General features: G+C 34.4%; 3 protein-coding genes, 2 long non-coding RNA genes and 1 pseudogene across 12 annotated transcripts; 3 read left to right on the top strand and 3 right to left on the bottom strand.

Moving 5' to 3' along the window:
• The first annotated feature begins 9359 nt into the window (after positions 1–9359).
• LOC125370814 lies at positions 9360–28578 on the top strand. Its single transcript, XR_007216895.1, has 2 exons — positions 9360–9424; positions 28505–28578. It is a non-coding gene; the product is annotated as an uncharacterized LOC125370814 (long non-coding RNA).
• On the bottom strand, positions 16307–39093 carry LOC125370816. The gene is made up of 2 exons (XR_007216897.1): positions 37347–39093; positions 16307–16515 (listed from the first exon to the last, which is right to left on the bottom strand). It is a non-coding gene; the product is annotated as an uncharacterized LOC125370816 (long non-coding RNA).
• An 8068-nt stretch (positions 39094–47161) lies between these two features.
• Positions 47162–50707, top strand: LOC112536710 (receptor-like protein EIX2). The gene has a single exon (XM_025159552.2). The coding sequence runs from the start codon at positions 47265–47267 to the stop codon at positions 50511–50513; it is 3249 nt and encodes a 1082-aa protein (XP_025015320.2). The 5' UTR covers positions 47162–47264; the 3' UTR covers positions 50514–50707.
• Positions 50708–91332: 40625 nt separating this feature from the next.
• Positions 91333–100221, top strand: LOC8273577 (heparan-alpha-glucosaminide N-acetyltransferase). 8 transcript variants are annotated; one of them, XM_048378227.1, is made up of 14 exons: positions 91333–91592; positions 96724–96861; positions 97114–97195; positions 97435–97511; positions 97779–97885; positions 98150–98279; positions 98558–98674; positions 98755–98837; positions 98944–99010; positions 99130–99238; positions 99364–99455; positions 99558–99701; positions 99806–99869; positions 99954–100221. In XM_048378227.1, the coding sequence occupies exons 1-13, from the start codon at positions 91473–91475 to the stop codon at positions 99839–99841; spliced, it is 1302 nt and encodes a 433-aa protein (XP_048234184.1). In that variant the 5' UTR covers positions 91333–91472; the 3' UTR covers positions 99842–99869; positions 99954–100221. The 8 variants fall into 8 exon arrangements, with proteins under 8 accessions (XP_048234184.1, XP_048234189.1, XP_015582430.1 ...); XM_015726944.3 differs by having other exon boundaries at positions 91337–91592; positions 99160–99238; XM_048378228.1 differs by lacking the exon at positions 91333–91592 and adding an exon at positions 96114–96436.
• Positions 100222–100724: 503 nt separating this feature from the next.
• Positions 100725–104091, bottom strand: LOC8273576 (glycerate dehydrogenase). The gene is made up of 14 exons (XM_002531675.4): positions 103974–104091; positions 103708–103835; positions 103505–103588; positions 103262–103402; positions 102541–102662; positions 102363–102444; positions 102198–102270; positions 102032–102123; positions 101856–101930; positions 101660–101767; positions 101504–101581; positions 101352–101396; positions 101140–101254; positions 100725–101046 (listed from the first exon to the last, which is right to left on the bottom strand). The coding sequence occupies exons 1-14, from the start codon at positions 103981–103983 to the stop codon at positions 101024–101026; spliced, it is 1176 nt and encodes a 391-aa protein (XP_002531721.2). The 5' UTR covers positions 103984–104091; the 3' UTR covers positions 100725–101023.
• Positions 104092–105855: 1764 nt separating this feature from the next.
• LOC107262250 lies at positions 105856–107625 on the bottom strand (annotated as a pseudogene).
• Positions 107626–122185: the final 14560 nt, after the last annotated feature.

The following is a 122185-nucleotide window of genomic DNA, read 5'->3' as shown; positions in this document are numbered from 1 at the left end:
ACCTGCTTTCATAAGGACTGCTGGTAAAGAAAAGGGGCCAAGTTGAAGCGTTCAACGGTTCTTCGGCCTACTACCTTTCTTTTTCAAGGTTGAGCTTGTTCAATTGAAGCTAATGCTATGCTGTCCTTCCCTTGTTCAAGAGAAAGCGAGGACTTTTTTTTTTTAGGTACTGGCCTAAACAAAAGAGATTGGCCTCTTGATCGAGCGAGCACTAAGGTTGGTTTGTAGATCTCCCGGGAAGAGCAAACTTCAAATCCATTCCCCTATATATCCTCTTTTGAGACCAATCAATATAGATTCTCAAAAACCTAACCGGTCATCAATGAGGGAAAGTGTGATCTGGCAACTGCAATACGGGGTCATCAATTACTGCCTGCTTTAGGTCCTCAAAAGCTCTTTGACCCTCGGCCTCAGGATGAACTCCGGGCCTGAAGATTGGAAATTCAACCCAACCTAAGCTAATAACAAAGTAGATTTTCAACCTACTAAAAGGAATAATAACGAAAAAAGATGTTTTAAAATGAAATAATAAGGCAAAGGAGAACAGAATGCCAAACGTACGACTTCTTCCTTTACCAATGAGTATCAAACAGCACATGCAACCAATTATTTGATTACAGATATTGACCGACGAAAAACATTTTCATATTGCCAGTCGGGAAAACCTCACAATCCGTATCCCATTTCGGAGTTCACATTGGAAGCATCAGGATCCGGCCGAAGGATCCGTCGGCCAAAAATGGACTCCTTCTCTCCTTTCAAAAGGAATCAAAAGGAAAATGAAAAAGCAGTTTCTTTCTTTTTTCCCCGATAGCTTGAGAGGAAGGTCCCACATACATGCTTATTAAGAGCTATACCAGGAGTCGATTTCAATTCACTGCATCGGAAGATTGGACTTGGACTTTCCTTTATGTTGGGCGTCCAGTAGTTCAGCCTCGGTCATAGATTATCATCGCCTGAGCCTTCGATTGTTTGGCGAGTCCTTTCCTACTCATCAGAACCAGTAGTCGAGGGCGCTTTTGAGCTGGTTTCGAGACCGAGTCGCTGTAAACCTAGTGAGTAAGCGGAGTCCTTCTCGCTTTCAAGGAAAGGCCTTCTACCCTGAAAAATCTTACTTGTTCCAAACAACACGGTCCGGGGCATTTTCGGAGACTAGCCTGCTTTCTATCTTACTGTAAGAAATTCCTCGTTCTTATTGATTCCATTGTTATTTTCTTACCATTCCCATTGGATTTGCTTCTTTTTTCAACGTCATCAGCTAATTAATTGCCTGTTTAAGGGGGAATTCCGCCTTTTCTTTTTGCCTGCTGTAAAGTGAGGGGGGGCACAGCCAATGAAATGAGACATGATTTACTTTTTTAGTTTAGTAAAGATGACAAAGACAGTTCATGTTGACTCACTGAAAGGCAGTGTTTTAATATAATATGGAAAGGTTCTGGCGCATCAATTGGAAAGGAAGTAGCTTGTGCTTGAACCCAGTCTTTCTGAAAAATAAATGGGTTGCGAAAAGGAATCAAACCGTTTTCATTAATTCAACTGATTGAGATACACGGATTTCAAGCGTAACTCAATAGCTCACTAGCTTTCTCTTTTCCGCCGGGCTGCCTAGCTGAAACATCTCAGTAACTACCGGCAGATCAAGTAGAAGGCGAGAAGAGTAGGTATGGTCGTGGATGATGGTCAAGTGTTACGAAGAAAGCAGAATGATCTGGTCTTCGATATACTGTGAAATATTCTCATTATGAACTGAGCGGGGCTAGTGTTTTTACAAGAAATCTCTAGCCTGCAAAAGATCTTTTCTTAACATCAAGCATGTTGGTGCTAAATAAAAATGTTAAGTTAACTCCAACAATTTCTTTGGCCTCAACGTCCCTTAATTTCTTTAAATTAGCACTCTTAGCATGACTTTTGACCGTTGAATGTGGTCGACCATTAGGCTTGGATTAACCCATCTTCAATGGCAGTCCTAACTAAAGACTAAAGAAAGAGCAATCCACTGCGCTAGTGAGACTGATCGGGAAGTACTTGACGCTCGTTGTCTAGTCCTTCGTATCTTCCTTTCCCTCTTTAGTTTTAATGTCAATGGCAGTTATCTTTAGAAAGAGTAGGGGGATGGATTTCCTGGGATGTCGATTCTGTAATCAAGACAAAGCAAGATACCCACGCCAAGATCGATGAAAATAGAAGCCGGATCTGCAGCTTTCGGATCTCAGAGAGATCCATAAGAATTTGTGAGAGACGGTGAATTTTTTCGATAGTTTTAGAAACAATCAAATATATTCAAATATCAAAAGTTTTGTGAGAAGCAAAAGATGCCCATAATCTCTTTCTTATTCAATGGTCACCACTAATCGCTTTTGGTCTCAAATCTTTGGGGTTGCTTTTTCGAATAAACGTTGGTTACATTTCTTTTGCTTGTCGTAGTACTTTTCATTCTTCTTGTCAGATTGCCTGTTTGCATTGATTTCAGCATTTATCTGTTTGTTCGAATTTCCTGATCTCCTACTTTGCATGTAAAGCCTTTCGTAGAGAGTGGTCAGTATGTATGTAAACTTCTCCTATGTCCCAAAGCCGCTCCACTCTGCACCAGACTTTATCTTTTCTGTGCTTTCACTCTGACAAGTCAGTCTCTTCGCACCTCCTCTTTCTCGGAAGTTCAGTTGCTTGCCTAGGGGCAAAGACTTGATAGCCAAAGAACTCAGTAGAAACTTGCTTCTTCTTTTCCTTATTCTTCTTGGTAGGTCCATAACTTGCTTCTGTGATGCATCGCTGTTGAGGAATGGATGAATTAATCCCATCATAGTGATCATCTTGGAGTTGTCATCAGAAGAAGGTGACCCTTGTGCTCTTTAACATAATTCTTTCAGTAATTTGCTGTTGCTTCGTGTTCTTATTGATTCCATTGTTATTTTCTTACCATTCCCATTAGGATTGTCCTATTGGTCATCATCAAAGAAGTTGACGTCCATAGCTTCCTCTTTCCCTTTAAAATTGGTGAAGTCCATCCGAGAGCAACTTTTCAGTTACCCCTTGAATGAAAGCGATCTTTCTCTCAATGGTTACACCAGTTTGAGGGAGGGATTTGCCCAAGATACATTTTGTCTCGCAAGGAAATTTGCAGCTGGCCTAAAAGAACTTGATTGAACTAGCTTGATCACATGAAAAGAAAAAAGCTTTCTCTCATGGCGAGGAACCGCGAAACGAGGGGCTGCTAGAAAGCTGTTATCAATATCAACCGCTTGTAATAAGGCTTAGGATATTTCTTAGAGGGCAAAGAAAAGAATTCCACTGGTGGCTGAGAGTGAACTAAGTCACATACCCCCAATATTGAAAAAGATGAAAAAGCTACTCCAATTTCCCTCAGGCCACCATCGCTTCTTTGCTTTTGGCTCCAGTCTTCTTGCCACAAGGGTCAACCCTTTGCTTCTCGTGATTCTTTTAGGCATCATGCATTCGGCCTATTGGGTGCCGCTTATTGTCACTGGGGCCATATGCTCGAGGACTATGCCAAGAAGAAGCAAGTGATCTCGCGAGAACCGCCTCGACCGGGGTCGCCTTGATAATCTTCCAACAGGAAAAGACTGGGAATCCATCAATTTAAAGGATAGGGGAGGGCACTCTAACCAAGCTCTGTTTTCACCGCATCATGGATTTCTTCTTTTCGTTATGGCGTGGAAACCTGTTGATTTGGCCCTGCGCTGATTCATGAGCTTCTTCTTTAGTCTAGGATTCTAAATAATAATCAAATAAAAAGAAACGGCTGGGCGAGAACAAGAAGCGGTCGTCGTCCTACGGCCGGGAGCTCTACTAAGCGAAGAACCGCTCATTGCCTTTTCTTCGCTCTCCGTTTGTACTGGGATGCCAATTGGGATTGGTGGATGAGGATGTTGCTTGGCAACTTATTCCTCATTGCTTTCCCTTCTAGGGATCTTTCTCGCTGAGCTTTGTCTTAGGAGTTCAGTTTATGCATGTGGGTCGTACTACGAAGATGCATTCGCAGTAGTTGCCCGAATGATGAGACAGAGAAAGAAGAAACTCAATTAAACAAGAAATCTCATAAGAGAAGAAAGTCTAGAAAAGAGAAAAAACCTTAGATCGCGGGTTCATCTCTCTTTCTAAAGGTCTTTTCAAGTGCAATCCTACAAGTAAAGTCTCAGCAAGTAAGATTATTGGCCCCAACGACAAACGAACGGGCATTTTCGGGGACTAGCCCGCTTCCCATTACTCAAGAGGGCAATTGTCCGGTCCTCTTTCATCTGGAATCATTTTAGCAACCACATGTCCAACAACAATACGACTTACACTAAATAAGAATACATTTGATGGAATGCATTCAGTGTTACTTGAAGAAAAGGAAGGAATCAGTGTGAACTTTAAGAAGAAGAAGATTCAAGCACCAACACATATTAGAAAAAGAGTGTGTTTGTGTCGAAAGTCATCCTGAAATATGCTAGGAGCTTCTTCCCTACATATCCTAACCAGACATTTGACTATTTGGTCGAGCGGAAAGCCAATTCGTTGGGCGGAATAAGTAGAGGAAAGAAAATCGAAGTGTGTTAAGCAATGTAACTTCTTTGAATTAATTGGATTTTTGGATTTTTTTTCATCACTATATTGAACAGAATCTTTTTTTTTGACTCTGTGCCAACAACTCTACTATTATTAGTGAACAATAATGGGCAAATGCGAGTGAGGGATAAGCTTTCCCCGTTCGCTAGGAGGGAAACTCAGGAAGAGTTCGGGCAGAAATAGATATGGAAAACCCTTTTCTATTATATTAGTAAAGCGCGCTCCTTGCATGACTCCATATCATTCATTATTCTATTTGAGTGCAGTGCGCTGAGAGGGGGGGGTAATTCATTCCATTGCTTAACTAACCTTCTCATAGAGAATGAAATCTGACAATAAACCCTGGGGCGAGGAAGCTGATATGCCAACAACGGGGCATAAATCTCTATTTACGTATATAACAAGAGACTTTTACTTTACTTCTTTTATTGCCAAAGTTAGGAAGTTACTGTGCTGGGGCGGAATAGACAAATTCGCTTTCAAAAGAGCTTACCAGTCTGGAGCTAAGCGATACTTCAAAACTCCGAGTCCAGAGAGCAGTTAGATGGAATTAGGGATCATCATTTTTTTCATTTTTTTAATATAATAAGAATAAGCTCCCCTTTGTTTCTTTAATAATAAGGTAAGGCTATGAAGCCCTTCCTTCAGCTGGAGCTAGCATATGGGGGCAAAGTTCGACACCACATGGGAAAAATCGACAGTAATCCTGGCACAAGTTGCACTATACATCGTTAGTATCATCGCTGGAAGAAAAAGGAAGTTCTTTTTTTATTATGTTATACACTGTTTGTTCAACTTTACATCCTTTGCATCTTTTTACATTCCTAACCTGCAAACTGGTATCGTTTTATAAGATGGCTAGGCAGAATTTTTCTGCTGCTTCGGGTAAAGGTCCACTTTGTCGCTCAATAGAGGTGTTCTGGCCCATGATCAGTTCGGTTGCGTAGTGTTAACTTAACTCGTGCAAAGTTCCGGATCTGTGGAAAAGAAAAGCAAAACAAGAGGTGGAAGGTCATACGGATGCCCTTTCGGCCGCTTACTAAGAAGACTCACTAAGCCGGTAAGATTTGTGCTCGCATTGCCGCAATCTTCCACGTAAAATTAGAGCACCGTGCCCCCATTCACAAGGACTCGATTCTATGTCCAGACATCACATGCCAGCAAATGTGGTCACCATCATAGGTACTCAAGATATTATGTTTGGAGAGGTGGATAGATAGGACTATGTCTTGGAATACCGAATAAGCAATGGCAAGACTGGTATTGTTAGAATTGATTTATTTTTTATAAATTCTAGAGAAAGAAAGAATGAGAGAAAGGAGAAGAGAAGAAGACTGCGACACCGATAGCAAATCACCCAAGAGGCGAAAGCGTTGGAAGTCGCTTGAGAGATGAAGATAGAGAAAAAAAAACCTACCTCGTATGAAACCAAAAAAAAGGGGGGACTTACACTTCAACTGGATAGGCTTATCTTTTAGGAAATTAAATATCTGATAATAATCTGCCTCAAAGGATATGTCGTACTCTCCAATCCCCTCACTCGGGAAACTATAGTCACAGATAGGCCTTTTTTTTCCCTGGTAGCTATTAATGAAGAGACATTCAACCTGGATGATCTTGTTGAGGCCAGAGTTCATATTGAAATCCCAGTGGGAAAAGGCATTCCAACATCGCGCCCATTGATAAAGTGGGTGATCTTCAAAGGCTGGTTTATTTCTTGAAGATTGAGGAACAAGAAGAAAGATATTAAGAGAAAGATTTATCCGAGAGAAAATCTTAACAGTTACATCCAATCACAAACTACACGAAAGTTGCCCCTTTTTCATGGGGATTTACCCATCACGGAGATGCACAGAGGAACAGAACGAACTTCATATATCCCTTTTCTACTTAATCCGGGACAGAGGGCTCATAGTACCTGCTAGCGCGGCTATGCAGTGGAAGGGAAGGAGCCTAAATCGACCCCCTTCTTTTTTTTCAAAGAAAAAAAGCAGTACAAAGAGATTAGACTCTCGGATGAGACTAAGCAGCCACCGACCGATGGCATGAATAAGCTGTTTTCAAATGGTCAAATGCCACAGACGGAATCGAATAAGCTCTTTTCAGGTCTAGAAGCAAGAACTATTGAGTAAGTCGATTACCTTCTGACTTTCCTCTTGATGACGAAAAACACGCTGTTTTAGAACTTCAACTTCCAAATAAAAGAATCCATCTAGAATCATCGCAGACAGCTGAGCCCACAATGGCATTTCGGGAATGTCCAAATAAAGATCCTGCCGTACGCGATCAACACGCTTTCACCGTGATAGGAAAAGAAAACTTGATCGAGATAGTTCGCATTCCCACCTCGCCTTTGATATTTCCACTTATCGTAGGTCAAGCTAGAAGAGCATCATTGACCGGTGACAAGCAAACCTTCCATTCTTATGTCTATGTAGATCATCCACTTTCTATCCGAGATATCCAGAACCAACAACTCGTAGTTTTATCGAATACAGTCCGGGGCCAATGATGAAGGAACTAGTGGCATACGAGTACCTTTCTAGTAAGCAAAGCATGCCGAGAGAAGAAGATCGGTCCACTTACACAAATACCTGAACGAGAAGGGATCAGTGCTGTAAACTATGCTCGTTATCAGAATGGTTATACCATGGGAAAATTGGGGACCATCTTTCAAAAATGAACCCGGACGCATTTCTTGCATGGCCGAACCCATAGATCTTGATGGTATGCCGTATGCCTTCATATACCTCAGCTCCGAGAATAGAAGTCGTTCATTTTCTTTCTATACACAATTCACGATTTCGTTTGTGCTCATGTTGGCAATTTCTAATGTGAATTTGGCTGGTCGTCCCCCCTTCCTACGGGTTCCCCCACCGACCCAGTGATATAACAACTGTTCTGCCCCCGAGATTGGATTGAAGCATGTTGGTGGTGAATGAGGACTTTGAACTCATTGTGTTAAGTATATAATTTCGAGCCCTCAATCTGTTGGGCCCTTCGTGGCCCCGTTAGCTGGCTTGCCAATCAACTCACCCGCCTAACTCACTTTACAACCAAATTTCGAATTCACCCATTCTTGGAAGAGCGATGAAAAAATGGGATTTTAGAGGACCACCAGCTAGCAGATCAGAAAGATTTTTATGGAATGTCCTACTCCCCCTTCCAGGAGTACTTGACTCCAGATCAAACTGCTTTTCAATCACAGAATTCGCTAATTTGATTCTATCTGACCTATGCACAAAAAGTGCTAAAAGGAGATAAATGAGATAAGCTGACAATAGAATAAGGAATTCTTTTGTAGCGAGGTTATCCCCAATTTTCTCCCTTAGTGTCTTTCCACTTCCGTCGTTCAGGAACAAACACTTCGCCTAATTCTTTTGAATCCCGGCCTTTCCCCACTAACCAATTACGTTACGACTATTGAACAAACTTGGTTGACGAACATGGTTTATGCGCCGCTAATGTAGCAGCTTGTCGAGCATTTGCTCTCCCCCTATATAGAATGAAAAATGAGTCTTCTCCCCTTCAATATAAGAAATCCTTCAGAATTTTCAATTCCTTTCGGATTACCCTTTTGTTTGAATAGGGGGCTCCGAGTCCTGTGTTGACAAAGATCAGATAGGTGCGGTAGAAAGAGCTCCTCGATCTCTTTATGCTTCAAGCATCCGAAATACGCCGGGGTTGTAAATGACATAGCGTTCCTGATAGAAAATGATGACTTCTTTAGAAAAATGAAGTTATTCAAGTTCTTTTTCCCAAAGAAGTCCCGCTCCGACGGCGCGATGAGTCATCTACTTAAAAGGACCCTCCCTGCAGTGTGTTTGTTCGTCGCTGTTTGGCATGGCATGCCACAGTTCCCGTTCTCTACCTTGACCAGAGGCGTAACAAGAGCACAAATGGTCTCTAAACTCCCCCTTCCGGGCGGGTGAAGCAGCCCTTGCTTTATGATCTCTTTCATACCTGGAAGATTCAAAATCTCAAGGCCATTACTTCCACGATACAGCCCCCTCCAACTACAAATGGGACTTAGATTAAAAGGTTTCACACCAGCGGTAACCCAATGATGATGGATCAGATACCAGAATCACCTCCTTTTTCCATACATATCAAACGGGAAATTCACAGTGGACCCTTGTACTCCCTAACTCAGTGGCCGGTTCGATCATCTAGTAGGGTTCATTAGTTTCCGGTACTGCTTGCTGAGATTCGGTAGTCAGTCTATTTCCATCAGCCGGCTAGTGGGAGCGAGAAGTTTGGGATATGTTTGGTGTTTCTTCCATCAATCATCTGGATCTACGCCATATATCAACAGATTATGGTTTCGAGGGTCATCCATTACGAAAAGACCTTCCTCTGAGTGGATATGCATTTTCTTAATAGCAAAAGCGCTTCTCTTTTCCCCTTAAGTAGAAGGACAAGAAAGATATTTTTTATTTTATTGCTCCACGCTCGTCAAGCCAACTTTGCTTTTTAGGAGGTGAAACAGCGGTTGAAGCGGGCATTTCGAAATGGAATTTTATGTGTTAAGCATAGAACAAGTCTTCCTTCTCTTATGAAATTGAAATTGATAGAAAAATGTCCTGCCTGAGAAAGAGGGAAGACTCTCTCCCGAATAAGCTAAAGTAGCCGCTCGCTATCTTCTTTCTTCATGTCATTATGGCGTAAAGTGGAAGAAATGCGAATAGTCGTTTCAATTGGTCAAAGAATGTCGCTCCTCCTCTCTCGAAAGATTAAATCGCAAAAAGTGTCTTTGAAGGAACTATTATAAATGTGGTGCATATTATGTTAATGAATTGAAGTTGGCCTTAGGGGTAATAGGACTCCCAGTTACTGCGCGCAATCATATACTGAGGTGCTCCCCGCTGGTTGTTGGAAGCCATATCGCCAAATCTACCTACGTCTTCATAAGCATACTTTTGATCTCCTTTGAATTTCAAAGAGGGGTTGGGGATCCACCAAACACTCTATTTACGCTATTTAGAGTGATCACCTGCTTTAGTTCTCCCATAAACTCGACCCTTATTGGGAACCTTTTGACCAATCTTGGATACTCACACCTAAGCTGATCATTTACGATCTTTCTGCGCTCTTTCGCGATAGCGATCGATTTGAGAGCGTCACGGGGGGAGGGGAGAGAAGTCTTTCAAGGACCCGGCTTCGTAGACAGGGGTTCGTGGATGAGAAAGAATAGAATCAAGGGACCCGAGCTACTAGGCCAGGGCAAGAGGAGAGGAACTATTTCAAGAAAGGATGCTCCCTTTTCTTCCTTCTTTTTCATTGTCGTACCTCTCCTGACCGAGAAAAACAAGTTCTAGAGGCATTTTCCATGCATATCGATTTTGGTTTTTCCGCACCATATTTTGATCTGCCTTATCCCTAACTTAACATTTTCGGAATTGACGGACCAAACTTTTTGGAAACTCCACAATCTTAATAATGTAAATGAGACTTTTTTACTTCTAAAGGATTTGGTCTTGTTTGAATACAGTAGTAGCCCTTTTCAGGAGTCCTTAAATGCACATTACGAAAAATTGCTCTTTTTTTAATAGTAATAAGGGTTAGAGTGCTATGGTAAACCCATTCCTTCCTAAGAAAAGAAGCTAACGATCTAAAAGTCCCAGGTACCTGTAATTGTGATTCGTTTGCCAGAACCGAGGGGTCTTTCTGTGGAAACCTCCACGAACAATCGTCATTTTGATGGTTCCGTTTTCATGTTTGCTCTTTTCACCTCGGATATCTTGTGCCAAATCGGCGTTTCCTTATTTCTTTGACCAACCAAAGTTTTCCGATGGCAATAACCACATTCTAGTTAAAAGTAAGCAGGTGTTCTTCCTACGGAGTAACACTAGCTCGGAAGACTGAGTAACTCAGTAGGATATGTAATACGTCCATAGGGACGGACGTCTGACCGCTTCCTAAATTTTGACCAACGATGAGCATATGTCATGCTCTCGGGACTCTTTCATCATGCAATAGACACCATATAGGGTAGATAGGGTATAGGCGGGAAGGCGAACATCACGGACTTTCAACCATCAATTTCTAAAGAGATTCTAGAAAGCCAAGACATGCACACGGGTGGGAGGAACCAGTGGATTGATATGTCGAACCCGGCTTGGGTGCCCGATAAGAATACCATTTAGTTTAGAATCTATGCCGATAAATTTTGGGATATTTGAATACCATGATTGGCCCCACCTCATGCCAGTGGGGAAAGAAAAGAGGCCCACCACGAGAGGAGGAGGATTCAAATTTGCCAACAAGCGCAGTTTTTCATTAAATGAATGGTTATTCGGAAACGTCTTGTTGATGAGGAGGTTATACATAGTAATAAAAATAAAAGAAAACTGGGGAAGTAATTCAAAGAAAATTCAAATCAAAATTAAAATAAATAAAAATGAAAAATTTTAAATAAAAATATAAATAAAAATAAAAATGTCTAATAGAATTTAGAAATTCTAAACAAAAAAAAACAAAAATTGAGAATTCCCTTTTCTTACCGAACTAAAAACTATGTGTGTGGAGCTCATCTTTACCTTGCCGAGCCTTCTTTATTCAATTCATTTATGTTTTGATTCTCTTTGACCTTCTTCTTTGGAACTTCAGTGAAGGTCAGTCGAGGAGGCGGATGGTGTGTTCTCCATTTGATCTTTGGAGAGTGCGTGCGAGACTTGGGATCGGAAATCCGCGATAATTGCTTCTTTTTCTTGTGACATTTCAGTAGCTGGCACCCAGGGCCTAGGGGACTAGAAAAATACTACTTTCGTTTTCCCTTCTGTCTTAAATATGCTTGCAGCACTTTCTTGCTCAGTCCTCGAGAACTTATATAGAGAAGGATTTCCGCACTTCTTGATTAATTTGACTACTTGCCTCCATATATTTTACATTAGAAGGAAGCGATTAGCTGTTAGGGAAGGAGCAACCTTTTAGGGCTTTCAGAGGACTTTCCTCTTATTTCGAGTGGCATTACGCTCCTTTTCTTCCTTCTTCCGTTTATTTTACCTCTCACTGGTAAGAAAAACAAGTTTAGAGGCATCTTTCATTCATATCGATTTTGGTTCAAGTCGAACAATTTATAAAACCACTAGATCCAGCAGAGTGCAATATTCACCCTAGCCCACAAGCATAAATCCCTGCAAGGAATATAATCCCAAAGTACTCCAAAGACTCAAATATAGTAAATAAAGAAGGTGGTAAAACCCTTGCAGTAGTTCCCCATCCCATACCGAACGCCTCCTTTCTCTTCTCCCAAGTCTACAACCAAAAAGTGGGAGAGGCAGGATTCAACCTACGTGAGAAAAACTTCAATGATTAATAGCCCGCTTTGACCACCTACCACTCTTCCCTGTGCCGAGGCCCCTCTCATATCACAGATCCAACCACCCTACTCCAGATCACCCACGCTTACTCATTTCCCGACCCCCACCTTCTTGGTTTTGATATCCTATATGGAATTATCAGTCAAAGCTCCGAAATTACTTTCCCTCATAAACCTTCACTTCATCCTCATCGTCCGTTAGCTAGCCCTACGGTTGAATCGGGCGGGCCCCTGCCTCCGAACGTCGAATGAAATAGGTGGCCGGGTTCTCTTTCTACACCCTTTTTGATATGATAGGCCCGGCCACCTTCCTTCTTTCCCTTATGTTTAGGGGCGGGATTCGCCCAAGAACGACTAGTCTTGTGGTGGTACGGAAGGGTCATTGCTGACGCCCCTTATATTCCAAACAATTGCAATTATGGAAATCCTTTCCTGTGCTTGTATTGAGGTATACCAAAGATATGAGTAAAAGTAGGTAATAGAAGGGGAGGGATTGCTGTTTTTTATTAGTGAGGGCAAGCAGCTTTCATTTTTTTTTTGGTAGCAACCCCATCCCTTGGAAAGTAAAAGGTAGCACCGAAGAAAGGAAAAAGCGAGATGGTGGTTTTTGTTATTCCCGCAAAGCGAAGATCATTCGCTTGGCGAATGAAGTGAGTCAACCTCTTTTTAGCTTCGGACAAACAGTTTTTTTCGCTGGTCGAGCTTTTTACAAAAAGCAAAAAGGTTTGGGGTACATCCAGGAAGGAGCTCACCATCAAATCAAGATCATGACCAAGCCAAAAGGATGGCATCCACCTTTGACCTGGACCATACATACCTACTTCAAAAAGAGTATGACCACCTAATAAGAATAAGGCCGATTGATGAAGGAAGTTACTTTTTTGATGCTATCGAAGTACCTCGCAATCTTTTCTTCTATTTCTGGTAAAGTCTTCCTCGGAATGTAAGTAAAAGCCTTGAAGGAGTTGTCCTCCCCAATCTAACTCTGGAGGTGGGGGATCGGAAACTACTAGCTCTAACAAAGATCGGATTCACCGCATCGCACACTTTCCTGTCTAGAAGATCCGCTAAGTGGAAATTGAATATATATTATTCATCCTTCATCCCGGGGGTAGTGATTCAAGTTCAAACTACTTATAGCTATCTCTGTGCTTGAAAGTGGGAATGATTACACCAGGATCCGGCCCAAAACATGAGAAAGAGCATTGGTACGCACGCTTGCTCCAACAAAGAAGCGAGCTTCTGTGATAGCTTGATGCGAGCGATGGAAGAGCAAGAGATAGCCCAAAAAGTTGAGAGAATGCTTAGATAATGAATTTATATAGATCTTTTTCGGTTGAAACCACACATAAAAATGACATTGACATAAATGGACAAGGTAATATTTCCATTTTTTCATCAGATATGAGTAATTCAAAGGAAAAATAGAAAGATTTGATAGGATTCGATTCATTTTAGTAATAAACAAAAACAATAGGGTCGGGTCGATACGGTAATTTCCATTTCAAAATTATGAAAAGAGCATGTTGGATGACTTTATTTTGTGAATAATTTTTCACACTGAGATTCCGTAACGAGTAGATACTTCCGCAGGAGCATAATTGATTTTCTAGTTAAATACATTACGAGATGTTTTTCCATACTTTCCGTATTCAGTTCTAGCTATTTCTGCGCCTTCTAATCGACTTGAACAACATATCAAAAGAAGGGAACTAGTAAACAAGTAAGACTGCTAAGCAGGAACCAAGATCAGAAACCAAGATTGATAGGAAGCAAGCAACAAACAGTTTACACAGATGCGACAGGACTAGTTGACCCCTTTCCGACAGATAGAGAGAACACAGATTTACTGAATACGGGAGACTTTCCAGTTTTCGCCCTTTTAGTGCGGGAACCCAGTGAAATCCGGTTCATCTGCGCTTTGATAACATAAAAAAGGGCCCACTCGTTCCGTACCGAACCCTAATCATCCAATCCTGTTAACTGAGTAGCCGCCCTTTTCCTTGGGCATTACCTCCCAACAAGATTAATCTGTTTGGATTTTGGTCCATGATGGCCTTTTTATTGATTTTGACGGTTGGATCTCTCTATGAATAGAAAAGGGGTGCTTCGGATCGGGAGTAATCACTAGTGATAGGGAAAAAAGAGGGGGGAAGGACTTAAAGCCAATCCTTACCAAAGGAGGAAATAGAATCGAATAATCTACCTTCTTTTTTCCTTCCCATTGATTCCCCCCGACAATCAAGCTGCACTTCCTTATAACAAATGGCTGAGAGCCTACACTAGGTGAACAGCCGGTTACAACTAAATGAAATAATAACTAGTGGTGAAAAAGTACCAAAACAATCGGGTTTACATCCCACTACGGAAGGTTCCCTGTTCCTATGAACATGAGTCTATTTTTTGTCTAACCTAGAGTCAATAGGGTCAACTACACAAAAGGATGGAAAGTGTTTTTTTAAATTCCGCCTTATTCCATGAGATCTAGAAGAACTTCTGCAACCTTCTCTCTCTCCATCGTATTTCCTTGGCTTTTTTTACATAGACAGAGAGGTGTGGATCGTATGGAAGATTGGTTCGCTCCGAAAAGCTCAGCTTTGCTTGCGCTCAGTTGAAAGCTATGAAACAAGTATGCGGTAGTTCAAAACTTGAATTGGCACAATATCGCGAAGTGGCCGCCCTTGCTCAATTTGGCTTATAGCTGGTCAAACTATCTATTTCCTAATATCGTCTATAAGAGGAGGTTACTCCCCACTATGCCACTTTATAGGCGTAGTCACTCGAGTTAAATTGAGTGTTTCCTGCTTGCTATTAAGAAGTCAGAAATGAGTAGCGTAGGTGATACCGATAGGGTGGTTGGATACGCGACAGCAACAGCAAGGCACTCTTGACCCCGTTGGTAGAGGGTCGGTACGAATGAGACTGTGCTAGAGATCGCAGTGAGCAAGTATGCCTTATTGACTGGGTGGTGGTTTTAAAAAAGAAAGTCATTATTTCGGATATATCTTTACCTGTTCTTTATTTGATTTGCTTTATTTTATTTAGTTTTTTTCTCATAAATTCTGATCTTGCTGTTTGTGCAGACCTCCCTTCTTCCTTAAGAGTCAGCATGCCGTCTTTGATCAATAGCTATCAATTACCTAGAGAAAACTACCCTAGAGTTTAGCTAGGTACCCTCAATTACCTTGAAAATACCGAAGTAAATTAATGAAAATTAGGAAATTCATTTTCATAATTTTGAAATGGAAATTACCGTATCGACCCGACCCTGTTGTTTTTGTTTATTACTAAAATGAATCGAATCCTATCAAATCTTTCTATTTTTCTCTTCCCGCAGGCCTTTGCTCTATCTGCTTCTTACTCTTCCTAGGAATGGAATGAAGAATTAAAAAAAAAATGATTATCTTATTGTTTATAGATAGATATAAAATTTTCTCAATATGAGAGAGCCATTCCAAGTAGTATAAAACCAGAATTACTTAAATCCCTTTTAGAAAAAAGTGGGTTAACTAACGAAAGAAAGAAAATTCTTTCTAAATTCAAGTATAGGCGTCGGCGATTAATCTGTTTTTTGACTTTTTACAAGCAAGGAAGAGAGAAAAACTAGTTCATCTGAAAAAAATTTTGCATAAAAAAAAAGAGCTGAGTTGGCTGCTCTGGAAGTTTTCAACTCCCTCAACTTCTGCACCTCCCGTTTTTCAGCCGCCTGAGAGAAAGCGGCCTCTCTCGGGAAACATGGCAAAATTTCTCGTCTTTCTTTTTGATTTCGGGTTTTTTTATTTATTTTTAAGGGCCCAGAACGCTAAAAGGGAGAAGCAAACTGAACTTCTAATCGACCTAGACACATAAAAAATGCTCGGCGTCGAAAGAGATTTCATTTTAAGTTTACATTTCATTGGCCAGGTTTGAGACTCTCTTCCCTTCGCCCCATCATGCGAGATTAGGAAAAAGAAAATTGTCAGTCCGGGCCAAGAAATGAAATTCATAGATTTGCACACAGAGAGCCCCCCAGAAAATGCTGCAAACAACGTCCCTGATGACAGACAGCCTCCTGCTATAGCACCCACCGAAGGTCGAGATAGAGAACAACTATCGGTAGAGGCTGCTCCAGATGAAAGAAGAAGGGTTACATTTAGTGGAAGTCCGCCCAAGGAAGCGAGGTCATGGGAGTTTCTAGCACTAAGAAGATATATTATAGTTCATCATCTATACGCTTTCTCCTGGATGAGCAAAAGAAAAGACTAAAAAGATGCATAAAATCACTTTCTTTCTCCTGGCTTGGCTAGCTGGGACCTCCAAATGGAAGGGCAATACCAAGGTAGAATCTATAGTGCTATCACCTTCTTTGGCCAGATCTTCCAACCTTTTCACAATTATATACATCGCGCCTTTACTCATCTGTAATATCAAAGCAGCGGACTTGCTTGGTTTTTCCATCATCCAATCCACAACAAATCGAATGAAACCTGGCGAAAAGAAGTGAACACTTTGCAAACTCCCTACTAATGGCTTGTGAAAGTCCTCTGGAAACATTTTTAGAACAATAAACCCGTGTCTTCAACTTGCTTACCTTCTGCCCTGAAAAAATGAAAAAATTGTTCCAAGCACTCACTGATAATGTGAACCTGGTCCATAGATGCTTCCGCAATCTGGCGTGACAGACCAACACTCTAACCGACTGAGCTATTTCCCCCTTTAGTCGCTACTTTGATTCAAAAGTAACCGGTAGGTTACCAAGGCCACGTGGGAATCTGCCGAACAGTTCAGGCCAAATCCTGAAGAAAGCTAAAAAGCGTTGTTTGATGAGCCTGCATAGTATTAGGTAGTTGGTCAGGTAAAGGTTGACCAAGCCAATGATGCTTAGCTGGTCTTTTCAGCGATGGCATGAGTTGGTTGGATCAAAAGAAGGTGCGTGCAAGCCGTAGTGGACTGGGAAACGCCACGCAAGGAGCAGGAACTAGGATTCTTCGCCGGATTAGTCATACCTAAAAATATATATATATATATATAAGTATATATAATACTATAGGCAGTTCATCGAGGGCTCACTAATCACTATGCCCAAAGGTTAGCAAGCCTGTCCCCGAGGTCAGCTCTATCCTATTGAGGTTCTTCAGGGATAGAGATCAACATGGATGGGGTACTACTATGGATCCCAGTTGAAGGAGCAGTTGGAAAGTCTTCAATGATCCGTATATCTTCTTTCTCAAGTCTCAAGTCATAGCATTGGATAGCACTCGTAAATCTGATAAAAAAAAAGAAAGATAGAAGGTTGGACACCAATTAAAATCTGGAATATGGGAGATTCGCCTCTTTCAATGGAGGTGTGGCCGCTGTTGCTTCGTGTTCTTATTGATTCCATCGTTATTTTCTTACCATTCCCATTAGATTTGCTTCTTTTTTCAACGCCACCTGGCTAATTAATCACTGCTTGCTGGGGGGAATTCCGCTTTTTCTTTCCTCCGCCTCAGAAAGTGAGGGGTCTTTCTCCGGGTTACCTGAGCTAATTTTTTTCTCTATTATAGCAGAATTTCCAACAAAAAGAGAAAACCTACTCGCGGCACACAAGCTATATGAAGCAGAGGTTGGGAAGAGCTTATTTCACAGCTTCACAAGACTTAGCAGTTTTAGCTCTTATATATCCGTAGTTGGGATTCGTCATTTCTTCGTGGTCGTAACAATCACTTCAAGCAGTGGAAATAACATGAAAAGGGCGAACATTCCTTGGGCTGTTGAACAGAATCCAACCACACTGTTCGTTATTGATTAGGTATCAGGGGGAACATAAAGATAAAAGAGTTAACTAAGTATCAGATCGACAAAATGGAACAAATGATAGGTCAAGATCATGTTGTTCATTGGGAATTGAAGAGGGGAGAACAAGCAGACATCGAACGATTAATTTATATTTCTTGTTATCGTGGAAAATATAAGAACTTCGCTCTCTTCTTCATTTAATAATAGAATTCTTTTGCTGCTATCTTCGAAACTGCAACTTAAGAACCTGATCTTGCAGCCAATCTAGCAGTTTCGGATATTCCCCCAACTGGTCTTGACCGACCAACTGCCGAAATGCCCTTGCTTGGGTCAGCTCTTCGGGGGTCAAGTCTTTTGACAAGCTTTTCTGAGGCCACCTTTCTTAGTAAAGGCTTTTGTTTGTGGTCTGCGATGGGTCTAGCCCCGTGAGCCTCTCTTATTTTCATATTTGCCGTCCCCTAAATTTTGAATATACATACTTTTTTTGAAGAAAATAAGTTTCTTTAAACTTTGAAATCGTGAATTATATCCCTTGAAAGTGAAAGGATTATTCAGGCGTTTGCCTCTTTGTTCAAAAGAAAAAAAAAGACGTGGGTGGCATTACGACTGGAGTGTCAGTTAGAAAGGTTCTTACAATGTTTGTTAAAAAAAAAAGAAGAATGCTGCTTTTTTTTTTCACTTAAGGAGAGGGAGGAGGGCATTTTTTTAACTTTACTTTAATAGAAAATATTTTAATATATTTAATATAAAATAAAAAATAAAGAGTTTTTCCGATTATAAATTCCAAAATTCAAGTATAATTTAGAACTGGCCGATTTTTTGTAAGTACACCGGGGCACTTTCAAAGTGTCTTCGGATACGCGAGTGGCGGTGTGTCTTTAAAAAAGAGAAAAGAAGAATTTCGCATGAAAAAGAAGTCTCACTCCTTCACCTTATCCATAACTTATTTCAATGGATTCGGATCAAAATCATCGGAAAAATAAGAATATATATTCCACTGTCAGATCAGGTATCATTTATTCCTATGAAATACCGAATTTAAAAGGAACGATCTTAGAAGGGTTATAATGAAATTCATGAAATTCTTGGATTAGCCCGGAGAAATGATTCGTTTTATTTGACCGATGAGGACAACAAACAAGGAGAATAGGGGTATTAAGAAAAGGGATTTCCCAAGGATCTAAAACCCCAATCCCTTTTGGGGGCCAAATACCTCCGATTCCTACCGAGTGCTAAAAGCAGAATGAAAAGAAGCCCAAAAAAAAGCAAAAGGAACATAACACCAATTGAAAAACAAATTCTAGTCATTTATACAGTTGTCAATGGATTCGGATCGAATGCTACCAGATGCATTCTCTTAATACGTAGAGCCATTCCAAGTAGTATAAAACCATAATTACTTAAATCCTGGGCCCAAAGGGCGCTCTTCCGGGTCAAATCAAGGATTTGGGGCTTCGCTACGCTACTTAACTAATGAAATTAGTTTTTTTGAATATCTAAAAAAAAAGAGATTGAATTCAACGCTTGATTCAAAGAATCAAGCGCTTAGGCCTCCCGCTCCTTGAAACTACGGCTCGGCCATGGAAGGAAATGGCTTTCTTATTCATCATTCATCCTCTAGATAAGTAGACTAAACCCGACCTCCTATGGGCCGATATGTCATTTTACTAGCTTAAAAGCTATATATTTATTTTTGGTACATTCCATAATGGCCCCGATCACGCCTATACACCGTGATCCATGTAGCTATTTATTGGTGCCTTTCGCTTCCCGCTACTTTTACTATAGCTCGCCGCCATCCCCGCTTAATATGGGACTGAATTAATAAAAAACTAGATTGCTTATACCCCTTTCTCAGGAACCGGTATCTAAATGGCGGTATTCAATCCGGACAACAAATACACATGTTGATCCGTTTTTCTTTTCTTTCGGTCCTCCTTCTCAATGAAATTTGCCATGTTGCACTAAGTTACTTACGGATGTATGCATGCAAATCGGGAACACTTTAGGGTGAACACCCATCCAAACAAGTAGGGTCAATAGTTCAAAGATTTAGGCCGAGCTTTAGCTTTCTAGATAGAGGGATAAGGGTGATGAAATCATCATTAGCCAAGATAGAGGTCCGCCGCTTTAAAGCGAGATTGTTCTGGACTTTCAAACTACTCACCGTGCCTCAGATCTTCACAATGGCCGCCAAAAAGGGCTGCTTTACTCACGGAGAACACACACGTAGAGGTTGGATTTCGAGCGAGACAAGTCACACATGTGTCTATCAACTAATCCGGCCACCAACACTAGCGGTAGAGAGGTCGTGATTATACTTATGTTATTTTTTTCTGCGTTCATAAAATCGCATTTAACGAATTTCTACGTGTTTAGGGTATGTGCTGACACGATGTCAAAGTGAAAAATCATTTTCATATAGATAGAAGATGCTCTCCCATGTTAGAACCCTTGTCCGTCCTTGCCCACTGGGTTCTTGATTTAGGGCAGCAAGTAAGGGCACTGGAGGAATTTAAGGAGGGATAGCAGTTAAATTAGGTGGAGATGGACTTGAAAGGTTTTAAATGGCTTGAATTTGAAAGGGGGGAATTGGTAGCCCATGATCAAAGAGATAGGTATGGGAAATTCAATTGCAAGCCAAAAACTAGAATGTGTGTTATCATTTTGTTATCATTTTTTTGGCTTGCAATGCAATAAAGCATCCCGAGGTTAGCGCATCTCGTTGGGCATGGAGAAGCATTGGGAACCCCAATTTTCTTCTTTCGTAGCGCTTTTTTTCCCCGCCTTTCGCAGATAGCGCTTTCCGCTTTTCTAAGAATCCACTTTCTTCTCCCTTCTTCATTGATCACTAGTTTTTTATTCTGTACAAACGATTGCATTTCGTCGAAATATATCCTTTGTTTGGAAAGCTTCGATCATATTTTCCTTTCTTCTCGGCTGGTTATAAGACCGAATCCATTCGATTTTCCTCGACCGATAGGAAGAGGTAAGCTCTTTTGAAAGTGAATTTGTCTATTCACTTCAAAGACCAGAATCTCCTAACTTTGGCAATAAAAGAAGTAAAGTAAAAGTCTCTTGTTATATACGCAACAGATATTTCATTGCCTGGTATATACCAAAGAAAACAAGAAAATAATAAATGAGAATTCCTTTGAATTCTTCCCTGTGAGCTTAATCAAAAGTGAATGGGTGGTGGGAGGGCATAGAGAAAATATAGGTAGGTTCCTCTATGTCTATTGATCTCGAGAACTGGAATCATCGTATGCTTCGTTGTTAAGAGCATTCTTTTCAGCTAGAAAGCGTAATGTTTCACCGAGGGTCTTTTCTAAACGGGACGCCTGGGTAAACATCCCGTTTACCAAACAAGACGAATGAAAATGCTACCGGAAGAGGGAATCACTTTACCGATGATGCCTGCTCCGTTTCTACTTAATATTTTTTAAGGCAATTGTTCCTTGGAAATAAGAGACAAATGTTCAGCCCCTTTTTATAAAGAAGAGTATTCAAATCCGGGTCCCCTATGATACTTAGCACCCCTCAAGTGATCGAGTTGAGTCTGAGCTGTAGAAGTTGCTCCCGCTCTGGACTTACTTCAAGGAAAGATAGGATTTGGCGATTCGCCGACTTACCTTATTATTATTAAAAGGGGAAAGGGCTTTTTTTATAGAGGTTGAGTAAGGGGAGGAAAGGGAATTGACTTTCATCAAAAATTCCCGAGAAAATGCGAACTTGTCCGATTTCAATTTGATTTATGAAGGGAAAAGTGATTGCAATGAAAATTCCCGAGTTTTTTTCTTTTAGGTTGTGTATGGGCTGCATTAATTTTTCCTAGTTGGAGAGGATTCGGCTTCAACAACAAGATCGACAAAAAGAGAAGAATAGTAAAAAATGTAACATAAAAGTTTTTTACTTTCTCGACAGGCTCCTAGCGATAGGTTCTTTAAGTAGAGTCTGTATAATCTAGGTCTCAATAGAAGGAATGAATCTGGTATGGCTGGGACCAAGAATGGTTGAATCAATTTCCTTAGGGAAGGGAAGCTCGTAAAAAAGAAAACCCCGCAAAGAGAACTCTTTTTCGCTGATCTAACTCCAGATCATCCAGCTTATTTTAAGGATAGGTTAGCCCCTTCTCCTTCAGGAGATGCAGCAAGACTACGTTCTCATCGGAGTTCCACTTCTTCCTCAATCCACTCTAAGAAAAAGGCAAGCATAGCTACTTTACTTTAAAGTCGATCCAGACAAAGATCGTGTGAGTGTACAGTTATGCTTCGGATGCTTCGCCATAGAATAGATCGACCCAGTTCTCGTTCTTTTCCGGTGCACCTGCCCCGATGATGCGAACTTCTCATTCTCGCCCATAGAGGTGAAAAAAACGTTTTGTACGCTAATCTCTAGTTCCTTCAGAAAATCCGACATAGCTTAGATCCATCGCCTTTAAAAAGAAAAGTCTTTCTCGCTCCAAGTTCTATTCTTTCTCTATGACCCAGGGGAGTCTGTTACATCGCCTTCCGGTCTTTTTGCCTTTTGTTTTTCCAGTTGGAGTTTCTTTTCCTCAGTATAACTATGACCGACTATAAAGCAGTTGATTAGGGCAGAGGTTTCTAGTAGGTGTAGGAGTACTTTCATTAAACTGCTCTACTTGAGCTCACGCTTAAATTGCATCGACCCTCGTACTTCGCTCTGCTCTTGTGTACATGGTTGAGATTCCCTTCTATGTCAAAGTCAGGGATATTATCTGACAGGACGGAAGGGAGGGGGAGTGGAGAGGCGAGTTTATACTTTAATAAAGAAGAAAATATAGTAGTTTCATATTTACAAAGTAAAGGGCAAGCGCAGGAAAGCTTTCTTTATAGCTTAACTCACTAAAGATAAAGAAGAAGAAGAGAGGAGGAACTATTTCAATTGAGAGAAGCACTCTTTCGGGAATAGCTGCTTCATCCCACCGATCCTCGCATTGGCTCTGCTAGTTGGCTTTGCTATCAAGGCATAGCATTCTATGGACTCTTCCACCATATCCAGAAATGGTATGCCAACACGTTTTCTCCTTAGCCAACTAAAGTTTTCTGATGGCAATAACCCGTCAATCGCATCCCACACAAGAAGGATTTAAATCTAAGCCTGTACCCGGAAGATAAAGCGAAAGGGAATGTCGAACTAAAAAGCCGAGTGAAAGCACCTACCGCTCCGTGGGGTTTAGGCGTGTTGGTTTCAGTGAAAAGCCAAAAAGGGAATTCTCATTTTTTTGTTTTTTTTGTTTAGAATTTCTAAATTCTATTAGAAATTTTTATTTTTTATTTTTATTTTTATTTAAAGTTTTTTCATTTTTATTTATTTTAATTTTGATTTGAATTTTCTTTTATGCTGATCTCAGCAAGTAGTACCGGAAACTAATGAACCCTACTAGATGATCGAACCGGCCACTGAGTTAGGGAGTACAAGGGTCCACTACGAATTTCCCGTTTGATATGTATGGAAAAAGGAGGTGATTATGGTATTTGATCCATCATCATTGGGTTACCGTAGTTACAAGAGATTGAAGTTCTGTATCAGCTTCATCGATTGATGTTGTTCAAGTAATGGGTTAATTATCCATTTCATTTTTTTTAGCATTATTGTAAACCATTTGATCCTCTAATTATATTAGAAAAAAGAAGGAGAGATCTCTTCTTTAACCCCAGGAATGGAATGAAGAATTAAAAAAAAAATGATTATCTTATTATTTATAGATAGATATAGAATATTCTATATCTATTTCAAATTAGAATAACGCGACTCAAACGGGCGGAGGCTCTCTATTTGCTTGCAATGCCAGCTGTTCGCCTTTCGGAAAGGTTTCGCCCATACCGAAAAAAAGAAATGGAATTGATGACTTAAGCCTATGAAAGCCCTTTTTTTAAGTTCCTCCCAGATACATGACTTACATACCCGGCTCAACATTCTTGGAAAACAATCGAATCGAGGGTTCAGAGGAGAATTGGCGAACTTAGGAAACCCGACGAAGTTTGGCCTTACCTATAGAAGCTTACCCATGCATCTTAGGATGCACATTTGACTCATAAACCTTAATTAATTCAAGTGTCTGATCAAATAAGGGATCAGACCGCTCCTGGTGTTCGAACTAGTCATTAATGGTCGGCTTCATTGGTACCCTTTCTTTTTTCTGGTATGTCGCTCCGCGAACAAAGGAGCGAAAGAGAAATTCAACTAAATATCATGCGCGGAGCCCTGAAAAAGTCACCGGCGGCAGGTTAGTACAGTTCTCCTGCTGCTAATTTGGCCCTGCGCTGATTCAGGAGCTTCTTCTTTAGTCTAGGATTCTAAATAATAATCAAATAAAAAGAAACGGCTGGGCGAGAATAAGAAGCAAGCAGAAATAAGTAGTCACTCTGCTACTTAATTTTAATGCATAAAGAGAGAGATAATCAATCTCTTGACTCTTGAGCGGCTGAGAATGTTATGTCAAAAGAAAAGGACCAACAACGATCCTATCCTAAAGGAGTAGGAGGAGTCAGTCTTCTTTGAAGATCGAGGCTTAGATTTTATTATCTTATGTTCAGTTATAGAGGCTCATCTTTCTAAGAATGCAAGTAAAATACCCGCACTTGGCATTCTATATTTTTTTACACAAGAGTCGCAATTATCTGCCGCTTAGGAAATAAATTCGAGCGTTTCTCTACGCGGTATCTTTCTTTCTTATGAATCATTTTAGTTTCCACCAACTGATATTATGATTATGGGTAATTTTGTTGCAGGTTTCAAGGAACATTGATCTGGTCTATTGAGGAGGTAGCATAGGTTTGATGGGTTTAGTTTCTCGAGTACTACCATGCGACCATATTTTTAAAAATGCGGGCCGTTCTTGCCATATCTTTCGTCTTTGGCTGCCGGTTTGCTTTGAGTTATTTAGCCCTAAGAGCATTCCCCGCCTCGTTTGAGTGCTTGTTCCTGAGCCTCATCTCTATGATTCCTAGAGCAGCAGTCCCCGGATAAGCCTTAAAAAAAACACACAACGGACGGGACACAAATAAAAGAAATAAGAAAAGGGCCATGATGTTGATCCTATGTTCGTTTTTGCCCTGCCCCGATGATGCGCTCCTAGCTTTTTTTTCGAACAAACATTATAAGAAAATTTCTAACTGACACTCCAGTCATAATGCCACCCACGTCTTTTTTTTTCTTTTGAACAAAGAGGCAAACGCCTGAATAATCCTAATTTTTTATCCTTTTGATTTGTGGTATGGTGGACTATCGGGCATAGTTAGACATTAATTAGTATTATTTTTGAATTTATTTGCTCAGTCACATTCATCTAATCCCCTGACGTAGCCTTCCTTTCATAGGAAATCGGTCTGGCATCACTAATTCTACCGATCCGAATGGATTGGTTAAACATTCTATTAGGGAGCTTGGTCTTGACTCTTCTGTGTGGTATTCATTCTCGGCTCTTAGAATCACATCCGTGTGGTCGAACAAGCAACTGCAAAATCCAACCACTTCACCTACTTGTAGCTTAAGTTCATCGTTCGACCATCAAATACGAGATTGGGCCCCTTCTCAAAGATTTTATGGAATGGTCCAGCCCACTCAAGAGCGCTTATGTCATATGGGAACTCATGGTGTGTGTTTAGCATTTTTAAGAAGAAGGTTTGGCAAGTAAACGAGGAATTTCTTACAGATGATAGAATAGAAAGCGTGCTAGTCTCTCAAATGCCCTGCATCGTGTCGTTTGGAACAAGTAAGATTTTTCAGGGTAGAAGGCCTTTCCTTGAAAACGAGGACTCCTCCCCAAAGTTCCATTGATTCATCTATCTCAATCCGTCGATAAGAGCTCTTGGGAAGCTAAGAATGAACAACAAAAGGGGGTCTGCGGTTGTTAACCGGGGAATTTAAAAAAAGGATGGGAGACAGGGCAAATCGAAGACCTACGTGACCCAATTTTTCTTTAAAGGTAAGGTGGGTGGGACCTTAAAGCATTCTCAATAAAAATGCCTATCTATAAATATAAAGCGCTGAGTTGAAGAGGAAATTGCCATAAGATTGAGATAGATATGTTTGAATTCAAAAAAAAGTAATGCAATAAGACCTCGTCATGTTCATCTAGTAGAGTAAGCAGGAGTTTTCTAGGGTTCATGTGATCGTTGCCACGGGGGAAGCTTACCCCGCTCGAAACACTACAAGGACATCTCCTTCTGGCGAGAAAGAATAGTTGAATAAGAAAGATCTAGCCAATACAAGTTAAAAAAGATTGAAAGATTGGTAGTGGAGTTTGAATCTCAGTAGTGTTTATCGAAGAAGTCCCGTTAAAGGACCCTCCTTTGATCCCGATTCGAGATGAAGAATCATCCTTTATCTATAGAATTGAAACTGCTAATGCTCAATTTATCAATTACAGTTTACATGACACACCATGTGTAGCTAAAGGAGCGGTGTAAGAATGACTATCTCGCAGGTCTGTGTACACCCCCTAGAGTAGAGGGATGGTTTCTGGTAGGCTCCCACATCCATAGCATGAGTAGTTAAAGCAAGTGAATGATTTAAAATTCGAGTTATTTCACGGAATAACACTCGTATATATTGAGTTCGTAATGGTACTTAACCAGTTATGGCAGCAGCAGCACAACAATGAAGTTGAAATGAATCGACGAAATGAAGAATATCTTGAATTACAAGAAAGGATTCGTGAACTTAAGCAAGAACTCTGGGGGTCTTGCCTTCGCCATTATTACATTTGGAGTGAGGGCCCTTTTCTCGGGGAGTCTTGGGGTAGTCTGCTGGATGGCGTCAGCTCTTCCGGACCTCTATATTTCATTGAGATTGCTCATATCATAGAGGATAAGTGGTAGGCATTCCACCACGATTTCACGCGAACCCCCTGCTGAAGGGAAAAGCAGGATGAGGAGTATACCGGATTACTGGACTTTTTTTATCGCAAGTAAATAGCAAAAGGGCTGATGAAAGAGCACCGTCTTCTCTTATTCCTGAAAACATTTGCAGAGCAGTTATTATAAAAAGACTAGCAGGTTCGATTCCTGCTGGATGCACTTGGAACGTTCAGTTCAATCGCTGCTCACGGAATTTATACATATAGCTCACCCTTATAGCTTATGGGGAAAAAGGTGGTCCGGAAGCTTCCTCTCTCCCAGCAAGCAAGACGAGATCACCACTTCTCTAAGTAATGGACTTTCTTGAATTCTTTCTTAGCCTTAGATGTCTTTTCATAGATTTTTTCATTTCCGACAGACTCCATGCATGCGTTCTTTTTCTTCTCCTCTCAGCCAGCAAGCCCCACGAGCCTCTGAGACCCTTGTCCCAATTGAATTGCAGGGGGTGACCTCTACAGATAGATAGATGAGAACTCAAGGCTAAAGACTACCAGTACTAAAAAAAACTAATTAAATAGATTATCGGAACAAAGAAGGAAGCAAGGATCAAGGGGGATCTCGTTGTTGCATAGCTCAGGTCGGAGCAAGGTGCCATCGGACGTTCAACAGGCAGTCTCACGATCGGGCATGAGTGTCCAGAAGTTGTCATACGAGGAGTGCAAGCACCCACCAAGGTGAGTGAGCTAAGATCATTTTTAGGGCTCGTGAACTATTACCGAAGATTCATCGCAAGTACGTTACCGGTTGGTTCGCCGTCAAAATAATGAAACTTGAAAAACATTTTGGATCAATAGGAAGGCTAGGAATCTATTGACAAAGTTCATGCCACAACGATTTATATGGAAGGGCAGTTTTGTTGATGCATTCCTGTTGAAAAAGTCTTTTTTTATTTCATTATCCGACCTATCTTGATTAAGACCGAAAACCTATCTAAAATGGAGCCTAGTTTAAGAAGCTGTCAAACAAATGATAGAATGGAAAAATAAATGAAGAATAACCCACTAGTAGGGAAGAGATATGGATGGAGTCTCGCTCAGTAAAAAGAGTTGTAGATTCGTAGTTAGGAGACTGTATTCCTATCTTAATTAAAAGTTCCTAGATGGGGCTACTTTATGTTTTACATTTAACATATTATATTACTCTAACTCTCTTCCAAATCAGGTGAAAAGTCATTGGTCATTACTAAGAGACATCCTAGTATCTATATTTAGGCATTCAAAGGTATCTTTTATTCGACTCCCTCTGCTTGGGAATCAGTGTCGGGTACATGGAAGGGTCAGATTGAGAAAGAGAGGGTACGTAGAGGGGTCAGAAGTAGCGACGAGTTAAGTTAATCAAAAGTAGCAAGTTTGTTCCGTAGGATAAGAAAGCAGGCTTTCCTAACCAAAGGCTTACTACTGGCTTGCGAAACTGACTGAATGGAATAAAAGATAGCTTGAGGGCTTGAAACTGATGCTGTATTCCTTTCTTAATTAAAAGTTCCTAGATGGGGCTACTTTATGTTTTACATTTAACATATTATATTACTCTAACTCTCTCCCAAATCAGGTGAAAAGTCATTAGTCATTACTAAGAGACATCCTAGTATCTATATTTAGGCATTCAAAGGTATCTTTTATTTTTTACTTTTTTTTTCTTTTTCGACTTTCTAAATCAATAGCTTTCCTCAGTAGATCCGAATATGTGGAAGAGCAAAACAAAGGCATAACCCCTTACATACTTCTCGGGACTCTATAATATTGAAAGAAAAAATGTAAGAACCTAAACCTAAAAGGAGAAGAACATAGGAATTACTAGTCTTAGAATCGAGTTAGACCGAAATAAAGGTTTTCTTTCTTCGCAAATAGAGTAAAGCACTAGTCTAGGCACCAATCTTCTCAAAGCGAAAGAAGAAGTCGTAACTAAGTAACTAAGCCCCAACCAAAGGCTAGCGAGTCACCTCCATTCTCGATTTCTATTGCAACAGAGGGAGGTGCTCCCCGACGGTTGTTGGAACGACGCGAGCCAGCCTGGGCCTCGATTCAGAAAGATGAAGGGCCAAAAAGTCAAAAAAGGGGGTTACAAATTCCCTATCTCATTTGGGGCGGAAAACGAATCGACATCTCGAATCGAAAGCCAACTCGATAGCTCGCCTTCCACTGTACCTTTAATAACCTCTTTTGGTCCTCCGGTCTCTGTTAACTAAGCTTCTTTTTTTGTCCCTTAGCCAATTAATCGAAAGGAAGGCTAGAAGAATGGATTTATAAACATCCCAAACCTTAATTTCTTTCTCAATGACTCTTTCAGATCCTCGCTTTTCTCAATTCAACATTGATGGGGAAAAGATCTTTTTCAGGCAACCATAATCAAAGCCTTTCTCTGGAGCTCATAGTGCTAAGTTCAGCCTGAGAGTTTGGTTTATTTGTACGTGCTCATTTCTACTGATAGTGCTCGGACTTGTTGGACCACTATATCATAAAGAACCTATAAAATGAAAAATTTGTTAGCATACATTTCTACAAATGTACCCATTGACAATCAAACTTGATGAGGAATCCATTCTTTAGCCTATATCGGTGCTCGAACAAGAAACTAAACAGTCTGCTGACGATATCGACGACTGCTTTTAAAAAATGAAAAAATTTTAAATAAAAATATAAATAAAAAATAAAAATTTCTAATAGAATTTAGAAAGTCTAAAAAAAAAACAAAAAATTGAGAATTCCCTTTTGAATTCAAAGAAGCCCATTCGATCCAAAAAGATGCTTTTGCCATATCCTCGGTTTCTTTTGACCCCCCCCCCCCCCCCCCCCATTTAAAAAAGTCTTTAGGTTTAAATCCCCTATCACTTAAAGCCACGTACCCGGATAGAGATGATGGTCTTCCGACTCGACGTCAGCGGCTTCGTGCCGCACTGGAGTAATCCAATATGTGGTTCCGCACGTTCAACCACTTCTCCGTTCATTTCCAATACTGATCGTGAAACACCATGAGCAGCAGGATGTTGAGGTCCAAAATTCGAAGTGAAATTTTTTATTTGCCCGTTCCTAGTCGTCTAAAAGTTCCATTTCAGGGAAGGACGACGTACCATGATACTTTTTGTTTTGTCGAGCCCTGCTTTGGTCTCTAGTTTGATGGTTGCATGTGCTAAAAATCCGGTACATTCCGTTTTGTTTCCCATCCTAGTCTTTTGCGAAGGATATCGAATGATCGATTCACCATTGAGAGCATTAATCCAAAAAGGACGAATATTGTGGTGTTCTAACAGCGGCAGATCAAAAAAGAACTTGATGAGCGAAATTTGCTGATGAAAAAAAAAGAGCACTTTTTTCAATTCCGAAGCAATCTGAAAGAAAGACTCAAAATAAGGCCAGGATTGGTCAATAATAGAATAAGGTTTAACCGCGGAACATACGTCCAACGTAGGGAAGCACTAGGTCTATCGTCCCAACCCTATCACTAATGATGGAGCACTAAAAAGTGTTCATTACGTAAACATCCATGTATCAAATTCCACTATTTATCACAAAAGTCAAAAATTTGCATTTACCCCCAACAAAGAAGCCCATTTAATGAAAAAAGCCTTTATCTTTTGTGGAAACGTGCACACAGAGTTGGAGGGATCCGTTGGATCTGACTGAGAAACCCACCTTTTGAGGCTTTTTTTGGCTACATCTCTGGTAGAGACCGAGCGTCTCCCCCTCCACTCCACCCCCTCCGATCCTTACCGCTCCCCTACTTTAATGGAAGAGAGGACCCCCGTGGCCCAAATTTCTATTCAAGAGCGGCCACATTAACCAGTCAAGATTTTGCCAACCTTCTGGAAAGCCACGAAAGAATTTCGGAGAGCATCAAGGACCTGTTCTCAATCCAAACACTCTCACCGCTCCCGAACAATGGAAGATCAACTACCGAGCAGCGGCACAACCTCAGTATGAGCAGAGCCGTTACTCAATAAAAGAAGAAGGAAGTGATATCTTGTTGGATCTTGGATCCATACGTGACCTAATTTTCCTGTTCAAAAGAAGATCTCTCTTCTTCTTCATTCTCAACAGGAATGAATCAACAAAACTGCCCTTCCATATAGATCGTAGTGGCATGAACTCATTTCTACGTTTCCCCACCCCTGCCCTAAATCCAGCTAGATTTTCAACCTACTAAAAGGAATAATAACAAAAAAAGATGTTTTAAAATGAAATAATAAGACAAAGGAGAACAGAATGCCAGACGAGTAGAAAAGCCAGAGAAAGCCTAAGCTAAAATGTGGAATAGTAAGAGACAATTCCACATATCGAGGTCAAAATGGGATCGTCTGTTTTCACGTCTTACCGTAGTGCCCGGTTTGTCTTGATTCCCGATTGATGAACAAGAAGGAAAATGGAATTATTGGATTTTTGTGACTTGCCCCCGGCTACGTGTCCTTTGGACCCTTCGCCCGCCCGGTTAGAGGATGACAGGCCCCCTTTTTGTTGTCCATTTCGCATAGCCGCGCTCTAGTATAATCCCTTTTCTCTCAAAAAAATAGACTTTTTAGACCGGCTTTTAGTTAGAGAGTGGAGGATAAAAGCTAGCACCTTCGTACAATAATGATACCATTCACAGCGGAACAAGAAGAATCCCAGTCGAGTCAACTTGAGCTATCGAGTCAGTAGCTGCCTTTAGAGCTGGGAGTTGTAGGGTAGCAGCTAAGATTAACTAAAAGGACTCTCCTCAACCCTCAAACCAGCGAAAACAATTGTTTGTCCGAAGCCAAAAAGAGGTTGACTCACTTCATTCGCCAAGCGAATGATCTTCGCTTCGCGGGAACAACAAAAACCACCATCTCGCTTTTTCCTTTCTTCGGTGCTACCTTTTCTTTCCAAGGGATGCTTGAAAATTGTCTAGCACTCTATTCGCTCCTATCCCACTCCATGTAACTAGTACTCGCTTAATTAAAAAGGATTCTAAAAAGGGTATTTTAATAACTCGCAGGGGAAAACCCATTCAATTCACAGCGATGTTCAGGATTACCAGATGTGGGTGGTAAGGAAATTGAGGTCCCCCTTAAGTCGTTTCAATTTAGAAAAGAAACGGTATAACGGGGATCCCTAGGCCGCTTGTTTCCAAGAGGTCGACACCACCTCCAAAAAAGAGTCGTATTCAAGCCAAAATCTCTCTTTTTTAAACGAAGCTTGTCTCACGCCCCAACGTAGCTAGGGTTTGTGTAGAAGTTGGTCTTCTCAAGGAAAACCTCCAAAATCGTGTTTTGATTGGATCTACTTTAAATTATATGGATCACTAGTAATCAATTGTTTCTTTTTGAATACCTAAGTTCTGTACGTATTGCAGACGATAAGGGTTGGTCCTATGGTCTTCTGCTGAAGAGCGACAGTCGTAACTTATATATATATATTTCTTTTTAAAGGCGATGGATCTAAGCTATGTCGGATTTTCTGAAGGAACTAGAGATTAGCGTGCAAAACGTTTTTTTCACCTCTATGGGCGAGAATGAGAAGTTCGCATCATCGGGGCAGGGAAAAGACCTCTCTATTACTTTGATTTAAGAAGAGAATCGTTGGTTTAACCGACGAACAACGTGGGAAAATGGATCTTCTATCTTTTTTTTTTGCAAGAGATATTTTTTAGAAATTGGATAAAGAATTCAAAAATAGAAAGAATCTAAATAAAGGGTCGAAGGGAAGAGGGCCCACTACTTCTTCATTCAGGGGGGAGACTAGCCTCATTACTTCCCACTGGGCGGGGAAGGAGAAGTGGGAAGTGGGTCTCCTTCGCTTTACTATAAGTTTTTTGATGTGCGAGGAATTTTCTGAGAAAGGATTGGTAAGCAGCCAAGCGAGCATTCCTATGTGATTGGAAACCGGCCACTAGTTACAAAGCTACAATAAGGTATCGAGAGGGCTATCACAGTCAGGTGCGAAGCAATTAGCCCCTATTTAGTACCCCTCTTCCTATTTAGGGGGTTGAGGCGAGAAATGGCTTGATGAACCGTTCTGTTCGCCACGCACTGGCCCCGCTCAAAGATTGATTGGCGAGCTCCGAGCTCAGATTTGCTATTACTCTTACTTCAAAAAAATGAAAGGAAAGGGCTGTGTCTCAGGTCATTCATTACCTTTAGCTCAAGTTTGAGGATCACTTCCTGTGTGAGAAACTAACTACAACTACACGAGGGGTTCTTATTTGACCAATTGAGATAGAAACATAACATCTTTTCTTTGCTTTCCCACCGGGAGATGAGATTATGTTTAAACTCGACCACCGTTCGAGTAAGATTAATAAGGAGTAACGAGTTTGCTAAGCTTCCTGGGTTGTCAACTAGAAGGGTGATTCAAAGTGGCTTTCTTAGTTAGGCTGCGCCCCGACCCGAGTCCCCACGTCCGCTCTTTCTCCGCCCGCAACCAGCTCGATACCCGAGAACCATAATCTTTCCTAGGAATAACTTCTACGACGATAGATAAGGGTCAGGTTTGTTTGGCATCTATGCCCCCCTTCCAAATAGTATGGGAGCCTTTCAGCTCGTACTGCTCACACTCCTAGATTTTCACGGCACCTCCTCCACCATATCTCGCAGATATTTCCAGATCGTGAGACATAATCTTCTCTACTCCAGTGTCATAGATTTTTGCCATTTCCGGAAAGTTAACGGGCAGCCGCCCTTTCTCATTCTCACAATGTTCCCGAACTTGCTAAAAAAAATGGGATTGGCGTGGGGAACTTCCACCGGTTCTAACCCTTTCGGAAAAAAAAGGATTAGGCCTTTCTTACACACGCTTAATGTATTACACGGACTCAGGAACTGCAAGAGGCTTGCAAGAAGAGGCAGAATAAAGTAAAGCAGAAATAATGACTGCAACTCTTAGAACTCTAGCTGCAACTTCAACCGCCGGGAATGCGGATCAAAATCCAATAATCCAATAAAAAAATACATCAACCATTTTCTGTGAAAGGGAGACAAATATCAAATAGCAGAATTTCAAGGGGATCCTTCTTATTTTTATTTTCGTTTTTCATTTCTCACAAATACAAGGGAATTTTCATTTGTGGATTAGTCAAATTATTGGAAGAAGGAAATGCGAGACTCTATAGCTACCGATTACTTAGACTGACGCCTTCCATTAGGCTTTCCTGAAGGATTGACTTTGATTTTCCCTTCCTTCGTCAGCCTTTGCCTATTCTACTCTTGCCTAAGGCTAGTCATTCATCTGATGACAATACGACTAGTCGCTGACCTTCTTTCTTGATCAGGGGAAACTTCCTTATTCTGTCGCCGATCGAGCACGCTACTAAACTTCAGGAGTCATCTTTCCGTTGAGGCCCAGCTTCGCTTTGTAGTGTGCCTCACAAAACTTTTGATATTTGAATATATTTGATTGTTTCTAAAACTATCGAAAAAATTCACCGTCTCTCGCAAATTCTTATAGATCTCTCTGAGATCCGAAAGCTGCAGATCCGCATAAAGAGATCGAGGATTGATGGGCACTCTACTCAAGGGATCTTCCTAAGGAAGGCATTCGAAGGGAGACTATCCCAATCGAAACTCCTATCTGGTTCACAGATATAGGCTAAAGCGTGAGCCGTCTAAAGAAAGGCATATATTCGAGTATTATAAAGTTGGGCTGGGCCTACAAAATAAAAGGATTGGAAATATCAATGAGAAAGATTCTCTAAAAGGGAGCTGAAACTCATGATAGAAACCCATTTTCGTTAGTGAATATTTGACATGTTAAAAGATGTTTGTGCAGACCTCCCTTCTTCCTCCGGCCCCATTTCGGTGCATGATTAGAGAGTTCTTTGGGCCCGACGCTTGATTGATTCACTCGATGACTAAAGAAAGAGGCTCTTCTCTTAAGATATTTCTGGTTAGAAGTTTTTTTTCCTGGTCGAATCAGTCTATCGAGTTTACTTTGAAGCCGTGGATTCAGTTTTTTGAAGCAGCCAGCCAATTTGTTGGGTTTGTGTAATACCTTTTCTTTTTAAGGCAGAGGCAGTATAAAGTACTTTACCATCTTTGGCTGGCTCTAATGTTGAACCAGTAAGTGTCTCTTTTTTGAATCTCTTGGAACTTCTCGTGTAAGGCTCGTTGGCTACTTTTCCTCTTCTGGTTCTTTTCCCAACTTTTCTCAACGACAAAACTTCTCTCGTCCATCTCCATATGTGAAAAGCATTGGCATTATAAGGTAACCTCAGCCTTTTCCTCGGTCCATTAAAAAATGAACCCCCCTTTTAGACATATATGGATTTCTTACTGACCCCGCGGTACGGAATAGGACCAAGGAATACGTTATAGAATAAAGAAAGAGTGAGGCTCGGTCGGGGGGAAGGGAAAGGCTTGGGCCTACCTATCCCGATAGGACCTCATAAAAGAACGAGAGCTGTTGAGAGGTTCCATATTGCCGAGCCGAAGGGCAGCACTTCTATACGTGATCGTAGTATATCACGTCGTCTCGTCCAAAGGCACAATGAGTATGAAAAAGAAAGAGCTTACCAAATAAAATAACATTTTTTTTAAGAAATTGAGGAAGGAATTGGCTTTCAAAAAGTAGGATTTGTTGAATAGGTTCGAAGAAGGCCCCTACCCTCAAAAAGTAGCACCTGCTATTGGATAATAAACCTCTCTTGCCACGTAAACAAACGAAAAGAAGAACCGTACCGTCCAACCCCTTGTATATCGATCGGAAAGAAGCAGCTGCAAATGCTATCAGTGGTTCTTCCTTCCTATCCCCCATCGGGCATGACCATTGCTGCCTATGTCAGTGAAAAAAGGAAAAAAAGAACCTCATTCAGTTGGACATCGAGTTCGGGCCTACAGTAGTCCCAATCGAATTCATTCTATGTGCTAGATATTTTTCACTTCAACCACCTTGCTTTTCCTATTAGAGATGCTAGTCTTTTTGTAATAACTGCTCTGCAGATGTTTTCAGGAATAAGAGAAGACGGTGCTCTTTCATCTAACGAAGGTGGAAAACCCAGACCGAAAGGGGCAGCCTGTAATGCCCTAGCGAGCGACTTCCATTACATATTCTTTTTCTCAAGACGAAATGAGAAAATGTTGGATCATGTGACCATACCGAATTCACACCTCCAAGCCTTCCCGAAGTGCGAGGCGAAAGAGAATCTGAAAGCCTAAGCATTCAACCCTAACAAGTCATTCGAAGCTTTCAGAAAAGTAAGGACTCAGAATCAAGCCATTGCCAGCCCTTTCCTCATGGAGGGACCAGACGAAGCATGCTACGCTAGTCGAAACTTTCAGCGGGTGGCATGTGGAACTCTCTAACTTTCTTCCTTTACACCCGGACAAGTCCTATCTCATAATTCTGGGTAATCTTCTCTCTTCTTCTCTTTATCATTCCATTCAAAAATCTGTATTGGAAATGGCTCTCTTTTGCCTCTTCAACATCCAGGATCAAATTCAAGTTAAAGAGGTTGAAACCCGTGTGTTTTTGGACCGCGTCCGCATCAGTCGAAGTGGTGGAAGTGGAATTGGTAGCCCATGATCAAAGAGATAGGTATGAGAAATTCAATTGCAAGCCAAAAACTAGAATGTGTGTTATCATTTTGTTATCATTTTTTGGCTTGCAATGCAATAAAGCTAGGGTCCTGATCGAGCATCCAAGCAATTGGTATCCGATTGAAACATAGAAAGCATAGATTCGCGTCGCCTACTTGGATTCTGCCCCTGTTCACTTTGTCTACATAAAAAGTAAAAAAAGTTACCTACCAGGTTGCGGGAACGAGAGTGATCGGGTTTAACTATTGGGAGCCCATGTAGCCCATGCTGGATTAATCGTATTCTGGGCCAGAGCAATGAACCTATTCGAAGTGGCTCATTTTGTACCAGAGAAGCCAATGTATGAACAAGGATTAATTTTACTTCCCCACCTAGCTACTCTAGGTTGGGGGGTAGGCCCTGGTGGGGAAGTTATAGACACTTTCCATACTTTGTATCTGGCGTACTTCACTTAATTTCCTTCGCAGTATTAGGCTTTAGCGGTATTTATCATGCAGGTCCCTCCAATTACTTATGGAACCCCTTTGTTCGTATCACTCATCGGCTCCGCTTAGGTCCCTCTCGATTCTCCCCGGATTGGAGGATCACCTTTGACCTGCCCGAACTGCTAATATAGCTAGTTTGCGTGCCGATCGTTTCCCAGAGGTAGGAGCGGTCCCCTTCCGCTTCTGAATCTGGATGGCGGCTTTGGTTGGAAAAGAGAGTGTTTCAGTTTACGCTAGGGCTAGTGAGTTACTATCGTTGCGGAAGCGCAGGTGTCAGAAAACCGTTTTCGCAGAGTGACTTAGAGAAAACTAAGCGCTACTGTGAGCGGTCTAAACTTCGACCCTTATTTCTTTCTTCATATTGTAAAGGGGAGCAAAGCCCTTTTTTTTGCTCCCTCTATTGATGATAGATCAAGGGCCCTCCTACCGCCGTTTGAGTGACTCATAGGGCTTCCCTCAGCTCAGTCTTTTTGGTTCTTGTTAGCTGAAGCAACTACTGGGGGTACCTATCCAACTGTCTCTACCGCTGGGGGAACTGGATATCGATCTAATAATGATGGGTTCGGACGTGAGCGATTGAGTCAAGAAAAGCCCTTAAATTGGAATCTTTCAGCATAAGGGCAGGATTCGAACCTGCATGAGATGACTTTACGTTTTAGTCGATCCCGCTTTCTTGATTCAAAGAATGAGTGCGCTAAAGATAGAACGAATTTGTTCTCCAATTAGTGCCCTTCGCACGTGAATCTTGATATCCCCTTTGCCGGGCTAGAGAGCATTTCTTTCTTCGATCGGAATACGAAAAAGATCAGAAAGGCGGGGCAAACATTTTTGAGTCCTTGGCGAACCTGGTCCATAGATGCTTCTGCAAACAAAACAAGTTCGAGTTTCCCCTTTGTCACTATCTCGCCCAGTATATCTGCCGAGAGCAAGAGCATATCCAAGTCCCATATTCAGTTAAATCAGATCTAGTAACGCTCACTACTGAGGTGAAAGAAAGGCGATTCCCCCCTTTCCATTAAAGTAGGGAGGGCCTCCTTCCCCACCATTCCGGCATATTCTTTTTTTATAGGGATTTTACCGATGCTGTTGGGAAGGGGTTATTAGTGGAGAAAAGAATCGCTGAGAGATAGATTCTACTATTTAGTCAGGACGAATGAGTGGTTGTGCTGCCGGCGATAGAGTCATTCCTTCTGGAAAGGAAAGCCGTCGCCCAATGGTTTAATTCAAGTTGTTCTTTGCAGGAACCGGTCTGTTGCTTTCCATCTCTTGAGACCGCCTTTCTATGATAACACAGACTGCATGTGTATTGCATATAGACTGGGTAGTAAGAAAGGAATCTGTTTATAACCATTCAAAATTTTGTATTTCCGCTCGAAAGCTCTGTCCTCCTTCCCCATAGCAGATAGAAAACAACAACCTTGAGTCATCTATTGATTGAGGAACCGTACCTGTCACGTTGAACCATGTCTGTCAACGGTGAAAGATAGCCCTAAAGTGAGGGCCAAAGAACATCTATTAATGTAACTAACCTATTCAACAAATCCTGCTTTTTAAAAGCCAATTCCTTCTTCAATTTCTTAAAAAAATATTATTTTATTTGGTAAGCTCTTTCTTTTTCCTTCGGCCTGAATGAATTACTTTTTGGGTCTGTTATGCCGGTTCTGGACTGAGTAAGGAAGGTGGAGTACGTGTTGTCGGCCCAGGGATGATAGCAGTTGGTGGAGGATGGACCCTCTGTTGGTGGATGTAATGGACCCTCTGGAATCTCATGCGTGATATTGTAGGTTCGAGCCCTACTAAGCCTACCACCCCTTCTCTTCACCCGATACAAGGCAGTCGAAGTCCCTGCCACCCGCAGCGCAGATCTCAATGACGCGACGGCACCTGGAACCACACTGTCCTTTCTTTCTTCTTCTATCATCTGAACTTGGGCGGGTGAACAAAGAGTGAATTTCCATTTCTTGACTAGGATGAAAACACTTCTTCTAATGTGTCCCCGTCTCCTCTGTTGATCCTTCGATGAAACGACCTGTCCGTTCTGTAATCATAACAAATCTTTACTTAATCAATCTATAGAGCCTCCCCATTTATCGTCTAGGGATTTATAAGTGTTGAAATCACCCGCAAGAAGCCAAGGCTTATCAATTTTATCTGCCTCCTTCAACAAAGCTTCCCATAATTTATCTTTCAAAGCTTCAACAGGGTTGGCATAAATCGCTGTGAAAAGCCCCCATTCCCCAATCGAAGAATTCGACGGCTTGGAAAGAGAAATCGCTCATTTGAGCAACAAAAAAATTCCTTCCTTCAGGAAAGCAGGGACAAGAACTCAAGCAAAAGCAAGAAGCAACTGGACCTTCTACGACTTTGACTGAAAGGGGACCGCTCCTACCTCTAGGAAATGATCGGCATGCAAACTAGCTATATTAGCAGTTCGGGCAGGTCAAAGGTGATCCTCCAATCAGTTAAGGAAAATGGCAATAGAATGAATTGATAACTACCGGCCACACCTCCATTGAAAGAGGGCGAATTCTCCCATATTCCAGATTTTAATTGGTGTCCAACCTTCTATCTTTCTTTTTTTTATCGGATTTACAACGATTGCGCTCTCTTCTTCATTTAATAATAGAATTCTTCTACTACTATCTTCGAAACTGCAACTTAAGCACCTGATCTTGCAGCCAATCTAGCAGTTTCGGATATTCCATTAGTTTAAGAGTAAACCAAAGATTCTTTTAGGGTCAGTCTCTTTCGTATTCTACGATGGAAGGAAATTTCTTCCGACTCATGCCTTACCTGGCCGTACCTGTCTGATGCTTTTGGTTGGATCCTTTTGAGGGTCCTCTTTTCTTTCCCCTTCGTAATTCAGACGTCTTCATAAGCATACTTTTGATCTCCTTTGAATTTTAAAGAAGGGTTGGGGATCCACCAAACACTCTATTTACGCTATTTAGAGTGATCACCTGCTTTAGTTCTCCTCTAAACTCGAGAAAAAAATAATGAACTGAAAACGAAAAGTGTCTCTGATACGAGGCGGATATCTTTACTAATGATTCAACCTCCCCCCGGAACACCTTCTTTAAGAGTGAAAGCCCTAAAGTCGGAAATCACTCTCTGTCCAAAGTTAAGAGCTTTTTTACCTCTAAAGGTGCGAAGCGATGAAACCTATTCCGGGTTCACTCGGAACTTTGGAAACCACCGTAGGAGGTGTGATGTACATGCACTCATTTCAAGGGGGTGCAACACTTCTCAGTTTGGGCCTCATATTTATCCTATATACCATGTTTGTATGGTGGCGCGATGTTCTACGTGAGTCCCTCCGGAACAGGTAATCTCCGTTTCACTTGAAATGAGCCTTGTTCAGCAACAAATATTCTTTCACAAGTTTGACGCAAGTCATACCTCCCGCCCCCCTTAGCTACTTGTACTAAAAAACTAGGACGCTATACGGAAATTCGTGCCTGCTCATCCCGGCTTCAGTGGAAGTAAGGATTTAAGCACAGTTGTGATTCCGCTTGAACGGAGAAAAGAGTTCCAAAAAAGCATTTTTCTTAGGCGGATCTAAGAACTCTCTCTCTTTCTCTTTCTCACATCTTCAATTCTCTTATAATATAATATTATATATATCGGGTTTAGTGCCCTTTGATTCTCATTTTTTTATTATTCTGGAGATGGGTTTACCTCAAAATCCCCCTGGGCCAGGAGATTGAAATGCAACTAAACACCTGGAGCCTGAATAAGAGGCTAATCAGGGTGAATCCGATGGGACAGAGGACTTTATAACAACTATCTCCAACATGCGTGGACCTGGAATGACTATGCATAGATCACCCCTATTTGTATGGTCCGTTCTAGTGACAGCATTCCCACTTTTATTATCACTTCCAGTACTGGCAGGGGCAATTACCATGTTATTAACCGATCGAAACTTTCAGGGACCCACTCTTCTTTTGTGCCACGAGGTTAAGCCGTTACACCAGTTCTGTTCCCACGCGTACTACCCGGCTGACTTTTCTTCTTTTTTTTCCATCCAGCTTGACTCAAGAAGAGGAGTGAGTGTACTTCTTCTTCAATTGAATGTACGTGATGATCAAACACGGCTTTGACAGCTGCCTGTGATAGGAAAAAGAAAACTTGATCAGATAGTTCGTGCGGGGAATTTCCCACCTCGCCTTTGATCTTTCCCTTGTCGTGTAGGTCAAGCTAGAAGAGCATCATTGGACCGATCGACCAGCCCTTTCTCTTTTTGAATGAGATGGGGCTTACCCTGCTAAAGATGTTTCTTATCCATTGCGAGAAGTTCCTCCAGCCCTTCCTTTTTCTGCTAGCCCTTCCCGCCTTATCTCTTCCATCCCGCGGTGAAGCTCTTGGCCCGGACCTTGCTGACCTTTGATCCCGAATCCATTGACATAAGTTATGGATAAGGTGAAGGAGTGAGACTTCTTTTTTCATGCGAAATTCTTTTTTTCTCTTTTTTTAAAGACACACCGCCACTCGCGTATCCCGAAGACACTTTGAAAGCGCCCCGGTGTACTTCTAAAATAGTTGTTCGAAGAGAGAAGGTGAGAATCTACTCTTTGCCGCTGGGCGTAACGTAGAAGTTTTGCTTCAATTAGAATATTTGAGGCTTAGCGGGGCAAATTAAACATTTGAATAAGGGTTGCCGAGCCAATAATTACATCTAGCTGTTATGTAGTAAAAAGAAAAACGAACAGTGGTACTCGGGTGAGCCAATTCTCCCAGCGCTCAGGGCAAGGGAGTCGCAGATCAAAGGCGGAGCTCAACATCTCTGTAATAGGTAAATGCCTCTTTTTCTTCTAAAGTTGTCGGAATTATTCGTAATAAGATCTTGGCTACAAAGGTCTTATCAATTGAATTTCCAGTTATCCGGGATCTAGGCCTGGGAGACAGATTTGACTCGGCAGAAGCTATTGAGGATATTGTCATCCTATATTACTCATTTCCTTGTTATTGCATCATTCTTTCCTTATCCTTTCCATGACTTTGTTTGGCTATATAGCTAGCTTAGGTTCTTCCTTGATGACCGGAAGGGGAGATAGAAGTATCAAATGCCTCTTGCCCTTCCATATAACAATTTTTTACCCACCTACAGGCGAGCCATACAGCGTAAAAATAAAAAATAGAAGCAATGCAACTAAAATAGCACCTTCTTCCTTAATTAAAACCCAGGCGACCAGTCGAATACATTGTCAGTAGATATTCATCCGGAGGTCTCATAAGGAATGCTTAATACAAAACAACTAACTATAAGTCAGCAGACCAGTAAGAAAGGCCGCTGATGAAGCTTTGGATCAGTTGCTGAACACGATCACCAGCGTGATTAGGAAACCTCTCCTTATCAGTTGGCATTCACTATTGATCGCCTCGCCGAAATACTCACTTGCCTTTGATTCCCAAAGCTCCTTTCGACCTCAGCTCCGCAACAAAGACCGATACAAAGAAGGGGACCAGACTGGAGGAGGAGGAGAGGAATATAGTAAATGGATTCATTCACAGATGAGCCCTTGCCTATACCAGAGAGACTTGTGAGATCGATAGAGATAACGAGGCCAAATTTGCCCTGTTAACATCCCGACCAAGACAAGCCGCTGGGTTTTGGTGCGAGGCCCTTTTCGATCCACTCTCGCGTGGGCCCTCGTCAAAAGGCACATGCTCATGATCAGAAGATGTCTCCCTACTACCCTTTTGAAATTTGAATTGGGTTTGGGATTGATAGAGTCCAGAACCAATCTTCCCCTGCTTCGGCTTCTTTTCACTCCATGCTTCTTGGTGCCATAATTAAGACTAGTCTGTTTATTCTAACCAGTACAGACTGAAAGCTTCCCTTCACCTAATACGAGACCCAATCTGATAATTACCGAATTCATGTGGTTCACCACTTATGAACATAGTAGGAGTACCATTAAGCAGACAGTCCCAGCATATAGCGCAATGCGTATTCAGATTTTCATATGAAAAGGGCCATTTAAAACCGAAGAACTAAAAGAGATGCCGGTATAATATGGGGTCTCCCCCTCCATAGCGGCTCTTCCTTCCCTTTCTCACTGAGCAAGCTCACAATCTCGGCTAGCTGGTCTCTCAAGTAACTTCTTTCCCCTCTCATTTCTTCTTACTTTTCAAAAGATTTCTTTGTTTCAATGAGAAGCAATTAACTAACCTTTTGAAAATCGCTTGTTGAGCGCCCTTCTCTTTTTTAAGAAAATGAAAGACCTCTCTATTACTTTGACTTTGAGAAAAGAATCGTTGGTTTAACCGACGAACTACGTGGGAAAATGGATCTTCTTTCTTTGCGAAAGCAGGATATTAAATAGCCAAAAGAAGACCCCTTCTTAGCATAGTTCATATACTTTAAATATTCTGTGATTAACTAAGGGAAGTCGGGCCACAAAAACTACATTATTTTTCCTGACTCCGCAACACGCTACAAATCACAATTAATTAAATCTAATTAATTTTAAATTATTCATAATTGTTAATTAATAGCAACAATATTTTTCTAAAATTACAACATAATTTTTAAGGTCTAAATAAAATTATATCGAGCTGAAATTTTAATATTACACGCGTCAGAAAAACATCAGGGTTCGGAACCTGGTCCTGCTAACGGTGTCGGAATTCGAATCTGGAAGCGCCTACGCAAAGCTTGAGTTGCAGGGAGTCCGAAAACACGAGAGTTTCGGCCGGAAACTCGCCAGAAGGCACCGGATCGGGGTCGGAAAGAGGTTGCTCCGATGAAGCTCCTCTGAAGCTGCCGGTGGAGGAAATCGGCGGGGGAGACTTGTTCCGGGGGTTTTCGGGGCGAGGAAATTGAAATCAGGCGTCGGATGGCCGAATGGACATTGGTAGGAGGCTGAAAAGGGGACGGCAACCCCCTTCCCTAAAGCGATGGTGCTGCAGAGGGGAAAGAGGATGGGAAGGGCGGTCTTGGCAAGTGGAGGAGGGGGAGAGAGTCTGCTTGGCAAGGTAGCTCCGGCCCTTGAGCGATGAGGGAGCAGTAGAGAAGGAAGGAAGAAAAGGAAAGGAGAGGGGTGGGTGGTAGAGAAGGAAAATCATTGTCCATCTAATCATTAATTACAAGAGTGAATTATTAGCTTTAGGTTGACTTATGTGAATTATTTGTTTAGAAGAATCATTGTCCATCTAATCATTAATTACAAGAGTTTGAAGTTAAATTGGTATCTTTTATAAAACCCTAATTTCCAAATAAATATGGAGTTTTAGTCGATTTCTTGTTCTTATATTTAATTGTCAATATGCTCATTATACTTTCTTATTTTAGTATTATTTAATAAACTAAATTAAGGGGGCTTCTATTATAAAATTTTACACTAAAATAAGAGGTTTTAGTATTTCTCAAATGATAAATAATTTTATTTTTTATTTTATTATATCTAATATTATTTTAATTTAACCAATAAAATTTATAATTTTCCTTTTTCATCATAAAATTTATTATTGATATGTATGTTCTTTCTATTATTAATTATTTCTTTCATTTTTATTCTAATTAAATTTATTTTTATTAACAATTAAATTATATTTTAATAATTAAGTAATTCAATTTTATTCTTTTCTTATTCTTATCATTATCATTTTTCTTTAATTAATATTTTAAGTTTTACTCTTTCCTTACTCTAATCAATTTATTCTTTTCTTATTATAATTGAATTATATTTTAATTAAGTAATTATTTTAGTCTATTATTCAATTAGTAAATGACTATATAAATATAATTTAAGTTAAAAAATTTATTATAATTTAGCAAGGAGATTTAAGTATTTTTTTTGTTCCCCTCCTCTTAATTTATAGTTTTTCGCCCGTATACAGTGCATATGAATTTCAATAATTAAACTCGTTATTATTCATATAATTAAGTGAACAATAACTAAATTAAAATTATCAACACTTTAAATGTTATAATCTCTAGACTATAATTAATTTACTTAATTTCTTTTAACAGATTGACACGTTTATATATCTAAACCGATTAAACCTACACCTAATTCAAATCAAAATATAACTCAAAAATTGTAATTATACAATTTTATTTAAATTAACTTAGTTTAAGTGAAAATATAAGCTATATCAAATTCAAATACAATTCACAATTGGTTTAAACTATATAAACTTGATAAATAGAAAAATACTTTCTATATTCCAAAAAGATTAACTCAATAATTCACGTTAATATCATTTCATTACTGATATTTTTTACTTTTTATACTTTAATAAGAATCTTAACATCCAAATGAAGATTAAGAAAAAGTACTTAGAAGGAATTAAATAGAATTATTGATACACTCCTAATATAGCAAACACTCCTAATATAGCTTTATGTTTATATCATTTTTTTTTCTAATGTTATCACTTTAATCTTACTTTTCTTTAATGTTTTTATTTATTTTTTTCAAATGGGTAAATAAAAGAAATATGAACTCTTATATAAGAAAATACATATAAGTTAAATGTAGAAAAAAATAAAATTATTTAACTTGTTGGTAATCTGTTAACCTGTTAATGTATCGGTACATAAATATACTGTATAAAGAGTCCAAAACATCGTTCTTTTTCTTTTTCATTTTCTTTTTAAATTCTAAAAACTCTACAACATTGTTTAAAAAACTGGAATGGAGGACGAACTGGCTAAAATGTCATTTATCGATTCAACCGATTAGATTGGTTGAATTACTCGTAAGACCGGTCAGACTGCCGGTCAGACCAGTTTAATAAAAATTAATTACATTTTTATTACAATTTATAATGATAATTACAATAAATTGATAGTAAATTTTCAACTTTTAATCATATCTAATAAAGTCTAAATACTTAAATATAAATAATTAAATAATAAATTTATATAAATGCATATTAATAGAATCATATCTTAGAATAAAAAAAATAAAATCTATAAATTGTAAAACTTTATATTATATACACTAAATCTCTAAACAAACTATTAATTTTCTTTTAAATATAAATTCTAATGATGTTAGACACAAGTTAGTTCAATTTTTAGTATTATAATTTATATATTTTTTAATAATTGTTTTAAAATTATATAAAAAAAAATACTGATTGAACCGATTTTTTCGATTAACTAGTTTAATCGATTCAATTCAGTTCAATTATAAATTCAATATTTTAACTAAATCGGCCCGCATTAACCACCGATTTCGATTGAACCAGCCGATATAGTGCTATTATTCAAATATTTTTCTGCAGTTTACGCCATTCTTGTCAGTCTGTTACTTTTTTCAGGATTTTTTATTTTTCATGTCAGAAAGACTTAATTCGAGTAGGAATGACAGTCGGACGAGTATTTGGATATCCGACCCGACTGAACCTTAATAGGATGGATTTGGGTAATAATAAATGAGTATGGAACATGTTTGGAATTTAATTTTACTATACGTATTGTCGTGTCGGGTTCGAATTTAAACTTGCGAGTATCCGTTACTCAAACCTGATTATATTAAAATTTATTATATTATATTATATTTTTATTATTTAGAACATTGTTTTAAATTTTACTAAATTTATATTTGGATTGTATTAATAATATTGAATACTTAAAGTTGAATATTTAAATTTGATTAGTTTATATTTTGTATTTTTTGTTCACATTAATTTTTATTAATATATTTTAAAATTTAATTATTGTAAACGGGTTTGGTAAACGGATATCTATTTAATTATCCGAATATATATATAAACGGGTAGGATATCCGCTATCCATTTAAATATCCTTAAATATATTTAATAATTATTTAATTTAAATGGGTTCTAATCGAATTCGAATAATATACATGTATTTTTATTCGGATTTGAAATGTATTCGGATAACAAAAATAATTTTTTAAACGGTTTAAAACAAATTCGATTATATGTATTTTAATCGGATTCGGATATCCTTAAATAGGTCGGCACCCTACTCATTGCCATTTCTACACTCAAGGAGTCTTCTTCCAATTGCTTGTTTGCGATTTTCTTCTGTATTTGATAATTTTTCTGCTTTTCCTTTTCATGGCAGGACATTTTTAGAAAAGAAAAGTCTACCAATTCAATCCTTCGTAGATTGATAGGCACTGAAGTTGCCAAATAGTTTTTTAATATATACACGTTAATACAAACAATCCATTAGAAGAAAATGTATTTTAAATCCCTTAATTTGACTTGTTCATGCAAGGGGAAGCCAACAATGCATGCAACACGAAACTTCCTATAAAATATAGTCTAAAGTCTAAAGTCAATCCATAACCTATATAAATTAAACATATAAATTGATTGATTTAAACCGTCAATGAAGTCGTTTTAGTCTAAAGTCTATGCACATTTTGAAAAATGGAAATTTTTAAATCTAGAATTTAATGTATGCCTTAATATATATCAAATACGATTAGTGATTGGTTATATACTTTTAAATAATAAAATATATATTCTAATTATTTAATATTAAAATATAAAATATTTATAATACATATTATTTTTATTTATTTATTAAGGTGTGTATGTTAAGTTTAGATAAAATATTAAAATAAAATTAAGATGAAAACCAACAAGTGCAGATGGCAAAACCTATTCCAAAGACTTGCCCATGCAGCAAGAAATAATTAATGCTGTGTGGCAAAGCAAAGAAAATGCTTCTGTGTGGAACACACTATAACTAGCAGTCAATTGGAAAGGTTCATTTCATCCATTACTACATATATAATTTAGCTTAAGCACTACTTATCATTAAAATATCAATGAGGATTGCTTCTGTTACATTTGTTTCACTTCTGTTTCTCATAGCAGCAACTACTTTTAGTTTTGTCCACAGCCATGGAAGCTATAATGCTGCTGTTGGCTGCAATCAAATTGAGAGGGAAGCTCTTATGAAGTTCAAGGATGAACTTCAAGATCCTTCAAAAAGGCTTGCATCTTGGGGTGCTGATGCAGAGTGCTGCACATGGCATGGAGTCATTTGTGATAATTTCACTGGCCATGTCACTGAACTCCATCTTAAGATTCTTTCTTCAGAAGAGTATTATTCGTCCTCTGATGCCCTGGGTTACTATTTCTATGAAGAGTATCTGGAGAGGTCATCATTTAGAGGTAAGGTTAGTCAATCTCTGCTCAACTTGAAGCATTTGAACTACCTTGATCTAAGCAACAATGATTTTGGAGGAATTCAGATTCCCCCATTCCTTGGCTCTATGGAGAGTCTAAGACACCTTAACCTCTATGGTGCAGGATTTGGAGGAAGAATTCCTCATCAACTGGGAAATCTCTCAAATTTGCAATATCTCAATCTAAATGCGAAATCTATTTACACTTCAGCTGTTATTTATATTGAAAGTTTACAGTGGCTTTCTAGTCTTAGATCACTAGAATTCCTTGACTTTAGCGGGGTGGACCTTAGTAAAGCATTTAATTGGTTAGATGTGTTAAACACACTCCCTTCTCTTGGTGAATTGCATTTGTCAGGCAGTGAGCTTTATCCGATTCCTCTGCTTTCCAATGTAAACTTTTCATCCCTTCTCACTCTTAATTTATCAGCAAATAATTTTGTAGTTCCCAGTTGGATTTTTCGCCTTACAACTCTGGCTACTCTTGATCTTTCGTCCAATAATTTTGTTGGGTCAATTCCTATTCATCTTCAGAACATAACCACCCTGAGAGAACTTTACTTGTCTGACAGTGGTCTCAACTCTTCCATATTCAACTGCTTACATGGTCTTGCCCATCTTGAGCTTCTTCACCTTGCCTCCAACTATAACTTGGATGGTAAAATTCCAAGTACTATTGGAAATTTGACTTCTCTCAGAAGCCTTGACTTGTCGTTTAACAGTCTTGAAGAAGGAATTCCAAGTGCCATTGGAAATCTGACTTCCCTCAAAAGCCTTGACTTGTCACGTAACAGTCTTGAAGGAGATATTCCAAGTGCCATTGGAAATTTGGCGTCTCTTAGCAGCCTTGACTTGTCTCGTAACAGTCTTGAAGGAGGAATTCCAACATGGTTCAGAAATCTTTGCAATTTGAGGTCACTTGAACTGTCAATCAACAAATTGAGCCAGGAGATAAATGAGGTGTTTGAAATTCTATCCGGATGTGTTTCTGACATACTCGAGTCATTAATTTTGCCTTCCTCTCAACTGTCAGGTCATTTATCTGACCGTCTTGTGAAATTTAAGAATCTAGCTTACCTGGATCTTAATGACAATCTGATTTCTGGTCCAATTCCAGAGAATTTAGGAGAGCTGAATTTCTTGATAAGTCTAGACCTTGGGAATAACAAACTAAATGGGAGTCTGCCTATAGATTTTGGGATGCTTTCAAAGTTAAACTATGTAGATATTTCCAACAATTCATTGGAGGGTGAAATCTCAGAAATTCACTTTGCAAACCTCACAAATTTGGCGACGTTTAAGGCATCTAGTAACCAGCTACGTCTGAGAGTTAGTCCTGATTGGTTTCCTGCATTTCAACGTGTTTCTACCATATCTTTGAAATGTTGGAAAGTTGGTCCTCAATTCCCCACCTGGATTCATTCCCTAAAATATTTGGCGTATCTTGACTTGTCTAATTCAACCATTTCAAGTACCCTTCCCACGTGGTTCCATAATTTTTCTTCCAGACTCTACCAGATTAATTTATCTCATAACCAAATGCATGGCACCATTCCATATTTATCCATTGATGATTCTGATTACTCATTGATTGACTTGAGTTCAAATAATTTTGGGGGTTCTATGCCCTTTATCTCTTCCAATCCCTTCGGGCTAGATCTTTCTAATAATTCATTTTCTGGATCAATCTCTAGTTTTTTATGCTACAAGCCGAGGACCATAAACGTTCTTAACCTTGGAGAAAATCTTTTTTCGGGAGAGATACCAGATTGTTGGATGAATTGGAATTACACAAACGTCATAAGATTAAGCAACAATTATTTCAGCGGGAATATTCCAGAGTCCATTGGAACTTTAAGTGAGCTTAGTGTATTGAATATTCGCAACAACAATCTTTCTGGTGAAATGCCAATTTCACTCAAACATTGCACATCACTACAAGTACTTGACTTGAGTGGAAATGAACTAAGTGGAGAGATTACAACTTGGATGGGGCAACATTTTCAAGGGACATTGATTCTCAATCTTCGTGGCAATAAGTTTCATGGATTCATACCTGAGGAGCTCTGCGGCATGACTGCTTTAGTAATCTTGGATTTTGCAAATAACAATCTCAATGGTACTATTCCAAGATGTATTAATAATTTCACAGCATTGCTTAGCGGAACAAGTTATCTGAAAGACGGGAAAGTTCTTGTCGACTATGGTCCTACATTGACTTATTCTGAAAGTTCCTTGATTGAGAGAAATGGAAAGTTAGTTGAATATAGCACCACTCTCGGGTTCGTAAGGAGTCTCGACTTTTCAAATAACAAATTATCTGGAGAGATTCCTGAAGAAATGACAAGTCTTAGAGGGTTGCTATTTTTGAATTTAGCACACAATTCTTTAACTGGAAGAATTCCTGAGAATATAGGTGCTATGAAGGCACTACAAATTCTTGATTTCTCCCGCAATCAATTGTCTGGTGAAATTCCGCAAAGCATGTCAAGCTTGACATTCCTGAATAATTTGAACTTGTCTAGTAACAAATTATCAGGAATAATTCCTTCAAGCACCCAATTACAAAGTTTCGATTCATCTAGTTTCAGTGGCAACAACTTGTGTGGACCTCCACTCACTCAAAGCTGCAGCGGCGATGGTGAAAAGCCTGACATTGAGAAAAGAACAACAGAAGATGGTGGAAATGGATCACCTGAAGCAATAGATTGGTTTTACTTTTATGTGAGCATTGCACCTGGATTTGTAATAGGTTTTTGGGTAGTAGTAGGTCCTCTAGCATTTAACAAAAGATGGAGACGTTTATACTTCAACTTTCTGGAGGATTTGTGGAACAAAATTTGGGTCTGGTTTTATGTACATATTGTGAACCGTCGTAGATTCTAGATTGTCTTTCAGAGGCAGAATAGGGTTCAGAATGTGTTTATATTTGAATAAGTTTGTCACAGAGTTTAACTTCAGAATTGTTGTGAGGGTGTCTGTAATGTGTGGTCTTGAAGTATAAGCAGTAAAATATGTTTGGATAAGTTTATATGGCCTTGCAGTTTGTGGTTATGGAAAATCATATGTTTTGAAGCTGAGTTTGTGGTTTTCTTGTTTTGACTGTAAGTTGACAGGAGTAAGTGGGAAAAAAGAAAGGTAATTATCTCAGCACAGCAAATCTATGATCGCAAGGAAGCAATTGTTATATCATCAAGTCTATCATTCTTTTGTGTACCAAGCGCGCCAGATATGTGCGCCATAATATTTTTTTTTTCTTCAGATACTAAATGTTGTCTTACATTAAATAAATAATGTTTTTTCTATTATTATGTCTTTCTTTATTTTCTATTATCTTATTATTAATAATTTAGTTATATACTTTTAATTTAATTTTATATTTTCAGTGATTTTATATTTTTTATTACAAACTGAATTTATTTTTAATAACATATTAACACTTTGATGATTTAAAACTAAATTACACGAAACTTTGTCAATGATTTAAAATTTTGTGAATATAAAAATCGTCCCACTTTAATAAACATTCATACTTTAAATTATATTACATTATTTTACAAAATTTAAATTTAAATTATTTTTTTATCTAATAATAATTTAATTGTTAAAAATTTAATAATAATAATGAATCACTAAAATTAATTATTGTATATTCATAATTATAAATTATAAAATATAATCACAGATTATGAACATAAATTCATGAGTAAAAATTATAAACATCAATCATAAAATTATATATTCGTAGATTAAAAACAACAAGTTCATAAATTATTAACTATAGATTCATTATATTTATATTTGAGGTTCATATATTATAGTTGTCATGACTCGATCTGTGGACCCGTGACCGGCACTAGGGAATGAGTAGGTTTAAGGCCACCAATCCCGTAGTAAGCCTGACTATTCACTAACTCAATCAAATTGAAAACCGGACTCAATCCAAAGCACTTTTTCCACAATTAACCTTAAATCAATGGGTACTATAAATTAAATTCGGTCCGCCAGCATAATTAGGCGAGACTTGAATCTATATAAAATTAAACATTGATAAGTCTAAAATTTCTACTACGAAGAATCTAGAATTTTACAAGTCAAACATACTAAAATCGATTACATTAACCCCATGATGAAGAGTCGGGCTGCTAGATAAGAACTGCAGGAAGACTAACAATCACCTGAAAAACTGTGAAATTGAAACTGTCAGTCTCGAGAGTGAGTTAAAATCATATATCCCAAAACGAATTTAAATACTTTAATAAAATATTTATTTAATTAAAATAAAATACGTGTCATGCTATGCTTCTGTAAAATAAAACAAAATTAATTTTAGTTCATACCACGGGACGGAATACCTCAGTAGAACCCTAGCCTCATCACTAACAGTCTCGACTCTTTCATTCCAATAGAACTGGTGCCCAGAGAGCAAAGCTCGACCAGGATCCTTAAATCCAGGTCGGTCACTTAATTATCACTAACAGTCTTAGCCTTTCAGCTCTCTTACTCTAATAAGACTAGCGCCCAGAGAACGAAGCTCGACTAGGGTCCTCAAGTCCAGTCTGGTCACTTAAGTTTCCAAATAAGCCGGTGCCCAGAGAGCAATGCTCGACCAGGGACCCTTACTCCGGCAAACTCACTCTACTCAGCCTAGAGAGTAATGCTAGACCAGGACAAGTCCTAAATTTATTTTTTTAAATTTACTCTTTTACTACCTGTCTCAGATTCATACCGATGCGCACGCGGTCTTGATGCAACCCATCAGGTGGCATGTTCTACTACCGTCCTATCCCGAGTCAACACCCAATCAATAAAATCATAACGCAGAAAATAAAATATATATAAATAGTGAATAAATAAATAACTAAAATATTAATTCAAGTAATCGGAATTATTTCATAAAATCTTGGCATGACACATGTAAACAGACATATGACTTTAACTCACATTTCTGACGACCTCCAGCTCTGCTTCGATGCCTCGGGTGGAGCGAGCCGAACTGACGGATTATCTAATCACGGAAAAAAAATTCAATCAATAACATTAAAACATTTGACAATTAACCCTAGGTCTAGACTCGTAGGACTGACTGTCTAAAAATCTCGACTCGGGTAAATTCTACCGAAAATTCGGTAGAATCTCTCCTAAACACGGATGTCTAGGCCCCTGTATTACGGGTCCAAGACCTGCCAGAAAACACTTCAAATGTTTCAACAATTTATTTAACTGGAGTCGGGCTATCACACTATATTATTTTTCCCGACTCCGCCATACAATACAAAACATGATTACTGGTAGAAGGTCCACAATTTATTATTTTAACTAATACACTTCACATAATTTTTCTAATACTCAAAATAATAAATAATCACACAATTTTCATCAATGAACTCTAAAATCTACGGGCCAGAGAATTACCGAGATGCTTAATCACTCGGTCGACTCGCCTCCAGCCGCCGGAGTTCGATCGACGATCCGAACGCGCATACAGACTCGAGAAAGGTGCTGATGACGATCCCAGCTTTCGATCTTCCAATCCAACCCCTGATTATCCGGAGAGATTTACAGACGAACTCGGCCGTCGATTTCCAAACGGAGTCGGATCGCCGTGAAATCGGTGCCATTGGAAAGCTTGAGCTGAGGAGAGTCTAGAAATGCCTTCCGATCATCTATCCCTTGTCAAAACTCTCCAGAAAAGCTCAAAATTCCGGCTACCTTCACCTCGCCGCCATTGGCTGTCGGGAACGCTTGGAACGGCGGTGACAACCGCTGCCCCCTTTTCTTTCTTACATACCGCTGCTGACGCCATCGCTCCCTGCCGCCTTGCTCGCCGATGCTAATCGCTTCATCGGCCAGCTCCGTTGCGCCCCCGACGGCCTGCCATGGACGCCGCAGCTGAAGCTTCTCTTCTCCTTCGCGATTTCCCTTTCTCCTCCTTCCTTTCTTCCTTCTTTCTTTTCTTTTCCTTTTCTTCTCTATATCAACTTGGTCCCTGAACTTTTCTTCTTTACCATTTAGTCCCTCAACTTCTTTAATTACAACAATTTCGTCCTGCAAAATTTCTGATTAATCCTTAAACTTTTCTTTAGCTTTTCAATTAAGCCCCTAACTATTTAATTTGGGCTAAATTAGAATTATTAAAAATATAGAATTACTTATTTACCCTTGCTTCTAAATGTGAGATTACTAAAATACCTCGACCAACACCTTTAATTACAAAAATACCAACCATATAAATCTCATTTAAAACCCCAAATTAAAACAATTATATTTTTAATCCTTATTCTAAAATTAGTTTTCAATTTAATCCTAACACTTAATTAACTTAATTAATCAATTTCTAACTATTTCTCAATTAAAATCAACCCCATTAGGTAATTAAAGTTTTTCATTCCTAAATAAATTCTTTTATAAAATATTATTTATTAATTCTTTCATAACTCTCAAATATAAAATTTAATTCATATACTCATACGGGGATAAAATGTAGTGACCAAAAATATAATTTATTACCTAAAAAATTTACTTAATTAATTTCTTAAAAATCAAACTAATTAGACATGAAAAAATAACTCCCTTATTTTTATCTAGCATTGAAATTCTATTTTTAAATCATCCCAAATAAATTAATTAGTAATAATGTAATATTAATTTAAATAAAACTCGTTATTAACTAATACTAATATTATTATTATTAAAAGGAAAGTTTCGGGTATTTGAATAGTCTAAAAACTCATAAAATATACTATAGATTCATAGATTAAAAACAATAAGTTCATAAATTATAAATTATGAGTTCATTACACGTATAATTGAGGTTCATATATTATAGTCTAGAAATTCATAAAAAAATATAGGTTCATAAGTTAAAAATAATAAGTTCATTGAACGGGTTGTTGAACCCCTTCAAAATAAATTATTGATTTTTCTAAACTAACTTGTAGAAATAGTGAAACCAGGTCGAATCCCAAGGGAACCAATATGGATAGCTTCTCAAAGTAAAATAAAAAGGGGGATTTTGAATGTTTGAATCAAAATTATAAATAAGCAGAAAATAATGAAGGCTGAATATTAAAGTAAATAAAAATCAATCTTAACAAATTTCCAATTCAAGAGTGCTATATCCATCCAATTGTAATCATGATCATAGGCTAAAATATCAATTCTTCTATTCAAGTACTTAGTCTACTTATTCGAAAAAGCCGTAATAAGTATAATTTTTCTAATATAATTGACTCAAACCCAACATTCAAATCAAAAGTCACCATTAGTCAACTAGGCATGATAGTGTTCCGTATCACTTAATGATAGCATTAAGAATAATGAGAATGACTAAACCAACATCAATTTAATTGAGATAACTGCAATTGAAATAACCTTGTTCTTTTATTTCCCTAGAGCCTATCATGCAAGCTATGTAATTCGAATAAGCCGTAATCACACACACATGAGCCAACTCCTTGCTACTTGTGTCAATCGTTCATGACAATTACGGATCACAAACTCAAAGTTTAGCAATAGAAAAATCAATATCAAAATTAAGTCGTTAGTTCAATCAATATCAATAATTCATAAATAATAAGAACAAGAAATAAAGAATACTTGAATTAAAGAAGAATTCTATTAAGCACAAAGCCTCACAAAATCACAATTGGAATTTATTCACTCTTGAATTAGAAACTAAAAACTTAACCACTCATGGTGGAGTAAGAATTCACAAGAATTGTAGAGAATAGAAGAAGAATAAGAATATGAATGAATAAAAGTACTTCCGGTCGTCCTTATATAGGAAGTAAAACCCTAAACCCTAATAGTAGAATCCTTATAAAAAAGAAATATGCTTTCTATTTAATCTTATCCCTATAAGGAAAGATAAGATTAAGAGTAATCTAAATAAATTAAAACCCTAAATGCATGGAAGAAAGTTCTATTAATCTAATACTTCCAAAGATAAAGGAAATTAACTAGGGATAGGTGCATCACAAATTAATCTCTGAAAATTTCGAAGCTCTCTTTCGCATCTTTTAGTAGCTCATGGGACGCAAGGCGTGGTCACGCCTTGTTGACAGTAGTCTTCTGCACAGATTTTTGCGGAGCTCATGGGCTATAAGGCGTGGTCACGCCTTGTCAACAGTGATCTTCTGTGCAGATTTCTGCACCTCCTCCAAAAGACTTGATTTTTTGACAAATGATGACTTCAAACATGTCTTTAGGCTGAATTTTGCTCCATCCTTGATATTTCATCACCTAAGTCAGAATAAACAGAATTTCCATAATTAAGTACATTATTCAACCAAATCGCAAGGGAATTAAACACAATAAATATAACTATTTGTGACTTATCAAATTCTCCCACACCTAATTTATGCTTGTCCTCAAGCATACCTCAATTTAACATACCATTCTCCTTTTAACCTTCCTTTCATCTCTTTTAATCTCCTCAAATACCAAATAAGTTAAACATACATTAATGAGCTGAATAATAATGACAATCAAGAGATTAGCACTCATAGGATAAATTTTGTAAAAAGAACAGGTATCTCAATAATTCATCAAACTTAAAGCAACGAGAGTTAACACCCTCACATGGTTTCACTCAATACTCTAAAAGTGTTTAGGGTGCATTTACTCTCAGATTCAAAACATAGCATGTTATTACCATAAGCTTGCTAATCAATCAAGTCTCCACCACTACACATGAATTAGATGCAAAAATCAAAGAGACTTTACAAGGGTTGTAATGGGGCTTAGGAAAGAGTATGATAAAAGGAAAAATTGAAATATTTCATAATTAAGACAAAAAGATTAGGTTCTTGCATGATAACTTATGTCACATCCATGAAACATACCACAAAAAATTTCAAAAGTTGATATTTATTTCCACATTTTATATGAGAACTTGTGAGGAGTAACAATTTAATTCAGTATATTTGATGAATACTTCTTCAATTCTCCTCTTCATGAAAGGAAAGATATCAACTTTCTTTTCCTCTTTTTCTTCCTTTTCTTTTTTCTTTCTCTGTTTCATTGTCTTTTTTTGTGTTGTCTCTTTTTTTTTCTCTGTTTTATTTGTACCATGCAACACTTCCCTTCTTGTCTTGACAAGGGTAGAAAAATAGAGGTAGCAAACGAAAGGCCTTGGGTTAAACAACATGTGTTAAAAATAAGAAAAAAGAAAATAGGCTCAAAGTGGCTGACTAAAAGGAAAATCAACAAAGTAGGTCTTTTAAGAGTCTAAGAATAGGTTAATCCTAAATGCCCTTATCATATTAAAGCATCAATCCAAAAATGTGGTCTCAACATGAATTCAGAAGCAAGTTCTAGAATAATCATACTAATTTGATAACACTCATCAAAAACAATCAGAGCAAAATATAATGAACTGCTCTAAGGCTCAAAAGTTCACTTGAATGTTTATATTTGTATCAAGTCTTGTGCATTTATCAATCAATAAACTAATGAGATACCTTCAGATAGTTTTTAAAGAAACACTAATCATGCTTATCCCTTTTCATACATTGAAATTCAAACCAAAAATGTATTTCTAACTTACATGGTATTCCAGGTTATCAAAATAAAACTCAAGATTACAAAAGAAAAAGTAGCACATATGAATTAAAGCATACCTAATTGTAAGCATAAAAAGATGTTTTCAAAAAGAGATCATGTGATTATCCTCCCCCACACCTATACTATACATTGTCCTCGATGTATCAAAAGGAAAATGGCTCTCAAAATAAATGAAAAGAGATGTGGTACTCCCCTGTTTTATGAGCCACTTGGATGGAGTAGTCTATGGTGATGGTGGGTAGGGGGGTTGAACTCCCTAGTGTTTCATCAAGGCGTCTAAATTTCTCTCCATCTTTGAAATTTTTTGTTCCACCTTGTCCAATCGGGCTTTAAAATCTAGTTCAGTGGAATCCTCTGGATCACGAAGACTGCTCGTTGGGCAAGATCGTTTCCTTGATCTTAGAGGATCGCCTTGACCGTGCAGAGAAGGCTTTTGGAAAGAGTACACCCCATTATGCTCCACAAGCACGTGCATCTTCATCAAACAGGCAATGTCCAATGGTTCTATCTCACAAGCAATATGTAAGTTAGTATTACCGAGATCAAGCAATTGGAGGCGAACATCCAAATGAGTAATTAAAAAACCTAAACATAAATGCTTTTTACGAGTCAACACAAATTTGATCTGTGAAGCCAACCAAAAATCCAAATTGATTGTGTTATTATGCAACATGGACCAAATAAAATAAAGTTCAGCTTTTGTATATACATTTGCTGTGTCTTTTCTACCATAAAAGCTGAATGCTAAAAATCATTGCATGTAAACCCATTCAGGTTTATTAAGATACCCACCTTTGGAGTTGCTAGGATCGTAATGCATTGGGTTAGAAGACATGCCAAAGTTTTTCCTGATCAAAATTATTAACAAAATCTATGGTAGAGCTCTTGTATTAATTGGTTAGAGAAAATTCAGTGTCAATAAATCCTAGGGCCAAATTGAATTCAGTGATGGATTGCTTAAATTCATTGCCTAGGAGTTGATATCACACAACTCTAGGACTATGAAATGTGAAATTCTCTAGTGTTTCAAACTGAAAGGTTGTGTAGAATTCTCTAATCAATTCAACAAATGTGGGGTATCTAACAGTCACTAAGGTTTTCCACCACATACTAGCTATCAAAGTATCGAAATCTTATTTTCTATCCAGTTTTTCAAGAGAATGAGTGTCGACATACTTACCTGGGTAAATTGCTCGTGTTCGTACATCAGCGTACCTGTCCTTTCGGGCTTTGGTAGTGAATTTCAAAAATCCAGTCAATTCAGCTTCCGATGGTGGTAGGACATCTTTCCCTTTCCCTAGGCGAGTTCGCCTAAATGTGATTTTACCATCGTTCCGAGCGGCTGCTGTTGTTTTGTCTGGACGAACTGTTGCGTCGGCAGTGGGCGGGGCTGTGATTTCATCGATGTCGGGCGAGACTGTCGCGTTAGACTCTTAAGGTATTGTTGTCATCTCCGTAGGTGGATCTGCTTCGTTAGGGTTGGGTTGAGGAATGGCAGTAGCGTCTGAAGGGTGGTCGGCTTCGCTATGTTTTGGTTGAGGTACGACAATCGTGTCGCCGGGATTGTCAGATGTCCCTTTACCTTGCCAGCAGGTGGAGGTTCTCTTTCGAGCGGTAGTCTTAAGGCGTACCATGATCGGTGGAGGTTTATATGTTCGGGCGGAGGAGGCGGAAGTGAATAGTGGCTGTTGCTGCATAGAAAAATAAGAAGCAATAGTGACTGTTGGGAAACCTTCTCACTGTCTCTTTCTTTTTCTCTTTTTTGTTTTTATTTTTTTTTTTAAATCAAAAACAATAAAATAAAATAATAAAAAAAATAAAAAAATAATAAAAAAATGGATAGAAGATTATGTGAAGTAAGGCGTGGTCACGCGGTAAGAAGTGAGCTTCTGTAAAAAAAAATGAAAAAAAAATGTCAAAATAAAACAGAAGGTGATCTGAAATAAGGCGTGGTCACGCCTTATAAGAAGCGAGCTTTTGTAAAAAAAAAAATGAAGTGAAAACAGAAGACAGCTTGAAACAAGGCTGGCCACACCTTATAAGAAGCGAGCTTCTATAATCTTGAGGTGCTGTTTTTCAAAACGAAACAGAAGACGGCTTGAAACAAGGCATGGTCACGCCTTGTAAGAAGCGAGCTTCTGTAATCTTGAAGTGCAGTTTTTCAAAACAAAATAGAAGATGGCTTGAAACAAGGTGTGGTCACGCCTTGTAGGAAGCGAGCTTCTGTAAGAGTAACAACAGATTTTTTATTTATTTTTTATATAAAACAGAACAGAAGATGTTTGGGAACAAGGCGTGGTCACGCCTTATCCAGATTTGCCTCCTGCCAAAAAAAAATTGAACTTCTTCATTAAAAAAGAATATTAAAAAAAAAAGTTCATAAATTATAAACTATAGATTCATTATACAAATATATTTGAGGTTCATATATTATAGTCTAGAAATTTATAAAAAAAAATTATAGGTTCATAAGTTAAAAAAGATTCATAAATTATGAATTATAAGTTCATCACATGTACATACACTTGAAATTTACAAATTATAGTCCAGAAATTTATAAATTAAAAAGATAAATTTATATGTCAATCGATGAATTTATAGTTGACAATGATGAATCTAAATTTTATATTTGATATATTTATAATCAACACTTAATGTTCATGCTGATTACAATTATATTTAACAGTAAATTCTTGATAAACCTACATTGTGCTACCAATGAATCTACAATATATGTTTAATGAATTTACAACTTATTACTATGAATATGTATGACAATGAAAGTTTAACATAATATGAAAGATTAATATAATATTTTATAAAAATATAAAACTATCATCAAAAGCCATTTAAAAAACTGTTTAAAAATATTTAAAAATGTATAAAAATTACATTGAATGATTTTATGCAAAATAAAATTTATTTTTAATTTTTCTATTGATATTCATCATACTAAAATTATTATTAGAAGAACTAAACAGATATAAATATTTAACTATTTATATTATTTTCTTAGAGAAATTATTGTAATTTTATTTTTATAAAATTAAAAAAAATAAAAAAAAACTACTCATTAATGTAATTTTTTTTTAAAAAGATTAATATAATTTAAATTATCTCCTAATTATTTAAATAAATGAAATGAATATAATTTTTATTATGAGCATTACAAATAAATAAGAAAAGGTAAGGAAAAGGTTATTTTAGTCTAAAGATTTCTTTTATAAAGGTATGGGAAAGTGGGGGAAAAATTTTACGGTAAAAACATATGACTTTTTTCTCAAAGAGTTTTGTTTTACAATTTTTTTGCAATTTTTTTTATTTATACTGTTTTTTGGAACTGCATTATGATATCCTTTTGATATTTTATTGGTATTCTTTTAGTATATTTTTGTTACCATTTAATAATTATTTTATTTTATTTAATTATATTTTCATATATTTTAAATTGCACTTAGTATATTTTTAGTATATTATGGTATATTTTTTGAAACACACATCTTTATATTATCAAAACACACTAGTTGTGACAACCTAGTCTAGAGAGCGGTCTGACAAGGGCAGGAAGTGATCGCCGAGGCAAAGAAAAGATAGGATGCCTGGACAAGGAGCGGCTTCTGGCAGACTTCTAGGATGACAGCACTCTAAGGTATGGGGGTACATGAATGAATCGAATTGCACATCGAAATGGGGTGAGAAATGATTGACAACATATGTGTAAAGAGTTGGAACTAATCACATGAGGTGCCTTTTAGTTGTTTGGTCTTAGAGTTGTCGGAACTCTAAAGTTAAATGTGCTTGGTTCAGAGAAATTCCAAAATGGGGGACCTCTTGGGAAGTTCTCGAACCCGCCAAAGGGACAAAACCGTGAGGCCAGCGGGGACCAAAGCGGACAATATCTCATGTAAACTGATTCTGGATCATTACAAATGATATCGGAGCAGGACCCTTCTAGTAGATGTGTGGTTCGAGGATGAACCAGGCGGAAGCTAGTGGGCATGTGACAACCTGGCCTAGAGAGCGGTCCAACAAGGGAGGAAAGTGATCGTCGAGGCAAAGAAAAGATAAGATGCCTGGACAAGGAGCGGCTTCTGGCAGGCTTCTAGGATGGCAGCACTCTAAGGTCCAAGGATACATGAATGAATCGAATTGCACATCAAAATTGGGTGGGAAAATATTGATAACATATATGTAAAGAATTGGAACTAATCACATGAGACGCCTTTTGGTTGTTTGGTCTTGGAGTTGTAGGAACTCTAAAGTTAAACGTGCTTGGTTTAGAGAAATTCTAGGATAGGGGACCTCCTCGGAAGTTCTCGAACCCGCCAAAGGGATAAAATCGTGAGGCCAGCGGGGGCCAAAGCGGACAATATCTCATATGTGATCTGATTCTGGATCGTTACAAATGGTATCAGAGCAAGACCCCTCTAGTAGATGTGTGGTTTGAGGACGAACCAAGCGGAAGCTGGTGGGCATGTGACAACTTGGCCTAGAGAGCGGTCCAACGAGGGCGGGAAGTGATCGCCAAGGCAAAGAAAAGATAGGATGCCTGGACAAGGAGCGACTTCTGGCAAGCTTCTAGGATGGCAGCACTCTAAGGTACGGGGGTACATGAATGAATCAAATTGCACATCGAAATGGGGTGGGGAATGATTGGTAACATATATGTAAAGAGTTTAAACTAATCACATGAGGCGCCTTTTGGTTGTTTGGTCTTGGAGTTATGGGAACTCCAAAGTTAAATGTGCTTGGTTCAGAGAAATTCCAGGATAGGGGACCTCCTCGGAAGTTCTCGAACCCTCCAAGTTAAAACTGTGGATTTATGCGATTCTTGAAATAATATGAGATCTGTCAAATCAAGTTATGTTATTTTTTAATTTTCTACTTAGTTTGTTTTTCTCTATGTATTATATTTCTTGATTTATAGATTAGTACTTAGAGTAGGTTTCTAATTTTATTCCTATTTTCTAGGTTCTGATTTTTTTAGTCTTGTCATTGAAAATCAGTGTATATTCTCTTGTAAATTATTTTTCACCAATGGAATAGAAATCATTACAATTATTCCTCTCAAATTCTACATGGTATCAAAGCCTAATATGAAATCCTAATCATGGTGAAATTCAACCAAGGGATGACATCAGAAAAGAGTTCCACCTTTGACGTCATCTCTGTTTTTAAGTATGTTCCGACGTCTCACCACTCTGAAACCTCCGTTATTCTGATCACCGGCCATAAACTCAATGGACAAAAATTACCTTCAATGGTTACACTCCATCATGTTTTTCATAAGCTGAAAAGGGAAAGATGACAACCTCACAGGTGTTGTGCCTCCACAATCAAAGGATGATCCGAAATTCAGATAATGGAAAGCAAAAAATCAAAGTCATTTCATGGTTAATCAATATGATGGACACTGAGATTAGCCAAAATTTCATGCACTACAAGACAAAAAAGGAAATCTAGGATATTGCCAAGGAAACATACTCTGATAATGAAAATACTTTATATATTTTCGAGATAAAAGGCATCTTCCATGATTTGAGACAAGGTGAATGCTCTGTCACTAAATACTACAATTTTCTTACTCGGTATTGGCAAATACTTGATGTTTCTAAAGAACTTGAATGGGATTGTCCTCAAGATGCAACCAAGTACAAGAAGATTGTGGAAAATGAGTGAATCTAAAAATTTCTTTTGAGCTTTAAGAAGGACCTAGATGAAGTTTGAGGAAGGATTCTAGCAGAAAAACTAATGCCTAATTTGCGAGTGTGAAAGTCGAGGATTAACAATAAACACCACTGATGAAGCCTCAAAAATTGAAGTTACCTTATTTAGCAAGGAACAACTTGAACTTTTGCAAAAGATGTTTGGGCAGAATCATGCTTCTATTTTTGCATCCTCATCTTGTAACCAGTTTTGTAGCTCCAAAAAGGTATCTTGAACAATGTTCTTAGTGGAAAAACTAAAAAACAAGTTCATGGATAGTGGACTCCAGAGCATCTAATCATATAATGGGTGATGCTTCTCTATTTCGTTCTTATTCTTTCCCAGTAGTTGGCATCAGATTTATTTTTATTTCACTAGAAATTAAATCACAATCAGTTCTTTTGGTTCCTAAACTTTCATGCAATTTGTTATCTCTCAGTAAGCTCACCGAAGACTCCAAGTGTGTTGTTAAATTGTGTTCCTCTTATTGCCTTTTTTAGGATTTGCACTCGGGGAGGACGATTGGTAGTGTTAGAGAAGTGGGTAGGTCTCTATTTCTTTAAGTAGATAGGCATGTTACAAGCAAAACTCATAGTTCCTATTGCACATCATCTGCATCTTCTAGGAATAAATCATCATTGTCGATGTCATACTCTATTAATAATAATGTAATAATGCTATGTCATCTTAGATTTGGTCATCCTAGTTTTTTGTACCTTGCCAAATTATTTCCCTCATTATTCATCAATAAAAATTCAAGTTCATTTCAATGTGAAATCTGTCAACTTGCTAAACATACAAGAAATCCATACCATATTCAAAGTTATTCTCCTTTACAACCTTTCTCTTTCATTCACAGTGATATTTAGGGCCCGTCTCGGGTTAAAAATATTTTGGGCATTAAATGATTTGTAAGTTTTGTTGATGATCATACCAGATTGACTTGGGTTTTCCTCATGAAAGAAAATCTAAAACAACCTAAATTTTCAAGAATTTTCATTTAATGGTCCAAAATCAATTCTAAATGAAAATTCAGGTTCTCTGAACCGATAATGCCAAAGACTATTTAAACACGATTCTTAAAGAATATTTGGGACTCAAGGGATTATTCATCAAAGTTCATGTGTCGGAGCTCCCGAGAAAAATGAGATCGTCGAATGAAAAAATTATCATCTTCTTGAAGTTATTAGGGCCTTGCATACACCTCACATGTTCCAAAACCTTTTTTGGGGGATGCTGTAACACCCGAGATTTTCTTTTAATAATAATAATATTAGTAATAGTTAATAAATGAGTTTTTATTTAAATTTATTTTACTTTATTTTTATTTGATTTAATTGGAATGATTTAAATAGAATTTTAATGCTAGACAACATAAGGGAGTTATTTTGTATATCTAATTTATTTAATTCTTAAGAAATTAGTTAAAGTAAATTCTTTAGAAAATAGATTATATTTTCGGTCATTCAACTTTCCACAATATGAATGTATAAATTAATTTATATATTTGAAAGTTATGAAAGAATTAGTAAAGAATATTTTATAAAGAATTATTGGAGAAATGACATTTTAATTAGCTAATGATGTTAATTTTAATTGGAAAATATTTAGCAAATTGATTAATTAAATTAATTGTGTGTTAGGATTAAATTGAAAATTTATCTTGGAATAAGAATTTAAAATATAATTTTATTAATATAGAGTTTTAATGAAAATTTGTATGTTTGGTATTTTTATAATTAAATATATTGGTAAGGGTATTTTGGTAATTTTACATTTAAAGCAAGGGTAAATAAGTAATTATATATTTTCAATAATTCTAATTTGACCCAAATTAAATAGTTAGGGGCTAAATCGAAAAGCTAAAAAAAAGTTGGAGGGTTAATAAAAAAATTTGCTGGACGAAATTATTGGTAATTAAAGAAGTTCAGGGACTAAATGGTTATTAAGCAAAAATTGAGGGACCATTTTGCGATAAGAAAAGAAAGAAAAGAGAAAGAGAAATCAGGGGAAGGGGAAGAGGAAGAAGAGGAGGAAGAGGGAGAAGCTTCCGTTGGTCTTCATGCCAGACGGGGGATGTGTCCGTCTAGGGCGCAGCAAAGTTGGTCGGAGGTGCAGCTAGCGCCGGTGAGCTCAGGGGTGGCGACGGTGGCAGCATTGGGGACGTCGGCAGGCGGCGAAAAGGACAGAAAGTAGCAGCCTTTTTAGACGTCGTTCATGGTGCTTTCGGCGTCGGTAGCCACTATTTTTGGTGGCAAACGACTCCCTTCAAACTGAGCTTCAATTCAGCGGTGGTGGTGTCACTTTTGGTCGTCGGAGTTGGTAGTTGCGGTGGAGAGAGAAAATAGGTAGCAGCCGAGTTTTCTAGCTTTTCCGTCGAGCTTCGTCGGGCTTTGGCTGATCGGAGGACATATCTGGACTCCTCTTAGCTCAAACTTTCCAATGGCACCGGTTTTGTGGCGATCGGATTTCGTTTGAAAATCAACGGCCGAGATCGTCTGTCACGACCCCACCCGTGGGCCCGTGACTGGCACTAGGGAATGGGTAGGCTTAAGGCCACCGAAACCCGTAGTAAGCCTGACACTCACTGATTTAAACAAATCTCATCTCAAATTAATATTATTAAAACCATAAATTATCTTAATAGTTACACTTTACAAAATTACTTCGGTCTACCAGAAAAACTAGGCGAGACCTGAAACTCAGAAAATTTACAACTGATACATCTACTATTACTACTGCGGAGAATCTAAGATTTACCAATTTACATACCAAATCAAATACATCACCCGATGATGAAGGTGATTCTTGAATAAGAGTCATGGAGAACTAACAGATACGAATCCGAAAAAATAAATGGAGATCACCACGAGAGTGAGTTAAAATCAAATAATCTAGGGACTATTGCTTCTTCTCAGAAAACATAGATTATTCAAATCAGTATATCAAACCATACTATAATCATACCCTACTATTTCCTTCACATAAAATATTAACCATTCGAATCAAAATATCAACCATGCACGTAAATACAATCCATATTATAATCATACCACAATAAATTAATAAATGAATAAATAAAAATATATTTTTACTTTTACGGGACGAGTGGCTCTAGAGAACCCTAAACCCCAAAATCTAGTAGCCATTCGGCTCTCTTAATCCAATAAGATCGCCCCGAGAGCAATGCTCACCGTGGACCTTACCTCCACCGGTCACTTAAATATCCAAATAAGAAATCTAGTAGCCATTCGGCTCTCTTAATCCAATAAGACTGGCCGAGAGCAATGCTCGACCAGGGACCTTACCTCCGGTCACTTAAGTATCCAAATAAGCCGTACGAGAGCAATGCTCGACTAGGGACCTTACCTCCGTGAATTTACACAAATCAGCCCAGAGAGCCATGCTCGACCGGGGCAAACCCATAAATATCTTATTACATGTCCATGATCATTACCGGTGTACACGGTCTGATGTAACCCATCAAAGTGGCATGTTCTACAAGCCACATTTCCCAATTTGCAATCATCACATATAATAATTATCATTATCCGATGAACTCATCCAACACATATCGGAAATAAAGATTAAAGATTTAAGATAAAACAACGTGCAATTTGTGAGGGAAAAATAATAACGTTTGTCTTATTATAACATACTAATAATAATATTTATATTATTTCAAATATTAATAATCAAGTGAAATTATTTATTTTGCGATACTAATAATCATATTAAGCACAAATTCTAAATAGCATATTAAAATCGGACTAGCAATAGCGCAAAGATTAAATAACTTTAACTCACATGATTTGATGCGTTCACACCGCTCCTACGCCTCGGGTGGAGTCAAGGAAGGCTGAATTATCTAATAACAAAAGACATACAATTAATAGACATTCAAAAATTCTTCCTAAACTTAGACCCTAAGGTCAACTGCCTAGAATTTAATTGGACTCGAAGAATCTGCCGAAAGTTTGACAGAACCTCCCCTAGATTTCGGATATTTACCCCCCGTAAAATGGGTCCAGGACCTGCCAAAAACATATCAAACATGCTGGAATTTAATAACAGGAGCCGGGCCACAAGAACTGCATTAATATTTTCCCGACTCCAAAACACCACAAAACACAAGGCAGGCAACTGACAAACAATTATTTTTGACTCACAAATAACATCAAATACTCAATATAACCCAACAATAATGAAGCTAAAATTAACTTAAATAAAAACTCATTATTAAATATATAAAAATTTCGGGTGTTACATCGTCCATAAATGTCACGACCCCATCTGTGGGCCCGTGACTGGCACTAGGGAATGGGTAGGCGTAAGGCAACCGAATCCTGTAGTAAGCCTGGCACTCACTAACTTAAATAAATCTTATCTCATTTAATATTATTGATTCCACAATTTTGTAACCATTAAATTTACAATTAATTCGGTCTGCCAGAAGAATTAGGCTAGACCCGAAACTACAAAGCATTACAACTGATACATCTATTATTACTACTGCGGAGAATCTAAGATTTTACAAATTAACATACCAAATCGAATACACCACCCGATGATGAAGGAGTCGAGTTACTGATTAAGAGTCGCGAGAAGACTAACAAATACGAATCCGAAAAATTGAGGCCCCGGGAGAGTGAGTTAAAATCAATAATCTTATGACTATTGCAGTCTTCACAAGAAATAATAATTATTACAATCAGTGTAAAAAACCATGTACATCAAATGCGAATCATATTATAATCATACCATAATTTTAAAAATAAAATAGATTTTTATATTTGCAGGACGAGTGGCTCAATATAACCCTAACCCCAATTACTAGTAGCCTTTCGACTCTCTTAATCCAACAGGTCTGGCGCCCAAAGAGCAAGCTCGATCAGGGTCCTTACTTCCAGCTTGAACGCTTGAATTCCAACTAAGCCGGTGCCCAGAGAGCGTTGCTCGATCAGGGACCTTAACTCCGGAAATCAACTGAACTCAGCCCAGAGAGCAATGCTCGATCAGGGCAAACAAATCCATAATAACCTTGTTACCTGTCTTTGATCATTACTGGTGCGCACGTGATCCTGATGCAACCCATCAGGTGGCATGTTCTACTAAAGCCTCATCCCAAATCACATTCAACAAATATAATAATAATCATAGTCTAGCAAAATTATTAAACACATATCGAAATAAAGAATTAGAATTTCTAGGAAACAACGTGCAATTTATGTGGAAAAATAATAATAACAATTGTGTGAATATAACATTAACTATCAAAATAGCAATATAATATTACTAGCAACAATATTAAAATTAATCTCAGTAAATAATAATTAAATGAAATTATTTATATTGCGATACTAATAATCATATTAAATATGAATTTTAAGATAGCATATCAATTTAGGTTTGGCAATAGTGTAGAGATTATGTGATTTTAACTCACAGATCTAACGTGTTCCGCAGTCCGCTCCTACGCCTCGGGTGGAGTTGGCGGGAAGGCTGAATTATCTAGTAACAAAAGATATACAATTAACAGACATTCATAGATTTTTCCTAAACTTAGACCCCAAAATAGACTGCCTAAATTAAATTAGACTCGAGGAATCTGCTGGAAATTCGGCAGAACCTCCCCTAATTTACGGACATTTACACCCCATAAAATTGGTCCATGACCTGCCAGAAAAATACTACAAATATCAAACAATTCAAAACAACGGGAGTCGGGTCCCCAGACTCCACTATTTTCCCGACTCCGCCACACAGCACAAAACACAAGGGCAGGCAAACCGATAAAAAATTATTTTTGACTCACAAATATCATTTAATACTCAACACAATCAATAAGCATAAATTACATCAAGGAATTCCAAAATTAACGGGCCAGAGAAAATTACTGAGATGCTTGATTGCTTGGTCGACTCGCCTCCAGCCGCCGGAGTCCGATCGACGATCTGAACATACCATCGGACTCGTAACGACGCGCTGATGACGATTCCCACTTCTGATTTTCCGATCCGACCCCCGATCTTTCGGAGAGATTTGCGGACAATTTTGGTCGTCGATTTACAAACAGAGCCCGATCGCCATGAAACCGATGCCATTGTGAAGCTTGAGATGAGGACAGTCAGGATACACCCTCCGATCGTCCATAGCTCGTCGGAGCTCGCCGAAAAAGCTAAAAACCGTCGGCTGCCCCCTACTTCGTCGGAACTCCCTCCTCCGGCCACCAAAACCGACGCCGCTACCTCCAAAAGGTAGCTCTCTCTCCAAGGGGAGCCGATCGCCACCGATTTCGACCGAAAAGGCCGATGAAAATGGCCGGAACGACCTCCGGAAGCCACTGCCTTCCTTGTGCGCTTTCGTCGCCTCACTCCACCGGCTGCCCAGCCTTGGCTTCTGCTTGGCCGGCCTCCAGCCCGATTCTCTTCTTCCCCGCGCATCTCTCTCTCCCCGACATCTCTCTTCTCTTCCTTTCTCTTCTTCCCCGATTCCTTTCCTTTCAATATCGACATTTGACCCCTGAACTTTTTCTTATTACAATTTGGTCCCTCAACTCTTTTAATTACTTACAATTTCGTCCAGTAAAATTTCAATTTAACCCTTAAACATTCCTTTAGCTTTTCAATTAAGCCCTTAGATAATTAATTTGGGCCAAATTATAATTATTGGAAATACACAATTACATATATACCCCTGACCGACATATTTATTTATAAAAATACCAAACATACAAATTTCCATTAAAACCCCATATTAATAAAATCATACTTTTAATCCTCATCCAAAAATAATTTTTTAATTTAGTCCTAACACACAATTAAATTAAATAATCAACTTACTAATTATTTTCCAACTTAAAATTTAATACCACTAGTTAATTAAAATACCAATTTCTCCAAAATTCTTTTAATAAAACATCCTTTACAATTTCTACCATAATTTTCTAATATATAATTTTATTTATATATATATTACATATACATTGGGGAAAAATTAGAATAACCAAAAATATAATTTACCCTTCAAATAATTTACTTGATTAATCTCAAAATTTCAAACTAATTGGGTATAGAAAAATAACTCATTTCAAACTAAAATTCAAACTTTGCATTTAAATCATTCCAATTATACCAAATAAAGATAAAATAAAATTAATTCAAATAAAAACTCATTATTAATATTAATTATTATTAAATATAAAAATTTTGGGTATTACAATAAATCTCTCCGGATGATCGGGGGTCGAATCAGAAGATCGGAAGCTGGGATCCTCATCAGCACGTTGTTTCAAGTCTGTTGGTGTGCTCAGATCGTCGATCGGACTCCGGCGATTGGAGGCGAGTCGACCGAGCGATCAAGCGTCTCGGTAATTCTCTTGCCCATTGATTTTAGAAGTCATTAATAAAATTTATGTTTTTTTTGTGTTGAATTTTAGAAAAGTTATGTGAGGTGTATTAGTTAAAATAAATAGATTGTCGGACCATCTGCCAATAGTCGTGTTTGTGTTGTGTTACGGAGTCGAAAAAATTAATACAGTTTTGGTGGCCCGACTCCCGTTATTTTATCGCTGTATATTTGAAGTATTTTTTGGCAGGTCCTGGAGGTTATACGGGGGGTAAATGTCGGTAATTTAGGGGAGGTTCTGCCAGATTTTCGGTAGAATTTACCTGAGTCAAAAATTTCTAGACAGTCAGTCCTAGGAGTCTAAGCGTAGGTTTAATTGTCAAATATTTTACTTTTTCTGATTAAATTATTCCCGTGATTAGATAAATCCTTCAGTTCGGCTCGCTCCACCCGAGGCATCAGAGCAAACCTAGGAGGTCGTCAGAACTGTGAGTTAAACTCATATATCTGTTCACCTGTCATACTAAGATTTTTACGTAATAGTTCTGATTAATTATTTATGTATGTTTCATTTACTGGATTATGGTTGTAATATTTTAATTATTTCTTTAATCACTATTCATATATGTTTCATTTACTGCATTATGGTTGTGTTTTCATATTGACTCAAGATGAGACGGCAGTGGAACATGCCACATGATGGGTTGCATCAGGACCGCGTGCGCACCGGTATGAATCAGAGACAGAAAATAAAAGGGTAAAGATTTGTAAATTTAAAAAGATAAGTTTAGGACTTGCCCTGGTCGAGTTTAATTCTCTAGGCTGAGTAGGGTGAGTTTGCCGGAGTAAAGGTCTCTGGTCGAGCAATGCTTTCTGGGCGCCGGCTTTATTGGAAACCTAAGTAACCAGACTAGAATTAAGGACCCTAGTCGAGCTTCACTCTCTGGGCGCCAATCTTATTGGAGTAAGAGAGCTGAAAGGCTAAGACTGTTATTGAGAACTTAAGTGACCAGACTGGATTTAAGGATCCTGGTCGAGCTTCGCTCTCTAGGCCCCAGTCCTGTTGGAAAGGAGATAGTCGAAAGGCTCAGACTGTTTAGCAATGGGGATTAAGGTTCTACTGAAGTACTCCGTCCTGTGGTATGTGAAATTTATTTTTATTTAAGTATGACGTGATGCGTATATTTTTGCATGACTTAATGTTTATTTTAAATTAAACAAATGTGTTATTGAAGTGTTTGTAATTATTTTTAAATATATGATTTTAACTCACTCCCGAGATTGACAGTTTCAATTTCACTGTTTTTCAGGTGTGGTTAGTTTTCTGCAGTTCTTTTTATCTAGCAGCCCGAGTCCTTCATCCTCAGGTTAGATGTAACTGAATTCATTCGTATGCTAACTTTTAAAATTCTAGATTCTCTGCAGTATAAATTTTAGACTTATTAGTTTGTAATTTTATGTAAATTCAGGTCTTTCCTAATTATGGTGGCAGATCGAATTAAATATATAGGATTTGATGGTTAAGGTTAATTATGAGTCAATGCTTTGGTTTGAATCCGAATTTCAATTTTATTGAGTTAGTGAATGTTCAGGCTTAGTACGGGATTCGATGGCCTTATGCCTACCCATTCCCTAGTGCCGGTCACGGGCCCACAGGTCGGATCGTGACAGATGCCATCCTCACACCCACATATCTCATAAACTGAATGCCCTCAAGAATCCTCAAATTTTAGACTTCAAGCCAAGTACTTCTCAAGTATTATCCTAATACTAGACTCATTTCCTCTACTCCTCTTAAAGTGTTTGGTTGTTCAGCCTTTATTCATATTCTTGATCATCTCAAAAGTAAACTTGACCCTAAATCTCTCAAATGTATTTTCCTAAGGTATTCACCTAACTAGAAAGGCTAGAAGTTCTACTCTCTATTCATTAAGAAATTTTATAACAATATGGATGTTTCATTTTTTAAAAACCAACCATTCGTCACTAAAACTTCATTCAGGGGGAGAGTACTAGTGTCAAATCTCAATTTTGGTAGTTTGAGTCCACTTGTGAAATTTGTCTGAGTTAAGTTCAGCCCCACCAACAACAAGTCTAACTGAGAACCAACATTATAAGTCTACACCTCAAAATAACACTCCTAAATCTATTCCAAAAGTGTTTCCTAATCCATTAGGGGTAAAGAACAAAAAACTCCAAGTGTACACAAGAAGGTCAAAAACTGAGACTTAGATTGAACATCCAAATCTTCTCGAGCACTATCAAACAACCAATATAAGTTCAAAAAATGCAAACTCAGGTAATTCTAAGAATCCTCTAGCTTCGGTTTCAATTTCTAATGATAATCTTGATCTCCTTATAGCTAAAAGAAAAAGAATTAGGTCATGCACATAACATCCAATATCATATTTCATGTCATATGACAAACTCTCACCAAGCTCTTTATTTTTAATCTATCTTTTGTGGAAATTCCTACTAATATATAGGAAGTAATGAAGAAACCTGAATGGAGGAAGGCAATCAATAAAGAAACCCAAGATCTTGAGAAGAATGGTACATGGTACTTATTATATCTTCTTGAAGGCAAGAGACATCGGCTGCAAATAGATTTTCACTATGAAATACAAGTCAGATGGCAGCACTAATAGGTACAAAGCTAGGTTGGTAGCTAAGGGCTTTACTCAAACTTATAGTGTTGACTATCAAGAAACATTTGCATCAGTTGCTAAACTAAACACAGTTCGAATTCTCTTATCATTGGTTGCCAATTTAGATTAGCCTCTACACTAATTGGATATTAAGAATGCCTTCTTTAATGGTGATATTGAGGAAGAGGTGTACATGGAGATCCCTCCAGGTTTTGAAAGCAAGGAGAATTTCAGCAAAGTATGCAGATTAAAAAGGTCTCTCACGATATGAAATAATCTCCAAAGGCATGGTTCGAAAGATTCACTAAAGTTGTTAAGTTTCATAGATTTATACAAGGATAGGCAGATCACACCCTATTCTTCAAACACTCAACTAGTGGAAAAATTACAGAGAGTGGGTGAGTGGTAAGCGTAGGAGGCGCGCCCGAAAGGCAGCTGCAGCAGTGTGGTTCTAGGTGCCGTCGCATCATTGAGATCTACGCTGCAGGGTGGCGGGGACTTCGACTGCCTTGTATCAAGTGAAGAGAAGGGGTGGTAGGCTTAGTAGGGCTCGAATCTACAATATCACCGTTGTGAGCGGTACGTTTCAACCAATTAAACTATAAGCCCCTACAGATCTCTACATGCAATTCGCTCACTTTAGGAAGAGTGGATGGAAAGAGGAGGCCTTTGCTCTATCTGCTTTTTACTCTTCCCAGGAATGGGATTAAGAATTCAAATTGGCGATATTATTCCTACTGGAGACAACTTTGAAGAAATGGATCTTTAAAACTATTCTTGCCAAGGAGTTCGAGATCAAAGACTTAGGACCTTTAAAGTATTCTCCAGGTACGGAAGTGGCACGAAGCAAGAGTGGAATCTCTATATCTCAAAGGAAATATGTTCTAAACTTACTTCAATAAACGGGTATGCTTGGTTATAAACCTATATACTCCTATGGAACCAAACACCAAATTTGGAATGAAGGAAGATAGTACTCTGGTGGATAAAGGAAGTTATCAAAGGCTGGTTGGCAAACTTATATACATGTCTCACACTCGACCATATATAAGTTTCGCCGTGAGTTTTGTTAGCTAGTTTATGAATGATCCTCATGAAGAACATCTAAAATTAGTATATAGAATATTGAGATATTTGTAAATGAGTCTTGGAAAAGGATTGTACTTCCAAAAGGGTCACGCGAAGACTATTGAAATCTATACATATGCTAACTATGTTGTGATGTGTTAGATTGGAGATTGACCAGAGATTACTATACATTTTTTTGGAGAATCTTATCACTTAGTGAAGTAAAAAACAACTAGTTATATCCCAAAGCAGTGTTGAATCTGAATTCAGAGCCATAGACCATGGCATTTGCAAAGGAATGTGGCTAATGCGACTCTTAAAGGAACTAAAAGTATGTTCCAACAACTCCATAAAAATATTGTGCGATAATCAAGTTGTTATTAGTATTGCTAAAAACCCAATTCATCATGATAAGACTAAGCACGTGGAAATTGATAGAGCACTTTATCAAGGAGAAGATCGACAAAGGAAATATAAGTTTGATATATAGACCTACTCATCAATAGATTGCTGACGTCTAAACCAATGCTATACCTAGAGTGACATTTGAGACTCTGACATCTAAGCTGGGAATGGTTAGGGAGTATGAACTTGTGCAAGGTTTTTGAAATAATATGAGATTTGCCAAATCAAGTTGTGCTAGTTTTTAGTTTCCTATTTAGTTCGTTTTTTCTTTATGTATTATATTCATGATTTCTAACTTAGTACTTAGAGTAGGATACTAATTTTATACATATTTTCTAGGGTTTGATTTTTCCAGTCTTGTCATTGAAAATTAGTATACATTCTCTTATAAATTATTTTTCAACGATGGAATAAAAGTTATTACAATTATTTTTCTCAAATTCTATAAAAATAAATAAACTTTCGGTATCTTTTAAGTATATTTTTTAGTATTTTTTCTTTCACGGAATTTTGAAAAAAAAATTGAAGTCATAATAATACGAATTAAAAATAATATTCTTCATGTATCTTTTAGGTATATTCTTAATATTTTTTCTGATAAAATTTTGAAAAGAAAACTGTATAAATAAAAATTTGATAGCAAAAATATTTTTTTAAGAAAAATGATGCTTGGTGAAATTTCTTGTTAGTCTAATTGCAGGTATTGCGCCTCCATTTTTCAAGTCAAAATTTTTTGTTAAGGATTAAAATACGCACACGTGTGATTATCCATCAAACCCATGAGTTTTGAATCTAAAAATATAATGCATTACGTACATAGATCCATGATATATTTTGTAGTAAGGAAGCTAGACTTAACTAGCAAATGGGCCATATTTAAGGGTATGTATTATATTATAGAAATAAAGAGTGTATAGTCGATCTTTTAATAATTAATATATTTAATGAATTAAGTAGTAATTTATTAAATTTATAATATCAAAAACTTAAATGGCTGTCGACTAATATACTGAACGCATATTATATAATATAAATCTAGAATTAATAAATTATTATTGTATAAAATTGAATTTATGTTATAATATATGAATTCATGTGATTAGAAAGAAATATATATACACTTTTAATATCTTTTTACATTAATAATAATAGAACTAATTTTACTTATTCATGTTCTTCTAATAATTAATAATATAAAATATTATCAAAATTTATTAATTACTAAATTATTAAATTATTCGTATATGAATAAAATCAATTTTCATAAAATTTATTAATTAATAGAATTATTAATTTATTAAATATTGTATAAAAATATGCTTTACTTTAATTCTACAAGTGACCTTACATTTAGTGCTATAATACAGTTGCAAAGTTCTTTTATCCTGCCCAAATTAAATCACTCTTTTGGAACGCTTAGTAAAGAATTATTTTTGGCATCAGTTTTGTCATTATCGAGCATTAGAAATGGTTGGCAACAGGTCAATGAATTACACGGAAAGAAGTCACATCAGCAGCAAGAAAAGAAATAGAAAAATCAAGCAATTGATTAAACAGTGAAAATTTCAATTAATTAAACCAATTTTAGGCTCAATGGGACCTCTTCTCTTCAATCTTAGTGATATTTGAGATTTCTACAGCAAAGTGGAAATCAATATTTAAATTCTTACCTGTTTTTTTTTTTTTATCATTTTCTATTCATACAATATATTTCCTGGTCATTTCTTAAAATTACACAAAAAATCAGAAAAATTTATGTATACAAAAAATTAGGAGAGTGAATTAGTCTACCTGAATAAAAAAAGTAGACACATTCTTAGAGAGCCAATCAACAACTCTATTTACCTTTCTATTGATGTGCCTAATAGAACAGTTGCTAAGAGTGACAAAAATGGACTTAATTTCCTCAATAATAACAGCTATTTTTCATGGGCTACTTATATCGTAGCTTAAACAACTCTCCGCTACTACTGAAGAATCCGTTTCCAGAATCGCTCCTGCAAAGTTTGCCTATTCCAGAAAATAGATGGCCTCTCTAAGGGCTGTAGCTTTCGCTATCAAAGCTAAATGACACCTAATGATCTTTCCTGAGGCATGAATCAATACACCCTTCTTATTCCTACACACAAACGCAATACTCCATTTCCTTGATTTAGAATCATGCGAGGCACCACAATTAGTTTTTACCCGATTTCTTGGAGGGCATGTCCATTTCACTTCCTTCACCCTTTCGTTTTAAACCTCCCCCTTACCATCTAGTTAGTAGGACATAAGATTGCATAAGTACATTCAAAACATATTTTCCTCCCTTTTTGGAGCACTGCATCTGGATTTGGAGTGTCATTTCGAACCACCACTTGGTTCCTCTCCATCCAAATCATACAAAATAAGATAGTTGGTGAGGGGTCTGCCCTATCCTTGCTAATATTACAAATATTAGCCCATTAGTTATTGAAAGTCATAGGATAAGCACATATGGCCTAAACCCAAAATCATTGCCATACCATACCACTTTTGCATGATGATACAAAAATAGACAGTGCTTTAGAGTCTCTAGCTCTCTATTACAGACCTTGCATACAGGAGACTCACTGCATATCCTTTTCCAAATTTGTTATTAGTAGGCAATAGCATTCTTGTTGCACCTCTACAGAAAGTGTTTTATCTTTGGGGAAACCTCTACCTTTCACAATGATCCAAAAAGCTTTATTCGCTTGATTAGAGCAGTTCATTATCACCAAGTTCTGCTACTAGAGTCTTTAAAGGCAATAATGGCCTAATTTCACTTGATATTTCCCATCTCAGCTCATGTGCCAGCCCTATCGATCCAGTTGATTTCGGCCTCTAATAGAAATCCTTCTAATTGCTCTGTTTTCTCCCTCGAAAATAACCTATTTAGTTTCTCTAGAATCAAACTTCGGCTTCTAGGATCGATGAGTTGAGTAATCCGATGAGGGCAGTTTGTGTTAGGCCTGGTAGACTGTATTTTAAAATTTACAAGATCAAGAACCCATGGGTCTTCCCAAACCCCAACCGGCTCACCGTTCGTAATGTTCCACCTAAGGCCATGCTTTAACGCTTTCCTCCATTCCAACAAACTGTTCCAAATCTATAAAGGGCTGCTACCTTTCTTCGCATTCATAAACTCTTCATGTGAGAAGTAATGCCTTTTAAGACCCTTACCCACAAATCATTTTTCCTTTGAAGGATCCTCCAATATTTTTTCGCTAATAGGGAATCATTAAAAAGCTTTATACTCCTAAAATCAACCCCTTTTTCTTCCTTTGCCTCGGTAAATCTTCTCACTTTACCTAATGGAGCTTTCTGCCTTCTTTCTCCCCATTCCACCATAAGCTAGCTATGAGCCTCTCAACTCCTTTCAGCATTCTAACAAGCAATTTAAAGACAGACATCACAAATGCTAGTAGAGATTTCGTTACAATCTTAAACAATATCTCCTTCCCCGCCAGCATTAGGTATCTACCTTTCTAGTTTTGTATCTTGTAAATCACTCTTTGGATGATGAACTCTGTTAGTTCATTCTTTTTATCTTTCCCTAAACTATAGGCGCTCCAAGATACAATTGTAAGTCCTTAGTACTTCTCATCCTAAAGATCTCAAGGACACTTTACTTTGTTTGCTCTTCTACGTTGGGGCTAAAGACCACTTCAGACTTATTTACATTTATTGCTTATCGTGAAGCCATCAAATACTCTTTCAGAACCCTCTTCAAACTCTTTGCCTCTTGCTTAGTTGCACTTCCAAACAACAACATATCGTTTGTGAACAACACGTGCGTTAACATTAGGCAATGCCTCTTAATTTTTTAGCTTGAGAGCTTCTCCTTTTGTAAAGCCAGCGATAATCTCCGAGATAATGCATCTAAAATAAGAATGAAAATGTAAGGTGACAAAGGGTCCTCTTGCCTCAGTCCCCTCGAAGGAGAAAAGAATTTTGTTTGCCTCCTATTGACTACTAGAACATACTCCACTGAGCATACACATTCTTTTATCAAAGCAATCCATTTTTCATAACCCCAACTTTCGTAGCATAACAGAAAGGAATTCCCACTCCACATGATCGCATGCCATCTGCATATCAAGTTTCACTCCCATAAAAGCCCTTCCTACCTACGTTTTCAGTTTTAAGTCATGCGAAGCTTCATGAGCCATTACCATATTATCATGAATGCTTTTCTTTGGAATAAAAGCTGACTGGTAGAGGGTTACCAACTCATTCAACCAGGTTGTCATCTTATTTCACTTTTAATACAACCTTACAGATGTAGTTGATGCAGTTAATAGGCCTGAACTCAGTTAATGCTTCTAGATGCTTGACTTTCAGCACCATCACAACTGTCGTTCTATTCATCCCTCTAGGAAGCTTTCCCTAGTCAAAAACCTTCCTGACCACCTCAAGGACATCATTTTTATCATATTCCAATAGCGCTAAAAGAACAGCCTTGGGAAACCATCTGGCTCAAGCGACTTTAACGGACCCATCCAAACACCGTTGCCTCGACCTCTTTAAAATCAATAAGCCGATTGGTCATTAGCTTCGTCAGACACCAAAGTGGGAATACAATTCTTAATTCTGTTTGACATACGAGTTGGTTGGATTTGTACAGCTTCTTGTAGAATTTCAGAGATGCTTTCATAGTATTCTCCTCCTCTATTATCGACTGACCACTCCCTATCTTTAATTTGTAGCAATTGGTCACGTTGTCTCCTCTGAATAATAGATATATGAAAGAACTTTGTGTTCTTGTCACCTGCTTGTAACCACTGCACCCTTGATCGTTGCATCCAATGCCACTCCTCATGCTGGACAATATGGTAAAACTCTATTGTTATGACTACTTCTTCTTTGGCTTCCTCCATTTAATCTTCTGCCAATATGTCCTCTAACCTGCTTTAGAGCTTTGTAACCTTTTCCTTACTGAACTTGGCTCTAGTCTAACTCCTAAATCTCTTATGCACTCATACAATTTCTACCTAAAGGACATATTACAGCTCCCTTGACCACTTTCATTTCATAATTCCTCAATAACAGTATCACATGAGTTTTTTATGGTCTGCCAAGCTTCAAATTTAAAACCTCCCATTTTCCCTTTAAGGTTTTTTTTTTTTTTCATCTTCTTTCTATTTTTTATTAAATGTTTTTTAATTTGGATCTTTTTCCTTGTTTATTAATTTGTTTTAAAATTCACTCATCACTTTCTAAATATTATATTTTTTAAAAAAAATTAAATGCGTCTTCTTATTGTTTTGAGGTGCAATAATATATTTTAATTTTATTTTTAATATGTGAATACAAAAAAAAAATAAAAGAATTAAAAAATATTATTAAGAAATTTTTATGATTTTTTCTTTTAATTTTTTGAGAAAGAAACAAAATATTTTTTTAAAAAATAATGCTGAAAATGGATTAAGAAAAAAAGAAAATATGAATCATTTAAAGAATAATATTTAAGTCAATTTACTGTTTAAAATAAGTCATATAAGCACTTTAACCTGTAAAATCGGATAGAGACACCATATTGAATATTTTTAGGAGGATCAAATACTTAATTGAACAAAATAAATAGTTTAGACACCAAAATAGAAAAATAAAAAAGTTAAAATGCTAAACTTATAATTTTTTCTTAATTTAATATTAACTTTTCTACCTTTGTGCCTCATTGGATATTGGCCTGTTGTACAAATTAATCCTTAAGTTTACTCTGAAACACAAATATAATCCGGCTTTCATTTCTTTTTTTAGACAGACCTTTTTTTTCTTTTCGCATTTTATCATCTAATCTCAGAACTTAACAACGTTAAAATCTTTAATAGACATCTTCAGCCGTTAATAGAAATAATGTAAGCGTGAGACCCATCAATCGAATTTAATTAATTAAAAGGAGAGACATATTTATAGACATTAAGAAAACAACCAAAAAGCTACAGAAATATAAGTATGAGTAATTTATTCTAATAGTACAAGCTTGTCAAATGTATTATTCTAGCTTAACACGTAATTGGAGAGCTATTTGCAAAATTAAGGCTAAGGCTGAAGTTGAAATTACACAATCATCTACAATAATTTTATTTTATTGTTACATCAGCATTGGCCTTCCAAGAGGATAACATTGATTTTCATTCTATTATAATTCATGAAGATAGAGAATTCAGGACCTTGAATGATCCAAATTATTAATACATTAAAGTACATATATATTATATGGTAATACTTTATATAGCAATAATTTTTAAGATTAAGATCTCAATTTGGACCAATTATAAATAGAAATAAACTTTCTATTATAATAAGTTATAAATCTTTTAAGCCACGCGTTAAGAAAATATTCCTATATATATAGTAATATTTGTATATATAACTTTAAAAGATAAATATTATACTATATCTTATCTTACTATAATATTATTTTGTCTCATAACTCTTATTTGTACAGACAAAATATTTACTTATTTTATATCTAGTTTTTATTAATTCACCAGCAAAATTAAATACTAAGTCCAAAAAAAAAAATTAGTATCTAGATTTCAATTTAGTTATAATCTTTTTATAGTCATAATTTTATTTGGTGTAAAGTGTATTACTGTAAAGAAATTTTTATATATATATATTTCTATTTTACTGCGACATGTTATATTCTTTTATTATATGTATGTATTCTTAATATATTAGCTTTATTTGCCTTTTATTTAATGAATAATATCAATTATGGGAGGAGAACGCGGTAAATGTTGTAGAGGCTCGCGCAGACTAAAAAGCAAATCGGGGGACGGCGGGGATTTACCGGCAGCTCCAATGTCATTAGCACTTCTACCCTTTGTACCTACATTTACAAAGTAGATCCTACATTAGCTCATCCTATATTTTTTTAGGAAATAACAATTATGAAAAAAAAATGTTTAAAAGTAGCATTTACGTATTATTTGAAAAACACATTCTCAAATCCATCGATTTTTCATTTTACCGATATTAAGTTCTTAACGTATATATTTATATTCTTTTCATATTTCTGAATTATTATTTTCGATAATTTTAAGAACTTAGTTTTCTTTTTAATCTAAGGTGGAGCACAAAGTGTAATTCAATACACTTTTATCCCTTCTAAATACAAAATTCGGCTTTCCTGAATAGATTCATATAGTGTTTATTTGAAATTTATAAAATTTATAGAATTTATTAAAATGTTTAAAATATATATGCTTTAAATAGAGTTAACATTAATTTAATATTCTACATAATCAAATTTGTGTAGAATTGATTATAGCTAAACTAAATTCTTATACAATAGTTAGGATTTCCATATGAATTCCGCATTAGTGAGTTTATATATTTTATAACACAAAAATGTCTCTTTAAACTTTATCATTTTTATTTTATTTTTTCTCGTATTTTTTTCAAATAAAATGAATTCTTTTATATATCTCAATCAAATATAATATTAATACTTTTTTAATTTTTTTATCAATTGTAGTCTATAAGTACTCTTAGCATAATTTCAAAATCCATATTTTTTTCTAATTTTCAGCTAATTTAGTGTGTTATATTAATAAGCGATAGATATAATTAATAAGCATAATAATGAAAAATAAATAAAAATTGATAAAATTAAATAAATAAAATTATATTTTCATCTATTTTATAAATAATAAAATTTATTAATAAATAAATTAAAATCATTATTGCAATGATATTTTTAAAAAATATAAATTTAAAGATAATAGTAATAATAACAATAAGGATAATAAAAAAAAAACATAGTGCAGCCTAAAGGCATGCAAGTGAGGAGTGAGCAAACTCCCACCGCCCATGACCAAACCCACTATAGCGCCGTCACAAACCCACAATCCAATGATACTACCATGCTACAGTAGTATCCTCAAAATTAACCAATTGTATATGCGCAAGCTACATTTCTCCCAACTACACTATTAGCACATGCTCTCCTATAAATTTATAAGAATTGATATTATTTTAATTTTAATAATTTATTAATATAATTAAATACTATATTTAGTATAATTATATATAATATTTAATTATCGATAATTAATTTATTTTTTTCTTATTTATAAAATTTTATTAATTTGATGTGCTTAAATGACAATGTTTTAATAGTGAGAATGTTAACTTAGTCTCCCTTTTTTACTGATGTCATAATTAATGCCACGTCAACAATTTTAATTGATAATTTTATCAGAAATTAAAATTAATATTGATACTAAAAATTGATGCTAAAATCAAAAATTTGAAGAATAAATATTAAATTTATAATGAATATAAAGTATAGAATTTTTTTGATAATTAAATATTTATTAAATTAATTATATATTTCTTGAGACTTTTTAGTTCTTTGGTCATGATATTTTCAATGTAAGAAAAAGAGAAATATCTAAAATTATGTTCGATTTCGATATTAACTAGAAACACCTCAAAGAACTTACTAATTAAACTTTGGCCTAAATTAGATTTATGATGTTACTTTATAATTGAATTAAAAAATTCTCATAGTTACTGCATTTCATTTCAAACAATTTAAATTATGTATTATAACTTACTTTTAACATGATCTCATGTCATGATAATGCCCATATTACATATAATTAATTATGATATTTTAAAATTTTAATAATATATTTTTTATATATAATATAGTAAACTAAGTGTTTATTCATCAGTTAATCTTTATGTTCAATTTCAAATAATGTTAGCCAAAAAAAAATTATGGAACAAAATATTTTAAAAAAAAACTTAATAAGACGTGTTGTTGTCAAGACTTGAGACCGAGACATGCAGACTTGTTATTTTAAAGGCTAACGAAAATTACATGATCTGGAGGCAATTTAGTCTTTTTGTTATTTAAGAGTTGTGATAAGGATAGTCTTTACAGAGACTTATTATTGGTGGATGACTCTTAAAAATGAATCTTTACAAATTTAGATCTTAAAGGATTTAGAGGCAGATATGAGTTACACTTCTTCCATCAGCATTTGTCCACCATTCATGTCTCTTTAATTTTCTATACAATTCATTATAACAAACAATTTAGTTTAGTTTTTTTTTATTCTTTCAAGATCAAGATGACTTTTGGAGGATTGAAAAGTGAGGATTAATCATCTTTTTACCTTGAAGATATTCTAGATCTAAAGGGAGTTCTTACTTTTTTGTTTTGTTTTATGTTTAACTATTTAATCACTATAACCATGAAATTAGAGATGTTAGGTTAAATTTTCTGTTAGTATTTAGTTAAGCTTTTCTGCTTATATATGAACCTTATTATTTTTATATTTAATAAATGATTTCTTATTCAACATATTCTTAGTTTCAATTATGATTATTGTTTGACCATCATATTAATTTAATGGTTATAGTTGTTATGAAAATCATTAGTTTGTTGCATTATAGACATCATCTTTGCTTCATCCTATATTTAATTAAAAAGACTTTAGTTATGTCATTAGCTTGAGTAATTAAAAGAAAAAATACATTACATCTCATTAATTAAATTTGTGTCTAATAATATAATAAGGGTAATACTAAGTAGTTGGCTAACTAAATGCTATTTTTATCGTATAGTTTCTTTAAAATTATAATATTTGCATCTTTACTTTTTATTATTTCCTTTCATTATTTTATGAACTTTATTCTCTCAAAATATTAGTTTAATATGTTTAGTTTTACTTTTGAGTTTTGTGTGTTTGATAATTAGTTTTTATAATAAATTGACTACTTCATTGAGAGATCGACCTCAGGGTGTTTATTACTTTTACTTTTAATACTTTTCGTGCACTTGCGAGTATTAACTTTAGCACATCAAGTTTTTGGTATTGTTCCAAATTTTATTATATTGATTGATTGTCAAAATTGTCTGTATTTATTTATTTATTTTGTCTGTTTTATTTTTAAATTTTTTTTAAAAATTTTAGATTTAAAATCTCTCTTTATTTTGTATGCCTGCTAGGAAAACTAAATCAGGTGATTCATTAACTCGAAATCTCTACAACTTAAGATCATCTGTTAAAAAGGCAAAAGAATATCAAAAAGTAGAGAGTAAGTTTGTACTATAAAAGCTAAAAGAAGAAAACATTAAGAATAATATTAAGGGAGAATTAGAAGAAACGATTGAAATAGTAGCAAATCCACAAAGACAAATGGCTATGAAGGATTATGCTCCGCCTATAATTGGTAACACTATTTCATGCATAGTTCTAGGTGATGCATCTAATAATTATGAACTTAAGAATATATATTTTAATATGCTTCCTTCATTTTATGGTATATTTAGTGAAGATGCATTAACTTTTATTAGAGAATTTTATGTCATAGTTCATACTTTTCCATTATCTAAAGTTAATGAGGACCAACTCGGAATGATGTGTTTTTCTTATTCATTAAAAGAAAATGCAAAGGTTAATGATTTGCCTCTTTTACTATAATGCCCACATCATGAATATCTACTTCAGTAACTAACCAATCATTTTATGATTGATTGACACAACAATATCAATGCATGGTTGATAATGCAATTGGGGGTGCTATGTTTGAAAAAGATAGTTGATGAGGTTTATAATATCTTTGAAATGATAGGAGCTAACTCATAACAAAGTCAAAGGTTTGATTAATTACTTGCCTCTTTTACTATAATGCTCACACTATGGATATCCACTTCAATAATTAACTAATCATTTGATGATGGATTGACACAACAATATCAATACATGGTTGATAATGCAGCCAGGAGTGCTATATTTGAAAAGATAGTTGATGAGGTTTATGATATCTTTGAGATGATAGGAGCTAACTCACAATAAAAAAAAAGTGAGGAAAGAAAAGGAATAATGAATAAAATAATAGCTAGTAGTGAGATGACTATGCAGGTTAAGATACTTACTTTAACCAAACATGCACCAAGCAATGAGGTATGTAATTTTTGTGGTATTTATAGTCATGGTGTTAATATTATTTATTTTTTAATACTGACTGAGAAAATGAGTTTGAACAGGTTAATTCAATAGATTCTTAGCAACATTTCCAACGCCTACAATCCATGTTGGAGAAACTATCCAAACTTTTCTTGATAAACAATGATTAAAACCCACCACAAATATTGAAGAATCCAATATCAGAACCAAGAATCTCAATACCTAAGAAATTTAAACCCTCAATTTCAAATCCAAAGACAAGCCCCTCAAAGGAAACAAAGCTTGGAGGAAAAACTCCAATATTTTTTTATGGCTACTAATAATAGAATGGAGATGAATGAAAAGAAAACTGATTACATATGAACATTTAAAAATTTAAATTGGGCAAATTGTTGAAGTTGTGCAAGAGAATAAGGAAGAAAAATTGTCAAGTCAACCTAAGCAAGCCAAAAGCATCACTATCTTTAAAGATGGTGAGTTGTTTGATAATAATATTGAAATATTAATTTAAAAATATTCTTCTGATATAGGCACACTAAAAGATGATGAGTTGGTAGATGTAGAAATTGCGATGGAGATGTATAAAAAGAAGAAAGAGTGGAACTTAATCTTGGGCAAAAGAAAAAAGAAAATGAGGCATTTTCAGGACTTGAATTTTATAAAGCAATTAAGCCTTGTAAGCCTCTTATTCCATTCTCCAATAGATTGAAAGAAAGCAAACATAATAAGCAATTTTCTAAAATATTTTATATACTTTATAAAGTTAATATTAATTTGCCTTTGTTGGCTGTTATTAGAAATATGTTGGCTTATGCTAAATTCTTCAAGGAGTTGAAATCCAATAGAATGAGGCATAAGAATAATAAAACTGATAGTTTTTGAAACAGTAAGTATTGTATTCTAATAACAACTTTCCCTAAAGATAAAAGATCTTGGGAGTTTTACTGTTGATATATCAATAGGGGACAAGAAGGTTGCAAAAGCCATGTTGGATTTGGGAACAAGTATCAACTTGTGCCATATTCAATCTATGTACAACTTCGATTGGAAAAACTGAAGCCAATCACCATGTTTGTACAACTTACTGATAGATCAATAAAGTATCCAAGAGGCATAGTGGAGGACTTGTGGATTCAAGGAGGAAAACCGATAAGTCCTATTGACTTTGTGGTGCTTTGCATAAAAAAAATACACCAATAAGGGATAAGGAGAAAACTATGCTTCTTGGTAGATTTTTATAAAACTATCAAACCAGTAATTGATGTGCATAATAGAAAGCTGACCATGACAGTCTTAGGAGAGACTAGAATTTAAAGTGGTTGATTCTCTAACTCTATCTCCTAGTTCTCAACTGATGAATGTTTATATATTGATTGCTTAAATTCTCTTGTATATGAGACTTATTTTTAGAAAAAATATAATAAGTTAGAGGTTTCTTTAACATAGAAAAAAATAGATGAAAATTCAAATGATGAAATCTTGGACTTTTATGATAAGTTAGATAAGGCTATTCCAATAACACTTGATGAGAGCATCATTGAACTTTTAGATTTTTTCATCAAAAGTAAAGTAATGATTACTCATAAACCACCTAAACTTGAGTTAAAAATATTTCCTTCAACCTTTAAATATATCTTTTTAGGAGAGGGAACACATACCTATTAATTATAACATCTAATATTTCCCCTTTTGAAGAAGAAGCAACTATTAGAGAGTTAAGAAAGCTTAAGTAACCATAGAAATTTATGATATTAAAGGTATTAGTCCAACTATGTGCATGCATGAAATTATTTTAGAGGATAATGTCAAAGCTGTTAGAAATACCCAAAAAAGACTTAATCATAATATGAAAAAGGTGGTGAAGAAGGAAGTATAAAAACTATTAGATGAGGAAACCATATATCCAATAGCTGATAGTAATTGGATAAGCCTTATACATGTAGTGCCTAAAAAGTTAGGTATTACATTATCAAGAATGAAAAATGTGAGTTAGTTTCTACTAGGATGGCTACATGGTGGAGAATGTGTATTGATTATAGAAAATAAATGCTGCAATAAAAAATAATTATTTTCTCCTTCCTTTTATTGATATGATTCTAGAACATTTAGTTAGACATAGATTTTACTATTTTCTTGATGATATTTCAAAATATTATTAGGTACCCATTACACTAGAAGATCAAGAGAAGACAACATTCACATTTTCCTTTGGAACTTTTACATTTAGATGGATATCATTTGGGCTTTGCAATGCACTTACAATATTTCAGGGATGTATGCTTTCTATTTTCTCTAATATGTTAGAAGACTGCATTGAGGTATTTATGGATAACTTTTCAATTTTTGGCTCCTTAATTAATACTTGTCTTTGTAATTAGACTCATGTGCTTGAAAGATGTATTTAAAGCAATTTAACTTCAAGCTGGAAAAAGAGTCATTTTATGATAAACATGTTATTGGGTAAAGACATGTGGTTTCTAATAAAGGTATTGAAGTTGATAAGGCATATATTAATTCGATTGATAAATTGCCATCACCTACTTCAATGAAAGGCATTAGAAGTTTTCTTAGTCATGCAAGTTTCTATAGGCATTTTATAAAAAAAAAATCTAAAATGGCATATGTCCTTTAACTGAATTGATGGCTAAGGATATGAATTTTATTTTTTATGATGCGTGTTTTTCTACTTTAATCTTCTTAAGGAGAAGTCAACTAGTAAGCTTGTTATTATAGCACCTAATTAGTTTCTTCCCTTTGAAATAATGTGTGATGCATCTGATTATGCTATATAAGCAATTTTGGACAAAGAGTTTATAAGGCTTTATATGCTATATATTGTGCTAGTAAAACTCTTGATGATGCCCAAATGAATTACTCCACCACAGAAAAACAATTTTTAGCTATTATATTTTTATTAGAAAATTTTAGATCTTATTTGGTAGAGTTTATAGTTATTGTGTATTTAGATTATACAGCTTTTAGATATCTTTTAACTTAGTCAAATGCTAAACTACAACTTATTAGGCAGGTGATTCTCTTACATGAATTTGATCTAAAAATCAAGAATAAAAACGGTAGTCAAAATGGGGTTGTTGACCGTCTTTCTAGGTTGATTTCTGATTTTGATGTTCTTGATTCTAAGAAAGTGATTAATAAACTTTATTCTTACTGAATAATTATTTGCTATGAATCATGAGATTTGGTATGCTGATACTGTGAATTATTTGGCTTATGGTATTATGAGACTTGATATAACTTGGCAAAAAAAGAAAAGATTTTTATCTATTTGTAGGCCTTATTATTAGAATGACTCATATTTGTTCAAACATTGTTGAGAATAAGTGATTCAAAGATGTGTTCCTGAAAATGAGCAACAAAGTATTCTTACTTTTTGCCATGAATTGCATTGTAGAGGTCATATTTGGTAATAAAAAAGACAACCTACAAGGTTCTTCAATCAGTTTTAGCCTTCATTATTTCAGGATGCTCATGTGTTTTGTGCAAAATATAATAGATGTCAAAAAAGTGGAAAAATTGGTAAAAAGAATAAAATGCATTAAAATTTAATCTCGTGGTTGAATTGTTTGATATATGAAAATTGATTTTATGGGATCCTTTTCACCTTTGATGTATGAAAATTGACTTTATGGGACCCTTTTCACCTTCTCATAGTTATGAATATGTTCTTATTGCTACTGGTTATATATCAAAATGGATAAAACCAGTTACTACCCGAACTAATGTTACTAACGTAGTTATTAAATTTATGAAGGATAATATTTTTAACATGTTTGGAAAACCTAGAGCAATCATTAGTGACGGAGGAACCCATTTTTGCAATAAGGCATTTGTTGCTTTATTGAAAAAGTATGGAGTAACTCATTGAATGAAAACTCCCTATCACCTACAAACAGCATGACAAGTAAAGTAAAAAAAATAGGCAAATCAAGTATGTGCTTGACAAGTCAGTTCGCCCCTCAAGGAAAGATTGGGCAATGCACTTGAACATTGGACATATCGCATTGCTTACAAAACACTAATTGGGATGTGTCCTTATAGGATAGTGTATGGCAATGCTTGTCATCTGTCCGTGAAATTGGAACACAAAGCTTATTGGGCTATTAAAGAGTTAAATATGAACTTGAACAAAGCGGGAGAAAAGCGCCTATTGCACTTGAATGAGCTTAAGGAGATGTGTAGTGAGTTATATATGAATGCCAAGGTATACAAAGAAAGAATCAAGAGACAACATGACAAAAATCTTCTTTATAAGTTTTTTGTTCCTTGAATAAAATTTTTATTATTTAACTCGCGTTTCAAAATTTTTCCAAGAAAACTTAAGTTAAGATGGAATGGACCTTTCAAAATAGTAACTGTATTTTTCCATAGTGCAGTAAAATTATATAATACTAAGACGCATAAATAAATTAAAGTGAATATTCATCAGTTGAAGTCATACTTAGAAGGAATGACTTATAGCCAAGAAGTGGAGTGCATTGATATACTACCAATTTGAGCATATTTGCAATGTCCAACTAAAAACAAAAAACTTAGAATGTGCAATTTTAATTTTTAATACTTATTATTATTTATGGTGGATTTTAGTTTTAATTAATAAGTGTTTTTATTTTTATATGCAGGGTCTTATAAGAAATTCTAGCGTCCTATCGTCTATGTGGGTTCTCAAGGACAAAAGTTCTCCATGTGGTAACATAGAATTTTATTATTCAATATTGTGCTTTAATAGTTAGTTATTTTTTGTGTTATCATATTAGTATCTATTTATTATATTATATTTTAAATAAATATTAATTATGTGACATATAAACGTAGAGAACTACTTAGAACTAGAATATTGCTTTTCTTGTAGGCTTAGAACAAGAAATTAGGAGAGAACTACAAATTCTAATAATGAGGACTTAGTTTAACCCTGTCCTACTTAGATTAGGATTATTAAAAATTTCTTATATATAAGCGCATATCCCCTCTCTCCCTGAAGAGCCATCATTCGAAAAATTTCCATTTTCTAAATCTTTAGCAATTATGAATTCCGGACAAAGTGGTGTGAAGCAAGAGTTTACTTCCTCTTCATCCCATCACCACTTCGTCCCAAACTATCATCTATGCCACCTACCTCTACAAAATCTTCTAAAAATATAGAAAAAATTACAAGTAGGGCACCTACATCCTTTCTACCATTGTTTTCCAATCGTTGGCGCCCAACAAGGAGGCTTAGAATGGAAGAAGATTATAGGCCTAAAGAGCATAGTGCATTTTATACCTATCGAAGAGCTTATCTTAGACCTACGGAAAAACCATTCATTTTTAAGTTAGATGTTTCTTTAGAAACAATGCAGGGGTACTAACATCTTGAAATTGTAATCAAGATATTTCACATTCAAAATACTTATAAATATACCAAAAAAAGAAATTGATCTCTTTTAGTCTTTCTCTCAAGATTAATAATAAATTGCAATTTTGAAAATAAAAAATAATTTATTTAGTAAAGTAATCAAATCAATATTATTGTTATTAAGTGAACATAATCATAAAATATAAGTAAATTATGTGTAATTGAATAGTATTAAATTTGATTTATGAACTCGCAGTTTTGAAATCGACTGTATAATAAATTAATAAATTTATTAATATATTATTAAAATTTATGATCTTACAGTTTCAAAGTCGACTGTTTAATAATAAATAAAAAGTCGACTGTTTAATAAATAATAGTGATTCTCTTTTATATATTGAAGTATAAAACCTCACATTTCTGAAGTCGACTGTGTAATAAATTAATGAATAACATTAAAGGGAAATAAGAGCATGTTTCTTACCAAATTCATAAGCTTGGAGGTTGAATATATTATTTCAAATAAAAGCTTACTTGCTCTCTTTTCCTACCCAATTGTGGCTTGTAACGTAGTTACTTGTCCACCCCACGACAAGCCACAATCGAGTAGTGTAATAGACGTATGAATGTCCTATCTCCCATATCCACAGATTCCACAATCTTTCTATTTAAGACCAATAACACTCACCCTTTTTTGGCTATCCTGTCCCTTCGCTCTAACAAAAGCCCAAATTCATTTCACCTTCTCCAGATCGGATATAAATATCTCCCTTCATTTTGTGCTTCTCTTATTATCATTAGTTTACAAATCAAAATGGCCGCAGGTTATGGCCTGTTGCAGATCGATGACCAACTCCCAAAGACCGCCGCTAAAAGGAGAAATACCGGCGGACGTTTAGCTTCTCTTGATGTCTTTCGTGGCCTCTGCATTTTGGTGAGCTCTTCTTTTTCTTTCATTTGCTTTTGTTGATGTGGTTCTGTTGTGTTCTTGATTGCTGTGAGGAAATGCAAGAAATGTGACAGAAATGCAAGACCATGAACAATATTGCTTCATTTTTCTTAGAGTGAGCTTTGTTAGAAATTAATTGGAGTTCAAGTTTCTTGCCTATCATTTTTGTTAAAGTGAAAATGTTAAAGGAATTAGCTATACAATAAAGGAATTAGCTATTTTCATAGTGAAAGTGATATGTGCTTCACCAGTTTTGGTTAATTAAGTATATATCAATTATGAAAAATTTCTAATAAATAAAGCTGAATATGTATTAAATATGATATCGATATTGACATTAATACGACACTCATTTTTTAATTTTTTAAAATAATTATATCAGTATTACCGCATATTTCTTAATTCGCAGGTAATAGACAAACAAATTTGAATTTAGAATCATTTCAATTTTCACTGTCCAACAAAAAGTGATTGTCGTATCTTTACGCCATATTCTTCCTACAAAACAATGCTTTATCATTAAGTTATTAGTCTACGACAAGTCACAAATTAACTACGTTCTAACTTAGAATTGCAACTCCAACAAATAGTGTGTGTTGAAACAGTGAAACTAGAGTAACTACTTGAAATTTGTTCTTTTTCTTTTTCTTTTCTTTTTTTCTCTTAAAAGAATTTATAGTCTTACTATTATACAACTTTCGCCATGTTTTGTAAACTAAAACCAAACCTACCTTTTATTTCTTTAGCAAGACACAAAGGCATGATAGCAATATAGTTTGTTGAGATGATCATATCAATTAACTTAATTGATATACTTAGAAAAATAGTTTAATTTAAGGTACTTTTAAGATTTTCTTTTTCTTTTTCTTTTTCTAATAAGTGCTTTATCCAAAGTGTACTTTAAGAAAAATTGGCGAAGAATCTAATTCTACTTCTTTAATTGCTAAGAATTGTTAATTTTTTTCTTCGTATTTAAAATAAAATAAAATAAAATTATATATTAATAGATAAATTATAGCCATCCAAAATTAAACATAATTTTCATTTTATTCTTTTCTTTTTTGAAATATAACCCTCAAACTTCTTACTTTTGTTACCTTATTGTTTAAATAACATGCATTTAGTTCTATAAAAAAAGAACATGCACTTTAGTTGTACGTTTATATTTAAACATTTTAATGATAAGAATTCAAAAAAAAAAAGAAGAAGCACTTTTTAACAACTTAAAGTTTGATTAAAGTAATTTTCTTGTTAAAGTGTGCACATCCTTTTCATAAATTAAGGATCGGAACCGTCTTGGACTGGTTTGGGTCATGGTGGTTGCCATGTTCGGAATCAAAAGTAGGTGGAACTAATTGAAAGTTTCTAAAACTTAAGTTGTAGTCTCTTTTCTTCTTTCTTTCTTTCTTGTTTTTTTTTTTTCTTCTGTATATCGACTTTCCTTCTGTTTTGCAAGTGTTGAAATCAGAACAAAGACATAAATTGCAGATACGAATTACAAGTGTGCACGATTCAAATCGTGCTCGTAGAAAGAAAAAGAAACTGATTTCGGTTTTAAAATTTTTGAATTTATATTAAAATAAAATCAAATATTCGGTTAACAGTTAGATTGGATTAACCGAAAAATCAATTTAATCACAAATTTTTAGTCAACTAACAAAATTGATGAGAATTTTAAAATTTATTTATTAAAAATTATGTTTTAAAAGTATATGTAATGATTTAAATATATAGAGAATATTTTTAAGAGATTATATAAAAACTATATACATGGTATAAATTATAAAAATCAAGAAGTAAAAATATAATAGTGATTTAGTTAATCATTGGTTTTTTAAATTAAAAGCTAACTAGGCATTTAATATTTTTTTTTTTTTTTGTAAAATGAATTAACTAATTCGATTTATTGATAAGTTTATTTTTTTATTGATTTTCTGTCGATTTAATAACTCATTACTATTAGAAATATTAAAAATTATTAAAACTAAAATATTAAACTTTCTTATATTTCTTTATTTATTAATATGAAGAATTTATTTTAACACTTTTTATTAAATAATTATTAAAATAATATAATTAGATTATTTTAAAAGTGATTAAAATAAATTATTTTTGATAAATAATAATTTTAATAAAAATTGAACAAAAATAAATATATAAAACTTAATATTGATAATGAGTTATTAAATTAAAATAAAATTTAATTTAATTATATATAATAACACATAAATTTTTATTATATAGCAAAAGAAGATATTCAAAAACTAATTATAAATTTTAGTAAATATTATATAATAATTTATTATATCTATAATATATATATATATATATATATATATATATATATATATATATATATATATATATATATATATATATATATATATATATATATATAAAGTAGGTCAAGTTTTTCATGAGATATTTTATAAAGCCACATCATTTCAGTAAGTAAATATATATAGTTTTAATTTGGTTATATAATATTTTATTATGATATTAAATACTAATGAACTAAAATGATAATATTACATGTATTCTAATGTTAGATACTGATAAAATAAAATGATATAATTAAGTGCTTAATAAATTAAAATAATAATTAAATATAATAAAAAATTAGTGATTACATAATGTCACTAATTTACTATATATTTATATATTTTAATTTTTTATGACTATTAAATCTTAAAGTAATTAGTGAGAAATAGTAATATTAAGTACTTACTAACCGTAAAATAGTAGGTAAATGTAATTATTTTCTTATAAAAAATTATATTTATAATTAAAATAAGATAGTTTAAACTAAAAATTTAAATTATAAAATTATCAATAATTATGCATTAGCACAACTAAACAAAATAATATACTAAATGCTTATTAAAATAAAATAGTAACTAAATATAATAAAGAAGTTAGTAATTACATAATGATATTAATTTATTATATATCTATTACGAAATTTTCAATTATCTTTCATATTATTAAATTTTAAAGTTATATAAGTAAATTAATATTATTAAGTTCTATTAAAATAAAATAATAATTAAATAAGTTATTTTTTATAATGTAATAAATTTTATTAATATAAGATATTCAAATTAAAATAATTATACATTTGCATATAATATTATAATTTTGATAATATATATATATTAATTTCTGAGAACTAAATTTTTTTGATATGTGTGCTTAATTTTTGATACATAGAATATGTCACTAATTTACTATATATTTATATATTTTAATTTTTTATGACTATTAAATCTTAAAGTAATTAGAGATAAATAGTAATATTAAGTACTTACTAACCGTAAAATAGTAGGTAAATGTAATTATTTTCTTATAAAAAAATATATTTATAATTAAAATAAGATAGTTTAAACTAAAAATTATCAGTAATTATGCATTAGCACAACTAAATAAAATAATATACTAAATGCTTATTAAAATAAAATAGTAACTAAATATAATAAAGAAGTTAGTAATTACATAATAATATTAATTTATTATATATCTATTACGAAATTTTCAATTATCTTTCATATTATTAAATTTTAAAGTTATATAAGTAAATTAATAATATTAAGTTCTATTAAAATAAAATAATAATTAAATAAGTTATTTTTTATAATGTAATAAATTTTATTAATATAAGATATTCAAATTAAAATAATTATACATTTGCATATAATATTATAATTTTGATAATATATATATATTAATATCCGAGAACTAAATTTTTTTGATATGTGTGCTTAATTTTTGATACATAGAATTGTTGTCTTGACATGTATACTTATTTTTGACACATAAGATTCAAGTTTATATATAATTTTATAATTTTTCTATTAATTTATTAATTAATAAATTACACTTCTAATTAAATACTCATTCTAATCCTAAAAGATAACATATTAATAATAGATTAATTTTCTAATTAGATAATAATTATTTTTAAAAAATAGCATATTAATTATATTTAACATTATATTAACTAATAAATTAATTTTCTATTAAAATAATAATTCTAATTATAAAAATATTATTTTTATTTTATTTTATTTATTAATAAATTAATTTTTATTATATAATAATCTTTAATTCTTAATAATTGTAATATTAATTATATTATAGTATTAATTATATAATATTAGACTTAATAAATAAATATTTTAAAATTATTTTTATATAATTATTAAAAAATTTAAAAAAACTAAAAATATCTAAATAATTAATTTAGTATTATTTTTAAAATATTATAAATCAATATTAAAAAATTTATTCAATTATATTTTATAATTTTAATTTTATAATTAAAATATTAATAACGATAATAATTATTCCGGTACCAGCAATACTAGTCATTTAAGAAAAGCATGCGCCTGACCACAGAATACTTTGGTGTGGTTGGAATTGTCAAATGGCCCAACTGAAACAGTAACTGCATTAACTGACCAATGGGTTTGTTAGTTTTATAACTACAATTCCAGTCTACCAAATCTTCTTCCGCCATCTAAGAGTCTGTGCCTGTCCAAACTCAACCTCCTCAGTCCTTATTATTCAACTCCTTGTCTTACTTCATGTTAGAAGGAAAAATAAACAGACGAAAAGCTACAAACAAAGCCAGCCCTTTCCTTTCTTCGTCTTCTTCTTCTCTTGCATAAGAAAAAGCCATTTCATGATTAACCAAGAGAGCTTCTCTTTTACTTTTCTATAAAATGGCAGACTTTCATGAGCCCTTACTGGGTGTACAAGAACCTCCTCTTTCCAATACAAAATCCCCACGTGTCTCTTCTCTTGATGTCTTTCGTGGTCTCTGCGTCTTTGTGAGCTCTTCTTTGATCTCGATATCTCCGTCTGAATTACGCTTTTTTGCATTTTGGTTAATCTCTTGTTTCTTGATATACCCTTTTGCTTGTTTTTCTTGAATATTAGTTGTTGACTGTGTTTCTTGTTTCTTGATTCTTGAAATGGGAAAGTTTTTGTCTTATAAATTTTTCTTGCTTGGTCGTCTGTTCATATTTTTCGGAGTCCGCGATTAATTAAAATTCAACCTTATATAAGCATGTATAGATCATACAGTAATAATTAGGTTATGATTTGGTGTTTTCAGCTTATGATGCTTGTTGATTATGGAGGCTCGATTTTCCCAATCATTGCTCATTCTCCATGGAACGGCCTTCACTTGGCAGATTTTGTTATGCCTTTCTTTCTTTTTATAGCTGGTGTTTCTCTTGCACTTGTCTACAAGGTACTTTTCTCAATTTCTTCCAAGAAGGGGAAGAAGAAGTTGCTTTCTTTTCGGGTCTGATAAATTGATGAATCATAATTCTTGTATCGATCATTCATGCTATCTATAGTGCTGGTCATTTGATTTTAAATTGTATTAATCATCAATTTTTGCTGAGTAAATTCTGTTTCATATCCTCGTAAGGTAACTCATTTTATTAGTGCAGTTCAATTGAAAATCCTGGTTTCCTTTTTTTTTTTTGTTTATCTTCAGAAAGTAACAAAGAGAATAGATGCGACATGGAAAGCCATGCTTAGGGCAGTAAAACTATTTTTCCTGGGTGTGTTTCTTCAAGGTACCATTGTATTCTGATACTGCAATTGTAATCTTATGCATGTACACAGTTTATATTTTATAGTTCAAGAACCTATATGTTGTGGGAAATATCAGGGTCAAATGTAGTTTAATGTAAATTGTAGGATATTCAGTTTTATTAAAGACTTCTATATAGTCCAGTTTGATTTCTGTATTCTGTAATCATTATCTTATTCTTTAAGAACTAGACAAGTACAGCAACATTCATTTTGTTTCCAGGCGGCTATTTTCATGGAATTAATTCCTTGACGTATGGTGTTGACATTGAAAGAATACGCTGGTTTGGCATTCTGCAGGTACTCCGTTTTTTCGTGTAATAATATTGAAATACTGTGCATTCTCTCTTGCTATCAATAAAAATGTTTAAGTCCCACAATTCATCCAGAACTACACTGTTATCTTCTCACAAAGGACACTACAAGTAGCCTTAAATGTTTCCTTCTAAGTTAGGATAAGTAGGAGTTAGTTGCAGAGACACACCTTTTAGACCGTTATTTTTCTTTTTATCTTTTTTGCATATAGATATATACTATTGAACTTGTTTTTGTTGTCATTCAAGCCAGAGAATATCTATTGGATACATTGTTGCGGCTTTATGTGAGATTTGGCTTTCGCGTCGAACACAGAGCCAGAGGGAAATAGGTTTCTTCAAGAATTATTATTGGCATTGGTAAGGTTTTTCGGTATTTGACAATGACACACAGGCTATTGAAGTACAAGCACAATGCATGTCTAGTACTAATGTTAATTTTTAACAAGGAAAAAGACATTTGCACTGATGTTAACTTCAATCATTTGTTGTACTTAATGAAGATGGCTTTAAGTACCAACCCTTATATATTTATTTACTATACTTAAATTGATTGTGTTTGTTTTAATCAACATGTTGTATTCTTTTCTCATTTCATTTATGAAATAAAGCTCTTTCTTCCAGGGTTGTGGCATTTTCATTGTCTGCAGTTTACCTGGGATTATTATATGGTTTATATGTTCCAGATTGGCAATTTGAGATGTCCAATGCAGCTTCTTCTGCGCTTCCAATCAATGGCAGCAATGTTTATATGGTAAGGGCTTGCTCAAACCTTCTAGACTAGAATCATATTGGAGGAGAGGTGTTTGTGTCATTCCAGACTCGCAATTACAATTCATAGAAATCATTGCAGTATCCAACTTTTCCCTCAGTTGTCCCTTTCTGCATGCTAAGTCAATAAACTAGCTAATTTATCATTGTCTAGGAATTGTTGCCAGCTCTTTGTCCATTGAGTAAATATCTTTATTAAAGCTTATTCACATGAAATGTTCATTTCATGGGATTGCATACATTCTGCTGTTCTTCTCACAGGTCAAATGTTCTGTAAGAGGTGATCTTGGACCTGCATGTAATTCAGCTGGAATGATTGATCGCTATGTTCTTGGTTTTGATCACCTGTACACAAAACCTGTCCACAGAAACCTAAAGGTATTCTAGGTTCATTTTATGGTCTCTTTTACTAAATATTTAATATACTGATCCATGATAATGAAGACTCCAATTTATAGGAATGTAATATGACAAACGGCCAAGTCTCAGAGAGTTCACCTTCATGGTGCCATGCTCCTTTCGATCCTGAAGGTCTTCTAAGGTGGCCAATCTGACCTCTTCTTTGCTTTATTTTCTTCTACATGCTATTCTCTAACCTCTCTTCTGACAATTTGATAATTTGCTTACATTTAACTGCACTTATACAGCTCCTTAACAGCTGCAATAACCTGCATAATTGGACTTCAATGTGGTCACGTTCTTGCTCACATACAGGTGATTACATGTGCTTTCTTCACCATCTGCTTTATCAACCTACAAAAAGTTTTTCTCTGAAGCATCTGATACTTTTAGATGTTCAAGAACAATTGATAGTCTTGGTTATTGATTGTCAATCACATCTGCATTACACAAATGCTTTACAGGAGCACAAGGGGCGTATTGAAAGCTGGTCCTTGTTCTCAGCTTCACTTCTTCTTCTTGGTTCAGTCCTCGCCTTTATAGGTATACTCTTCAGTGGCTCATGATATGTATCTAATGAAGATTCACACAAATCAATCATGAAGATGACAATAATATGAACAAAAAAGAACCTGGCTAAGATTGATCTTCCCTATTTCTTTTTGCAGGTATCCCTGTGAATAAATCTCTCTATACAATTAGTTATATGCTAATTACCTCTGCATTATCTGGCATCACATTTTGTGCCTTATACTTGCTGGTAAGTTCCAAAAACTAGTTCTTGCTATTTGGAGCTATAGACATGTCTTGTTTCTTACCATTTGACGTTATTCTCTCTTTTTCTTTTTGCTCTTTGCTCTAGGTGGATGTTTATGGTTACAGACGTGTGACATTTCCATTGGAGTGGATGGGAAAACATTCCTTGAGTATCTTTATTCTTGTAACTTCAAACATACTTATTATAGCCATTCAGGGATTTTACTGGAAGAATCCTGAAAAAAACTTAGTAAGTTTCAAGGATTAATTTTGCAACTATTTCTCTTCTTGGTGCTCAAATTGAAGCCGGAGACAGTTAACACAATATTACTTGCTGCCTCACTTGTTCAACAGATTCACTTGATCGTTACATGCTTTGTGCACAGATGATAATCATTTCACGGTTCCCTTTGCACAGGTAGAAACTTCAGGTTGCTAAATATGCAGTTTATAAATGCTTTCTTTTTTCACCGAAGTCTTGAAATATTTTAGTGATATTCAGGTGTACAGTATCAAGTGCCAAGGGAAAAAGATAATGCTGTCAAAGAAGCCATCATTGAAGCATGATTTGATGACAGAATGATCACTCTATGAAGGTCCCTGAAGCAGTTTTAGTTTGGATACGAGCAACACAACGTTATGGAAGAGTGATTCAAATGATGCTCTCATAAGATTCTTGTTATGTTATGAGCAAACATTTGCAGTTTTACTCAACTTAATGCAAGGAACTGCATTTAAAATTAATCAATTGAAGCACTAAATCATGGCTACATCCTTTTGTCTGTTTCTTCCTTTTTTTTGGGGGGGGGGGGAGGGGGGAATACTTATCTATGCTGAAGCCACTCTCATATGAAATTAATGTCCTATATATACGCACTTGAGATATATCTCAAGTGGGAATATTTATATTGTGAACCGGCTTTTCCATATGGGCATATAGAAACATATACAAGTCAAGAGTCAAGTTTAGTGTTAAATGATCGACTCAAACCTTAACTTCAGTCAGACAATTGTAAGCTTGATGTCGTTAAAAGGCTTGTTATCTAGACTTTGGCTCGTACTTTTGTTTCAGATAAAACTTTGAAAACAGGCTATTCAATTTGTCATAGTGCCCAAATTTAATAATTTCCAGTTATGTGGTTAGATTTCTCAAAATTTTACTAGTCATTGAGTTCCCCTAAATTGTTATTTAATGCATAACAATGTTGTTTCTAGAGAACATTGTCTTGTTTATCAATTCTTCAAAAGCAGCTTTCTCATCTGAAGCAACGAGTCAAAGAACACTTGAGACTTGGATTAAAAGGGAAAAACAGCACATAGAATCATTACAGTATTTAGAAACCCATAACCAGCAAAATATAAGCCCTTATACTCGTGAATTTTGAAGCCAGTTGCAACATCATAAAGAAAAAGGCATAACACTAATGCTGATATTACTCCTTATAGTAATTACTTTCTACAGGGTTGTTAATACTTCTGATAAGTACTGAATTCTCACTTGAAAAAGCATAAACAAAATACGTGAAATGGAACACGAACCGCGGAGCCCTTAGTTGATTGTCGTTTCAAGCTTTATAGTTTTGATACAGGTAAACCTATGAGAAAAAGGAAGATAGCTAAGAAGCTTCAGAAATGCCTCAGTTTTGGGTATAGATAAAAGGGAACATTTTAAAGGCACAAAAAATTACCTAAGGCTTTTGCATTGACAATACTTGGAGATGCAGCCGGCGGAGGAGCATTCTCGTTCAAGAAAGGTTCTACTTGATTTGGGTTGCCCCATACTGGGTATCCTTTAATCTTTCCCTGAAATATCATACAAATTCAACTTGAAGTTGGTATGCTGTGTTAAGTAAATTACTAGAAGTTCACTTGCAAGTCAGTATTAAAGACCCTAACATACCAGGACATTTAAAGCTGCTAGAGTTGCCATTCCTTCACGAGTCCACTACAAACACCACAAAGCAGAACATCTTTATGTATTCTGATTAGCAGCATCGACAAGCCAAACATGTTTGATATTATATTTCCTTTCAAGAATAGAACAGAACGAACCTTGGAAGCAGAAGCAATGTGAGGTACTACAATGGCATTCTTCATTTCGGCAAGACCAGGCTTCATGTAAGGTTCATCCTAATACAAAGAGCTCGATGATGTATGCAAACTTCGTGGTAGTTGGTTATGAATTTGCAAGAGAATAAGTGTAGTTACCTCAAAGACATCAAGACCAACACGAAACATAGGATTTTGTTTCAAATGTTCCACAAGTGCAACTTCATCAATCACGGGACCCCTACTACAGTTTACAAGAATTGCTTCCTACAAACAAAGGTTAAAAATGCTTATCACTATAATCTTCCTTCTCAAGTAATTCATTAATGACAGAGATGTTCGTTTACAAGTTTACCTTCTTCATGGTTGCAAGACTTTCTTTGTTGATCAAATGATAAGTGGTCTTATCTAAGACTGGGTGCAGACTTATCTACAAGCAACATAAGTGGTAAATATGCAGTTTACAACTAGAGATTAATTTAAGACTCAAAATAAAAAGATACATTAAGTTATCAGCAAAAAGAGTCGCACCACGTCTGCCACGCGAAGCACCTCATCCATGCTGGATGCTCTTTTCCAAGTAACTGGCTGCTCTCCGTTGGCTTGTAAGAATGCACCATATGCTGCAATTTAAAGAAAATCGTTAGAGCAAATAAGAGTTGGAAGCTACTAATTTCAAAGTCTGGCTGCAGCATGCCTGTAACAAACTTCTCTAGGCGTGTGGCTTGATAAAGATCAAAGTAAATTAGATTCATTTTGAACCCTTCAACCTGGTATGACGCAAAGAAAACAACTAATTTAGTGAAGGTGACAAATGTAGCAAGTCTTGAATCATTCCAAAGTCCACTTACGAACAGATTACCATCATTCTGGCATAAGCAGATCCAATACGACCAGCTCCAATGACACCAACTGTCTGTCCTTTGAGCAAGTTTCCCACAAACCTAGCATAGCAATGAATCCGAATTATGCAGTTGCATCCTGGGAAGCATTTCAAATCCAATACATTATTTGATAACACTAATTTATTCTAGTCATACAGATGAGGAAGCCATCCATCATATAAGCCCGCCCTCATGAACTCATCAGCTTCAACAATTCTTCTGGCTGCTGCTAATGAAAGTGAAGCTGCCAACTCTGCAGTTGTCTCCGTAAGAACTCCCTAATCAAAGTAGCAATGCAGAAATCTCAATATATTTATATTCTTCCAAGAAAAGAAACAGTAAACTTGCACAAAGCATATATAGGTATCTGTGCAATTATTTTATACAGATAGCTAAGTGCTTCATAATACTGAATTAGATGTCCATTGCTTTGAATTATGCCTAATCAGTTATGGTCATGTTGTCAGACAACTGAGATGTGCAAAACCAAACTGAATTTCTTATAATGAAGTCTTATAAGGGAACTAGAAAACTGATCGCCGTGGCTATTAATTAACTGAACCAAACTAAAGTTCTTATGTTGAAGTCCAAGTAGAGAACTAGAAAATTGCTCGTACTTTTGCATGCTGCTATTAATCAATTGGTTTCTACTATCCAAATATGCAATTGGACACAAAGATCCAAACCAAGAGTGAAGTAACATTACTAATTTTGTCATCCAAAGCTCTCAAGGGATCAAATATTGCTCTAAAAGTAACATTATTAAATAACCCTTTTAAGTAGTAGTCGAGTTCAATTTAGAACATTGCCTTGCATGTGATGAAGCTTTTATAACCAAAAAAAAAGTGCAAAACAGTCCAAAAGGTATTGAACTTACAGGAGTGTTTCCAACAGCAACACCATACTTATTGGCAGCATTAACATCAACATTGTTATACCCAACAGCCATATTACTAAAAGCTTTCCCTCCAGCTCTGCTTAAAGCTGCAAACAAAGTCTCTCCCCAATCTTCTGTTAACTGAACCAGAGACCCAGATAACACACATTAATAACACCAATCAAAACAAACTGAAGGAAAAAAAAGTTATCCAATACCATAAACATAAAGAAAATGAATTACCTGACCAATTACTCCATCACACTTATCTCCAATTAAAGCAATAATATCCTCCACAGATAGTATGGTTTTCTTCTGTGTGCATATCTAACAAAACATTTATACAAGAAACAAAAGAATCATCAAATTAACATAATCAGTTGAAGAAAGAGGCCAGTTCAAGAAAATGAAAAAGTAGACTTCATAAAGAATAAGAACTTATTCACCTCAACTCTACAATCTTGTTCAATCAAGAGATTGATCCAGCGAGTTCCAGGCATAGATTTAGTGCTAACAACTCTGTATTTCCCATTCGGGTTCCAAACTTCAATCTGAACAGGCTTTGCCATAGCACCTTAAAGGCCAAACAAAAGAAAGGTTCAAAAGAGAGTTGCTAGTGTATACTACTAGCAAGAGAAGTACTCAACCTTTTAAATTTCTGGTAGTGTTAAGTAACAGAAAGTGATAGATTATATCATGGAAGTGCACATACTTTGTTCCATAGTCTTCTGCCAATAAGATTAGTACGTCTGTATTGAATATTGACATAGATCACCGGTGATTGGCTAGTATTGAAGGTTGTAGAATAATATGGTGGGTTGGCTGATCACTGGATTCGGTTTGTTGAGATAGAGTATGGTTTTTGTGGCAAGTAAAGGGCAATCCTTGGAGTTTTTGGACCTTCCATTTGATATAAGATAAAGGTGACATGTCTTTGCCTATGGCTGACACATCTAGATGAATTTTATCTCTTTTATCAAATGACATAATTGACCTTGTTTGATTGGATTGTGTGAGCCTATATGTCAATTTATTATGGTCCTTGAGGAGAAATCCAGAGCATGAAAGCAATGACAATGTGATTTCTTGTCTTTCTTCTGCATGCTATAATTTCTGAGTCCTTTATTTTATTATGAGTTTGTATTTTATATGCATTCCTTGTGAAAGTTGTTTTTTTTCTTCTTTTTTCGTTTTTTTGCATCCTAATATAAAATGTTCAAAAGAGAAATGGGAGGGTAACAGCCCAAGCATTATACAAATAAGAGCCATCCCAAAATTTAACTGAATAATCTGCAGCTTTTTTCTTTTTGCAGTTCTTCTAACAAGAGTGGATCTAAATTCAGCAGAAGATGTTAATTAACCAAAGATGTCAGCGATGACAGCATCTACACCCCAACTGATATCTGTAGTTGCACAGCAGAGTCAAGCTTGAAAATAGCTTTTAGAGTTTAGACACTTGCATATGTATACACAGCAAAAGTGGACTGCTTCTTAAGAGCTAAAGGCTTCACCCACCAACACAGAATTACAGAGACAAAAATTAGTCTTAACAGCAACCAGCCTAGCATTGGAATTGCGGACAATCCCACCGATTCATTGATTAGCTTAGCTAGGCAAGAATTTTCCGCATTGGAGATGCTTTTATATCACAAAATAGAACCTTAAATATACTATTTATTTTCTCGGTGTATATTCCCACTTATATATCAAATTAATAAAGGATTGATAAATATTCATTAGTTTTAAATGATGAAGTATGTGTCAATCATCCAATGCTAAAGTGTAAAACATTCATATATATGTGTCACTCTCCTATTAATAATAATATATACACCAAGTCTAGATAAGAATTTCTTTTATTTTTTAAATATAAAATAAAGAGTTAATTTGACTCTCTATATTTGAATTTATTTTTTTATACAAGGATATATTGCCCATTAACCCTAAAGAATTGGGTTTAAAGCTGAAAGAAAATTCAATTCTAAAGTCTACAATAAAAGTAAAAATGCAAACAGATCCATGTATGACCCCTTCCTTCCATATGCATCCATCTTCTTCTTTAGAGGCATAATCACAAATGAACAGTTAAGTGGGGGCAATATATATATATATATAAAAATAAAAAATATTCAAACATATATATATATAAGAAATTTAAAATTAAATATTTATCTTATTTAAAGAAGATATAATTGTTCTCTAGGTGGTTTCATATTTTGATATCTTTGTATGAGTTTTTCATTGTCTATACTATCCAACACACCTTTCTCTATATAGGTAATCATACTATCATTCAACTATTCATTTTCTATAAGGTTACATGGTCAAGTTTTATAATGTTCATGGGAGAAACTCCTTCCAAAGTTGCAGTTGTGACTCGTAAAATCGAAGCTAATTTCAAAAGCAACTAGATTAAAGAGTACACTATATGTTTGGTAATATCTATTAATTTTTCAAAAAGATCACTAATTCCTTTTGAGTTTTGAAAAAAAAAATCTACTATCAGAGTGCACAAGAACTATATAGTTCTCAAGTTTACTATCAAGTGCCATTTACTCTGTTGAAAAAAATTCACATGAATAAAGTCGGACAAGTTATATCAAATTTTGTTTGTTAATAGCAACAAATGATGACTCTTTGGGGCTCAAGCATGCAACACAAAGGAATAACTCTGCATTTACCTTAGTGAACTTATTGTTAAACTCTTAAAGTTGTCTATCAGTCACTTGATAAAATAATTCAACCTGAAAGTGATGTTAATTTAAAACTTGTTCACCTTTATACCTTGATCTCCCTTGAAAAATGAACATATCTTTCATTTCTGGAGTAACAATATTGTGCATGTCATCAAATAAAGTAATCTCTTCAAGCAAATAAGAATTTCACTCATCGTTTCTCATTACTTGCAATCGATGCTTGCACACTGCAATTATTGCCATTGCATTAATATCTTGATCCTTCCTCTATAATGTCTGGGATAAGTCATTAGTAATTTCTAATATATTTTAATTGCAAGTTGAAGACAAAATCAAATGATTATATAGAATTCAAGAATAAACCTGCTTTAGCTGGATGCTCTAAAGTCAAATCATTGTCCTCCATAATTTTAAGTACATCAATGATAGAAGAAAACATATCAATCAATTAAGGTAATGACATATAGTGCATACCTAATTAGTTCCCTTGCTCATTTTAATTCTCTTAATTCAACCCACACCTAGTAGAAATTTCACCGTTTTTTATCACTTCTAAAATCATATTAACTTATTTTTTCTAAAGAATATCTCGCTGGTTACAAGAACTTCCAACCATATTGGACAAGTTAGTGACCAAAGTAAAGAGTAAGCAAATTCTACATGTTTCTTGGCTACAACTACAAGTGTCATTTGAAGTTGATGAGCAAAACAACGAACAGAAATAGCATATCAATTCTCTTTCAAAATCAAACTTCTAAGGTCATTAAATTCACATTACATATTACTAGCCCCATCATAACCTTGTCCTTATATTATAGATAAACTCAATCCATGTTTAGAAAATAAAGACTCTAAAGCTAATTTAAGTGAAACTACAGTTGTAGTGGAAACATGAACAAGATTAAGAAGACATTCAACAACACATCCTTTCTTGTTTACATAATGTAGACAACTGCTATTTTCTCTTCAACTGTTTTATCCATAGATTCATCAATTAAAACAGAAAATATCTCATTAGCAATAATGGTATTAGTAGTCTCATTAGTAATTGCACTTACAATATCTTTTTGAATTTCAAAAAAAGTTAGTTTCAAATTACCACAAGCATTTTCAAACACTTTATTAAGAGATTCATTATGATTACCAAGAAACCTTAACAATTCACCAAAATTTCTTAGATTTAATGAATGTTCAAATTCCCTATGACCTCGAAAAGTCAAACCTTAGCATAATAGAAATTGAGAACAATCAATTATTGTAGTTAATTATGTCTAATATGCTTGTTTAACTTGATCAGATTTATGATATATAACGGCTTCAATATATTGCTTTCGATTCAATAATGTTTCATATTTCATATGGATTGATTGTGGATGCCATAAGATCAACACCAACATGAGATTGTAGTATATCTTTCTTTTACCAATTTACAGATCCCTCGGTAATAAAAGAGTCACCACACCCTTAATCTCCAAAATTAGACTTTTCAAAAGATAATAACACAAATAAAAAAGCTGCATTTTTTTATATGCTATACTCCAACCAACTATCAAAATTATTAAACTAACAAGGGGCTCACTTACGGAAATTCTTACCAAATTCTGTTTACAGAAACTTATGCTCGTGGTAGACAAGGACCTTTTAGCGGATACTGTCTTCGAATTTCATCTCGAATATTAGGATGATATTATAAAAAAATTTATCATTCACTAGGATCTGCTAAGAGATCTTTCAAATCAACCTCTATAAATTTACTCATTAGATGTGCTTATATTATTCCATTATTTAAGGAGAAGATAATTGATCAAGAGATAAGTTTATTTTCAGAAATTTGTCCATGCTAACATAAGAAAATATAATTATTATTGGAAAATAAATTAATTAAACTGCAATTGAAAAATTAATTAATTGCTAAACTTGTTCGATGTTGAAAGGAAGAAATGGCGTTGATGTTGATGTTATGGTGAGGGGGTGGCAAAGAAGTAGTAAAATACAAAAAAATAATTTTAACCTAAAACCAAAACAAAAAGGGACAAAAGTTAAAAAAAAAACATTAAGTGCCAAAATGTAAAAGAAATATGGTAGCTTTTAGTTTAAAAATCCTATGTGGTTTAACTTTTAATAAATTAAAAATACATTATATATATATAAATGTATATAAATATACCGTTTTATAAGTGGTCTTTCTTTTCTCTCTGAAAAGCTTCTTCCTCTCATCTTTTTTATAAGTCCTTTTCGTTTCTCTTTTTCTCTAGTTTCTTTTATCTTTTTTTTCTCCAGCTTTCTTATTTTCTCTATGGCTAGCTCTAACAGTACTATGCAAGACTTAGAGGATCAATATTCAAAGGTTATGCTTTACATCAAAGAAGGAGGAGGCACTGAGGTTGTGGATTCTGACGGGGAGGATGAAGGAGACATTATGGATTTACATGGGGCTTTGGTGAGTCATTTTCTAACTAAAAAAGTATCAACTTCCTGAGTATGAAAAATTTTCTCGTTTCTGTATGGAGGCCAATCTGGACCGTGGTCTTTTGAAAATCATATGCTTTTGTGTAAACGTCTTGAATTAGGGGAACAACCAACTAAAGTCTCTCTTTTCACCATTGATTTTTGGGTATAAGTTTATGACTTGCCTTATGGCTCCATATTAGGAAAATTAGTTAAACATGTAGGGAATTACATTGGGACTTTCCTTGAAAATGATCCTAACAACTTTGGAGGCTTCTAAAAGAGCTATATGCAAATTATGGTTTCCCTTGATGTTCGCAAGCCTTTGCCAATGAAAATAAATATTAAGAAAGGGGATGGAGCGTGGGTTTGGATAACTTTCAAATATGAACGACTCAACATTTTTTGTTTTTATTATAGGATCATTAGTGATGACATAACATTATAAGACAACTTGTCATGTCCAAGAAAGACATGGTTGACCAAGTTTGTATTTCACTATAACATAAAGTCTAAGAAATCGTGTCATGGATGGACTCTAGTCAGAGAGTCCGACTCAACCTAGAATCCTTCAGACAACCAAGAGAACAAGTCTTATTATAACTAAGTGAACCTGCAACTACGGAGTCCTTCTCTTAATAGGATGAGTAGACCTTTGAAGTCTATATAAGGAACTACTACATCATATTTACAAGCACAAGTTACTTTACACACTCATTATACTTAAGTCACCCTTTCATAAATTACTGACTTAATCATCGAAGTAAGTGGTCGGACAACCCTGTCCGGTGCTTTCTAACCATTCTTGCTAGTACCCCAGAGATCAGGTTAGCATTTGGAAGATCATGTTGATAGCTCAATCCTTGACCGAATTATCAATTAGTCATTCTGAAAAAAAAATTTTGAGAAGTCTTATGCATCTTCAATAACACTGACCAAGCCTGCTTATGGTGCATGGCTTAGAGCTCCAATACGGAGAATGATAACCTTTAAAGTTGGTGCTAAGTGGCGTTGGGAGGACCCAGACAATGATACTTCCTACGAAGGTTTTTCTAGTAGTGCAATGAATGGTGCAAACAGTTTGATGACTGAAACAAAAACTCTTATAAATAAGGCCAAAAATTTGCATGTCAACGATGTAAGTGGAGGTGGAACAAGCAGGAAAGGCATTAATAGTGGCATGAAAATAGGGATGCGCTCTTCTATGGAAGTTGACAATCAAATGAGCAAGAATTGTGTGTCTGATTTCAAGAATTAGGGGATCATGGTCTTTCTAAAGGGTTATAATTATTAATCCTAAAAGGATATGAAAAGAGAAAGATTTGGCTGGCGATATTTACATTGTAGATGGCTTAAGGAGAACTTGTTATTGGTGGGTCCTATGCCTCAAACTTGTCAGGTCCAATGAGTACCATTAGTTGGAACTGCCGTGGGTTGGGCAGTCCATAGACAATTCATAAATTATTAGCCTTAGTGTCCATAAAAAAACCTTGTTTTATTTTTCTTAATGGAAGTTAAGGTGGGAAGATATCATGTAGAAAAGATAAAGAAATACAATTAACATTTGCTATCTGATTAATAATATTGTTGGCATGAGATAATTAGTTCGGATAATACCAGAATTTTGAGAAGGTCAATTACTATTATGAAGTACTCAAAGTCAATCATAATAGTTAGTAAACAAGTATTAATGTGGGATAATAAATAAATAGGAGTAATAATTAATATTTATCTAGTTATTGATCGGTAAAGAGAAAAATAATTATAATGAAATTTCAAGTGCCGTGAAAGTATTTAAACAGGATAAAAGTAGTTATTAGACAGTTGTGAATGACAGACTACTTGATCAGAAGGAGAATGAGTTTAATAAAATTACTAAGTATATTTTTATGGATTAATTCAAGATTTTGCATATAGTTTATTCAAAATAGAAAAAGGAGTTGCAGATTCAAAAACATATTAAAGTGATTTTTTTTAATTAGTTTTATAAAATTTCATTTGTCTAGTTAGAATTATTTGATCAAATATTTATGTTCAGAATAATGTTGCTCAAGTAGAAAAGTATTTTAAGAATAAGTATTGTATGAATTGTATTTAAATCCTTGTATATTCCCCTTTGTTATTTATTTATCCTTACTGAGTTTTACTCACCTCTATTTTTTCACCATCTAGTGTTATGCAGAATGTCTAAGAGTTGGATCATGATTGAAGTCGTAGCAGTTAGAGCTTCGAGTTGCTAGATTCCATGATTTGAAAAAAAATAAAGAAAAGAAATTTACTAATTGGGCCAGTTTGGATAGGGCCGTTATAGAAATAATCAAAAAACTAGATCAGTAAGACAATCTTTTATGCTCTGTGTTCAACACCATTTTAGACAAAAGTTGATATATTCAAACCAACCAATCAACCAATTAACTTGGGAACCAAATCAATCCGATCATAAGTTTTGACGGATATGCTAGGCCAAAGAAAATTGATAATGAGAAAATATATTTTCTTTGATTCCAACAAAGTAATGAGTTTGTATATAGTTACAACACTTGGGTGAAAAAATATATATTTCTATACAAAATATTGAAAGATAAAATCTATTTTCTAGGTTTCAATGAGAAAAGGTCAATTAATAATATACAATTTGTAAACATAAAGTTTTATAATTTTAAATTAATATTTTAAGTAATGTTACTTTAAATTTTATCAAATAATATTCCTAAAAAGCTTCTCTCTTGTATTTTCTATCTTTAAACGTATCAAAAAGTTTAAATATTTTTCTTTTATAAATTGTATTGTAGGGTTCACATGTATATCAACTATTTTATATAAATATTAAATAAAATTCTCTATATGGGTCAATAATTTAATTCACGAGTTTAAGCTATTACAGATCACGTGCGAAGTATATATATGAAAAACTAGTATTAAATAAAAAATCTCTGTACAAATCTCACTTTTTTATAAAAGGCATTGTGTCAAGAATATTAATTACTTTCTATATCATTTAACATTTTATATTTACATTATTCTTGCTATATCTTCAAAATGATCACCCAATCTTTTAATAGATATATAATCCTCTAGGTATTATGAAATTGAATTGTTTATTTCAAAAAGCATTCACTTTAAAATTTCAAGTGTTCTAATATATTTTAGTTAATAAGGACAGTGTTTTTATTCAAAAGAAAACTTTAGATTATAATATTTTGATGTTTGTGAAATGTAGAAGTTGCCATGTCCATATTCAAATAAACAATTTCATCAAATTAAGTTAGAGGGAGAAATATTTGAGATAAGTGGTGCGTTTATATTTTTTTACTGAAAGTTACAGAATACTTAAGACTTAATTCAAGTGGCAATAATATTTTTATGATGAATATAAAAAGATAACCACCATATATTGTATAATCCGTGATTTGTTGAATCTCTTGAGAACCAAAAGAAAAAGTTATTACAGCAGGACAAAGCTATTATCCATCATGCATGCATTGACGGACTGTGCTTATATTTTAGTGAGAAAGTATCAAGTCTCAGATAGTCATATTTTATGATCTTTTTTTAATAATATCTTTTTAAGCTCAAACACTTCAAATATTGTTTAAGATGATATTTTATAAAATTTTATCATCAAATTCTTTTTCTTTATTTCTTTCAATTTTGTCTTTTTAATATTTTTGTAAATTTTTTTCCCTAATGTTTTTCTTTCATTTTGATTCTGCTCTGTATTGTTATATTATTCATAATCTTAAATGTGTCAGAATACAATATACTCTTTTTTTTATTATTTTTTTATCCTTTTTAATTCTTGGAGTTTAGATATGGTTGTAAAAGGAATAGGATTTTATTTAATTCTTTACCATATATATAATTAATAATGATTTTATCAATAATGATTTCATATTTATTTGAATATTTTCAATATTACAAGAAGATTTTTTTAATTAGTTTCTTTCATTCTTGCTATATAATATATTGTATTCGAAAGAAAATAATTGTCTATATTAAGTGTACATAAATCATCACTCACATGAGATATTTCCCACTTTAAATATGGGATTCACCTCGTGTGAAAGCAAGTAAGTAGCAAATATCTTTTTTTAAACACTACATATTATATAACCATAATATATGGTATTTGTTAAAAAAAAAAATCTAACTGCAAGATTTAAAATATCTTATAAAATCTCAATTCATTCATTTAATCTTTACAAATATATAAATATTTGTTCTTGATTTTATCATAACAATTTTAGATTTATTCATATATTTTTACAATAATATTTTTTTTTATTAATTTCATTTATCATGAGTATATAGTATGTTATATCTGAAGGAGAATAAAATGTCTACACTAAGTACACATACACCTACACTTATATGAGATGGTTTTCACTATAGATATGGGACCCATCTCATATGAGAGTAGGTGTACATACACTTGGTGAAGTAATTATTTTCTTAAAACACATCACATTGTATAATCATATTAAAAGAAATTAATAAAGAAAATCTAATTATAAGATTTACAATATCTAAATGAATCTAAAATCATTATGATGAGATTTGCAATAACTTATTTATATATGGTAAAGAATTTAATGAATCCACTTTTGTTTCGCATATATAAATTTTTCAATCTCAACCACTCTAATCCCAAAGGCAAAAATAGAAAAAGAAAAAAGAAGAAGAAAACAAATATTATATTATGTTCCGAAGTAATCACGCTTGTCAATATTTTAGTACTTGAAACACAATTAGATTGTTGTTCATGGCAATTCAAAAAAAACCCTTACCAAAATACTAAATCTTTTTAGCGAACTAGTGAATGTCTTGCATTTTCTAGAGCTAATACTATCCATCTCGTCCAACTTCTTATTGACTAAAGAATTGAATATGATGAAGAATGAATTGAGGATGAGATGTGGAATGGTGGGTCAAATCACAAGTTAATTAGGTTACAATGAACTACCAGTTTTGATTAGAAAAAATAACTACAAGATATTTGAAGTGTAGAAAACGAGGATGGATTCCAAATCTTTTTTTTTTTTGGAAGATTATTGAAGATAATTCTCAGCCAGAGCGGTTCATAATTTCTTTACTGAATTAATAATATGATGGTATGTATTTGCATTTTGGAAAAAAATTGAAAAGGACTATGAAATTCTAATTGATGTATTGTATATTATTTCTTATGTTTGAAAAATCAATCATTTTATTAATTGTATACATCTTAATCTATTTGATCTCTTATTATTTTATTATCAAATACTAATGGCTTTACTTTTGATTGCATTAAAGAAGAGCTTGAAAGCTAGAAGCTAGAGATGTTAAATTATCACTTGACCAAAGTTAAGGGTGATCATTCTATGTCTTTTTAGTAATGTTGAAGTGGCTTTCTTTCATATGTTCTTGATAGGAAAAAATTTCATAAATGATTATTTTAATATTATGCATCTTTTTACTTTTTAGTAGAGAACCTCATTTACTATGTGCATATGCTTTTTTTAAAAGGATATCATTGTATAATTAAAAGACTTAGAAATCGATGTCTTATTCTATAACTTCTAGAGAACAGAATAATAATAACTGACACAAAAGATTCGGTCCATTTTAGGTGCCTTTGTAAACACCCAGTAGAATCCATCATTGATTTAAGACTTTGATAAAGTGAATATCCGGTTTATTCAATGCTAGATATAATGAGTATAAGAATCTCAAATATAATCTTCTTTCACTCTATTCTATGAATTTTAAGATGTATGAAATTTCATATTTCATTCTATAAGCAAAAGTGTAACGATGGGATTGTTATATTATAAACCTGAGTCCATGATTTATTATGCACCAGGTGTGCAATGCACGTATGAACTTTTTGTGTGTTTTGTTTTAAATGTTAAATGTTGTCTTACCCTACACAAATACTATTTTCTTTCTATCATATCCCATTTCTTTATTTCTTAATTATATTATTAATTTTTTATTTTATTTTATATTTTCAATGTATCTTATATTTCTTTTTATTACAAAAAAAATATTTTAATAATATATTAGTATTTTTATATGAAATATCATATATTAAAAGGAAACTTTATGAATGATTCAATTTTTTTATAAAATATAAAATTTAATCATATTTTAGTATACATTTATATTTTAAGGTATATTACATTTTACTTCAAAAAATTTAAATTCTAATTATTATTTTCATTGTATAACAATATTTTAATTTTTAAAATTTAATAGTAATTAATTTTATATTTATAATTATAAATTACAAAACACAATCATAAGTTATCAACACAAGTTCATCAATAATAACTATAAACATCAATCATAAAATTGCTAGTTCATAGGTTAACAACTATAGGTTCATTATACATATACATGAGATTCATATATAATAGCTTAGAAATTTTTAAAAAAAAATACAAGTTCTTAGGTTAAAAACAAAACGTTCATAAATTATAAACTATAGATTTAACACATATGTACACTTGAGATTCATAGTGTTGACTCCAAGATTTCATGTAGGCTTTTGATGATGCAAAACTTTATTATTAATAATAATTTTGTTTAGAGTTATTTTTCTTAGTAGATAATCTTTAATTGCCATTGATGCATAGAAATGAAGATGAAGGCATAAGTGTGAAGATGGATTTATAAGTCAAGGACTTGAATACTTGAGTCAATATGAACATCAAGATAATATCATAAAGTAATAAAAATGGAAAGAGTGGTAGAATATCTAAGGGCAATGCAAAGAGCATATGGAATCAAGAAACTCATGTGAAAGCAATGATCTTTATGGATTAAAATCAGTTAGCTGAAGTTTAAAGAATAAACTGTACTATTTGGGCAAACCATACATAGATTGATAGCTACATCAGTCTAGTTTCAACAACAAAAATTAAAATAATTTTTAAAGCTAGAAAAATGGAGTTTCGAATTTCTGAGTGAATTACGTTGAAATTGTTAGATTGGATTATAACATATGAGGTCAATTAGAATTAGTGGCATTATTTTTACAAGAAGCTTTTTAACATACCCTTCTTTAAATTTATAAGCTTAGAAGTCTAGTTTTATATACAAAAGGTTTTACATCAATCTGAAGTGTATGGAAGACACAATAAATCAAAATACTAAAGCATGTCCAAATTGTCACACCGAGATGAGCAATCAAATATTTTGATTTTTTTTAGAGTATGAAGATGAGTATTTTTAGCGTTACTCAAAATTGTAGAGTTGTAATAGACTAATGAAAGTTTCAAACAATAAAAACGATTCATCATTTTGAGTTGTGGAGCTCAAGATATTGAATTTAGAAGTAATTGCGCTTAGACATAAAAATCGTGACCACAAAAAGAGCGAAAATACTCCAGTAGCGATCGCAACCACGATTCTTCAATGGTTGCACCAATGAGAAGAGAAACTGCCGTGTGTCACTAGCCATTAGATATTTAAATTTCACGATAGCGATAAGGGTTTTTCAATCCTGAAATTCTCGTTGACAATGGATTAAATGTTGATTTTATAACTGTTAGAGAAGATTTTGGCTAACAAACTTTTATAATGACTAAATAGAGGAAAGACACTTTAATTACTCTTTTGGGACATGAAATTGAAAGTTCTTAAGCTCTCTAAAGATCACATACAAGTGGAAAGCATCTTTATACATCCTTCAAAAATTAAATCATCATCAAATCCTCTTGTTCTTCATCAAACACTTTTGTGCGAGAGTTGTAAGTTCACTCTACCTTTTATTATCGAGATATATTTGTAAAAGTAGACTTGGTCTCTTTATTCTCTAAATCATTATCTATTGTAAGGGTTTGAGTGCGAGCCATGAAACACTTAGAAAGGTTTAAGTGTGTACCTTGAAAACACCGGGATTTAAAGGTTTGAGTGTAATCCAAAACACTTGGAAAGGTTTAAGTGTGTACCTTGAAAACACTTAAGTTTGAAGGTTTGAGTGTTAGCCATGAAAATACTTATAAGAAGTTTTAGTGTGAGCTTGAGAACACTTGGGTTTGATCTTTTACTCGTAAAAGGATCATTAAGAGTGAAAGTCTCAAGTGAAGCTTGAGAAATGAATGTAGGCAAGGAGTTGGGTGAACCACTATAAAGCTTGTGTTTGAATCTCTCTTCCCTAGACTCTTATGTTTGTTATATTTATGCTTACTACATGTTGTGATTTATTCTTACATTTTATATTGAGAATTGTTTAATTGCTTCTGTTAATATTGGTTTTGATACTCAAGTCTTTCAAAGCAAAGATTTTTAATTAGAATTGATTTTTGTAAACAATCAATTCACCCTCCCCTTTTGGTTGTCATAAGGTATTTCACATAGATTATAGTTTAGAAATTCATAATTTAAGAAATAAAAGGATATTGTTAACCGATGAATTTATAATTCACAAATGATGAACCTACACCTTATATTTGATGAACTTATAAGCAATACTTAATGATCTCATTATTTATAACTATATTTAATAATAAATTTTCATGAACCTACACCATACTACCAATGAACATACAATATATATTTATTGAACCTACAACTTATCAAATATGAATGATTGAACTTACATCGCACTACCAATAACCTATAATTTATATCCCACGAGCCTGCAACTTATCAAATATGGATGTGCATGATAATAAAAATTCAATTTTATATAAAAATTAATTATGATATTTTAGAAAATATAAAATTATCTTTATTTAAAAAAAATTACTCATAAAATGTTAAAATGTATAAATAATTGCAAAACAATTAATTTTTTATTCTTTTTATTACTATCTATGATGCTAAAATTACTATTAGAAGAATTAAATAAATACAAAAACTCAACCATTGATGTAATTTTTCTTAGAAAAAAAAAATAATATAATTCTAATTAGAACAATTAAAAGAATAAAAAACTCAACCATGAATATATTCTTTTTAAAAAAATTAATATTTTTAATTATTCCTTAAATATTGAAAAATAAAATAAAATATAATTTTTATTACAAGTATTATAAAAAAATGTAAAACAATAACAAAAATTACATACAAACATGTATATCTTGTATATTGGGACTTAATGTTAATGCTATATATACTTTCAAAATTATAGATAAAGTAATAAAATGTTCAGATAAAAATAAAAGAGAAATTCACACAAATATGTTATCTATAAAACTCGTACGTTTTGAATATAGGTAAGTGATACATTATATCTCTGAATCAAAGAAATAATTTGGCACAGACATTGAAATTTCATTTAACTTAAATTAATCTAAGCCAAAAGATAAACTAATCCACATAAGGCCTAAACACAAATTAATAATTTTCTTGAATTTTACACTTTTAATAAGTTTATCCAACTATTTCTAAATTTTAAAATAAATAATCACTCTTTTAATCGTTTTCAAAAATATTTTTTATTGACAATTTTTAAAATTTGAAGGTAAAAAAGATAATGTGGGAAGTTAATTATAGTTGCTAAAAGAATAATAATTATAAATAAGTAAACTTAATAATATAACCATTAAAAATATCACAATATGTATATTTTTTCACATATTTTATATCTAAATGTAATAAATTTTTTATTAACTCACTAATTTTTATATTAGTAAGTATAATTGACTTGCAACATTATTTTTTATTATAAAATTTTAAAAATTGTTATTGAAAATAAATTGAAAACATATGTATTTATTTTAGAATTTTGTCATAATTGGATAAAATTGTTAAATAGTATAAAGTTTAGAATTTAACCAATAACTTCTAGTTTATCCATGTGTTGCACGGACATTATTATTATTTTAATTATAAAATCAAGTTAATAGATATAATTTAATAATATTTTTAATATTTAATATTAATTTATAAAATTTTAAAAAATAATTGTAAATTAATTATTTTCAAATGTCATTCTTAATTTTTTTTTAAATCTTAAAATTTTCAATTATTTTAAAAATTAATACTATCAATTATATTGATATTAAATTGGTTTGTTATTGAATATAATATTAACAATATAGTTTAAGATGTTATTTTCTAAAGTTAAAATTATTATCTAATAATAAAACTAATTTTGTTAGTTAATACAATATTAAAATATAATTAATATGCTATTTGATCTGATTAGGAAGTTATTTATTAGTTCATATAATATTAAAATATAATTAATATATCATTTTTAGGATTATAGTTAGTGTTTAATTAGTTCTGTAACTTATTAATCAATGAATTGATAAAATAATTATAAAATTACACACAAACTTGAATTACATATATAAATATACATGTCAAAATAAAAAATTTATATGTCAAAAATTAAGTATACATGTCAAAAAATATTAAATTTCAGAAATTAATATAAAATATATATATATATATATATATATATATATTAGGCCTCCACATAAAGCCCCAATAAATAGTACACTAGTTTTAAAACGATGTAGTAGAACTTTATGTTTGATCTGAATGGTGAATTCGTATATATCTACACAATAATGTAATAGAGAGATTTTAAGTCCAGCAAAGCCCATGTTTGTGAAATATGGGCCCTGATGTTGGGCCAACCTAAATCAATTATTTCCTTTTCCAGTTGATTTGAAATTTTGTAATTCCTTTTTCTTAGCAGCTTGCAATTAGCAAACAAAAGGGATAATGTTCAATTTACTCCTCAAACTTTTTGGTAAAGATCAAATCTCCCATTTTGATCTTTTTGATCAATTTAATCCCAAACTTTCTCAAATCGGATCACTTAACCCTATTTTTTTCCTTACCTTGGCACGTGAACATCACTCGCTTTAAATAATAAAAAAGGAATAAACGAATAAGTTATTTATTTAATTACTTAAGGAAATCAAAACGAAAAAAATTCTGATTTTTCTTTTCCTTTCTCATTCAACACTTTTAAAAAGAACCCTAAATAAATTAAAGTTAAAATAGAGAACCATCCATAGTTTGCCGCTGACAGTAGCAAGGCCAACAACAATCATCACTGTCAGTGTTGCCGTCAACAACAGTCACCACACACCATTATATTTTCAAACATCAAAAGCAAGAAAACAAACAAGACCCAATGACATCACCAAAAATTAAACAAAAAAACACTAAATTCAGATAAACTACAAGCCATCATGTACTTGACCCAAAAATAGTAAGTTGTGTGCTAAATTGATCCAAAAAGGTCAAAAGGGTGAATTTGATCTTTTGTGATAAGTTTAAGGGGTAAGTTGAACCAAACAAAAAATAGAAATGCTTATTGTGATAGTCATTATGCAAGAATACAAATTTTTTTTACTTGATGTCGGCAAAAGATTGGAGTTAAGATCTTACAGTCTTGTACTAATAAGATACAATATTATTTTCACTTTCAACCAACTGAATAAACTGTTTATCAACAATATGGTATTATTTATATGATAATCAATATTGTTAAAATAAAAAAATATTTTAAGAGTTTCAATTGGTAGACTCAACGATTTTTATTTATTTTAAAGAATTTTTTTTTTATTTCATAAAGAATAATTTTACTTATATTTAAATATAAAGAGAAAAAAAATTATCTGAGTCCACCAGTTTTTTTATATTTATATTTTTATATTATTTTATCTAACAAGCATCGATGTTTTAATTTTTTTATTTTCTTTAAGAGGGGAAAACTTATTTTAAAGAAACAAAGCCAATAGATATTAATTAATAAAATTTGTACCATATTAATTATAATAAAGATAAAGACTGAAATTTGGCTCTCCAAATATAGAGAGTCAAATACACTCTTTATCTTATATTTAAAAGATAAAAAGCATATTAGAGTATCTCAATAGTGCTCTGTCTTTCAGATAGCATAATTTCTATAATAAAAGTATTGTAAGAAATATTCAAATTTAAAGAGTAAAATATTTTATTTAAGTTCAATAGACTTTTTACGTTTTATTATTTGTCTTGTTTTTATTTCTATAAGCATTAATAGTTTTAATTTAAAAAAAAAATTGTCAATGGATAAAGGGTGAAATACTCCTTGAACTTGTAGCTCCAGGCTAAATACGTCTAATTTCAACTATTTTAATAAATAGGTCCATGACTTTTATTTAAGGGCCAAATAGATTCAGATTTTGAAAAAATTATGAACATAAAAATAAAATTTAAATAAATATTAATTTTTAATATTCAAAATAAAATTTAAATATAAAATTTTTAAATTTTATATAGTAAGTTCTTTTATGCTTAATCAAAAAAATTAAAATTAATAATTATTACCACTATTTCACTATTACAATCGACTTTGCTAAACCATCATTCACACTGTTGCCATCAATTTTGTTAACTTTAGTCAAAATCTATATCTATTTGGCCTTAAATAAAAGTTGTGGGTCTATTTGTTAAATAGTTAAAATTAAACTTATTTGGCCCTGAACTACAAGTTCATGGGCTATTTGATCTTTTATCCTTTTACCAATAGAGAAATAAGACTTAGGAATATCAATTAAATCAAATGCATAGAAATTTATAATACATCTATTAAATATAAATTATACAGTGAAGTTTGACTCTTTTATTTTATATTTAAAGAATAAAGAATGCATTAAAGTATTATTTTATGAAATAACTCTTTAAAATAAAGAGTTTAACATATATAAAAACGTTGTTAGAATTTTCTTTTATTGAATGGCTATTGTAATAATGTGATGAAAAATTGTGATGCTTGAAAGAAGATACAGTACCATTTAATAGTCCATTTATGCTTCTTCTTCTTTTTTGATCTTTGATTTAATAAGGGAATAAAGATCTGTTTTTGGAAAATTCTTTTACGGAACCTATTGTGTTTAATTAGTGATTTTAAAGGGTACTGATAGGGGCTTCAGGTGACATGGCCAGAGAAAATCTATAGCTGAAATTAAAGGCAGAATAGCTATTTTATGAAAAAATTAAGAGAGATCAAAATATAATTATTGGAACTATTTCTCTTAATAGAGGGGCTATACTAATTTACCATGTTTTCTTACAAGGTTTAAACATTGACAGGAGGTTCAATTCGTTCCACCAAAAACTGGTAATTATTTAATCTAATTTAATATTTATATGATGATAAAATTAATAAAATAATTATTTATTGAAAATTTAATCGATTCAACGGCTAAATATTCTAACCAATTGAATTAGTGTTTGATTTAATTTCTAAAAGATTATTTTCTTGTCGGTATAAGAAATAATACAAACCGTAAATTAAATAAAATAAATTCATTAAAAGAATTATAAATAAATAGCAAGTGTTTCTCCTTTAGGGATTTAACAAAGCTGAGACTAATCTCAATAGATTGAAATATCGAAGAGAAACAAACAAATATAGATCATGACAGAAGTGAATAGTAGAGTATAGAATATGAGAATAAACATTGCTTTACATAATATCCAAACAATCCAAATTCAAAATCCGAGAGCCTAATCCCTGGTATCCAAACACAGCATTAGTTAACCTGTAATTGCATTAAAAAAGATTAGGGAGGTTAGCAGCCATATCCATAGTCCTGACTACTGACAACTATATTCCACTGTTATGCATTGCTGTATTACCCTTCTGATTCTCAATGATTAAGTGGTCCACTTGCTTTGTTTGATGAGATTATTTAATCATGTCTTAATTCGCATCAAAGGAGACCTTTCTTCTCTGCAAGCAGCCATGGGAGATGTTTTCCCTGACAACTACATATTTTGACAAAATTAAATATTTATGTCTATTTCTATTGGGACGATCACAATTCCAATTACAACTTCC

Source organism: Ricinus communis, chromosome 8 (genome assembly GCF_019578655.1).
Source record: "Ricinus communis isolate WT05 ecotype wild-type chromosome 8, ASM1957865v1, whole genome shotgun sequence".
Taxonomy (NCBI): Eukaryota; Viridiplantae; Streptophyta; class Magnoliopsida; order Malpighiales; family Euphorbiaceae; genus Ricinus; species Ricinus communis.
The sequence above is the reverse complement of the archived record's forward strand: the minus strand, read 5'-3'. Positions and strand labels throughout refer to the sequence as shown.

Coding starts and splice junctions, on each gene's coding strand:
- LOC112536710 (XM_025159552.2), top strand. CDS start 47,265: ATGAGGATTGCTTCTGTTACATTTGTTTCACTTCTGTTTCTCATAGCA.
- LOC8273577 (XM_048378227.1), top strand. CDS start 91,473: ATGGCCGCAGGTTATGGCCTGTTGCAGATCGATGACCAACTCCCAAAG. Junction 96,862..97,113: donor CTCTTGCACTTGTCTACAAG/GTACTTTTCTCA, acceptor GTTTATCTTCAG/AAAGTAACAAAGAGAATAGA. Junction 97,886..98,149: donor AAGAATTATTATTGGCATTG/GTAAGGTTTTTC, acceptor TCTTTCTTCCAG/GGTTGTGGCATTTTCATTGT.
- LOC8273576 (XM_002531675.4), bottom strand. Junction 102,663..103,261: donor TTGCTGTTGGAAACACTCCT/GTAAGTTCAATA, acceptor TACTTTGATTAG/GGAGTTCTTACGGAGACAAC. Junction 101,047..101,139: donor TGTCAATGCAAAAGCCTTAG/GTAATTTTTTGT, acceptor TTTTTCTCATAG/GTTTACCTGTATCAAAACTA.